At 36.5% G+C, this 144,179-nt stretch overlaps 1 long non-coding RNA gene across 1 annotated transcript; it reads left to right on the top strand.

The window, feature by feature from the left end:
* Window positions 1-32,107: 32,107 nt before the first annotated feature.
* On the top strand, window positions 32,108-101,966 carry LOC147917524 (uncharacterized). Its single transcript, XR_015551715.1, has 3 exons — window positions 32,108-32,503; window positions 32,798-32,911; window positions 101,267-101,966. It is a non-coding gene; the product is annotated as an uncharacterized LOC147917524 (long non-coding RNA).
* Window positions 101,967-144,179: the final 42,213 nt, after the last annotated feature.

Raw genomic sequence — 144,179 nt, 5'->3', positions numbered from 1 at the left:
ATACCTTGGAGTTATAAAGATAAATTCCTATGTTTTATTCTAAAAGTTTCTTCTTTTTATTTCACATGTCTATTCTCCACCTGAGAATGATTATCATATACAGCATAATGCAGTAATTCAATTTCACTTTTCTACATAGAGTACTAATTGTCCCAGGATATTTTATTTCATAGCTTATCCTTTCTTCACTGCTCTGCACTGCCACTCCTCTCATGTATTAAGTTTGCGCATTCAAGTGGATCTGTTTCTGGGCACTCTACTTTGTTTCATTGGTCCATTTGTTTTTCTCAGAGCCAATTCTATGCTGTATCAGTTATTATAGCTATGTCAGTGTGATTGGACTAGGTTATGCCAGGTAACAGACAACACTGAAAACTCAATAATTTAGGACAACAAAAAGTATATTTTTTTGTTATGAAAAATCAGTTGTGGGCTTGGACAACTGACTAGAGCAGCTGTCCTTCAAGGAAGGGCTCAACATTATATCTTTATATCAACTCATGATTCCATGATCAATATGGCAGAAGATAGCTTTGGGGTGTCTAATATGGCAATTAAATACTTCTGCCTAGAAATGTCACATGTCATCTCTAGTAAAATTTTATTAGTCAAAGCAAGTTATAACCAACTGTAACAATAAGGAAGCATAGTGAATTTGAATAATTGATTTTATTTTATTATTTTTTTTTGGTGAGGAAGATTGGCCCTGAGCTAACATCTGTGCCAGTCTTTCCTCTATTTTATTTTATTTTTATTTATTTATTTATTTTTAATTTATTTTTTCCCCCAAAGCCCCAGTAGACAGTTGTATGTCATAGCTGCACATCCTTCTAGTTGCTGTATGTGGGACGCGGCCTCAGCACAGCCGGAGAAGCGGTGCGTCAGTGGGCGTCTGGGATCCCAACCCGGGCCGCCAGCAGCGGAGCGTGCGCACTTAACTGCTAAGCCACGGGGATGGCCCTCCTCTATTTTATATATGGGACACCACCACAGCATGGCTTGATGAGTGGTGTATGTCTGTGCCGGGATCTGAACCCACGTACCTGGGCCACTGAAGTGAAATGTGCTGAACTTCACCACCATGCCATGGGCCAGCACCTGAATAATTGATTTTATAATGTTAAAACAACCATTCGTTACTTGAATAAATCCAAACTGGTCATGATGTATTGTGTTCTTTGTACTTAGCATTTTGTTTAGTTACTAATGCATCCATGTCATAATTGAATTGGCTTGTAATTTTTTTTTACACTTTTCATATTATCTTTATCTGGTTTTAATATCAAAGATATACCAGCAAAATAAAATAATTTGGGAAATGTGCCCTCTTTTTCTCTTTTATGAAAGAGTTGGTGTAAGATTAAAATGATCTATTCCTTGAATATTTTGCAGAGCATTCTCATAAAATAATCTAGGCCTAATGTTTTCTGTTGAGACGATGTTTCAATTTCTTTAATTGTTAATTTGATTATTGAGTTTCTATTTCTTCTACTGTCAGTATCTTTGAAGTATAGTTTTGTAGGCATATGGTTATGTTGTTTAATTTTTTGTATTTAATGGCACCAACTGGTTTGTGGTATTCTATTCTTTACCTAATGTCTACTGAATCTCTAATTATGTTTTCTGTTTTATTCATATTATTGATTATCTGTGTTTCTCTCTTCATAATCTCTCTTGCTAAAAGTTTGTCAATTTTATTTATCTTTCATTTATCTGTGGTTGGATTCTTTGATCTATTCTATCTTTACTTTTCATTTTATGAATTTCTGCTCTTAAAATATTTTAAAGTTATTAGGTGCATAAATGTTTAGAACTTTAGTATCTTCTTGGTAAAAGGACCCTTATATTGTTATATAGTGACTCTTCATTGCTAGCAAGACTTTTTACCTTGAAGTCTATTTCATATTATAATAATACAGCTGCACAATTGCCTTTGGTTAGTATTTTCTTGAGATATCTTTTTCCATCATCTACCTTTCAATATTTCTATATCTGTGTGTTTTAATCATAACTCTGATAAATTTTGTAACCATACTCGGCAATTTTATTCTTTTAAGAACATAGTTTCCTTATATTTTCTGTGATTAATGATTTATATGAATTAATTTTTACCATCTTATTTTGTGTTTTTCTCACTTTTTCTGTATTTCTGCTATGGTCTCCTTTCTTATATTCTTTTGGATTGAATTTTTTTCTCATCCCTGTTGGCCTTTCTACAAGTTTGGATGTTATGTACTCTATTTATAGTCTTTTAGGAGTTATTCTAGAAATTAAAACAGGCATATTTAATACATTCTAGAGTTAACTAATATCTTTTCCCTGCTCCCAAACAGTACAAGCAGCTTAGAAAACTATATCTGTAATCATCTTCTTGACATATACTAACAATCAGTTAGACATTATTAGTATTTTATTCAGCGCTTTTTTCTTAATATCTATTGACATGTTTACAATTTTCTTTGCTGTCGTTACTTCTTGCATTCCATACCATTCTTCTGAGATCCTGGTGCTTCTTACTGAAGGAGAACTTTGAGAAATGTCTTTATTGAGAACATATTTGTGCTAAACTCTCTTGGGTTTTTTTTTTCGACAGAAATATTTCCATTTTACTTTCATTTTTCAAAGGAAGTTTCACTGGGGATATAGAACTCTGGGTTGTTAGGTTTTCCTCTAAGCCCTTTAAAGATGTTTTCTCATTATATTTTGCCCCTGCTCTCCTTTTTAATTTAAGAAGTCAGGGGCCGGCCCAGTGGTGCACCAGTTATGTTCGCACATTCTGCTTCAGTGGCCCAGGGTTTGCCGGTTTGGATCCTGGGTGTGGACCTACTCACCGCTCATCAAGCCATGCTGAGGCAGTGTCCCACATAAAAGAGCCACAACCCTGGGGCTTTGGGGAGAAAAAAGAGGAAGATTGGCAACAGATGTTAGCATAGGGCCAATCTTCCTCAAAAAAAAAAAAAAAAAGAAGAAGTCAGCTCTCTGTCTTATTGATCGTTTATCTGTAATCAATTTTCTCTCTGGTTGCATTTAGGATTTTATCTTTATCTTAGGTCCTGTAATTTCAAAACAACTAGTCTAGGCATACATTTCTTTTAATATGTCCTGGTTGTGATTCACAGTACTACTTCAAACTGAGGATTCTTGTCATTCATCAGCTTTGTGGAATTCTCATGGCATTCTCGTTAAATGCTGTACTTCCCCTATTTTTTAAAATCTCCTTCTCTAACACAAATTAGACATATATTAGACCTTCTCATTTTATCCTATAGAAGTTCTTTTTCTTCTCTCTCTCTTTTTTTCCTTTTCTTTTCCTGTCAGTACTATCTAATGGCTAGTTTCTTCATTTTTATATTCCAGTTCTCTAATCCTCTCTTCAACTATGTCTAAGCTACTGATTAGCTTATTTATTGAGTTTTAAAATTTTTTTCAATTAATTTAGTTTTCTAGAAGTTTTATTTACTTATTTTCCAAATATTATGATTATTTCTGATAGTTTCTGGTTCTTTATTTATATTTTCAATTATCTTTTACTTCTTAAAATATATTAATTATACTTACATGATATTCTGGTCCAATAATTCTAATATTTTAAATCTTTTTGGATATGATTCTGCTGTTTTATTTTTCCTAAAGACTCTTGATTATGGCTATGTATTCACTGTATTTAGTCATTTTATCATTGTTAGCTCATATTAGTTATCTATGATAATTGATCTCTGAGTTGAAGATGCATGTCTTCAGAGGATTTATGTTTGCTTTTTCTGGAAGCAGACACTGAGATGGAATTTGGGGTGCAAGGTGTTTATTAAGATTAAACAGAATTGGGCAGAGGGAGAAGTCAAACTTTGATGTAGGACTTACAAAGGTTTGGCAAATCCATTGGAGAGCTCTGGAGCAAATATTGCCCATCAGAATTACCTTGCAATGGTCTGGAAAGTCTAGGCTTTTATACTTTTACCTCATTTAGTTACCAGAGGTGGGCTGCTCTGGGAAGGTCATGACCTCAGTGAGGTGGTTCTCTGTAGCTAAGGCATATCCTGAAGATTGTCTACTAACCAGAATATCTTCAGTTGGACAGCAAGTCCTACCTTCAAGAGGCATCTGGGCAGTGTTTCTCTGTGTTTGTCACATTGGGAAAACAAATATGGGAGTCACTGAGGTAACTCATAAGAATTGTGTGTATGTTAAAAAAGAAGAGGGTTAAGGATGAACCTCTTGATATTTATGGTTTGACAGAGGAAGAAGAAAAAGTTAGGATGCTTGAGAAGAAAAGACTGGAAGAAAGGGGATCCTTATCCTGAGGTTTTTATTGTCTTTGCTGAGGAAGATAAGCCCTGAGCTAACATCTGTGCCAATCTTCCTCTATTTTTCATATGTGGGTCACTGCCACAGCATGGCTAATGAGTAGTGTAGGTCCATGCCCGGGATCTGAACCTGTGAACCCTGGCCGTTCAAGCGGAGTGCATTGAACTTAACCACTAAGCAATGGGGCTGGACCCCCTTATCCTGAGTTTTTATAATGAAAATTAAAAGTTTGAGAATGACTAAACATTCATTATCAGATGGAAACTGTGTTCTGTTTAGCACAGAATTAATCATGAGTGCATATATGAAACTCATATGTACTCTACATCACGATTCTATATCAACTGTTACTTCTACTTCTTTAAGAATCAGTAAAATGCTTAACTGAGGGGGCATAAAGACAATGTCTCCATTTTGGTACTCATTTCTGTTTTTGTTGTCCTGATTTCTTTCTTTGTATATGATTCTATTTTTTCCTATGCTGTTCTATAAAAATGATTATTTTCTTGAATCATGGTTTTTAATACTAATCAAGAAATTTCTTAATTTTGTAGTTGAAATTTCTCAAAGTTCAGACTTTGTTAACTATAAAGTCTAAATTGACTGCATTTCCAGGGTTTTGCTTCCTTTCAATATATTCTGCAAAATGCCTACCACCAATTTATTATCATTGCCCTAGAAATGTCTTCTCTCTGTATTTGTGAGTTTCCTGAACTCTGTTTTGTGTCTCTGATCTGATGCTCAGTGCTCTGTGTCTAGTATCTTTCTCTGTTGACCTGTAGTACTCTGTTATAGCTTTTTATTGGAAAATCAATGTACTGAATAATCTGTGTTGACAAGGAATTTCCCAATCTAAAGATACAGACCCTCTGATCCTTACTGTTTAACGCTATTAAATATCTTCCATGGCCACAGACACACGAAGTTTTATAATTCCATTTCAAATCCACTGTCATGTAAGCTACATAAGATCTCTAGTGCAGATGTTTTGCCAGTTCTTTGATTAGGTCAGTGGTGTTATTCTAGAAAGAAGCTCTTGAAATTCAAAACTGCCAGGCCTTTTGAGGAAAGTGCCCCCAATCTTTCCTTCTTCCTATCACTGCTATGTTCATCAAGTCAGATCATCCCAGCTGGCCTGGTCACAAATCTTTGACCAGGGTGTGGTGCCAAAGGCAAACACTTATGGTCTGGATATAAACAAGGCAATAACCTGGCTATCATTGTGGATGGTGAAAGAGTGACTGTGATGGTTAATTTTATGTGTCAACTTGGCTGGATCATGGGGTGCCCAGATATTTGGCTAAACATTAGTTCTGGGTGTGCCTGTGAGGGTTTCTGGATGAGATTAGCATTTGAATTGGTAGAATGAGTAAAGTGGGTGACGCTTATATTTGTATATATATATTATATATACACATATATGTATATACATTATATATGCACCTATATAATATATAGGTACAGATACAAAGAGATATATTATATTATTATAATATATCCTATTGGTTTTGTTTCTCTGGTGAACCCTGACTAATACACTGACCTAATCAGATCTCCTGTCATGGGCGCTATGGAAGCCATACGTATAAGAGCATGTGAGCCACCAGAGCTGATAATTGTCAAGCAGTGTCCCCACTGTGTCATGGTTGCCTACCCTAGTTACAGACCACCAAACAAATGTATGAAAATTACAAGGGCCTCAAGATCTAGGGAAAAAATTACAAGTGGGTGAATTCTAATGCCATTTTTATTATTGAGTTGCTGTGAGTTTGAGGAGGAGAAATGGCATGAGGAAAATATAGTAGGTCAATAACAGTGGAACAAATCCTAGCTATAATCTGGAAAGCTACTGAAGTCTATTTTTTTTTAATTTGTAAAAGATTGTTGTTTTATAATGACTATGGTTTGTGAAAATAGCATAACCTCCCTAATTCCCTTCATATAGATAGGTAGATAGAGAATGGCAGTCTCTTTTTGTAACATTTGATTACAACCTGTAACCACTGGTTGATAGGCCACCCTGACACAATGGTGACATTACCAAGTACCTTATCCTTTCAAACTCACCTCTTTCTCATCCTTCTCATCTTTTGTCCTCACTCACTACTTTGTCTCATATTCTCCTACTTGACTTCTTACTTTCCTCTCTATTTTGAATTTCTTCTTGTGCCTCTGCTTTTGGCCTACTTATGACACTCTTAGACATTGTGATGACACTCCACTCTAAGAGCATGACAAGATATTTTGAGTTTCTTACCAAAAATTGTGGGAAAGTGAAGCATTATCATCAACAAAGGATTTATTTTTATTTTTGGTTTTTAGCACTGATAGGAATAGCTAAAGACAAGAACATAAACTAATTTTGTGTTTAATATTTTGGTGTATTTTTGTTAAAGTGCGTGTCTGGAGGTCGTTCTGGGTGGAGAGAACACGCAAGATATGGTTAAACATCCCATTGCGTAGGACATTTGAATTGTTTTTCCACAGAATTTCACACATTTTTATCACATCACTTTCATTCTAGGGCACAAATCTTCCCTCGGCACCAAGAGAGGACGTGGGTTGCTTGGGATCTGCTCCACTCTGTCACGTCACTTAGCTGTCACAGAAAGGCATTTTCTGCTTAGTCATAACAGACCCATAGGGCCATATTTTTAGTTCATATCTCCTTAGATGCACACATGTAGTTGCTACTACTACCAACACTGTCAGCATCCTGAGAAGAGACAAACATTTCGGTCAGGGTGGGAGTAAGAGTAGGGCTCCCCTTTATCAAATTTGAAAGTCCAAAAATGGTGTTTGCAGATATTCTTTGGAAAAATAGGCATCCTTAGAGTCTATAATGATGATGTAAGAGACAGTAATAATAAGTCATGTTGATAAGGTCTGTCTGTGTTTTCAGAATGCCCAGGATAACCAGAGTCATAATTTTGTGGTTGGCAAAAATAACATTACCATTCAATCGTTAAAAGACTTCTCAATAAAATTTTTCCCCAAAGAATAATGTGTTAAGAAGATGATCTGCTAGGCTCCACATTGTGAAGATCTCTGGAAGACATGCTTTGCATGCCTCCCTTGAAGCAACAGAGGCTGGCTCTCTGTCATTCTTTGGAGGTTGTGTTGCCTGTTTGGTGTGGAATTTGGGAGAATGGTTCATATTCTACATTGGAAATTTCTTTGTTCCCTCAGCTGCGAAAGTGATATTTTTCTTTCTAATCCTGAGCTCTGTGGAGTTTTTGAGGATATGGTGTGGTAGAGGAAAAGATTAGGCAGGCAGGGCCCTGCAACAGTTTCAGAGAGGGCACTTCAGCAGTGATTTTTTTGGGAGAGGGGTTCGTTTTTGTTTTTATGTTAGTGTTTAGCATCAGTTTTTATTTGAATAAAAGGGTAGAGCAACTAAGAAGTTTTTAAAATCTTGACTTAGGACATTTTTATAAACATCTGGGTTTTATTTTTCCTAGGCAAGAAATAATGAGTATTTACACTGTCATCCTCATAATACTCGCTGCCCTGTCCCTACTATCTTCCCCGATGCCGTTAATGTTGTGGAGGAATAATTAGATCAAATCTATAAAACACCTTGAGCCTTGAGAGAAAGACCCTCTGAAAATACAAGTTGTCGTTATGCTCGTCTCTTATAGACACATTCAACCACAGACGTCTCCATCTTAACTCAGGCCCCATCAATTTGTGATATTTAAACTTTAGAAAACAGTTGGAGCTATCTGATGACTTCTGAAGAACTGCAGATCTATAGATCTTAGTGGGAGACAGAGCAGCAGGATAATGCACCCAGGAAACCACGTGTGTATTCTTTATCGTGCTTATTCTCTGCCTCACCTCATTTTCTCTGGCCACCCTCTCCCTTCTCAGCTATGCCTCCAATGCCCTCTCCACATGGTCCCAAGGCCTCAAAATTCTCTTTCAGTTTATTAAAAGGGGTATCTGTATTAAAAGGGATACAGTGATAGATCATTGTCATCACTGCAGTCTTTCTTCCTCATTTAGCAGTTGGCATGAAAGGCTTGATGTACAGAACAATATCATCTGCTCTAATGATCTGTAGACTGGAACCGGAGCTCAAAGGCTCCAGCCTTTCTGGCTCACACTGTGCAAGGGGAAACGGCTGGTGCTCATGTTTTATTGGAAGGATGGGAACAAAGGATGTTAAGAGGACTACACAGGGGCCATGTGAGTCATAACAAGCCTTGTGAAATTGTTTCAACTCCTTTCCTCAACCTTAGCTGTTGTGACAAATGTGTCAAAGCTTTAGACAGGGAATACTGGATGCTGATGGAGCCTGGGTGGATGTAGAACATGATTGTGCCTCCAAGTTAAGGTACTGAAGCAAGAGGGAGAGAAAAAGGAAAATCTTTGTAGAAAGATAAGGGTACTGACATTTATTCTTAAACTAGCTAAGCATTACTACTTTAAGAAAAATTTCATTTCTGGTCTGGAAAGCCACTTTTTCATGAGCATTTCAACTGCTTTATATTTGTATTGATGCCATTACAATTCATCGACCTGAGATTGAAATGTAAAAAACAACCGAGTACTCAGACAAACGTATTCATCTCGAAGTGTGCAAGTTAGCTCTCTCCCAGGTGTGAAGGGGTGTTCGTGCCTTTCCCGGACCAGCTGTCATCAATCTGGAGATTTCATTTAGATTGTCTGTGAACAAGTATGTTTTGGGTAAATTGTGACTTCTCTGCAAGGGAACAAGATGTGTATTAAAGCCCACATGGATCCCCTCTGGGACATGTATCTGGGGCTGAGCTCAAAGCTATGATCGTGAAAGTGCCCCGAATAAGTTGCCAATGTGACTGCTGCCTACTGCACAGAGATTCCAAGTTCACAAGCCCGTGAATTCTAACACGACTATCCATGAGCATAGAGAGAAGTAAGTATTGAGTTCTGCAGATGGCACCTTATTTCCCTTTAGGTCACCAGAGTCAGCCAATAAAGGAACATTGGTAGCCTTTGCCAGAGGGAGCAAAGGCCACCACGTGTCTAGGAACTGAATTTGAAGTTTCATTGGCTTGGACTCCGCCATATTTCTAAATCATCACCCAGCTTTAAGTAGAAGTTAAAGCAAAAATATGTTTCTAATGCAAGTAGCTCAACTTTGGCTGGCTTCAAAGGGGTACAGTTCATAGTTTTGTTTCTGGATTTGAGAGGCTGCCTCATCACCAGAAAATGAAGAAGTAAGGACCTACAATAACTGGATTCTTATTTTCTACTCTTGTACACAGCCTGATGGACACTTTCACTCACTATTTTTTGTACATACTTTAAAATTTGCATCTGCAAAATGGGGATAAGTGACTTTTATTGACCTCTTAAAAACACTGTAAGTTCGATATTAATGTCTTTAAAGTCTAAGATAAGTAGCTGTTCAATCAAGAGGGTTTTCTTTATTGTTATTATAATACCAACCACAGAGTGGGCTCACCTCAAATAATTGTTTTCTTTCGTGTCTGATGATACATTCTTAAAGCTCTTAGGGAGCCACTCTCTTCACAGAGTTAACCAGAGTACTGCTGATTATTCTTTGAAATTCAATGCAAAACGATTGCTAATATCCAGTGGTGAAACAGGTATTCTCAGATGCTGTTGGTGGGAGTGTAAATTGAAACAGCCTTTTTGCAGGGCAATTTGACAAATTCTATCAAAATTTAAAGTGCTCAAACCCCTTTAACCGGGCCGGCCCTGTGGCTTGGTGGTTAAGTGCGCGCTCTGCGATGCTGGTGGCCCGGGTTCGGATCCCGGGTGCGCATCGAGGCACCACTTCTCCGTTCATCCTGAGGCCGAGTCCCGCATACAGCAACTAGAAGGATGTGCAGCTACGACATACAACTATCCACTGGGGCTTTGGGGGGAAAAATAAAATAAATAAAATCTTTAAAAAAAAAAAAAAAAAAACCCCTTTAACCAAGCAATCTCCCTAGTGGGTTTCTATCGTAGAGGAAAACTTCCACGTGTGCACAAAGTAGCATGTGCAAGGATGGACATTTGAGTTTTGTGTTTTTTGTTTTTCTAGATAATAAAATATTAGAAATGCTTAATGTCAATGAACAAGTGGAAAAAATTAAATGATGATTCACTCCTACTAAGGCATCCCATGCAACAGTTAAAAAGAATGAAGATCTCTTTGTACTGATGAAAAACTCTTCAGATGTATATTTGAATTAAAAAAAACAATATGGTCCCATTTATGTCATAAAGGATGTATTTTTACACGTGTGTATGTAAAGGTAGAGAAAGTTTGGAAAGTTTGGGAATGTATATACCACATCGATGACCTCTGGAAAGGAGTAGGCAAGGGGGCAGCTGACTTCTACTTTTAACTCTCTATTTCAACATCCTTTGGTTTTTTTTTTTTTTTTTTTAATATAAAGAACATTCTTAGGTATTTTTAATATGAAAATAAGAAATAGATTTCAGAGACACTTCTGTTTGGTCTGGAAAAAGTCTAATCAGCTTTCTTTGCTTCGGGTTTGTCATCTAAAAATTGTCAGAATAGTTCGATAGTCTATTTCTGTTCTAGGTACCATCAGAATTGATGGATAGAAGAAGATCCAAAATTGTCAAGGCAAAGTTAAGGCTTGGATGTATTGTCTTTCTTCATTGACTTCAGTTTCCTCGATTACCCTTTTTTCTATTTTGTCATGAGACATCAGAGGATGTAGAAAAAAGAAAAGCATAGAGTGGTATTTGTGTGTGTGTGTGTGTGTGTGAGGAAGATTAGCCCTGAGCTAACATCCGTTGCCAATCCTCCTCTTTTTGCTGAGGAAGAGTGGCCCTGGGCTAACGTCCATGCCTATCTTCCTCTACTTTATATGTGGGATGCCTGCCACAGCATGGCTTGATTAAGCGGTGTGTAGGTCTGCACCCGGGATCCGAACCTGCAAACTCCAGGCCACCAAAGTGGAACAAGCAAGCTTAACCACTATGCCACCAGGCCCGCCCCTGGAGTGGTAATTTTGAAAGTATGTTCCACAGAACACTTGTCTCAGATTTCAATGGGAATCATATTATTCAAAGCACAATCTGCGGAACTCCATTTCCCCTTTCTCTTTCCTAGAAGGACCCTATTTCCCTGTTATATGGTTTGTTTGGAATTGGTCTTACTCTCAGCTTCAGAAATGGGCCCTCAGTAGCCTAAGCCGATCCACCCCATCCTGATCAACTGAGGGATAACCAAACCTAAAACAATCAGCAGATCACATTTCCGTGGCCATAGGGAATGGCCCAAAGTGGGCACGTGACTTAATCAGAAGAAAGCAACAATCTTATTTGATAGCCGGGGAAAAGAAGCTTTTTCTCCTCTTTGGTGGTAAATGAGGTCTACCTGGGAGAGACTACCATAAGGGAGCCAGTTTGTGGATGAAGTTGACATAAAGAGGGAGGCAGAGAGGAGTGAATTTCAGAGAATAGAACTATACCCCTGGTGCCTGAAGCTTATACTACTTTTTTAGCTAAACAGGACTATAAACTCCTTTTATTTGTTAAAGTAGTTTTGGTTGGGGTTTCTGTTATTTGTAAGTGAAAGCACACTAACTGATAGACATAATATGCCTCACATTGCGAGAAGAGGTATGAAGTGCTGGTTCAGAACGTGACTCTGGTAACACAGTGCTGGGATTTGAATCCTGCTATCACTTACTGGCTGTATAATCCTGGGCAAGTAAAACAGAATTAATAAGGTACCTATCTCATAGTGTTGTTATTATGATTTAATGAATTAATACATGTAAAATGCTTGACACTGTGGCTGACATGTAAAAGTACTCAGTGAATTATTACTGCACCGATAGTCATTGGATGAAAAAAAGAGTTGCATTATCAGATAGGTTTGGGGAATCCGTGTCAATCAAAGTAAATATGGTTTCTTTACTGCAGGACTTCTTAAAGCCTTTAATATGCTTACGTGCATTGTCAATTTCCAAGACCGCGATGCTATATGTAGTATTACCCAGAGTTGTTTGTCCATGGGAAACATTTTTGTTATTTGAGAAATAGCTTGAGTGACTGACTGATCTTCTGCAGAATCTGCTTCTGAAAATATTAACTTTGAGAGAATGTTAATTAAAATGGGACTCAGTGTGGCAGATGTCCAAAGGTCTATTGTTTTGGTTGTTTTATAACTACTGTCCTGTTTCTGCAAGTGAGAGATGTACACCTGAGGTGTTTTGTCCTATGTCCTCTTCCAAAAAAGGAACACTTCTATCTAATACTGAATCTGGCTTTGAAAATGTAATTTTCATTTGCAGCCAAAATTGTCAGAAATTCAGTGCAGAATGCTTCTAATACTAATAATAGCCACTATTTATTGAGTGGTTATGATGTGCTAAGTACTTTACTAAACTCCTCGCATTCATCATCTAATTAATCTTCTCAACAATCATATGACGTAGGTATGATGATTCTCTGTCTTTTGCAGATACGATAACTGAAGTTTAGAGAGAGTAATTACTAAGGTCATCAGCTGGTTAGTGGCAGAGCTTGAATTTGGAGCCACATCTGTCACAACTTACGATAGTGAGCAACATATTAAGCAGGTATAAAGAAAACTTCCGTTAAAATTGTCTTGGAATGCACATCTAGATATTTATAATCTAAGACTGGTGACCCAATAAAATCCTTAAAACCAATCTGAGCATGGACGGTTCAGTGTACGCACAATACTACTAGACTAGTGAAAGTGCTTCTTTTTCTTTTTCATCTTATATGGATTTCAAAGCCATCCATATCAAAGCACCATCACCTGAGAAACTGAAATCCCAACAACATGGCTTCTTTATCAAGGAGCGTCTGTTTCTTACAGTGATCAGCTTGCCTTTCAGCCTTTTTCTGCATAGCTGATAATTCAGAAGCATTCTCCTATACAGTAATTAAAGATGAGTTTTCCAGCCCTGTTGAAAAAACTCCTCAATTTAGCTATGACAGGTTATATTTTATAATGAGGTGAAAGGATATCAGTCCTGGAGAAAAAAAATCCATGGACTCTGCTACTCACAAAAGGCTGTCAAATATTATATGCTTCAGTGTAGAGGCTCATTGTGAAAGGAATGCTTCTGTGGGGTTTCAGATTTTCCTTGGTCTATCTGTATTCTCAGAACAAACAACTGTGAAGGAATAGTAAGCTCTGGAAGGAGTCAAACTCAGTGACTCACTGGGCCGTTTTTCCCTTGGAACAGAAGCAAATGCTCACAAGTAGCCCTGCTCCCCGTCTCTCCACTGCCCATTTGGAAAAGCCCTAATTAAAGTCCAGACCTTCGCAATAAAGGCATCGCTGGAGGATGGAAAAATTCACTCTGGGTTTCACAGCCTTTTTGAGGCCTGGGATGTTTATTATAAACAATTTTTTGAACTGTTTTGGTAGAATGTCAACCCCTGTCACACCCTTCTGTTTCCTCATTTGAGTGTGTTTTGCAAAATCATTGTGATTGTCACCTTTGCCCTGACCAAAAGGTAACAATGACCTAACTTTATTTCCTGTTTAAATTTAGACCAGAATGTCTGTGAAGTTCATATCACATTTATTGGCTCTGTGTGTGTGTGTATTTTTTTATATACACATATACACACATACGTACACACATATTCATTCAAGGCTGAAGCTGTTGGGCCATGGCCAGTTTTCAGCTTTGGTGTGCCATCTTAAATAAGACCCCTCAGTCCCCAAGGCCTTGCAGCCACTTGCCCTTGGGAAGTGCCTGACAGGTTGGGAGCTGGTTCATTTCCTGTGGTTCTTTTAAACACATCCAGCTGTGTGAAGATGGAACTTGCTGTCTTCCATATCGTTCCAATAGATGTTTCAGAAACTTCCTGAAGGGGACTCTGTTAGTTCCTTTTCTTTTTTTCTCACCAAGTTGAAGCTTTTTTTTTTAGTAAATATATGTATAAAATTTGTTTTACGATAAAAAGATCTTATGGGAAGTTCACAGCTGTAAATGACAGATAAAGTCAAAAGGGAAGTAGAGAGACCTGGAACACCTAGTTTTGTGTTCAGTTTCATGACATCAGGGACTCCAGTGTATAAACAAAACCAAAAGGGGAAATTAAATTTGTCAGCTAGAAAATTTTATTTAAAAAATAGTCACAGTTATAGGAAATATTACAGATTATGTGACACCAGATAGCCTTTATTTATCTGCCTTTTCATTGCCACAGAGTACATGTTAACCTTGAGAGCACCTGAAAAAACTTCAAGACATCTGAGTCCTTGATTTCCTATTTACTTTCAATAATAATTCAGGTTTTGTGTCAAAATACTAATAAATATTGCCAAAAAGACAAATTATTTCTGAACTTTGTTTCTTCAGAGGATGATATCACATTAAAACTTGGCAGAAAATGTGTTTGTTAAATATTAACTTCCATAGCTTGAAAGGAAAAATATTGGGAACTGAAAGACGGTAGACGAATAACATTATATCTTGGCGTATCTAGAGAGAATCTAGTCATAAAGTGGAATCTTTAGTGATGTATGTCCCGGTGGGACAGTACTATTTCAGTATATTTTGTTTGTTTGTTGTGCTGTTCTCTGCATCACTCTAATGTTTATTGCATTTTGGTGTATATTTAATCTTTATTGCTTTTTCTCTAAATTGTTATATTTATAAATTTAGGGTCCACAGAGTACTCTCCCTCCCAGTTTGTGGCAGTGCCATCTAGTGGCAGAATGACAGCTTTTTCTCACTAGATTTAAGCGGGGTAATGGATGAAGAGCACGCTGAGAACGGAGGCCATCTTCTGAAGCTCAGTGTTTGCCAAAGATGGCCTAAAACTAAAATTCCACTCGTATAATGCTTTTATCTGCTCTCTGTGCATTTTTTATTTGTTCCTAAGAAAAGATTAGTAGGAAAAGGATAATAACCAAAGCCAGTTCATCAATTCAATTTCTTTATGAAGACTTATGGTAGCATTTTGTGTTCAAGGAAAGCTAGTAATTTTCTGTCTGTGTTCAGCCTCTCCTTTGACTACTCATCAAGCTAACAACATTACTGTTTTCTAGGATTTCACAACTTAACTGACTCCTCGATCTATTTTTTTCCGTACGGAGTTTTTCCTAAACCATTCCATATGAGAATCCCATTTTTAAAGATGTTTAAAAAGAGGAGATACAAGACCTTATATATTTCCAGTGTTAAATAACTGAAGGAAAATATTCCTTATACTAGGTATTTCTCAAATACTTTATGCCTGTATTTAATTACATTTTTTTTTTTTTGTATATTTATTGGAACTTACTTCTGGGAATTAAAATTGGGTTTATTGCCCTGATTTTGCAGGTCCTAGATATTTGTGCCCAGTGAATTACATGCCTTTATTTGACTTTTTCCATACTTGCCACTGTGACTAGGCTTCTGCCTTATGAATCAGTTGGAAATTATGAATCAGTTGGAACTAGAGTCCTGACCTTGAAACTCAGCCCAATAGGTCACTTAATTCCCTGACTTAGTTCTTGATGTTCAGAAGTACAGGTTCTAGAATCAAAGAAGTTGGTGACACTTCCTAGTTACGTGACCTTGGGTAAAATATTTAACTTCTAAAAGCCTGTTTTATCATCTATAAAATATAATTGTTAGAGCATGGTTCTGAAGATGAAGTACTTCTACACTTCTTGGCATGTAGTAAGCACTGAATAAATTTCAGGTGTTATTATTATTGCACATCTCTTATGCTAGAGGCTGGATGCTGTTCCTTCTAGCTCCAGTCACAGCTTTAAATGAGATAGATAGGACTGCTGCTAGGAGATTCATGTGCACTGGCCATGCCTTTCAGGGGACAGTTCTGCAACTTTGTCCATTTTCCTAGCCATAGGCAGCTCCCCTCAGTTTACTTTCTCTTTCTTGACATTCCCCCCCACTTTTTTTTTTGCTGAGGAAGATTAGCCCTGAGCTAACATCTGTGCCAATCTTCCTCCACTTTATATGTGGGTCGCTGCCACAGCATGGCTAATGAGTGGTGTAGGTCCACGCCCGGGATCCAAACCTGCGAACCCAGGCCGCTGAAGCAAAATGCACCAAACCTAACCAGTACGCTGTGGGGCTGGCCCTGACGGTCTCTTTTAAGGTCCCAGTGTGATTCAGAGGTGAGCTCACTTCAGTTATAAATGACAAATTCTTCTTTTTTCTTTTTTTCTTTTTAGCCTGTTTCTATCATCTGATGGTCATGGGGTTAGAGACTAACAGGAAGGTGACATCTGCATATGGTTTACTCCATGAAATGATCTGTAGCTCCTGATCCTCAAAGCTGGAACTCAAATGGAAATGAAGCTCTCACAGAGAAATCACTTTTTTTTTTGGTGAAGAAGATTAGCCCTGAGCTAACATCTGTTGCCAATCCTCCACTTTTTGCTGAGGAAGATTGGCCCTGGGCTAACATCTGTGCCCATCTTCCTCTACTTTATATGTGGGATGCCTGCCACAGCATGGCCCGATAAGCAATGCGCAGGTCCATGCCCAGGATCCAAACCTGTGAACCGCAGTCCGTGGAAGCGGAGCTTGAGAACTTAACCACTACGCTACCAGGCCGGCCCTGAGAAATCACTTTTAAACATGGCTTTTACAACTAAACCAAGAGTTAGTGTGTGATTCTCTGTTCCAGACTATCTTATTTTTTTGTGTAGTGATAGTGTTCCTCTTATTTTGGCATTGGAGGAGAAATGCTTTATTGAAAATTCCTTGAGAGCAGTAACCATGACTTGTTCACTCTGTAGCCCACACAGAGCTTAGTAGAAAGCCGCTGATGTGGTAGATACTTCATAAATATTGATTGAGAGGAGCAGCAACCTCCCCCAAGCAGCCCTTCTAGAAAGACCACTTCAGAAAGTAAAGCCACCCCAGTCTGAAGGTTGATAGACTAGGCCCTGAATATTTTGAAGTTGACTCTTAGTATCATTGCAGGCTTCCCCTACCACCTTCCTGCTGATTTTACTAGGGATTCAAACTATGCATATCATAAGTTGATTTTGATTTTTTGAAAATAGGGTACTATTTTTTATTTACTCAGGTGTAAGAACCTAATTCAGAAATCCAAATATCTTTGAGAAAGATAACTATAGCTTTATAAATAATAGCTAACCCTGGTGTTTTTTTATTATTTTTCCATGTACCAGGCAATAGGTCATATACTTATTCCTCACCCTCACAACTTCAATGAATGAGGGTTTGATGCCTGGAAAACCTCAAACTTTTCGTAGATAAAATTTGGTTCCACACTTTGCTTATCAAATCTCTTAAGAGGAAGAGTTATTTTCAAAGACCTTGCAAATAGAACCGTGTATAATTTCTCTTACCTAGTTGAGTTGTCTGCATGATCCAATATCAATGTGTATTCATTTATTCTTTTTTCTTATTCATTTATTAGCTCATTTATGTATTTAACATTTAATGAGTGCTATCTAGGAGCCAAGACATAGGAGGGTTCTTGCAGACCAGAAACATCAATTAAGTACTATCCTAACCATGATGAGCTCATAATCCTGTAAATTACAGAGACAGGTAAACAAATGCTTTGTACATACAATGTGACCTGTGGTCAGCGAGATGTAAAGAGATCTTTGGGATCACCGAGGGAAGCACATTTTGTAGGAGCTGTAAAAGACCTAACAGTGAAGTGGGAAGGGGTGAGTGTCATTCTGGGTCTTGAAGAGTAACTGGAGGTTCACCAGGTGAAGAAATGGAGAAATTATAACAACTCTGTAATATAGAATACGGAGAGGATTCTTAACCTTTTGGCTTATTCTTTCAACACAAAACAGGGACTTTGCTCCTTAATTGTCATTATTTATTTATTTTATTAAATTTTACCCAAAGCCTGTAGTGAATATGGAACCATTGACTGAGTTTACCTAAAGATGATAGTTATGTTAGAAAAAGAATTATTAGAGTAAGTTTTGCTCATCCATTCTGCTAAATATGCAAAATAATTCAGATTCACTCCCCAGTCTATTTAACCTCAGCACTTTGGGTTGGCTTTCCCTTGCAGGGACAGGAAAATCAAGTAAAATGACAAGTTGCCGCAATTGCTAACAGCCAAGTGAAAAGTTCTTAGGAGATTGAGATTTACCTTTTTCCAGTATAGAGGTCTATTTGTACATAGTGGTGGTGCTAGGTAACTAGATCATAATCTTTTTTTTTCCAGATCTAATCATATGTTTCTGTTTCATTCATTTTTTCATTCATTCATTCCACAAATATTTACCGAGTAGCTATTATGTGCCAGGTACTGTGCTGAGCGCTAAAGATTTGGCAGTGAAAAGGACAAAATACCTATCCTTAAAGAAATTTGTACTTAATTGTGTATGTGTGTGGGGGGAGGGCACAGGGAGAGAGTATAATTGATATGATATGAAAAATATGTATAATATGATAAGGCATAATATAATACATAATGTGATTGAATAATTTTGGTAGTGTTGAGTGCTGTGGTGAAAAAATAAAGCAGAGAAGGAGAATAGAAAGTGTTAGAGAGTGTGTCGGGGCTCCCTAAGACCACTGTCAGGTTCAGCGTTTCACTAGAAGGACTCACAGAACTCAGAAAGCTGTTATACTCACAGTTATGGTTTATCACAGTGAAAGAATACAGATTAAAATTAGCAAAGGAAAAGAATGCATAGGGCAGAGTCCAGAAGAAACCACGAGCAAGTCTCCAGCCTCCCAGAGATTAAACTGATACAGTGTGGCCCAAAGCCCAGGTACCCCAAAACAGGCATTCACCATAAATCACATTGTTAGCATAAATTATTTGGCATGGCCCAAAGCCTCAGGTATACAAAAGACACTCCTATCAGGCAGGATGCTCCAAGGGCTCAGAGGTCATCTTCCAGGAGCTGGACCAATGGCCAGTCCTGAAGACCTTGGAAATGTGCAGGATTTGAGCAGCTCAGGTCTGCTGGGTTACCCCTTCACTTCCCAGAGAGAGGCAGAAGGATTTTCTAATGGGGATTTTTCCACATAATCTCTTCTTTAAGTATAACTCAGTTTACATTTCTTGGATCCCAGTTCTTAGTGTGCTACACTGCTTTGTCTCTTATTTCAAGACACTAATAAGCACCAGTGTGTGCCAGGGCACAGACATGTTTGTGTGGTACATTCCAGTACAAGGTACCGGCATCTCCAGCACCTGTTTTCCCAGGGCAGCACTGACTCATGCTCATTCTATTAAATTAATGCCTACATCTCAGTAGACTTATTTGTTGGTAACAATATTCTTCTTTGCCATGTGTGGCCTGATCCATGTATCCTGACACTAAATATATAATTTATAATTTATTTTCATTATATATCTTATGACTCAACACCGAGAAATGTAAAGCTTTTCTTTTTCTTTTCCTGGTTTTTAACAGTGATGTCAGTTGACCTATACCTTGAATTCAAAAGAGTATATGTGTGCTAGAGATGGCAGGGACTGGAGGAAAAGTATAGGAGGTATAGGAGAGAATTTTACAATTGATAGCTATTTGTGTATTAGCAGCTTTAAAAAAAAATCTGCATCCTACAAAAGTAAAGGGCAACCAATTGTATACTTGTTTTTAGAAAACAAATACGTAGTCATTATATCCTCTCTTTTAAGATCATCATGCTTGAGGAAATTTTCTTCCTGAAAACACACTCATTCTTATCTTCTAGAAAGTGTGCAGTGGAGGGCTAGGCCCTTTCCTTCTGCTTCTAATGTGGGGGGCTTGCACTTTGAGGGGAAACCTGCAGTTACCAAAATTATAGAAGACATGAGGGACCAGTGCTTTTGACTACTGATGAGAGGGCTTGAATTGGTGAACCTCATCCCCTGGAGCTGGAAGATAAGTGTCAGCTCTATGAAGAGCAGTAGGGAGGTGAGGAGGAGACATTTCCCTTCCACACCTGTTTTTGAGCAACTGGTTTCAGAGAACGTTTCATAAAGGCATCCTTGCCGCTGTCCACTGACCACACTCTTTGCTTATTTTAATTCTGATACTTTTCTTGTGAACTGGGAGCTTTATGTGGGAAGAAAATCTGTACCTTCTGTCAGGATCACATAATATGTGTTTCTTAATGGTGAAACAAGAGGTTTGTTCTATTATATATACACACACACGCGCGCGCACACACACATTGACAGCTAATTTAATAGAGAAAGACACATACAACAGTTTCACTTCATTTATACCAAACCATTAAATAATTCCTTAATTTTTTGACTTTCAGGATGTTGCCACTTTAGGTGGAGCTGTCTATATTCCACACGGTTTTTTGTTGGAATTTCTAGTCTACCATGGCCTATTGACCTCCTTTCCCTACAGTTTTTAGTACCACTTCCTGTACTACCAGTTTGAGTGAGGCATATTCATTTGTCTGACGATCTGCACATTTGTCTCCTAGAGTCTTCTCTCTCCTCCACATTGGTTGTTCTCGAAATTTTTCCTTCTCTGTCAAATCCCTGATTGTGCTCCGCGTCCTCTCTCTTAACTGATTACCAACACTCCTGCTTATGAAATGCAGTCTGCTCTCATTGTGCCCTGCCACCTTCACTGGGATATTACTCACCATTTTCCCACACATTCAGTGCGTCTTCAGGGTCTCCCTTTCCACTGACCGCTTGCTCTCAGCTTAGCCTACCAACGCGCTCAGATCTCCGACTCTAAAACCCACTGCACCGTCCACTGTTATTGCCACCGCATTAGCTCATCCCTTCCTTAATTCTCACCTCGACTGGCTGCCCCCAGCCTCAGGTCTTTCACCTTTCGCATCCATCCATCATATGCTGACTGATTAATCTTTTTAATATCTCATGTCATTTTATTCTCAAAAACCTTTAATGGCTCCCCAGTGCTTATTAATAAAGTTCAAACTCCTTAGCTTTGTGCTTCTTTGCCAAGCTTCCCTCACGACCTGGCTGTCTGCCAGCCTTCCCAGCTTTCTCTGCCTCTCCTCACCTTTAGATTCCCTACCTTGGGTCCACACTACATGGTTGGTGTGTGTTCCCGTATAGGCACTGTGCTTCCTGGTCTTCTCGTCTTGACTCGCACCATCCCTCAGCCTGGCGTTCTCTCTTTCAAGTGTGCCTTCTTCCTCTGCCCTCTGCTACCCCAGTCCTAGGTTAAGGTCTGGCTCAAATTAAACCTCTTCCTAGAAGCTTTCCTAGGTAGAAATACTCTCTTCATTTCAAGTGGCTTTCTGTAAGAGGAGCAGTTTGTACCCCTCTGACAGTACTTATTCCATTTTGTACCGTGGTACCGTTATTTATGTATAAGCATCATCTCTTCCACCAGAGTGCAAGCTCTTTAGGATAGAGTTTATTCTAACTTCTCTGTTGTGTGTTCTATAGTGCTTATTTTTAGCACAATAACTGAAAAACACTAATGATACGTTTATTGAATGAGTGAATAAATGAACGCATATCTCCAGAAGAAAGAATGCTGATAGAAGGATACCTCATATTCTAACACAGTATCTAGGTGTGAATAAATTAAAATAATTACCCTCAGCACCTCAATTCTTCCAGATATTTTGTAATTGCTTTTATCATGTAAAGCATATCAAGGTAATTGGATACAATGTGTTTACGAGCTGTAAGATATATGACTGGCCCAGATTGAAATTTGTTTCCATCTAGATTAGTAATACTGCTTTCTAATGACCTCTGAATCTTGCAGCAGAAGTCATCAGGGTATTTATCGGAAATAGAAATCAGATGGAAAAGCCATCACATCATTCCCGCCCTCACCTAAATGCTGAAAATATTTAGTATCTTCAAAACATTTACTGTTTTATGGCTTTTAAAGAAAACCCCCAACTTAAAACACAGGCCCATTGTGTGCCTTTCTTGTATTCTGACCCATAAAATTGCATACTTTAAAGTTATTCTGAAACTTGAAAATAGAAATGGGAACGTCAAAATGCAACATTGTCAGTACATTTAAAAATTTTGTAGGTTTGCGCTTTCAGAAAGGGACTTATTATTTTCATTCCTCCTGCTGAAACTCCGATTTATATGGTGTTTCCTTCCCCAAGGATCCCCACTAAGCTTCACCCATTTTCCCACCACTGAAAAGAGAGGTACCCCTAGGCTGGAGAGCAGCTCCCGTTTAACAGTGCATAACAACAGAACCCGGGCTGTCAAACTCTGACAGCTGGAATGAGGAAAGATTTCAAACAATTATGAGTGGGATTTTAAATGCCTCACCTGAAATACATCGCAGGGTCCTTATCACAAAAGGGAGAGACTTAGGAAACTGCCTGAAAATTCATCCAAGAGGAACTGAAGAAAAACTTGGCAGGTGCTCATGACACGACAGTTGAGAATAAGAAACGAAGCGGCACACTGAGGGGATTTAAGGAGGTTGAACATAATCATTGATGTAAGAATGAGGCCAGGACCCAGGAGATGCCATCCCTGCCCTTTGTTATAAGACCTCACGGACTGCAAGTGTCTCAACTCTTCCTTGTTTCGTGTTTCGTTTCAAGTCAAGTAGTGTTATTCTTATTAGCCAAAAAATGGGAATTGTCTAGTTGAGTATAGCCTATTTAGGACTGGACAGAAAGGTACATTACTGCTATTAATACACTACTCTTGAAACATATTCATTCCTCCTTAAGAGCACTGATAGGAAAATCCATGATCAGTGCTAGTTGGTCTGTTTTATGGAGAAAGACTTTAAGTAAATAAGTAAATACAAATCCTCTTGTGGTCAGGTTCAAGGTGAGATTGTTTTTGACCGGCCTTGCCCTCTCTTCTCTTCAGACAATCATATCAGTGTGCTCTAATGACTTGCCAGCTTTCCTCCTCTAACATCTTGTATTTTTTTTTTGGCATATTGCCCAACAATTTATTTAGACTGTTTTGATTTTCAGACCTCTTTAAGTATACTTTTTTAAGCAACTTGATTCCTTTCCAGCTTTATAACCAATAATTGTAAAGCCATTTGAAATGAAGAATTTAACAGGTGACCTAAGTGAAGTTAGGTTAAGCAACTCGAACCATTTACTTAACTGACTTAAATATTTTAATTTTCTAAAAGGCCAAGGAAAAGAGAATGGTTTGTTAATAGCCATATAGGCCCACAATCCCTGTATCTAAATGCCTTGAGACCAGATGTGTTTTAGAATCACAATTTTTGGGTTTTAGAAACTGGATACAGTGCCTTTATCATATACTTTGCTAACACCTTTAGTGGCATCTGCACAATCCCTGTAATCATTACATTAATATTTGAGCAGTGAAATGTATGCATATTCATATCAGTTCAGGTCTGTATTGCTGCCAACAAAACTCTTTTGGTTTTCAGAAGATTTCAAGTTTCCAAATTGCAGATAAAGTCTTAACTTTCTTACTTCATTCCTTAAAACAGATAATTATAAACAATAACAACAAAAACCCTCCAACATTCTTTTTTGTTAATGAGGAAATTGAACCTCAGTGAAATTAAATACTATGTCCAAGATCACACAAATAGCAAAAGATGCAACCAGGATGCTGACCCAGTGGCCTCTATTCCATTTCACCACGTTTCCTGTCTTTATATTACATGCCCACTTAGTTTGTTTCCAGTTTTTCCCTAGTTCCTACTGCTTTACTATCCATGAGTCCATTGAAATCTTAGGTTTTCTTCGTATACAGTGCTAGTCCTGATGTAATATTGAAAATGAAAAGGTACTTGATCTCAAAGAGAACCTGAAATCCTTTACAAGGTGACAGTTCAAGTCCTACATTCACTCAAATACCAGAAATTGGTGGGCATTCCTTTTTCTTATAAAAATGTCATCTTAAACACCTAATTTAGGTAACCATGGGATGGGTATCAATAAGCTCATGAAAACTTGGAAGTTTTCTCAGGGTTCACCAATTATTTTCTGAAATATTCAAAGAGAGGAAAAGAAAAAATAATGCTGCAGGATTATTTTCTCTTTGCACTTTTTGTCACATCAACTAGGATCAGGTGGAGAATGTTATTGTTTTGACATCAGGCTAGCTTTTCACATGTTTCTTGGGAATAAAAGGAAACTCTTCATATTCCTTTCCTATTGCTATCACCCAACAATTTTTGAATTATGTGATTAAAAGGGACTTAATGATGAAATGTGGGTCATCTCCTAGCTTAAAGGTAAGATTTCCCAAGCAGTGGTACCTAGACAAAAGTTCTCCTAAAGGCGGAGTTTATAAACTCTCTCAGTAACCACTGAGTTTTTCTCTCAGTAACCAACTGAGAGTAAACTCTTTCAGTAACTGCCATGCTGGCAGGAGATTTTCCTTTAGATCTAACTTGAGTCTTTCTTGCTGCCGTTTAAATTGATGCTTGGGCTTAATAAATGCCATCCTTATTCATGAAGGGCAATGCATTTTGCAATTATAAAGCTGGGGTTTTGGTGACTTCATGATAATATACATTAGATTAGTTTTAGCTTGGTGCAAAACCAAATCACATCAGTATTCAAAACATCCAAATGCCACAGTCATCTTAATTTTTTCCTGGCCACAAAAAAACTCTATTTTTATGTACAAAAACTATATATATAACTTTCTTCGAAGGGCAAAATCTACTTTTGGACTCGAGATCAACTTGATCATTCAGGAATGTAAAAGAAAATACCGTCTCTCTGAAAACTCATGATTTCTCATGCTTAAATTCTTATCAACATTGTAGAACAGACTAAATGTGTTATTGCACCTATCTTTCTTATTTAAAAAATATAACCCTGCCCAGAGTCTTTGAATGTAGAAAATGAATTATGGGAAAATATGTATACAAGACTGAATTTTAAAAACTTAGACAATATTTTCAAAAGACAAATTATGAAGCAATGCAGTATTTTGTTAAAAAAAAACATGCAGAAGCACTTTAAATCCAAAGATTCTGTACTGTTATCTCTTGGCAAAAACTACTCTGTAAGAAAAATTATTCAAAAAAGATTTCCGTCATTTCATAGTGGATCTGGAAACTCTTTATATCAAATGAGAATTGTTTTGTGCAATTAAAATCTTCAGACACATCGGACAGCTGTAACATTGCCTTTCATAAGGTCAGCAACACTATCAATTCAATTAATCCTCTCAAATGTTCTCTACATTGCTCAAAAGCTGTCCTCATCAGGGTGGGTGATGTGATGGTATCAACAAGGGGGAGAAGCAAGAGTGACGTCCTGGTGGATTTTGTTCATTGTTCCTCTCTATACTATCAAAAGATTTGTAGTAGAAGACTTGGAGTCTTATTTTTAAAGTCTCCTCATTCTATTTCAGTTCCATTTGCTTTTGTAAAAATAGTATAGAAAGAGCAAATGTACCTTGTTTTTCAGTGTTTCCTTTGTACATCTTTGCATAGCGGCATAACAAACTCTGAATATATATACATATTTGTGAATTGTGTGTATTAGCCCATAATCTTTGTATGATTGGTTGTGATATTAAAATAAAAACTACAATCCCTCTTTTTTTTCTCCCACACAACTTTCTCAGGATTTGTATCCTCCCTGTAGAATGCCTTGAATCACTCTCTAGGAAGGTTTTCTTTCTGGTAACTTGTTAAACCCTTCTACTTTATCAAGAATAAATGCAGTTTTAGGAACACAGTAAATAAATGTTTCTGAATATGTTTTAGGGCTTTTCTTTTGTAATACATAAAGTGCTAGTTTCATGTTTCCACCTGTTCTAATAGTACTTTTTAATTTATAAGAAATCTTTCCTGAAGGGCTCTATTTAAGTTTAGGGATGGGGAGAATTTGGAGAGAGTCCAGATAGAGTAATAAAAATCAGTAAGCCTATATGCAAATACATTTTGGGAAAATGGTAATGCTTGCCAAGATTTTAGTCAACCTGCCAAAAATTGCATTTTACAAAATGCAGTGGTGTTGCTCACGCATTTTTCACACTGTGAATGCTAATGAATAATTCCCAGTGGTTGTAGAGGGGACTGGTCCAAAGAAGTAGCTTTTGAGGCTTATGCATGAGTTACAGCCTTAATGTAGATGTGGTTTAAGACTTTTCTTTCAAAAGTCTTATACCCATGGGCTCCATGGGTATCTAATTCTTATTATTCTGTGTTATGGAAATGAATGTAAAGGGCAGAAAAAATGTAGGAAGAAATGTTTTCATTCCAAGGACCTGGTTGTAAAAAATTTTTCATTAACTGATCTACTTTAGGTTTGCTGAGAGAACAGTTAGAGGAAATGTAGGGGTTTCTCCTAACAGTGTTGAGTTAGTGCAAGACTCTTATTCTGATTTTACCATCTTGATTTTCCCAAGTCTAATCTTTTCTTGTAAAAGAGAGAAGGAAGTAAGATTCGGCCAACTCTTCTGAGAGAGCCTTTCATAGTGAAAAGAATATGGACTTTGCCATTCAATTGATTGGGCTACCAATCATACCACTACCCATATTGGTTCTGAAACTTGTGCTAGCTTTGTAATTGAGGATAATAATTGGTAGTTAGTTTTTAGGGTTCTTGTGACGATTAAATAAAGTTAAAAAAAAAACTAAAGCACTTGGCTCATAATAGGTGCTCAATAAATACAAACTCTCTTCCTAAAAGCAATTCTTATTAACAGAATAATCTGATTTAACTAGGAAATTGAAATACAGCCATACATTTAGAGGAAATGAGTTTCCCTATAAACATATTTAAGTGATAAAACGGAGAAATTGAGGGAAGGAATCATTTTGATATCCACAAAACACACACACGCAATTTTTCAAATTCCAGTTGAACAAATAAAAAGCAACTCTTCTCTTTCTGCATCTGCTTGTCTGAATTATTAGCTAATCATATTAAATTAAAACACTTGAACCTGTTTCTTAGGAATGCATTCCTAACACCTTTTAAGGTATGCACTGATATCAGAGTGGGTAAGTGTATAGATGTAATGGATCATCACTGCCTAAATCACAAAAGTTAATAGATTTGTTTATGGAAAAGGTTTATACTGCATTATTTAAGTTAGACTTTTTAACTAGGTTCATATTTAGAGTTGCCTGATAAATTATAGGATGTCCAGTTAAATTTGAACTTCAGATAAACAGTAAAGACATTTTTAGTATAAGCGTGTTCCAAATCTGACATGGGCGTACTTATACTAAAATATTATTTGCTGTTTATCTGAAATTCAAGCTTGTCTGGGTGTCTTATATTTTTATTTGCTAAATCTAGCAACCCCACTCATATTCTAAACTCTTATTTATACATTTTATGGTTATATTATGAATTATCCTACCATAAAGCCAACTCCTTTGCTTACAATTGATCTCAGGCCTTTTACACATATCATTTCTGAGGGATTTCTTGAGACATTTTTTTCTTTATATGGGGAAGGGATGGCGAAGTTAAAATTCTAAGAGAACCTCAAAGCTAAATAGTCTATGAGAAATAACTTCTACAAACTGCATAATGAATATCAAGCTGCATTCAATTGCTCTATTTTAATAAGTAAGAGCAAAAGATCTCTAAAAGCAGAAGATAGCTGATATCATCAAATTCTGCTACATGGCATCACAAAGAAGGGAGAAAGAATAATCAGTCCAGAAGTTCTGAAAGACTCTCCCTTAGTAGCCTGCATGTACGGCTGGGAAGCCTCCTCCGTATGCAGCAGTATAATGAAGCTTCAAGAGGGAGAGATTTTGCTTTCAGTTTTATTCATATTATGCACAAGAATTTTGAATTACTTTTTTGGTGGCTAAGCACCTTAAATCAGCCATAAAACATCAGGTTTATTGTTCAGTGTTAAAAAACAGAGGAAATAGCAAAGAGTTTGAAGAATGAAATGAATACACAGGAAACTTGTTCATACACGTGCCTTATGTTTTAACAGTAAATCGCTAACTTTTTAGACCAGGAACTGACTGCTAACACTTAGTTCCAGAGGGAAAAAGAGAGCAAAAGAGAAAATTTCTGCTGAATTGGAACAGAAAATAATGTTGAAGCAAATAGAACTCTATATACTTCTGACAGTTCAAATGATACATAAGTACACAGGCTGCCAACGGTTGGTGTGTCCCTGTGGTTCACTTCGCTCAACTCTGCATGGTTCTGTAGGACAATGAAATTCAATGCACTTAGAATTTCCACAAAAAAAAAGTGAGCTCAGATTCTTTTAAAAGCATTTCTATGAGAAAACGGATCATTTACATGCCAAAAGCACTTTTAATGTGACATATTTAGCACATGTATTATTTAGAACGAAAGCTGCTTGAACTTAGCGAATTTTAAAGTCTATAAAATGGCACCCCACTGAGCAGAAAGGTAGCTGCTCTCTGTTCTGTGATTATTTGGAATAATAGACTTGTACATAACTTTTTACGAAATTAAAGGTATGACATTTACGTTCATTTAGCCCCATAAATTGCACTTTAGAACATAAAGAATGGGCTGATGTATGAATTTGTTGTTCCTTCAAGCAATTTAACTGATTTTTAAAGAACAGTTTTGTGTTTCATCTATTGAGTAACACATCAAACAGTTATCTTAGAAGATTTAATGAGACTTGTGTATCACTTAACTCTTTCGAGAAATGTTCAGGGACCTTTAAAATGAGAAAGGCGGACATCTTTGGTTTATTTTGTTTTCTGCTTTCTCTGGAGTCCAAAACCAAGAGCACCAGCTCGGCTACAGTGGTGGTTACTGTGCTGGAGGGGCACGGTGGTTGGACTGGAAGGAGTGTGGCTTCACATCCGCCACTGCACACGCCTCATGGTGGGATACTGGTCTGTCTCAAATTCCTTTGGAGAAGAAAATTGGGATTACAAATCTGATAAGATTTTGGACATATTCTTCTGACAAACATACAATTTTCCAAGAAGATCCTCTCATCACAGTACACTGCCTTACTTAGAGGAAGCACTTAAAAAATATTTGTATCTTTAAGTGTAACTGTGGACCAAGCAGCCACGTCTTCAAAAGTAAACAGAGATCTGTTGAAAAAGGGCTGAGAGTTCTCAACCCTTCCTCATTTATAATAATTTTGCCTCAGATGAAGAGATGTTGATAAATTAAGCTGAACACACACAGAGGGCTGAATTGATGAAGCCAGTCAAAAATATGTCCATGCCTGTCTAGAAGTGATTCTCAAGGTAGAATCCTAGGAAATGGTTTATCACACAGATGAACTCGGGACTATATATACACATATGTATTTACCAAGCAGAGTCCAGCATGCACCAAATCTCTGCGAGTTTAAAGACGTGAATGACTTGCCAGCTGGTTATTAGAGTGAGGGTGGTACAGTGCTACACAAGGCTGTTTCAGAGTTTCCATTTTTAAACCTCTTCTCTCCTCTCCACCTCCTTCACTCCCTCTAGAGATTTCAACGATAGTGTTTAAATTTGCTTCAGGCTTGAAATTTGGCATTCAGGAAATCAGCTCAGCAACTCTTGAGTAATTTATCTGGGTGTCCTGAAAGACTTTTTTGGTACTCTTTAAAGACAGAGACACTTGACAGAACAAAATACTGTGGCAGGTCATAGATTTGCTATGGGTCCACATCGTAAAACAGGGTGTGTTTTTTCTTAAAGGGAAGTTTGCTTTGACTAATCCACAACCAGGTGTTTTTCTCTTCTTTTGATTTTCTGAATTAACATAGCCAAGATTTGGGATACTAGAAAATTAGCCCTAGTAAAGCATAGTATGTTTACTATTTGTGTTCCCACATCTATATTGCGCTCATAACAGCTTTGTTTGAAGAGAGATGAAACTAAAACTGGATCTACAGTCCAAAAGGTACAATTATGGTCATTTAAGCCAATAACATAATTATGTATATAGCGTATATATTTATCAGATATGTGCAGCCATTTTGAACTCTTTGTGTATTATCGTTGCCACTTTGCAGCTTTCTTGAAACAATTTTCAACATCATCAAAGCAAAAATCACAGGGAAGGTTAAATGCTAAAAATATACTTTTAAATTACATTGAGGTTATGGCTTAAAGCCAGAAAAATCAACGAATTTTTATCTTAGCATCCTTCTCTATTCCCTTGAGATTAATTAATATCAGGAATTTAATTAATTTGTATTGTCAGCAGTCTTTTGTGCTTATTTTGAAGAATATGGTTCAAGAAGATGCTCACCCGGAAGGACTTACGTGAAAACTGTTTCAAACTCTATTCAGAACCTAAGTTTACTACTTTATTTGTATGTGACGTTAAATTTCCCTTCTCAAAATAAACACCATACCATCTGGGATTACAATGATTTTTTATTTTTAAACCAAAAATCTAGCATTGTTTGAAATCTAGTTTATTTCACACCTTTCCAAGGCTCTCTTTAATGCAAGCAGGTAGGATCCCTAATCTTCGCATCCTGCTGCAACCCAACAGTTACTAATATTCACATGTGTGTTTTGGTGAAAAAGTAGGTTGCTCTTAGCGAGCATGAGGCAAGGTTTTAATTTGTAGCTGATAATTTGCTACTGGAAGCTTAGCCTGATTAGTCTTCTTACTGCACCAACAGTTTTTGAGGTGGTGTGAATTACCTGCTGTGTATGTTTTTACCACTCACTCAGGGATGAAAATGAATTACAACCTAGCCCTCAATTAAAGCTCGAAATAAGCAAACCTCAAACTTCTTTTATGTCTGCACTTCTAAAGAACAGAATTAGTTGCTTCTGATATCATTGGAATTGTAATTCACACTCTTGGAAATCCTGCAATGGATCTTTCAGTCCACTCAAACAAGCACATCTCAGCTGTTACCCAATTACATTGCCTTTGCTCCAAGTCAAATCATCATCCAACAGCTGAGAATTGAAACAAACTCCATTTGTGAAAATGAACCACGAATTTATCGATAATGCGGAATGTTTTTAAGTGTTAATTCTCCACATCCTACAGAAATTAATATGTTATTTTTGGTCCTATTAATTGTGAAATCTAGGAAACTGAGTTGTGGACTTTGATTTAATTTGTCCTTAATGCACTGTTAATTTTCAGCAGTGCTGGAAAGAAATACCTTTATGAAAACTTTGAATCAATATTTTTGGCACACTGTTGTTAGATCTTTTGAGAAAATGTCCATTATTTTTAACCAGTTTGTTACAAGTCTACAAAAGCTTGTATTGTGTTTGTTGGGTGAACTTGACATCTCCAAGGGGAACACACAGGCAGCCAAATAGTCTATAGGTTTATTCATTGGTTTATGTTCTTATTAGGCACCTATTGTGTTTCGTTTGCTCATGCCATAGGAAATAGAGAGCTCATTGATGTGGGGCCACTGAGTCGTGAGCCTAAAAAGAATTTTCAGGCACGAGACACATGTTCGTTTGTGCACTTTTATTTTGTGTTCAGCATGGGGACAGGACCCATGGGCAGTAAAGAGCTGTGTGGGCACAGGAACCACGGGCAGTGCAGAGCTGCGTGGGGACAGGGCCCACGGGCAGTGCAGAGCTGCGTGGGGACAGGACCCACGGGCAGTGCAGAGCTGCGTGGGGACAGGACCCACGGGCAGTGCAGTTGCATGGAAGTGTCTGTGCGGGGCCATTATACACAATTTTTAGCTGTTTTTACTACTCTAAAGAAATGTCAAAGGAAAAAGTATTAGGTGATCTGGTTAGTCTCAAAGATTAGGGCATAGGGGCAGATGAATAAAATGTGTCCTTGCATTCCAAGGTAAGGTGTGCCTCAAGGAACACGTAGGTAGGAGATTAAAGTCATTGATCACCTCCTGAGGTAAATTCCTTTGCTCCTAGCCCGAGGCGACTGAGTAATGAGAGACTGAGTGGCGACCACGTCTTCATGAATCCTAAAGCACTTTCATTCTACATAGGAAAACTCGAGTTATCCCACTCACTTTCAGGGAGAAAAATGTCTTGTGAAGGCATTGTGCTTGTGACTGGTCATATCTCCTGAATCTGCTGCTGTTCCACAAATCTCTTATTTTCCTCTGGAAAAAAAGAGGGATACCGGAGAATTTTCTCACCTAAGATCAGCATAGTAAGTGGCAAGAAGTAGGAAAAGCATGCAGGGACTAAAGCTGTAGCATGGTTTTCTGCTGTGATGATTGAGAAAGGTTAATGCTAATTGGAGAGTACCTCTTCATTCACTTAAAAAACAAAACAAAACAAGTTTGTTTTCTTGATGTGGCTGAGGAAACAAAAGATTCTATTTGAATTCTGAGAGAGGGAACAGAGGGCTGCTCAGCTAGAAGTGGATCACACACGGAGCTGTGTAGGAAGGAGAAGAATAAACAGAGAAGATAGAGCATGATACTTCCAAACTCCTTGATGATAGAGGTCTGGTTTTTTATTTCATTTGTGTTTTCCATAACATCTGGTTCAGGGCATGATTCACAACTGGTATATATTCTGGTTGCTTGATTAACACCCATGTTCTAAAGTGATAACTCTGGTTTACAAGACCAAAGGAAGGGCAGTTATGTTATATGCTGGAAACAATGTCTTTAGAAGAGTTTACCTTACTTTTGATATTAGCAGAATTGTATCAAATCTACCAACCAATTTTCATTATTTTGCTCTCCTTTGCAGTCATAAATTTCCTAGTTACAATTCTATTCTGTGATATCACAGGGAAGATGACATGTGAAGCTCTGATTGTTCATGTTCCTGGAAAGAGGAAAATGATCGTTCATCTAGTTCTTCCTCCCTCCTTTGCTATCAAATGACAAGATTGTTGATTAGCAGGTAAATATTATGCAATGTGGCAATGTTCTTAGAGCTCTTTAGTCTTAAAAATAGAGAAGTAGACTTTCAGGTAGATTGTAAATGGCAAATTAATGAGCTTAAAGAAGAGAGTCCTCTCTGATGTAGGAAACACATTTTTTGCTGGGCTTAACCTTCCTGGAGGTCTGTACGTTGTGACTTGATACTGTTTATGTGATGCTTTAATGTTTCACTTAAGAAAATCCTACCATTGGATTTTGTTTGATTTAATGTAATTATGAGGGTAAATTATGTCTCCTCAGATATGAGTTATATCTTTATTAATATGAAGATAATACCTAAGGAGCCATTCAGGGTGAGCCTGAAGTTGAAATTGGACCCCTGTGTGGTTGCTTTTATTGCCCGCATATTGGGTGGTAGTTCGAATAAGAGTTAAAATAAAGCCCTGTGTGACTATAGGTAAAAGATAGGCAGGTTCATTAACTCAGTTGTCTCTCCCAGGCCAGTAACCTGAGAACAAGCTTGGAATTGAGCAGAAGCAGGAGACTGATGTAGAAAAGAACACAAAGTTGTTTTGCTAGGCGACCTTGAAAAAGGATTTTCCTGTCTTTATGTTCTCTTTCCTCAGTCTCTCATTTACTCTTTCACTCCCTTACTTTCCCCCTCTTTTCTTTTTTTCTTCTCTCTTCCCTTCTTTCTCTTTCTCTAGAAAATTCACTGCCATATCTCACTTGTATATTATTATAGATTATTTTCCTCTAGTCCAGGCATTGAGTAAAATAACGTAAATCTATTATGTATTCATTTTAGATATGTGATACAACTAAGAATGGCAAAAGAAATGCATACAGCCAAACTTTTGTACATAGTATTAATGTATGGCTAGCATTTTTCTGAAAACAGGTGAATTCAGGGTCAGTTTTTACCTTCTGCAGGGGATCCCTAAATCAAATTGGAACTGAATGAGAACTTTAAGCAGCCCACTGATGCTCTGCTGCCCACTGAATCCATTGAGAGCATTTGGTGGCCTTAAGTTGACAGAGTTTTTATGATCTCACTTCTCTTTCTCTCCTGCCTCACAGCACATTAAAGTACGTTATTTATGCCAGCCTAATATTTGGGCATTTATCAATTACATAGAAGTTAGAAATTATGAAATATGATCTTGATATATCAAGCTGATTATTTTTGCAGCCAGCTGCATCACTGAACACAGAACTCCTCAGTTATCTCAACCTTGATTGTTTTTTCTCATGTCGATAAAAATCCCAAATACTCTGCAGGAGATAGCGTTGAGTAATGAGACACACAACACTAAAGGAAAGTTTTAACTGCTTATATTTAAAGTTTTTCTTTGGCAAAAACATGGAAATGTGAATGATTTCTGATTTGTATAACACTTAGGTGCATTTTGCTTGCCTTTTAGGCAATTTATTCCACTTAGCATGCGATAGCATATATTATCATAAATTAAGATGATTTTAAAAGATGGAAAACTAGTACAAAAAAACAATCCTTTAAAAATTCACACATGATTCTAGAGTATTTAGAAAGAAGATTTTGGAAATTTAAAACTAACAAGCTTTGTATTAATAGTGGTACAAGCCTACAAACCTGGCCCCATTCTCAAATAAAATAATAAAAAAATCAGTCTATTACCAAATATACAATTTTAATAAATAATGCACTGTGAGGTTTATGTCTTATTTTAAAAGAAAATCTTGAGTTTATTAGCTAGCTTTTGAAATTTGCACGGAAATAAATACATCTGTTCAGTCTACTAGCTTCATTGCATTGTTGAGTTTAGTATATGGGGTATGAAACAATATGGCCATCAAAACAGGTCATACTTGAAAAGATTTGCAGGCCTGTTTTGCCCATTAAATAATGAAATTATATCCCTTCCCAACCACATGCATAGAAAAAATCTGAGAAGACTGGTAGGACCATCTCTATTAAGTTTAATCAGTGCATGAGTGGAAGCCTTCAGAAGAAGGAATATGGATAAATTAAAATACTGTGGATAATGCCACATTTTGGTATGAGCCCTAATTCTGAGGAGTTCTGGGTTGCAGAACTTTCTTTCTCAGCTACTTACCAACTGAACAATCTTGGATTTGTCTTACAAACTCACTTTCTCATTCATGAGGGGATAATAATATCTTTCCTACCTATGTATTTTGAGGTGCAAAGTAAGAAATATGGAATAACTTTGGAAGATGTGAATCATTATTCAAATGTGAGGTATTATAAACTCTATTCAGATAGAAGAATTAAACTCATTGATATCCAGTTGGGTCACTGTATATTTTTCCCATTTTTTCCAACTTTTTATCTTTTACATGGACTCTAGGTCTATTTTAGAGTCAGTAATAAGTTCTTTCATGTAATACTGAACACAAAATTTGCTATTGTAATGTTGGTAAATAAGTTAGTTCATATTCAACCATATATCTATTTAATACATTTTTCTTAGTGCTTATTCCAGGCAAGCACCGTGTTCAGGCGCTACAAAAATGAATCAACCACAAATACTGTCCTCAAGAAGGTTACAGTTAAGAGACACAAAACATGTTCATTGTTGGGTCTGGAATTTGATTTTACACTACTTACAGGCTAATGACAGGCTTTGCTGTTTCATGAATGCTGGTAGAATACATGAAATTCCTGCATTGGAGAAAAAGGATTTTATTATGCACAGCACAACAAGAGGCATCATGTTTGTAGTGGCTCCCTTTGGCCCCTAAATCCCTGGGAGGTAACATGAGGTGGCAAGGTAGATACTGCACACGCAGAGGGTTTGTGTTGCAGCCAAGGAACATTGAGCTTTCAGGACCCACTGTTTTATAGCAAACAATAAGCAAACCTGCTCTTTGTCCTGGAGGAGAGATTACTTCATCCCTCCAAAATTGCTACAAATACAACCCTGAGAAATGGCCCCAGTAAAGAGCAGTAATGGCCTTGCCTTCTTGATGTACCCAGCAAGATATGTAGGAACACAAGGCACTCACAGAGGAGTGTCTCCCAATAGTCATAGGTAGAACGTGGCAAATGATGAGACTCAATAATTTAAGGGATTTTAGTCCCATTTCATGTCAAACACATAGTCAACTGCTTTCTCGTTTAATTTTTCTTATGGTCAGCTATTTATTGAGCTCCTACTGGTGTGTATGTCTCACGGTTTAGAACATTATAATGTTAAAGGACTTTAAGCCTGCAAGGTGCCTGGCACGGTTTCTGCTGTCTTATAACTGAATTCAAAGAGATTTCCTCACTTTTCATCTGCTTCTCTCTCAAAAGCACTTCCTGGGGCCTTCGCTGACCATTTTTCATCATAAAACATCCATTTTATGGCAACCATTTCAATATGAGATATCAAGAAGTCAGTGTCTGTAATTAAGGTATTTTTGGATTTCTTCATGAGTTCATGTTAGGAGAAATCACATTTAAATTTCATCTCTCAATGCTACCTGGATTAACAGATTTGTGTTGAAAGAGGTAGCATGGTGGGTTGATGCCTCTTATGACCAAGTGGAGATTCAAACTCATCTCTTTCCAGAGCTCATTGCATTCACCACTGCACCCTTGGAACTGGAACGCATGAGAGGTGGAGGACAGAGCTTCTTAGCCTTTTTCAGAGCCAATTTGTAAAATAAGGCTTCATATGCTCCCCCCAAAAACATGGACAACATAAATGAACATTCTACGTTTGTGGGCTTGTCACATTCAGAGTTTTCTCTTGGAAGTCTTCATTGTTGCAAGAATGTATAGGGAACAAACCGATCCTTCAAATATGAGTGAGCTGATGACTAAGAGAAGTTTGTTTTTAGAATTTGAAAAGGGCCTCCCAGTTTGCTGTTTGAGATCTTGGTGAAGATATTGCCCTTAACCAGCTGACAAGAGAGAGAAAAATTTAGTGAGAGAGTAAGAAAGAGAGATTTACTATTAAGTCAAAATACAGAGGACTGTACAGGAAAACCTTCCTTGGGAGACAACATGCTCTTCAAAAGGAAAGTGAGTTTGTTTTGGCAGGGGGCCTTGGAATTCTAGTTTGCAATTTAAATCTTTGCTAAAAATTGCATTTTTAAGGCAGGTGCTTGTCTAGCACAGGTGGTTACTGTAGCAATCACTATACCGACAGAAAAATATTATGATGGGGTGTAGAGAAACCAACGTAATGAAATCAAGTGAAAGAGAACAAAAAAAATTATTCACCTCTCTCTTCTTTCCTCCCTCACATACTCCTCCAAATAATTGTAATTTAATGTTCTTTTCAGAAGAGCATATTTATAACAGGGCACCTCAATATTAATCTTAAAACTCAGAAAAATAACTTGTCATTTATTTAACCCCAGCCTGATGGGAGGTTAGATTCACTACTGAAAGTCTGTTACAAATAGCCAGGACATTCTGAGGTCACCAAATGATGGCTGTCACTTTCGTATTCAGCCCAATGATGAAGGAGCTTTTAAATGTTTGGACATTCAATCTATGTAGCGCCACGACCTGGACATACCCTTTTACTAAACACTAGCCCGCTAAATCCTCTTAGAATGTTGTTTACCTCCAGATAAATCAAACCTGACAATGTAGGTTAACTTCACTGATTCATTTTTCAGCCACAAATGATTAATAATTTTTACAGAATGAAAGCTACAGACTTCTTATTATACGGTGGACTACAGAGAGTGATATAATTCTTAGATGTCATGTGAAATGCGAAGCTATTTTTCTGGAACTGATGTTCCCAGTTCTCTGCTAAGCACAGTAGCTACCTTTTCTCCACTAGAGGATCATCCAGCAGGAGTGACCTTATCAATTACTGTAAGTCAGCATCTTTCCCCCAGAGTTTGAGCAGGCAGTTCTCTGCAATTTGTACTGGTGGCCCAGGACTAAATCCGAATCCATTTCCAAGCCTAAGCATGTCACATGCTGTGGCAGGGAAAGACATGTTGCTGCAGTAAGCAAAGACGTGGGCTTTACGAGGAGAGCTTTGCTGGCTGACCAGAAACCCCACACAATGAGAAAGGCTAAAACGCAAAGAAGGAAAATGAGCAGAAAAGGGAAAAAGAACTCCTTCTCTCTTGGGCCCAGGATGTTTTAACCCTGGAAAGATTAAGTGGTGGATTTTGCCAATGTTTATTTCACTTCTGTTTATGTTGGCCAGTTCCCCTTCTCTGTTCACTACCTACCCAAATAGTTCTGGAGTTCATTGTGGTTTTAATAAAGATTAGGAATTCAGGTCAGCAAATGTTTCTGCCACAGGTGTCTTCAAAGTCACCTGCAGCTTGGTTAGCACAGTGAGTCTTCTGCAGCTCCCCTTAATATTTCCCCACCTACTCTTGCTCTGACACTGTGTAAATAATATTTTCCATTATGTCGTATTCCCAGGGTAGCTGAGCTTGTGAATGGTTTTATTTCTTTGACTTCACATTCTGCCATTCTTGAATAGCTATAGTGGTGATAACATTTTCCACACTTAGAATTACTTTTTGGTGACCTGGAGGGGAGAGATTTCTCTGAGAGATATAGCACATATAACCTCTCTTGACATCAAGGGCACAGAAACAGTTGCTAAAATAGATGATCGATTACCTACTCTCAGCTCAGCACTTAGATTTTCCATTAGGTTCAGAAACTTCTGTTAGGTTCACGTTTGGAAAGTTTTGGCATTGGCCCTTAATATCTTTATCTGCTGGGATACACTCTTATATTCTTGCTTTGGGACCGGCTGCATTTGAAAAGAGCAGAGAAACTAAGTCAAGAATTTTTTTTTCCTGAAAATATATTAAAATCTTAATAATAATTCTTTTGGATTTGGTTGATATTCGGGTCGAAGCTTTAGATTAGTTCTCATTTTATCTCTACCGGTTTGACCATACGTATTCTAATCCCATATGAAAGCCAACATTTCATTCTTTCATAATAAAATTATGGTTTGCTATATAGTAAGACCTCCATCCATTATGTGAGACGTCGATTATGCAGACATTGGACACAAGGATGAAATGGCTCCTCTTCAGCTGTTCTTTTCTACTGTGTAATTATATAATTAGGATGTAGACTATCCATCATACAATTCTTTTTGTAATTCCATGGGAAAAACTACTGAATATGGACAACAGATGATTCCTAAACCTCAATATCACAGCTGGTTTACATTTTTTACCCTAAATCCCGTAAGTGGGCAGGCCATGTTACAGAACCCTTTCATGCCAAATTTCCTTTTTAAAAATTGAAACCACTTTAGTATTATCCAAGAGAAAGGGAGTATTAAAGAATGGTCGACTGTTTACCTGACGTTTATAAGAGTATCCACATTGTTTTTCAGTGAATTCTTTTCTTTCTCTAAAAAAATATTCACCATATTTAATCCCCATTGTAGTTTTTCCATCCTATTTCTTTTTTGTCATTATGCATGTTTTCCACTTAACTCTTATTTTCCCCTTTCTATTTAATACCTTCTCTATTATTGTCCAACCCATAGACAACCTACATTTTAGTTTAAAGTATTCTAGATTCCCTAAGCAAGATCTCACACCAAGTCATCCTCTTTTTAGTACCCAATTTGTCTACCATCAACCTTGTATCACTTTACCTCTCCCCAAAAATACAAAAAAGATTTTTCAGATTCAATTCAATTCAATAACTTGGATTAGTGATTAAAAAATCCACTAAATATGTTTAACAGAATTGTTCTTAAATAGGTTTTTAAATTATTAACATAATAATATCATAACATAAATTGAGAAAAACTGGGACTTATTTTGATGTAAGAATATGGGTCTCCTGCTATCATAAATCTGGATCAGTGGAAAGACAGTAGGTTATAGTCAGGGGATGCACTTTTAGATTCATTTTTGTACATAATCCATAGTGAGAATTAGGCCGAGTCTCTTTGCTCATTGCTTAAGTTTTTACGGCTATAGAATGGGAATACATTAGAGGAATAAGATACTTTTTCACTCCAATTCAGTTCAGTCAGCATGTGTTGAACATCTGTTCTGGGTGAGATACTCAGCCAGGTACATTGGGATAAATAGAATTGCTTACATCATGGCCCCTGTCCGTCAAGCTGTTTATAATGTAATTGGGCAAATGGGCCTAGCAGCAACTAACTAATAAAAGACAGATATTTTAAGTGTCACTATAATATGTAAACACAGCATGGAGACAAATATGAATAATTTCATTTGGAAAGATGTCTGCTGTGGCTAAATGGAAGAGTTGATGTTGGAAATGAGCCTTGATCAATAGATATGGGTTCGAAATGCAGAGAGAGAATAATATACTGTAGAATGGGAGAGTAGTGGGAGCAAAAGAACAGAGGCAAGAAAGTTCAGGAAACATTTAGAAAATTAGAAATCTGATGAGAGATGAGATTGGAAAAGCATAATTTCATTTCAATTATATTTTTATTTACGGAGGTTCTGTTTCTTTTTTTCAAATCTGTTTTGTCCTGTATAGTTTATTATTCTTTATTCTACTTTCAAGCTTTAACAATTCTTTAGGTATACTAAACATGATGTTTTATAATCTGTGTGATAATTACAGTACCTAAAGTCTTTATAGATTAGGCTCTGCTCGCTACAGTTTTTGCTTACTCCCACTCAAGGTGGTTTGTTATGTGTTTTTAGATTTTTGACTATAAGCAGCTCGTTTCCTTAGACCTGTAACTATGGGAGTTCTTTGAGGACTGAATTGAACTAGGTTCCTCTGGAGAGGATTTGCCTTTGCTTTAGAGAGTTGTTTGGTGGTACTACAAACATGAGACCACTTTAAGTAAATTATTCATTTAGAGGTTTTGACTACGTAGGCATCGGGAATTCAGATCTATAAAACCATGAGAGGAGCCCACATGTGCTTCTTAAGGCAGATTCCCCTCCTTCCACTTCTGCACCAAGATCATTATAGATAAATTTCCTGGCTTTCTCCTTCTGTTTATTTCTTGTTCACCCTTACACTATGTGCAATGCCCTTTAGAATCCTAAATACATGTGGGGGTTACCCATCCTTACCTCTGGCTGAGGACTATGCTTCATCTACTGCCTCTCAGGGATGGTGTAGTCATTACAGAGGAGCTCAACATCATTAGGGATCAGTAGAAAACTCTCTGACAAATGGAGTCTTTGGTAATTGCTTACCTACCAGGATTCTCTCTTTCACTTTGTTTTACCTTCTGGAATATCCTTTTATGTTAGCTCAGCAATTAATTTCAAAAGATTGTTTTTACATCTTGTTTAGTGTCTTAGTTGTTTTAGCTGTGAAGTTCATTCAGAGTATTTAGTCTGCTATGCACCAGAAATGGAAGTCATAAAAGTAATTCTTAGGCCAACATTGAGATTTTATTTTTAGCCTAAAAGTTTAGATAGTATTTTAGAGTTAATAGAAATCCACTGATTTTTTTTTTTTTGAGGGGTAAGTGATATGCTTAGAACTGTTATTAGGAAGGTGAGCCTGGCAGTGTAATATCAGAGACTTGAGATGAGTTAGATATTTATATGATTTAGATAAAAGATAAAAAAGCGCGATCTGGGAGAGTGGCATGGAGAAAGAAAGAAAGTCTTAGATTGAAAAGAATGTATCTGAGAAATTATCCTTTTTTTACTGCTTAAACCAACTTGTTGGAATGTAGACTAAATAGAAATATTGTTGAAGATATTAACCATGGGGGGGAGGTCTGGGGAGCTCTATCAATGTGAAGTCTAACCGAAATGCTAATAAAGTGTCTGAATGCTGCCCTCTCGATTAAAATAAGGACATATTCATGTAATTGGACTTTCTGAGGAAGAATTCCACTAGCAATTATTCTTAGTCTGAGCTTATTTGGGTAGGAGAGTTCGAAGCTACCTTGAGGTGTGACAATTCAGGGAAAGACCACCTTCTTTTTTAATCCAGGAAGCATCTTGCTTGTGTAGTGGATTCCAGATGGAATTAAATAATTACTCTTAATAGACTGAAAATAGATCACAAATTCAAATTTAATCCATGCTCTAAATTGTAATCTTCCTTTCATACAGCAATCTGAAACAAAATTTACTTTTGCTGAGCAACAAGAAAATGAAGGGGACAGAGCCACAAAGAAGCTAGAGGTGATTAATACACGGGAAATAATATATCTCATTTTGTCATCGTTCATAAAAAATTATCAAGGAGTTAGATTTAAGGTGCTGGATTCTGATGGCTATGTTTGCTGCAGAGAACATGGTATTTATTTAGAGGATAGTCTTCAGATTTCAAGCTCACAAGGCTGTCTTTCTGTGGGATGTTCATAATTAAATTCCCATAACCATTTTGAAGTAATGGATTGTATATTAAAAATTCTTAGAATTGAAAACTTTAGAGATCATTTCTTTAGACTTCTCCTTCCACTGGGATGGAGTGTGGGCTTAAGGAAAGAATGGTGGTGGTGGTGTTGGTGGTGTTGGTGGTGGTAGTGGTAGTTTTGGGGAATCTAGAGTTAGAAACACTTGGCTTCAAATCCTACCTCTGCCTTTGACTAAGTATATGATCTCGGGCAAGTGACCTTTCCCTGTAAACCTCAGCTTATTTGTAAAAACAGGAATAACGATACTGTTTCACAGAGTTGTGCTGAATATTGTGATATATTTATACATATGCCTAGCACAGTGTCTGCCACATTATAGGTACTCAGCAAACAGTAACTATCGTTACTGTTATTTCTACATCACATGCAGCTTCTCTTTGAATATCTCCCATGATATGGAACTTACCATGATGTTCCTGTTACATTTTTGTTGTCAATTTTCTATTGAGTAAAAAATTTGCCCCCCTGAAATTGCCATTCTTTGATCCATGTTCTGCCCCATGAAATGGCAAAGGATACATATATTCTTTCTTCTGGAGAACAAACCTTCAACTATTTGAAGATAGAGGTGATAGAGAGGGAATTATTAATTGAGCTATGTCTCTGGGACTACTGAAAGTGATGATCTTCAGAGACTAGGTGGAGGGACAGTCTCCTCTTCCATTATACCAGGTGGAAATAAAGGGAGTCTAGGGAGAGGTGTAGACATATTTGCAAGTTTTCTGAAAATTCAGGAGCTTCTTTTTTCTATGAAGTAAGGTCTTCAGCTAAGAGAGAGAATATCTGTGGTGGGGTTAGAAGTTTTAGGAAAGTAGGAAAGGTTTGAAACTATTTCTTTGCAGAAGTAGACTGACAGCTGACTGGGAAATGTCAGGCAGCCTTGAGGGTCCAGCTGAGGTTGAAGACCTGTTGTTAATATTTTTGCCTGTTGCTTGGTTGTGCTTTTTACTAGTTGCATTGAGTAGCCTGAATGGAGGCCAGAGTTGGTGATACTTGAGTTGGTTAAGTTTGAAAGTTTTCCAGGCAAGTGGAACAAATTATTGATGTAGTAGATTTGAGGAAGATGGCAAGGGAGTGCTCAAGTATTGCACCATGGACTCCAAGTTAAAAGAGAAACAGTAAAGATAGGAGGTGGTTGATAGGTAAGGAGAGAGAAGTGGAATCAAGAAGCTAGAGGTCTCTCTGAGGTTGGAGGGTAATATAAGCAACTGACATCCATTTACTAAATGTATATTTTGTGCCCAGCACTCTGGTCAGATATAGGGTAGTGAGATAAATATTAGATGGGGAAACAAAAGTCACAGGGCTTACCCTTGAAAAATCAACTTTTTAATAAATATAAGTGGATTATTCTGAGCATTTGAAGTATTAGGCTCTTGAACACTTCTATAGAGTTTAAAAGGGGCCGAGACTGATGAGAAGCCATGGTTGAATGACGCTTTTACTTTTGTATCCTCAAAATGGCTCCATTTTGGAATTGGATCTTCTCCTCTTAATTAAGTTGAGTTTTAATGAGTACGTTTTTCTTTCTCTTTTGCTTTGCGTTGAAATCTTCCTTAGAAAAAAGTAATTCCATATTATCATTCCCACAAGCATCCATCAATTTAGTATTGAAGCTCTGATCTTTTCACTATCCATTTCCCTAGTTTTGTAGCAATTACAAGAACATAACGACACTGCCTGGAACTCACACGTAGGGTTTGTGCTTAATGGTGAACCTTGGAATTCTGTGTACATCATCACAGGTAGCATCAGTACTAGAATACTGTGCATAAAACTGAAGTTTGCTGTGTACTCCTGCTGTAAAATTATGTTCTGGTATTTTAGAAATATTTTGCAGCATAATTTTGATTAAATCTACTCCAACTTATTTAAATCCATGGAATGTAAAAAGACTTGTCTCTCCATAGCTTTTTTCCCCATCTTTACTAGGAAATGAGAAAAGATTATTTTTTGTTAATAGGCAGCTCATATGTATTTTAGAGTAATGTGATAGTGATGAGTCAAAATAAAATGTATTTTCTCTAAACTTAGTGCTAGTCCACCAACAATAATTCAGAAGTCGTAAAAACCTACACGATTTATAAAGTAGTCCTTATCTGCAATTCTAAAATGATTTTATGAGAGAAAGTTGTTTGAATTGAGTCAAACAGCAGGTTATTTTGGAGAAAAATGATTCCTAATTTTAACTAAATTCATTCATTCAAAAATAAATATTGAGTGTCTCCTTTACGTGGGGTTGGTTTCTTCTGAGGTCTCTCTCCTTGGCTTGTAAATGGCTATCTTCTCCCTGTCTTCACGTGCTTTTCCCTCTGTATGTGTCTGTGCCCAAATTTCCTCTTCTTATAAGGACATCAGTCATATTGGATTAGAGCCCACCCATATGACCTCATTTTACCTCCTTGAAGACCCTATCTCCAAATACAATCACATTCGGAGTTATGGAGGGTTAGGACTTCAAATATGAATTTGAAGGGGTACACAATTCAGCCCATAGGAGTGAATAAAGCAGATAAAGTTTGTGCCCCATGAAATTCACACTCTAGAAGGGGTTGACAACCACCTTCTGAAATGGTCAGATCGTAAATATTTTAGGCTTTGAAAGGCGCATAGGATATCTGGATTTGGCTCATGGGCCTTAATTTGCCAATCCTGCTCTAGAGTAGCAAATAAACAACTGGATAGATGATGTAATGTCAGATATTAATAAGTTCAATGAACATGCATAAAGCTGGATAAGTGCATATAGAATGTTTTAGATATGATGGTTGAGAAGAGGTATGACATTTGAACAGTCTTCTCTTCCAATGAAGAATGAAGTGACGGTCTTATCACTTGAATAAAGTGAAGGAAGAAATGATCCAGATTGAGAGAATAGCACATGCAACCTGCTGAGGTGGGAGCATGCATGAGGTGATTAAGAACAGTGAGGAGGCCACTGTGGTTGGAGTGCACCTGAACTGTATTCAACTGGTTCGTCTAAATACAACCAGTTATATGTATTTAAGCAGATTTCCCCCAACTAAGCCATATACTAAGACTAGCTGTAATGTTTTTAAATTCACTGGAGTACTTGCCTTTTTATTTTAATTCTGATAATGTTACAACACTGTATCTTATTAGAACACCATTTTAAATGTATTTAATGTGCTGATTCAAGGGGCAAGCAAACTTGGTTGCTCAGAAGAATTAAAAAAATGAAAACTCAGGCTTCTTAAATCAAAATCTTTTGAGACTTCAGCTTATTCAGAATATATGTGGAATATGAACCACGGATATTAAATCTTCTTGATTTAATAGGATGCTAGGGTTGTGCTGGAAGTTTCTAACAGAAAGGCCGGAGCAAGGAAGGCAATTCTTTCTCTGGCAGGGGCTGGTCACTCTGGCATTTGACATGCCCTACTTGGTCTTGGAGAGTTCAAAGTATACCACTCTCCCTGCTGCTCCTGACATATTCCCTCAGACCCCGTCTGATATTTAACGTGAGTTTTGACATAATCAAATTTCTTAAAATCAGTGATAAAAACATCTCAAAAGCAGCTAGGAAAACATTTTTGTTATTATATCTTCAAATATTTTTTCTGTCTTTCACCTGTCGTTTTCTTCAGTAATTTCAATTACATGTATATTAGGCCTCTCGAAGTTGTTCCATAGCTTACTGATGCTCTTTTCAGTATTTCTTGTCTTTTCTTTTCCCTCTGTGCTTCCTTTTACATAATTTCTACTTTACTACGCCTTCAAGTTCACTAATTTTTTCTTTTGCAGAGTCTAATCTGTCATTAATTCCACTCACTGTGTTTGTTTATATTTCATACATTGTTATTTTCAACTCCAGAAGTTTGATTTTTGTCTTTTATGTGTCTCCTTTAAATGTTCAAACTTTCCTCTACCTTTTTTTTTGTTTGTTTTGTAACAAGATTCCTTTGTTTTTAATTTTATTTATTTTTGTTTTTGTTTTTAAATTTTTTGTTTATTGCAGTAACATTGGTTTATAACATTGTAAAAATTTCAGGTGTACATCATTGTACTTCTATTTCTGCATAGATTACATCATGTTCACCACCAAAATACTAATTACAACTCATCACCACACACATGTACCGAATTATCCCTTTCACCCTCCTCCCTCCCCCCTTCCCCTCTGGTAACCACCAATCCAATCTCTGTCTCTATGTGTTTGTTTATTGTTGTTATTATCTACTACTTAATGAAGGAAATCATACGGTATTTGACCTTCTCCCTCTGACTTATTTCACTTTGCACTATACCCTCAATGTCCTCTACCTTTTTAAACATATGAAATATAATTATAAAATACTATTTTAATGCCCTGGTATACTAATTTTGACAGTTGTTTCAGTTTTGGGTAGGTTTTGATTAGTTGATTAGGGTTATATTTTCTTGCTTCTTTGAATGCCTGGTGAACTTTGATTGAACATCAGACATTGTAAGTTTTACACTGTTGCATGTTGGATATTTTCATATTTCTATAAATAGTCATAAACTTTGTTATGGGATGTAGTTAAATTACTCAAAATTGTCATATTTTTTTGAGGCTTGCTTTTAAGCTTTTCAAGGTCCAACCAGAGCAGCCTTTAATCCAGGGTGAATTTTGTCCTACTACTGAGCCAATACCCTTCTGAGTACTCTACTTGATGCCTTGTGATTTACAAGGTTTTTGCTACTCTGCCTTGTGTTAAAGTGAACTATTCTTGGCCCTGTGTGAGCTCTGGGGATTGTTCTCTCATTTCCTTTTTGGGTGGATCTTTTCTTGGCTTTAGGTAGCTGGTTCCTTCGTATCATGCACCGATCAGTACTCAGCTGAAGACTCAAGGGAGACCATCTGTGGATTTGGAATGCACTCTGTGCAGCTCTCTTTTCTCTGGTACTCTGCCCTGTGGACTCTAGTTACATTGGACTCTGCCCACTCCCAGCTCTGTTCCTCAACTCATGAATACTAGGCTAGGTTCTATATAGTTCTGGTTTCCTGCTCACTGCACTGGGCTGGAAATTTCATCCAAGTAATAAACTGGGGCAATCTTAGTGCTCATCTCATTTATTTGCCCTCTTTTGTCTTGTGATGCCTAATGTCCAATGTCTGAAAACCATTGTTTCATATATTTTGCTTGTTTTTTGCTGTTGCTATTTCAGATGGAAGGGTAAATGTGGACCCTGTTATTCTCTGTTACTCCATTGTGTTGAGAAGTTGAAGTTCTCCACTCTCATCCTGGAAGTTTTTAAAGGATAGATTACTGAATTAATATGAGAATTACTGGAAGCAGCTCCTAACTCCAGAGAAGGTTCTAGAAGGATTTAAGGGAGGAGGTCAGGCTTCAACTGTCTACAATGGGTTTATGGCTGGGCTTTTGTCCCTAAGAGGATGTTTGCAGACACAGTAGTAGATAAAAGAAAAGACAGGGAGTATTGCTTATGGCATTCTATCCTAAGAGTACAAGGGAACCTAGGACACGTGTCATTTGGCTCTTAGGATCACCAATTATTTCTAGCCAGATTATAAATTTTAGCAGATCATTTGTTAAATGTGCAAATAAGAAAGGAGCACCTAACATGCAATAGAATGTTTTCCACAAATCACATCAAAAATGTAGAAGAAAATATGCTCCATAAATTCTAACAAAATAACAAGAGTAGACAACTAGCTACATGAAGATGAATGAAGCTGCAATGAAGTCAGCTAGATTCACTCACTGGCCAAGGGACTCATTCCCACTCTACAGTCTTTAGCAAAATTACATATTTCTACATATCATGGGTCTTTGGGGTTGCTCACAACTAGTTGAAACCTTCAATGCTAAATATATGGATACCAAGGTTTTATATTATTTTGGGCCACTGTTTCCTAAATGTCTTAAGGCATGGAAGTTTGGGGAAAAATAAAAAACAAAAAACAGAAACAAAAATTTTAAGCCCAGTTATTCTCTGAATTTATACCTGATTAATTTAATATTACTCTGAGAAGCTAAGTCTGTAATTGGAACCTCAGGATGATACCAAACTGCACCTGTCCTCTGAATGACAGAACAGTGCTTGTCACTGCACTGCTTTACTATGTACTGGAAAGAGTTAGCCAACCCATCATCTCTTTATATCCTCTTTAATTCTTAGATCTTAAGTATTACTAGTCTCGGAAATAGGTGCCATAAATCATCTTTAGTGGTCGGGCACCTAGTTCATTGAAATAAGCTTCTTAAAGATGGTCTTTAAAATAGTTTTAAATCGAAGGAAAGCAAATGGCTCGGTGTTTCAGACCTGGGATGCTGTTCAAGGCATACAAGTTGGCGTGGAAGAGAGAAAAGAGACAGTAGTTGGCTGAGAGATTTATTTAGGCTGCATGTAGGAGAAAAGTGATGAGATAGAATTTTTGTTTTGGGGCTCTGCATAGTTTCTGGCTATTGGATTCCTACCCTCTCTGAAATTGGGACCATGTAGGCCTCACAAGTTAAACTCATCCCATTCTCCAGGACCAATTTGGATGGAGCTGGCTTCTCAGCCATGACATATATACAAAATATAGGCAATAAATATTTCTGTAAAGAGTTATCTCTTACCCATGATAAAAAAAAAAAAATCACAAACGGTTGACATTAGAGAATTCTAAATCTCATAGTTCAATTCAGTTTCTTTCAGAATTAGGTTATTCAAAATTAGACTCTGATTAGAAAATCTGAGAACAAATTGGGGTGATTTTGCTAATTATTTTCTATTAAAACTATTATTATTGATATAACCTTTCAGAGAAATCCCCCTCTTTTTGAGCTAATGCTTTGGAGCTTTAGTTAAAATTGAGGAGTCCCTTTTCTTTTTGGTTTAGCGCTGAATTTATGCACATATGATTCAGTTCAGTAGGTATTTATTTTATAACTGCTATGCTTAAGGTAGCTTATTAAGTGCTGTGAGTAGGCATAAAAAGAAATAAAACATAGCTCCTGCCATTTAGGGAAGGTGAATTATGAGCCAAAATAAACTTGCTCAATGACAGACAGGGTGAGTGGTCACTGGAGGCAGGAACAGGTTGCCATGAGTTGTCAAATGAAGAAGAGAGCATTTCTGGCTAAAGAATTATGTAAAGAAACCATAGAAGAGACAGGCTTTTCACTGGGACTTGGAGGATGGTTGGATTTTGAAAGTTGGCCCAAATCGGCTGGGGAGAATAGAGGCTGGGAAAATGTTCACATAGCAAAGACCTGGGTCGGGGGTCTGAAGAAAATGTATAATAAATACAGTATTCTTTGTACAATTTTACCACAAACTTCAGCTGAATTTATGTAAATTCTAGAAAGTACGTATTTCTTTTCATTGGTCCTGGGCCTTGAGAAAAGAAATTATTCACTCCCTATTCCAGAGAGGGACTTAAATTTGTGCAAGTGTGCTAGCTGGCATCTTCCAGCACAAGCTAACCACAGGTAGCACAGTGCTTAACACATAATAGATCAGTAAGCATGTGTTTATTAAGGAACATCAAGTTCCTGAACCTTCCCTGAAACGCGGAGTAGAGCGTGGAACATTGGGTGAGGATTCAGTTTACTTAAGACTGGGGTGGTTTTGTTCTAATAAACTTCTTCCTGGGGTCCTGAAGACAGAATTGCGCTTTGCCATATGCTGGATATTTGCTTGGGACTCTGATTATAAGCTAAGATCAAAGAACCACGCCATGAGCTGTGTTGGCACCTCATTAACGCTCTCTACACAAGAATCTCAGGTATTGAACATATCATGTCATGTCTGTTCCCTACACTTAGGCATAGCCTATACCTCATCCAGAGTTAAATGAGTCTTTGTTTTCTTTGGAATTTTATGTTTGGGAAGGAGAGGAGGAAAAGGAAGAGGCAGGATAATAAGAAGTGTAAAAGTGTAATCAGATTTGTTTCTTATTTGCCTATTCTGTATCTAAATGAGAACATTGTTTTTAAATGTGCGCTATTGATTTCTCTTAGGCATTTTTTTAAAGAGGAACAAAAGATTAAATGTCCACTCAGTTGATGGCTAAATTTAAGGAATCTGCAGGTATAAGAGCAATTGTTCTTAAGACATTACCAATTCTTTTCACTTTTCCTTTCTTGGAATGCTGATTAGCCATAATGGATAAACAATGATTATGGATGGAGATTTACATAACAGATGAATCTGTTTGTAAACTATGCTGAGCTTCTGACCATCCTGGCAACCTTTTTTAGAAATCCATACAAACTATTTATTGGTGTCTACAGCTCCCAAATAGCTTCTCCTAATTACAAGTATTTAAACATAAATGAAAGTGGAAGTTTAGGATTGATGCAGTGGGCAATTCCAATAACACTTCAAATTGACAGGAAGACCCAGTTCTACTTCCACTGCATGTTAATTTTTTAAACTATTTTGTAACCAACAAAATTTGTTCATGTAAATGGCAGCAGATCCCAATTAGGGGGAAGGAAGGAAGGAGTGAATTATTGACCTTCATAGATAAGATCCTTTTCAGAGGCTTATCCACTGAGATACCTATGAAAATGCAAAACTGTAAATGAGATTTTTTTTCCTTATTGATTTGGTCAGTTGGTAAAAGGGGGATGACAACAAGAGGAACGAACAGTCCTCCATGTTCTGATCTTTCTGAGGTTGCAATAGAGAGGTTATACATTTCATCTGAGCTGACAGGAATTTGAAATGTTATAGATAGGTTTCCTGAGGTCAACCATTATTTACTGTTTGACTGTAACATCAGTTTCTTTCTGCTTCTTCAATATTGTTTGCAGTTTACCTTTGTGAAAAGGGCCTTGATTGAGCCGTACAAAGGGAGATATTTCTATCTTTCTGCAAGATCAATGAAGATGTGTTTACCGGTCCCCAGCACGGTGTACACACCATAATAATGGATTTTAGTCCATGTTGACTGAAAGCTCTTTTTCTTTGTTACTTGTCAATCTTGTATCTATTACTTGATTGCAACATAAAAGGCTATGTGGCCAAACACTGAAACAACAACTGTATCACGTGAGCTGAAGTGGTTACATGAACTAAATATATGCAGCTGTTAGTCAGACAAGCCGCTTACAACCTGAAAGCAGGCAAGATTTTATTTGCCTCCCATTTAGGAACCATTTCATGGTGGTACTCACCTAAATTTAATTTGCTTTTTTCCTCCTGAAGAAGTTTTAATTAATGTGCAGTTGTGATAGCAAGGGCTTCCAGTCTCACTTTAATCAGAGAATTATGAACATAAATAATAGCTTTATTATTATTTCTTGAAGGAGAGACCTGAGTTCCCAGAAAGAAAAGTTCCACACACTCATCCAGGTCTCCTCTTCCCGGTAATGGAGGCTGGTTTTTGAGCCTGTAAAGAAAATAATAACTCTCACTCCACATATATGTATGACTACTTAGCAAATGATGCTGAGATTGGAGACGAAAAATTTCTTCCTTTTGGTCATTTCAGTGACAGATCCATTAACATTAAATTAGATATTCTTCTCTTAACCATTTAACCTCTTAGAGCAGTTAAAGTTTGTGGCCCACACCAGGCCATCTTGATGATGGCTCAGGATATCTGGTCAGTACTGACTCTCCGCCCTGAGTTCAGATTATAATTATTAGACTAAACCAAGAGTTAAATTGGCACAGATGGTAAAGATGACTGGATATGGGGAACTTTTTCAGGGGAACCATTTCCCTTGTCACATTTTTTGCAAAAAGCACCTAGCACCACTCATCCGGGAAACCATGGCCAATGAGTTTAATGGGAAATTCCTTGGGAATAGATACATTATGGCTAAACCTGCAGCAAAAGTACTGCCTGTAAAAGAAATGGGAATAAATTTTACTTCTGTAAGAGTATCTCACTCACTGTAACAAATATTTAGAAAAGGTTTGTGTAAATTAAGTTTTAGTGAATAGAATGGTGCTTTAAAGGGGAAAGGAAACCCACCATTAAAGAAATTTTGTGTTCAATCTTGTTTTAACGTTAAGAACCTCTTTTGAAATATGTATAATGATCCATTAACTAATTGTATAGCAGATGAAGCACAACTGAATATACAAATACTCTCTCTTGAAAAAAATCTGTGCCAATTTTTACGCTTCAGAAGTTTTGAGTTGGATGGTACCCTCATCTTTCAAAGAAACTGAGACCTGGAACAATTAAATGATATATCCAAGTTCCTGTAGTTAGCCATTGATGAAACTGGCTTCAGAACACAGGTCTCTAGGTGCTTAATCTAGTACTTGTTCTTCCCCATATATCACTCTGCGGAGACAGAAAGGAAAGTCCATTTGCTGGCTGTATTGGTATGCTAGGGCTGCTGTAACAAAGTACCATGAACTGGGTGGCTTAAACAATAGAAATTTATTGCCTCATAGTTCTGGAGGCTAAAAGTCTGAGGTCCAAGTGTCTCCAGGGTTGGTTCCTTCTGAGAGCTGTGAGAGAGAATCTGTTCCATGCCTCCCTCCTCTTTTGGTGATTTGCTGGCAATCTTTGGCATTCCTTGGCTTATAGATGCATTATCCCGTCTCTGCCTTGATGTTCACATGGCATCTCCCTGTGTGTGTCTGTCTCCAAATTTCCGACTTTTAAAATGGCACTAGTCATATTGGATTAGGGACCACCTTAATGACTTCATTTTAACTTGATTTTCTTTGTAAATACCCTATCTCCAAATGAGGTCACATTCTGAGGTACTGGGGGTTAGGACTTCAACATATGAATTTTGGGGTGACACATTCAACCCATAAGAGGGGCTTTTAATTCTCAGTCAGTAAGTCTCATTATTTCAGAAGCCACTGAAAGAAGAAAGAAGGAAGGCAAAATTTTACTGAACGAACAAACCGAAAGCCAAGGGAATGTTCCAGACCTTATTTTTTCTTAGCAAATTAATAGGGTGAACAGGAATTAAATGTAGCCTTAAGGAGGAGGGGAGCAATTTTTAAGTGCCCTTAAATGTTTTGTAAAAAAATAAGGAATATACTAATTACAAATAATTCTTATCTGTTACATTGCTTCCCTAAGATTCTATTTTGGACAAATATTTTATCATCCTAGCTTGAATTATTCTACCTATTTCTTTATAATGAAACTGCAATCAGAGAAGTTTTTAATAATCAAAGTTTTTTACAAATCCAATCAGCTTCTTCGTTAGAAATTAGCATGATTTAAGATTTAATAAAAAATGCTGAATGCATATAAATCCATTGAAATATCCTTTGATAACTACTTTCAGTGGAATTTTGTCCATTTACCAATTTCTTGAAGTTTCTGCCTACTGCAGTTACTCTTAGCTGTCAAGTCCCTGAATATGAAGACTTGTGCCTGATGTTGGCTCTCACATATGAACTCAGCTTCTTGGGGAGAGTTTATCAGTGGTGAACGCTCTTGTTGATTATCTAAGTAATTACATCCACCGTTGAACTCAACACAAGGAGGGGTAGGTCTAGGCAAGAGTAGAAGAGTTGATCTGGAATGGTGAAGATTAGTGAAGAGGTGCTTACCAATTTATTTCCAACTGAAGCTGCTTAAGGGTGATGTTTTCTACTTTACCAGACTAATAAAACAAAGAATTGTGCCTGACACACACAAAAAATTGTAACTATAATTTCTAGTTACCCATGCAAGACTTTTTTTTTCCCCATGCAAGACTTTTAAAAACCTTCGGCTTTTTGAACATTATGGGGACATAGAACAACATCATTCTCAGGAGGACCATGGAGATTGTCCTAGGTCAGTGCTTCTCAAGCTGGTGTGTGCATACCGCCCAGAGGTGCCAAAAATGTTTTGGCAATACTAGATGCCACAGTAAAAAAAAAGAAAGAGCATCTCCTTAGATTGTCAATTTTACTAGAGATCAGGGGTAGGTGTTCTGAATTTTTGAACTCTTTAAAGACTTTTATCACATGCAAAAGCAAAAGTAGAAACTCAATGAAGGAAGCATTTATGTAGTGAATGAAATTATGGAGCTACTATGGTTTGAGGGTGTGCAGTGATGTCAATACTGCAGGACTGGCATCATGAACAGGATGAAACACTGTGCTAAAAAAGACTATGCTGATGTGACTAACTTATGCCATTAAGGCTTGTCTGCCAAAATAATAAATGTTTGAGTGTAAATGTGTGATTTTTCACACATTGATTGCAATTGCAATCAATCAATCAAATTTTGGTTTACAAAAATATGAGTATGAATATAGTCTCAATTTAGGTTCTTCCTGAAGCTGACCCTAAGACAAATATTTGAGTATGAGCGGTTTAGTTGGGAGGTGATCCTGGAGACATTGCTGGGAGGTGAGTCAGGAATGAAGGAAACTAATAAAGGGAAAGAGAGTATTATTAAGCCAATTATCAAATGTGGACACCTGAAGCTCAATCCCACTGGGAATTCTTGAATACAGTGTAGAACACATCTCAGAATTATCATGAATGAGGGGCCAGAAAAGTAGGATATTTAACCAACTTCCATCTGTCGTGTTTGAAACTGTGTTTCAACTGTGTTTCCAGAGGCACTTGCAGCTCGTCCTGCCCTCACTGAGTGTGCTCCTGCGATCAGAAAAAAGAGTGCAGGCAGAGAGTTGCAGATGTCCCCAGTGAGCAGCCTGAGCTATACAGAGATGAGTGCCCAGAGGGCAGGGAAGGGCGGGCACCCACAGCATTGCTAGAACTGCTTTCACAGCAAACAACCACAACAAAATTGCTTGCTCCTTCAAGGGCAATTTCAGAATTACCACCCAAAGGGAAACTGAAATCACAGGGAATAATTAGGTGATACTCTATGTTGTAGATCTGGTCAAATCTGTTTTGGATCACAAAGAAACAGCCAGACTGAAAGAGTTGCCCTTATTGAATGTTCAAATGATGCATTTTATTGTCATCCAAGTGTATTCTTGAACAACTGTTTGAAAAACTGAGGTTAATCTAGTTCCTTAATATATGTCATGAAAGCTTATATTAAAACTGTTTTTTTTAAATTTATTTATTTGTTTATTTATTTATTTTTTGAGAGGAAGATCAGCCCTGAGCTAACATCCATGCCAATCCTCCTCTTTTTGCTGAGGAAAACTGGCCCTGAGCTAACATCTATTGCCAATCCTCCTCCTTTTATTCCCCAAAGCCCCAGTAGATAGTTGTATGTCATAGCTGCACATCCTTCTAGTTGCTGTATGTGGGACGCGGCCTCAGCATGGCCGGACAAGCGGTGCGTCAGTGCGTGCCTGGGATCCAAACCTGGGCCGCCAGAAGCAGAGCGCGCGCACTTAACCGCTAAGCCATGGGGCTGGCCGAAAGCTTATATTAATATTCATTCTCATGCTCTATTTTATAATGATGCTGTACATGAAGACATGCTAATTTGAAAAGTGTTTAGAGTTACAACAAGTGTTGGAAAAGTCCTCAAACAATAAACACTTTCACAGTCACAGTGTTGACTGGGAAAAACATATGCATCTGAGCCCAGATGGGGCAAAATCCAAGATATGGAAAATCTGCTGTGAAGGTCATGCTGCTCTCTCCCCAACAGCAGCCATCACAGTTTCAATTAGAACACCAAGCCAAGGGTTGGCTTCTTGATTGTCTTGGTGTATACAATGAGGTGCTAAAAGGTAAGATTTGTTTACGGCAATGGTTTGAATAATTTTCTTTCTAGAAAAAAATGTTAGAAAATATCAAACCTCACAGTTGGCTCTCAGTGTTACTGCGGTCCAAAGAACATAGTCACAGCAACCACATTTCAAAAGACTATTGCTTGTGTTCACGGAACAAAATGAAGGGATATAGTGTAGCAATTTTTGTTTCTTTCTCATATCCTGCCCTCATAAACCATAATTGCTCCTTTTCCTCTCTCCTCAAAATTTCTGGCGATACTCTTCCAGACCTCACCTCGGAACCACGTGCCATCTTCTTTCCTCCCCATCCCTTCTCCCTCATTGAGAAAAGCCTGAGAAATGATTGAGGAGGAAGGAACCCCTTCAAGGGTAGAAGAGAGCAAAAAGCTAAAGCAAAAAGTAAGAAATCTTACTAACAAGCAGGGAAAGAGGAAAGAGGAAAGGCTTAGAACACTTGTACCATACATTAATCTTTTTTATCCTTTCAAATTTGTAGTGGAATGTGAAGTGACTGAAAGTGTGTTCTTCTAAATAGATGGTTACAGTTTGAGCTCTGGAAAGCCTGAGTTAGAATCCTATTTCTACCTGTGAGACCTTCATACTTTTTCTTATGTAAAATGAGGGCAATTATAGTTCCTACCAAGTAGAATTGCTTAAAGTATTAAGCTATAGTAAATTTATGTAAAGATAATGTGTATGTAAATGAACACATATCTATGTAGAGATAATCTATGTAAAGTAATTATATATCACTGGCTTGTAGTAAATATGCCATAAATGTTAGCTGCCGTTATCCTCCTCGTTATTATTACATTGACTTAACATGGAGAAAGTGCTAAGTAGGTAACTTATCTTGTGTGTCTAGGTGTGTTTGTGTGTTTTAAATTGGAGAAAATAAGACATCATAGCAAAGTGTAAAAACCTGGAGAGGATGAATACATTTCTCACCCTTATGATAAAAAATAGCTGACTACATTATTTCTCTCACTTAACACCCAAATTATAGGACTCTAAATGATTTTACATTACCTGACACAGTTGAACTGAAATTGAAATTTGAGAGTTGAATGAAGAAAGTTGATGTAGGAACTGAGTTTTATGAGATTGACTTCATTAATATCTAACAAAAATTTCAGAATTTGCATCAGTTACAGAACACACAAGTCATTTTCTTTATTGGAAAAAAGGGTTTTGATAAATATTTTCTTGAGATAGAAAAGAATGCACCACAGAAATTTCAATTTTATTATTCAGCACATATGAACTGACCTTGTAGTAAGATACAGCTACATAAATTCTCATTATCAGTATCAAGCACTGTGCCAACTCTTTGGCAGGATTCTGACATAACACTGCAGTGGTTGTCACTGAAATAGCTCAAAAAGCATAAAGAAAACCATTACCATTTGTGTCCATGTATTTACGTGAGTCTGGGATTTCAAAATAGCGTGATGTCAAGTCAGAGAAGAAGGATGATGATGCCAGCTTACTTTATCTCAGCCCAGTTTTCCTAACCTGATAGATTCAAGACAACATCATTTTATCCATTAATCATTGACAAAATTAGCAAAAATTTTTATTGGTGATAATTAAAACATCATTTAAATACTAAAAATAATGTATATTATGGTTAAAGTGCAAATTCACATTCATTTTTAAATAAAATAACAGTCTTCAAAGAAATTTCCACTTTTGGTGAAATGCTTTGGTTTATAACTCTATCCTTTCCTTCTTCTGCTTAGGGGTATATGGGAGAAACTCTATAAATAAAATGGTATTTGAACTGTTGCTTGGAGAAGTATGTGAATATATGATTTTGGTACTCCCTGGTTGGACTTGATTTGACTGAGCTTCACGTCAGCGTTAAGGTCATAGAGTGCTGGTTTTTCTGACAGACAAGTGTGCTTGTATCCATTATGGGGGCGAGAACCTGCCTCAGATCCCTGGAAAAGTTCCTTCTTTAGTTTTTATCATCAGACCAAGAGGGTGTGAGTAATATATGTTTTGACAAAGATCTAAATATACAAGACATACATTAATTTGGGAAAAGTAGTTTTGGAGGGAGTGTGAGAGGTACAGCAATTTAGAGATCCTATGGCCAACACAGACAGAACTTAGATTGCTGGAATTTATTGCAAGCAACCAGGAGGTGAAGAAACAAGAGCTCATTAAAGTGATCTCTCTCCACCTCAACATCAAGATAGATTTGCCCCAAATCATGAAGTTCATGCTTCATGGTAGGAACTTCCCTGCATGCCTCCAAAGCAATGAATGACAAAGTAGAGTATCATTCAATAAAATATAAGGAAAGAAAATCAATTATAAATTTATAAAATTTTACTTTAAGACATAGTACAGAATTTTAGTGCTAACTTTGTATTATTTGAGTCAGTTGTGGTGGAAAGCAGCAGGATTTAAATAACATATATTTTAAAGAGCTTGATCTAGGCTAAAGATATTGTTAAAGTATTTGAGTAAATTTCTGGATGATGCATCTTTAATGCAAGGTGAGGACACATTTAGCCCATTTCTAGCTTAGTACTTAGCAACTCCTGCATCACTCAGGAAAGTGCTAGAGAGATCACAGGTTATCATTTTGTCTCATTGTGGAAACTTTCTGCTGTACTCTTAAACTGCTCATAACAAACCGGCATGACCGAGTGCGTTTTTGCAGGTTAGTTGTTCTGGGCAGGAAACGGGCAATTCAATTAACATTAAAATTGCCCTTTGTCCTAGAATGGACTGTCTGTGGAGTTGATGTGTACCAGGCTGAGAAATGGAAGAAGATATTTTTCCAAGTATTTGAGTGATGTTAAGTCAACAATGAAAATATGGTGAATCCATTGTTCATTGTTAAAGATATGAAAATAATGCAGATAATGTAGTGATTGCATGATGATAAGTGGCATTCTATGTCATTGTTATTTGTTAATATTTTGATATTTTGGTTGAATGAAAATGTTTATATTATCATAAAAATCAGTTATAAGCTTCATCTGTTCTGTATATTTCAAAATAAAGAACTTTATATTAAGAGTAGTTAGGGCTTATTTACTTATTTGTTATATATTCACGAGTGACTACAGGGATAGGGAGAGAGTAAGAAAATAGATAATGTAAAGCTTAAAACACGATTATCTCATGTAGCTTTACTTAACTTTCTGAAATAATAACAGAACTACAATACTATCCACCCCATTGCTAAACTGATTGTAATGTCAATGCTGATTGGCTGTTGGAGTGAGCCCTTCATTCTTTTTTTTTTTTTTCCTTCTAAAACTGGTGTAAAATTTTCTAAAACATTTTGAGCATCTCAAAGAGGTAAAAAATCAACAGGTCACTATTTTATCATTTCCTCTTTTGGTTAGTAGCTGCATGAGAGACAATTTGAGTGTGCCATAAAAATAAATAATTCCTGGTCTCATAGAATGTTATAGCTGCAAGAGACCTCAGAGAACACCTAGTTCAACACTTCACAAAACTAGTTAATGGTACAATAAGGAAGAATCACAGTCTCCTTCATTTTTGATTAACTAGTTGTATGTCTCTTTAGCAATTTGCATATAAGCTGTGGGGACCATTAGCAGTCATGAACAAAGTAAATAAATAATGTGAATATTACATGTTTTTGTTTCTTATTGTCAACTTTTTTATTAAAGTGGATACCAAATCCCTAATAGGCATAGTGGGACAGAATTTTATATATATTATTTATATTCTCTATAATTTGTATAATTCTATGGATTTACATATAATATAATATATATTCTATAGGATATATATATTCTAAGTATTATTCTATAGGATATATATATTTTAATATATGTCTAAGAATATATATCAACTTACACAGATATATATATATTAGATATAAGTTTAGATATATATAACATGTATATATTCTATAGGATATATATTACTAGATATCCTTAATATATATCTAAGTATATCTAGCATACATATATATATATATATATATATATATATATCTGTAAAATGAAGTTGTTAGATAAGGTAATCTCTAAGGTCAAGTCTAAATTGTAACATCTAAGAGCCAATGTATTGTTTCAGGCCCTGATGAACTATGTTTATATGCATTCAATACTATTTCTGACATTTTTCTTACTGTTGATAAAGTCATTGAAATAATCCACTAAACAAAATAAAAGTTACAGAACGAAAAAGTAATATTTCAGAAACCAAAATACTTAGAGTAGACAAAGTCTTTGAATCCAGAAGCATGCTGAGAAGCTAATTGCTGTGTTTGGCTTCACATGGTGTGCCATTTCTCACTCTCCTGATATGGGGTGACTGGGGTAAAGAGAAGAAAAGTGTAGTAGAGACACTGAAAGCTTTATATTAGAATGCACCATATTCACATTGTTTTTAATGTCTGTTTATATATTTTTCTTCATTTTCACTCTTCAGGGAAAATAATCTTCAGAAGAGCAGTAGTAGTACTTGGCATGTATTAGAGCCATCTTTCAATGCTTTTCTAAGAAGCTTGACATTGAGACCTGTGGCACAAGTTTTGGTTATTTTGTGTTTTAGAAAGTGCTGTCAGCTTAAGGATATTAGTGAGTAATGCTGTAATGAGAAAATCTTAAGTGGATTAATAATATAGGGTTTTGGTGAGAATTAAATGTGATAATGTATGTAAAGCATGTAATGCTAGATGCATATCAAATACTCCAAAATCTTATTATTATCATCATTATCATTGTTGTTATTAAAATTTGATGTTATAGAAACATCTGGATAAATATCATGAGGCTTATTTTATATATAAATTTATCTCTTGGGATATAAGCATTGTTTATTATTATGTATTGAAACACAATGTAAGGTTTTACAAGACCACTGATGAATGGGTCATATCTTGGAAGGTCTTAAAAGCCACGATAAGGAGTTGGGATTTCAATTGGTAGGGAATGGGTAACCAATGAAGGTGGTAACACAACAGCAGTAGGATAGATGTATCCAAAATTATTGGCTTTCAGGAACATGGCAGATTGAGTGGATTCAGCACCCTATCCCATTTAGAACATGCAGAAATGCTGGGTAAAATAATATAGCAATGAAATATTTTAAATGCTTAGCTGAGTTCAAAAGAAAGAAAGGGAAATCTTCATGTGCAAGAAATGAAGGGGAAACTCAAAGATAAATTGTCCCCCACAGGGACAGTTTCACAACTCACAGTGCACAGGACTCACATGAGATAAGTAATCTCTATTGATGCTGAGTCCACAACTGAAACAGTACAGCATGTGAGGAAACCAAAACATTATGAGGGGGAGCCAGCAAGCAAAACACACAGGAAAATTAGAGCTCTATGAGCTTGTGACAAGAGAACAATCTGAAAAGGACTATAAAATTATTTAAAATAATTTAAAAGGGAATAAAAATCTTGATTAAAAAACAGGATACTATGAAAAAGATCAGGTAGATTTGAAAGAGAACCAAATAAAACTTCCTGAAATTTAATCTATAGCCATTGGAATTAAAAACTCAATGCATTGTTTTAAGAGCAGTTTAGATACAACTAAAGAGAGCACTAATGAACTGGAAAAGAAGTCTAAGAAAATTATGTGAAATGCAGCCAGTGATTAAATGATTGGAAATGGAGAGATTGAGACACTGAATATAGTTTTAAAAAGGCATGAAATTTTCTAAAAGTTCAGAAGGGTAAAATAGAGAAAATGGGAGACTGAAAGAAGCATGAATTCTCAGATTAAAGAAGCACAAGGGATCTCAAGTAAGATAAATAAAAAGACATTGGTAGAAGTGCAGAATAGCAGAAATCAAAGGAGAAAATATATGTTGACACATATATATGTATATATGATATATATTCCAGGAAGAAAAGTGAAATTTCCTAAAAAGCAACAACATAGTAAAACAAGAATAATGGATTTCATATCAAGTAAAAATGAAGGCGAAAAATAATGTGCCAATCTTAAGACTGCTATTGAAAAGTAACCTTCAAATTAGGAATCCATACCCAATTAAATTCAATCAAGAATGAGGCAAAATAAGTATTTTTAATATAAAGACCAAAGGTACTTGTTTCTCAGAGACCTGGAAAGGAAATGATTGTCAAGGATGTACTTTAGGAAGAATAAAATTAAATTCAGAAGTAAAGAGTGGAATGCAAGAAATAATTTTGAGAATAAATTAATAATGTGGACAAATAAAAATAGCATTAATATTGATGACTATTCATGGATATTGAAAGAAAATGGAACTGAATAATGGGCAGTAATTACATGGAGGTTGGAGTGGTGATCAGTGTTAAAGTGCTCTAAGACTTACTTAGAAGTAGAGTATAGAAAATGATTAACTTTAGAGTTGGTGAGTCAAGCATGCATGTTCCAAATGTAAAGATAATCAATAACAGAAGAGAAATAGAGTGAGTAGCTTTTAAACAAGGAAAGACAAAAAAGTAAACAAACTAGGTTTGTCTAATGAAAATTGGAAAAAGAAAAAATAAAATTAAAAAACCATGATAAATAGGAAATGTAAAAAAAAAGGAAAAAATGTATTTCTAATAAAAAATGTAAGTAAATTAAACCACCCTTGTGAAAGTTGGAGGTTCTGGTCTTGGATAAAAAGACAACAAATCAAGAAACATACACCTAAAACAGAATGATACAGAAAGATTGAAAGGAAAACATGAAAAAAAACACATAATCACTAACCAAAAGAAAGTTGATATGTAGCAAGATCAATATCAGATATTCTAAATACATTAAGGCAAGAAGTTTTATTAAATACAAAGAGAGTCATAACTTAAAACTCTTTGCTACAAAAACATCACTAGGAAGATGTTATCTTTGAACATTCATGCCTCTAATAACATAACCTCAAAATATATAATGCAAAAATTAGTAACTACCAGGAGATACGGACAAACCCTCAATCATAATAGAAGTTTATAGCGCATCCTTCAACAGAAACTGATACATCACAAGCGGACAGAAAATTTTAAGGATATGGAAGATTTGAATTGCACAAATACAAAGCTTGGTTAGCAGTGAAATAATATGCATTTCTCCAAGCACATATGTGGGACGTTTACTTTACAAAAATGGATCATATAAGTAGGCCACAATGTAAGTGTTAAATACAGCAAATACCAAAGAACTAAAATTATATATTTGGTGTTCTATGACAAAAATACAATAAAATTAGAGATTAATTAACAAAAGGATGGGACAAAACTCAACACATTTGAACTGAAAAAATTCTAAATAATTTATGTCAGGTTACATTATAATTGATATTTTGAAATATTTAGAACAGTATAACAAGGACTCTATATATCACAATTTAACTTGTGAGAGGCAGCAAAGCATTGCTCAGAAGGAATGAAGGAAATATATATTCTTCATACAAATATTAGAAAAGGATAAATTAGGTTTGGTGTCAAGATGGCAGCATAGGCAGACTCTGAATGGATACACTTCTTCCCATGGATACAACAGATCTACAACTACTCTTGGAACAATTACCCCTGAGATAGAACTGAAAACTGGATAAGAGGAACCCCTACAACAAGCCACAGTCCCAACTGAGATGGAAGAGGCAGAAAGTCCCTTCTGGAGAGAAAAAAGCCACCTTCTCAAGCTGCAGTGCTTCACAGCTGCCCAGGAGCAATCCAAAAGTATGCAGCTTTCCCTGGAGGAGTAGGGGACCTGAGCAGCGGAGCATTGCTGCTATAAGCATTTTTTGGACCCAGCACAACTCAGATGAGTGTTATAATATCTGGCCTTGCTGGCTACTAACAACAATGGGGAATAACCCCAAAAAAACTATTGGACATAGGGGAAAAAAACCCCAGCTCTTAAAGGGCCAATGCGTAAATGCTCCCATTTCGGAAAGCAACCTAAAATCACCAGAAAGAAAGGTGTATAACCCTTTCATGAAAAGAGACTCATCTGATAGACCCTGGGTGCATCTTGGTGAGATGTGAGACCTCTCCAAGGACTGAGACATTGGTGGCAGCCATTGTTGTGACCTGGTGGAGGTAGGCTGACACAGACACTGGCAGACATCATTGGAGTTCTTCCTCTGGCTTGTCAGCCCAGGGTCTGCCCCACCCACTAGAGCACCAATTAATCCAGCTCAGCCGGGGCAGGCAGCCTGCCCTAGGTACTGGCCCCACCCAATAACACGCCCTCCAGCAACTTGTGGGCCTGCATACACTAGGTGACCGGATTCTCTGCAGCTGGGTGAGTGGGTCCACCTCTGCCGGGCAGGGCATTCAGGAGGAGCCGGCAGAGTGTGTGGGGCATTGGTGGAATGTGTGGGGCCTCTGCAGAGGGGTGACTGAGTCTGCTTCAGGGGATTGGGGTGTGTACATGAGGTAGGACTGTGTTGACAGTGTGTGTGGCCCTGTGGACAGTGGGGCTTGTCAGCTGCAGAAGACTTGTGCTTCTCAAACAGCCACATAAGGGATTTGCCCTACCTGCCAAAGCCTGAAAGAATTGGGTGCTTCCTTGCCCAGAGCCAGCTCCACCCAGCTGCAATCCTGAAAGAGCTGACAAGAGTCTTGTAGCCCGGAGGCCTACAGCAATTGTAAGCCCCCGAGACTAACAACCAGCTATGCTGGGGGCCTACTCACTTAACAAAAGAGCTGCAACAGGAATGTGCTATTGGACCTTGCAGCCAAGTGTGCTGGGTCTCCCCACACCTGATAAAGAGACTGAAGGGTCCATAGCAGCCACATGCACCTGAGCATTACACCAGCCAGCCAGGGGGACAGCCCAGACTTCCTAGGCACCTACAGCAAGAGCAAACCTGCCACAACAGAAGGACACACATAGCCTACACGGGGGTTGCTCCTGGAACATTTGGAACTAATGATGAGAGGGAAGCACACTGTTGGGCCTCATAAAGCATCTCTTACATAAGGCCACCTCTCCAAGATAAGGAGATGTAGCTGATCCACCTAATACACAGATACAAGCAGAAAGAAAGAGGCAAAATGAGGAGGCAAAGGAATATGTTCCAAGTAAGGGAACAGGACAAAACCCCAGAAAAAGAACTAAATGAAACAGAAATGAGCAATCTACCCAAAAAAAAAAAATGACTCAAGCAAAGAGTCATAAGGATGCTCACTGATGTTGGGAGTAGAATGGATGAACTCAGTGAGAACATCAACAAAGAAATGGAAAATATAAAAAAGAACCAATCAGAAATGAAAAATACAATACTGGAAATGAAAAATTCACTAGAGAGGCTCAAAACCAGAGCAGATGGTACAGAAGAATGGATCAGTGAGCTGGACGAAAGACTAGAGGAAATCACGCAAGCTGAACAGCTAAAAGAAAAATGAATTAAAAAGAACAAGGATAGTCTAAGGGACCTCTGGGACAACATCGAGCACACTAACATCCATGTCATAGGTGTCCCAGGAGGAGAAGTGAGAGACAAAGGGGCAGAGAATCTATTTGAAGAAATAATAGCTGAAAACTCTCCTAACCTAAAGAAGGAAACCATCATCCAGGCACAGGAAGCACAGAGAGCATCAAACAAGATAAACCCAAAGAGGCCCACATCAAGACACATCATAATTAAAATGTCCAGAATTAAAGATAAAGAGAGAATCCTAAAAACCACAAGAGAAAGGTGACAAGTTACATACAAAGGAAACTCCATAAGGCTATCAGCTGACTTCTCAGCAGAAACCTTACAGGCTAGAAGAGAGTGGCACTACATATATAAAGTGCTGAAAGGAAAAAACCTACAGACAAGAATACTCTGCCTGGCAAGGCCATCATTCAGAATGGAAAGAGAGATAAAGAGTTTCCCAGACAAACAAAAATTAAAGGAGTTTATCACCAAGAAACCAGTCCTACATGGAATGCTAAAGGAACTTATTTAAGAGGGAAAGAGAAGACCATAAATAGGAAAAAATTATCTGTTTCCATGATAAGAGGGTAATGGATACAAATGCACAAACAAGAGGTTAGATATGATATAAAAAACATAAAATGTGGGAGGAGGGGAGTAAAAGAGTAAAGCTTTTAGAAAGAGTTCAAACTAAAGAAACCATCAACTTAATATAGATTGCTATATACATAGGTTATTATATATGAACCTCATAGTAATCACAAAACAGAAACCTGTAATAAATAAACAAAAAACTAAGAGAAAGGAACTCAAACATAATACTAAAGAAAGCCATCAAGCCACAAGGGTAGAGAGCAAGAGAAGAAGAAAGGAACAGAGAAGAACTACTAAAACATCTGGAAAAAATTAACAAAATGGCAATAAGTACATACTTATCAATAGCTACTTTAAATGTCAATGGATTAAATGCTCCAATTAAAAGGCATAGGGTGGCTGACTGGATAAAAAACAAGACCCATATTATGCTGCACACAAGAGACACACTTCAGACCTAAAGACACTCAAAAACTGAAAGTGAACGGATGGAAAAAGATACTCCATACAAATGGCAATGAAAAAAGTGCGGGTAGCAATACTTATATCAGACAAAATAGACTTTAAAGCAAAAACTGTAACAAGAGATAAAGAAGGGCACTACGTAATGATCAAGGTAACAGTCCAACAAGAGCATATAATACTTGTAAATATCTATGCACCCAACATAGGAGGACCTAAATATATAAAGCAATTATTAACAGACCTAAAAGGAGAAATAGACAGTAGCACAATAATAGTAGGAGACTTGAACACTCGACTTACACCAATGGATAGATCATCCAAACAGAAGATCACTAAGGAAACATTGGCCTTAGATGACACGCTAGACCAGATGGACTTAGTTGATATGTACAGAACATTCCATCCAAAAACCAAAGAATACACATTCTTTTCAAATGCACATGGAACATTCTCCAGGATTGATCACATATTAGGCCACAAAACAAGTCTCAATAAATTTAAGAAGATTGAAATAACACCAAGCATCTTTTCTGACCACAACGGTATGAAACAAGAAATCAACTACAGGAAGAAAATCAGAAAAGCCGCAAATATGTGGAGATTAAACAAAATGCTACTGAACAACAATTGGGTCAATGAAGAAATCAAAGAAGAAAAAAAAATACCTGGAGACAAAGGAAAATGAAAATACAACATGCTAGAATTTATGGGATACAGCAAAAGCGGTTCTAAGAGGGAAGTTTATAGCAGTACAGGCCTACCTCAACAAACAAGGAAAATCTCAAGTAAAAAACAATCTAACAATGCACCTAAAGGAATGGGAAAAAGAAGAACAAACAGAGGCCAAAATCCATAGAAGGAGGGAAATCATAAAAATCAGAGCAGAAATAAATGAAATAGAGACTAAAAAAACAACAGAAAAAATCAACGAAACCAAGAACTGGTTATTTGAAAAGATGAACAAAATTGACAAACCCTTGGCTAGACTCATTGTGAAAAAAAGAGAGAAGACTCAAATAAATAAAATCAGAAATGAAAGAAGAGAAATTACAATGGACGCCTCAGAAATACAAAAGATTATAAGAGAAATTATGAAAACCTATATGCCAACAAATAGGATAATTTAGAAGAAATGGATAAATTCTTAGAATCATACAACGTTCCAAAACTGAATCAAGAAGAAATAGAGAATTTGAATAGTCCAATCACCAGTAAGGAGATCAAAACAGTAATCAAAAACCTCCCCAAAACTAAAAGTCCAGGAACAGACAGCTTCCCTGGTGAATTCTACCAAACATTCAAAGAACACTTATTGCTTATCCTTCTCAAACTCTTCCAAAATATTGAAGAGGAGGAGAAACTTCCTAACTCATTCTATGAAGCCAACATTACCCTGATACCAAAATCAAACAAGGACAATACAAAAAAAGAAAATTACAGGCCAATATCACTGATGAACATCAATGCAAAAATCCTCAACAAAGTACTAGCAAATCGAATATAACAATACATTAAAAAGATCAGACACTATGATCAAGTGGGATTTATTCCAGGATCCAGGGATGGTTCAACATCCACAAATCAATCAACATGATACACCACATGAATAAAATGAAGAATAAAAATCACATGATCATCTCAGTAGATGCAGAGAAAGCATTTGACAAGATACAGCATCCATTTATGATAAAAACTCTGAAAAAATGGATATTGAAGGAAAGTACCTCAACATAATAAAGGCCATATATGACAAACCCACAGCTAATATCATCCTCAATTGTGAAAAATTGAAAGCTATCCCTCTAAGAACAGGAACCAGACAAGGACGCCCACTTTCACCACTCCTATTTAACATAGCATTGGAAGTACTAACCAGAGTAATCATGCAAGAAAAAGAAATAAAAGGGATCCAAATTGGAAGGAAGAAGTGAAACTGTCACTATTTACAGATGTCCTGATTTTATACATAGAAAATCCTAAAGAATCCACCAAAAAACTTTTAGAAATAATAAATGAATATGGCAAAGGCAGGATACAAATTCAATATGCAAAAACAATTGTTTCTATACACTAACAATGAAGTAGCAGAAAGAGAAATTAAGAATACAATCCCATTTACAATTGCAACAAAAAGAATAAAATACCTAAGAATAAACTTAACCAAAGAGGTGAAAGATCTGTACACTGAAAACTATAAAACATTGTTGAAAGATATTGAAGAAGACACAAAGAAGTGGAAAGATATTCTGTGCTCTTGGGTTGGAAGAATTAACATAGTGAAAATGTCCATACTTCCTAAAGCAATCTATAGATTCAATGCAATCCCTATCAAAGTCCCAGCAACATTTTTCACAGAAATAGAACAAAGAATCCTAAAATTTATATGGAACAACAAAAGACCCCGAATAGCCAAAGGAATCCGAGAAAAGAGAACAAAGCTGGAGGTATCACAGTCCCTGATTTCAAAATATACTACAAAGCTATAGCAACCAAAACAGCATGGTACTGGCACAAAAACAGACACACAGATCAATGGAACAGAATCAAGAGCCCAGAAGTAAACCCACACATCTATGGATGGCTAATTTTCAACAAGAAAGCCAAGAAAATACAATGGAGAAAGGAAAATCTCTTCAACAAATGGTGTTGGGAAAACTGGACAGCCACATGCAAAAGAATGAAAGTAGACCATTATCTTACACCATATACAAAAATTAACTCAAAATGGATTAAAGACTTGAATGTAAGACCTGCTGAAACCATAAAACTTCTAAAAGAAAACATAGGCAGTATGCTCTTTGACAATTGGTCTTAGCAACATATTTTCAAGTACCATGTCTGACTGGGAAAGGGAAACAATATAAAAAATAAACAAATGAAACTACATCAAACTAAAAACCTTCTGCACAGCAGAGGAAACCATCAACAGAATGAAAAGACAACCTAACAATTGGGAGAAGATATTTGCAAACCATATATCTGACAAGGGGTTAACATCCAAAATATATAAAGAACTCACACATCTCAACAACAAAAAACTAACAACCCAATTAAACAATATGCAAAATATCTGAACAGACATTTCCTCAAAGAAGATATATAGATGGCCAATAGGCACATGAAAAGATGTTCAACCTCATTAACTATCAGGGAAATGCAAATCAAAACTACAATGAGATATCACTTGATGCCTGTCAGAATGGCTATAATTAACAAGACAGGAAACAACAAGTGTTGGAGAGGATGTGGAGAGAAGGGAACTCTCATACACTGCTGGTGGGAGTGCAAACTGGTGCAGCCACTATGGAAAACAGTATGGAGATTCCTCAAAAAATTAAGAATAGGACTACCATATAATCCAACAATTCCACTGTTGGGTATTTATCCAAAGAACATAAAAACATGAATGCGTAAAGATACATGCACCCCTACGTTCATTGCAGTATTATTCACAATAGCCAAGACTTGGAAGCAACCTAGGTACGCATCAAGGGATGAATGGATAAAGGAGATGTGGTATATATACACAATGGAATAGTACTCCTCCATAACAAATGATGAATTCCAGCCATTTGTGACAACATGGATGGATCTTGGAGGGTATTATGCTAAGCAAAATAAGTCAGAGGGAGAAAGTCCAATACTGTACGATCTCACTCATAAATAGAAGATAAAAGCCTCAACAGACAATCACATAGAGACAGAGATTGGCTTGGTGGTTGCCAGAAGGGTAACAGGGAGGAAGGAGGGCAAAAGGGATGATTAGGCATGTGTGTGGGTATGAAGTGTAATTAGTCTTTGGGTGGTGAACATGATGTAATCTACACAGAAATTGAAATATAATGATGTACCCCTGAAATTTACATAATCTTATAAGCCAATGTTATCTCAATAAAAAAAAAATACTTAATTCTATAAGTTGTGTTCAATGTAACAACAGAAAAAACCCAAAGAATATTTTATGTGGTATCCATTCCTTTGCCTTTCTTTAATCACCTAGGTATGCATCCCTAAATGATACAGTTTAGTTTTGCCTGTTTTGAAGTCTATATATGTAGAATCATATTTTTGTATTTTTTTGTACATTACATATTTGGCTCAACTATACATTTATGAGAGTCATGCATCTTCAGTTACCTTATTTACATTCTGAAATGATATTTCATTGTTTGAGTTTACCAAAAGCTGTTTAAACATTCTATCATTGTTGCCCATTGTCTTTCTCCCTAGTTTTGGCCAGTACAAACATAGCTGCTAAGAACATTCTTGTATGTGACTCCTTGTGCACAGATGCCTCTTTAGTTTGCTTCTGATTCTATTTGACATGGCCCTTATAGTCTTTGATAGCTTCCTTGATTTTTGGTATGCAAAGATGTTCCAACCCCGTTTGGTGAGTGTCCTGCCCCAGACTTGGATTCAACCATTTCTCTAAGGAGCTCTGGTTCTTCTTTAGTGAGAATGGTAAAGAAAGTGGAGCACAGTCTGGGTGCTGGAGGAACTTATTGATTCTAGGTTAGTTGTTGCCACCTGTTCAGCAGACAGAGCTAGGAAATATGTCTTTTTCTTTAAATATCAATACCCAATAAGTTTCTAATCAAATTTAGTACTACAGTGTTTTAAAATTCCATCCTACATCTATTTCACACACCTAAAATTCCTGTTCTCAACAGCACTAGTGTAATTACTAATGTTTTTATTCCACAAAACACACGTAACAACTACAGAGTAAAAATATCAACACTACAATCAGATTAAGTGTTTTTATTTGTACATATACTTTTTAATCTTCTAGTGATAATTACTGTGTTTTAGAGTCACTTGGAATGGTCGATCTCTGTGTGGTTGTAAAGGTTTTTAGTCAAAGTGCAAAGTCTGTGGCAACAGTTCCCACAAGACTTCCTCACCTTTGACACCAGCCACCAGTTCAGGGGTTCCAGGGCTACCCTCATTTCTGACCAGCTGGCTACAGATTTGAGCATTTCCAGGATCACCCTCAGGTTCAATAATTCACTAGAATGATTCACAGGACTCAAGACAGCGCTATACTTACAACTTCAGTTTTATTACTGTGAAAGGATACAAATTACAACCAGCCAAAGGGAATGACACATAAGTTGAAGTCTGGGAAGGTCCAAATGTGGAGTTTCCAGTCATTCTCTCACCATGGAGTCCTAGACAGCATTACTTCCTCCAGACTACCATGTGTGACAATACTCAAAGTGTGTCATCAACCAAGGATGTTCACCTGAGCCTTTGGCATCCAGAGTTTTTACTGGAGTTCCATCACATACGGCTCTTGTGCTTACCCTCCTGGAGGCCAGAACTGGTATGTCATGGCTCAAAGTCTCTAACATCAATCACATTGTTAGACTGATCCGTGGCCAAAGCCCCCGATAAACAAAGGCATTTTCCTGTCAGGCAGGACATTCTGGGGGCCTAGAGATCACCTCCCAGGAGTGCAGCCAGACCTCTCTTTGGGTAAATTTAATTCTTCATCATGCAATGATTTTGCCACCAACTAGATATACTGTTAGGTTTGTTTGTTTGTTTCTGTTTTTAGTTGTTAAGAATTGCTTTAAAAATAATTTAGTTTGGTTTTATATTCTTATAAAATATCGAGGGTTCCAAAGTTAAATCTACAGAATGGATATTCAGAGAAGTCTAGTGTCTATTCTTGGCCCCTTACTCTATTCCATCGCCTACAGGTAACCTTTAGTTTTATTTCTTAGTTTTTTTTCTTCAATTGCTTTTTTAAATATAAGAAAATACATAAGTGAATCTGTCTGTATTCTCCCATTTTTAGATGAACAGCAGCCCCAGAACAATTTTTTGGAAAAAATTATTCTTTCTTCACAGATTTGCAATAGCACTTCTGTTATATATCATGTTCATTGTATGTGTAGGTCTTTCTACACACACTATTCTGTACCATTAATCTATCCAACACCAATACCATGTTGTCCTAATTACTGCAGCTTTATAGTAAGACCTGATATCTGGTAGGGAAAGTCCTGACTTGTTCTTTTTCCTCAAGGGTGACTTGGCTTTTCTTGGCCCTTTGCGATACTTGATTTTATTAAATTCCTCCAAAAAGTGTTGTGATATTATCAACAGGACATTGAATTTATATATCAGTTTTGTGAGAATTGATATCCTTACAATATTGTCTTTCAGTTCATGAATATAGTATATCTGTTCACATATTTGGAGCTACTTAAGTGTCTTTCCATAAAGTTTTATAATTTTTTCCAGAATGGTGTTAAGCATCTTTTGTTAATTTTATTTCTATGCATTTCATATTTTTGATGGTATTCTAAATAGTAGCTTCCTTAAAACTTTGATTTTATTTGTGGCTGGTGTATAGAAATGACACAGATTTTTAAAATATTGATTTTATATCCAGCAAATTTGGTAAACATTTTCTCATATATTCTAACATTTTATCATAAATCTTTTTATATTTTGGAGGTACACAATCATATCATTTTTGATAACAATAATTATATCTATTTTTATACCTTTTTTTCTTGCCAATCTGCATTGGCCAAGACCTCAAGTTTTTGACTTACCTAACATCATTTCCTTGTTTTGAATCCCAAATGAATAGATTTCAATTTTTTAACATTTTAAATGATTTTTTTAGACAAGAAAATCCTCTTTTATTTCTAGGTCACTAAGAGGTTTTTCTTTTAAATCAAGAATGGATACTGAATTCTGTGATTGCCTCTACTTAAAAATCACACGCATTTTAATAGTTCATTATTTAATTTTAATTTTAATAGATTGACTAATTAATTGATTTGTTTTCTAATCTTAAATCAACCTTGCTTAAGGTTAGAATTATCTTATCTTGTGGTAATTCAGTTTGGGCCTGAGGCTACAGTCTTTTCATACTTGGTTGAATTTGTGTTGCTAACATTTAGTTGAGGATTTTTGCATCTTTTTTTATGACAGCCTTTCCAGTTCTAGCCCTATCAATATCAGGCTTTGATATCAAAATTACGCTAGCTTCATAATGTGTTAGTGGATATCCTTTTTATTTTTTCTGTTCTATGGAAGAGTTTGTATAAGATTTGAATGATTTGTTTCTAGAATGTTTGGACCTGGAGTTTTAACTGTGGGAAAAATTTTGTGAGTACTGAGAAATGAAAAAAAAAGTCATGGTTTTGTTAAAAAGGTAAAAGAAGAGGTAGGCAACCTAGAGTGTCCTCTACAAATAGAGATAATTATTCCTCCCTCTCAGAGATGTTGTAAAGTTTAAACAGGGAAACAATCTGAAAGTACCCAGCACACTTCCTGCCTTATGCATTCATTTTGCTTTCCTAGTATGTAGCTCTCTTAGCTTGTGTGGCAGCTGTGTGGTCATCGCCATATTCCTAATTGTTCTGGAATCTCAGGAGGTCAAGAAATATTGTCAGCAGTTGTGTCCACTCTCTGTTGTGTTCAGGTGTCTCACTGTTAGCCTATCTTGCCTGAGACGGTATGATCTCAAGGTCTTAGGAAATGAAGAGTCTCATCTCCTGCTAAAGACTCAGGACCCCCTGCCAGCTCAGGAGAGTCTGTTTCTATTGTGCAGTAAGAGACTCCAGTTGGAGGTGCAGTAGTCACTCTCCTTAGTGTCAATATAAAAAGACTGAGCAATGGATCCTAACTATTCCCAAGTTTCTTTTAATATGACATGTTAGTTCCAGGGTGTGTTGAAACCTGGGTTCTATTTCTGGCTCTGACACTTCTGTGTGATTCTTGGGCCAAGCATTTAACCTCTGGCAGCCTCGGTTTCCCTGTGTGGATAACATGGAGATTGGAGTTGTTACCTGAAATTTCTTCCGGGTCTGAGACTCTATGATTTCTCTGACTGAGTCGAAGTTCTGATGTACCACTACTTTGGCAGGCAGTTTGGGCTGACTTGAGCATTTTTTCTTTCTGTCCACCTTCAGTTAACTTTTTGAGCTGTTTAGCTGTTGGGTCTGCTGAGTTTCACCTCAGGGGTTGTTGTATCCCAGTAGCGAATTCCGTGATCCCTGAATTGACTGTGACTATAGAGCAATATTGGCTGAAAGCAGTATGTGGTTTTGTGTTATCATAAACAAAAAGTTCCACTTTCCTGCCTCCTTCTCTAACTTCCACTCTCTATTTTTCTGGTTGGCTCAGCAAAAATGTTCAACATTGCACATATTTTTTGCTTTGGAAATGCAGAATGAAAGACATACTATGGTAATAGCATTGGGGACAGACAGGAGGGGGCGATCGCTGGTAGAAGGAGAGGATTTCTCATCAGTGGCATGTTAGAAGCACCATCTATAAGCAGAAAATTCTGAATATTTACATCTTGAGTTCTTTTCTGATCTCACCCTTGACAGATCCATGTCATTGCAGTGGTACTGCCACTGTCAATCTCTGTCAGATTCTCTCTGTTGTACTGTGCACAGTGGGAAATTAAAAAGAGAAATGGTCATGCTATTCCTCCTCTGAGCTTAAAGAGAGAAGTATTTCCCTATTAGTCAAAAGACTCTGAATGTTAGACATCAGAGTGAGTAGCGATGTGGATGCACATGCGTGCGTGTGTGCATGTGCGTGTGTGTGTGTAACAGGCATTGCCTTCTGCAGGAGAGAGAGCACTGAACTGCTAGGAAGTCACCAGCATTTCAGGCCAGTCCTGGCTTTGTGTGAACTTAAGGAGTGCTTTCTACTCTGGGGTCCTTAGTTTCTTACCCATTTGTGATGGAATGTTGAATTAGGTAACCTCCAGACTCAGGGGGTAAGCATTTTTAATGCAATGATTTTTAACCACAAGTTAAATAATGTGAGTTATCATCTTAATTCAGTTTATAATTGCCTTTGGGCATCACAATCTCTTTGAATTTTTAATAAAATGGATATGAAAATTCTACTCATCCCACCCCAAAAGTTGCCTTGTGGTTTTGAGAATATAATACAATATTGTATTAAAAGTCTTTTTAAGATGCATTTTTATGTCTATACAGTACTTATAACATAAAGTGGGATTAAAGGGACCCGAGTGGAATTCTTGACTCTTCCACTTAGTGTAAATCTGGGGAAGTGGCTGAACTTTTCTGAGCCTCTTTTTCCTCATTTGCAAAGTGAAATAACCTCATGGGTTTGCTGTAAGAATTAGACAAAATATTTAGCACTTTGAAAAGTTCTTAGTAAGCAGAAGTACACAGCATAAATGGTAGTTATTATTATTCTCAAATAATCACATTTATATTTTCGGTAAAGAATTTGAGTCTTGGGTTTACATGACGTTTACAAGGGACTCCAGAACCACACAGTGGTTGACAAGGGACCAAGTCTCTGAGGAGCAACGTGCCTGCACTAGACATAGCTTTCTAGGCCTGCAGATGTGTGGCTTGGACATGTTATCTTCCTCATCTTGCTCTACTTTCTTACCAATCAGCTCTAACAATTTTTGTGCATCCTTCACATCCATTGACTCTAGTGCCTGCTGATTTTGGTGGCTCATAATCCAGCATCTTTGTTGAAAAATATCTCTCTTTGAGTTTTATTTAGAAGAAGTTTTGTCAGTTAAAATACAAGGGCCCAATTTTTACCCTCATATTTAAATAAAGCAAATTAGAAGTGACAGAAAATACAGATGAGAGTTTGATATAATTTCAGAGCATAGAAAGGGATGATATGTTAGCTTCTTTGTATGTGTGTTGTGGGTGGAGAAGTATGATCATTGGCTAAGACTACAAATGTGATTGAGCCTGGATATTTGTGGTTTGGCTAAGGAAGGACACCAGACTGTCACCATTCCTAAGCAAACTATTCACTCTGGCAAGTGGCCCCTCCAGAAGACACTTTTGTGTGCACTTTAATAATTGGGTATTGTCAGCCTCTTGTTTCACTGATAATAGTGGATGCTTCTATTTTTATTTCTTAGCTAGAAAATGACTTCTTATGGCATTTGAAATTATTTCTCAACTGCTAATTTTATTCCAGGAAAAAATACTTAGAAAATATTATAAAAACTACCCAAAGTAATAGGATTTTTGTGATTCATTACTGTGGACTAAGATGATTCCAGGAGTTTCAGTTGGATGCTGATTCCTTATTTCTTAAGCCTATAGGGTCCACAAAATGAGAGTGTTTACAAATCCTTAAGAATGTCGTCTTAGTTCAAAAAGAAGACTGGAAAGTAGCAATTTGGAGATAGTGTATTCTTTCTTTAAAGCTAAAAAGGTATATCAACTTAAACTTTCTAAATTCAAGTTTGAGTTGAATATTTACTTACTATTTATTAGCTTCTTGCATGTATGTATATATTCATTCATTCATTCATTTATTCCTGATTCATGCACAATGCTTTGGGATTTATAGTTTCATCGCCTGTTTGGACACAGAAGGAGTATATATCCACTTGGCAGTCATGAGCAGAACTAATACATGTGAGAATTAGAGAGTGATATAATAAATCACATTAAATCATAAATTCAGAGGAATTCAAAGAAGAGCGCTAATATTGTGTGTTGGAAGTCAGTAGGAAAGAGAAAAATGAGAAGGCTATCCATGTTCTAATGAGAGAATAATGAAAGATGCATACCTTCATACATTTAAGGGTTAATAAGAAGACCGATTTGACTAAAACAGAAGATTTAGGTTGAAGAAAAGGAGCTATGGAGTCTTATTTTCAGTGACTTTAAATGTTAGAAAAAGGGTTCTAAATGGGAGTTCTTGAAAGCTGGAGAAGAGGGGACAAAATGCTGAAAGTGGTATTTTAACAAAAGCATTATGCAGGATCAAGTGCAAGAGAATTTTGTTTTTGGCTCTCTCTCTCTCTCCTAATTTAGTTTTTAATTTCATCAAAATTATGCATGGACATAGTTTAAAGTGGCAAATATTCTACCAGGCATCTTATGAAAGATGGTAATCCTCTAGCCCTCCTTCTTCTATTCTGCTTCTTGGGGGAAAAAATGTTCCTACTTTGAACTTCAGATTTCTTTTTTGTTTACCTACCTCTAAATAACGTGCTTATAGTGCTACGTCCTGATTTTCTTGTCTTCCTATTCTTCCAGTGTAATCATTTGGAACCGTTTTTTTTCTCTCTAAGCTTTTCTCTTTGCTCTGCTGTTTTGAATTTGCAGAGATATGCCGTGGTGTGGGTCTCTTTTCATACACTGTGCCGAGCCCTCGTAAACCACTTAGGCTGGGATCACACGTACATCAGTTCTGGAAAAAGTACTGCAATTATGTATTTGATGACTTCTTCCTTCTATTTCTCTCTTCTTGGGTCTTTTTGTTATTTGAAATGTTTCTCCAATTTTCTTATTTTTCATGCCTATTTTACATGTTTTGTCCTTTTCCTCTATTTTCTGGGAGATTCCTGTGGCTTTATCTTTGATCCTTCCAATGGCTTTTTTCTCCCATTTCTGCTCTCTTGCTTTTAATTTCTAAAAGCTTTTATTTATTTTCAAACTTCCTGTTTAGACAACATCCCTTTCTTGTTTTCTAGCTGTAACATCTTTTCTTATCTATCTGAAGATACTAAAGGTAGTCTTGAAGTTCTCTTTCCCTCCATAGTTGATTTACACATGACCCTATTCTCTTTGTCTTGGTATCCAGCTTTCCCATTAGAGGTTTTTCTTAAACTTCTTAGCAGCTGGCTCAGATTTAAGAAGGAGACATTCAACATTTCAATGGGAAGTCTGAGCTCGTAGGCGAGGCTTATCCTCTGGGTCTTCACTTGAGGATCATCTGGCTGGGCTGCTTTGTTAGGTAACACCTGAGCTCAATTTCTTTAGCTCTTTCCTCTTGGGCTTCAGAAAAGAAGCCTCTTTCAATCTCATGCTTCCTGTGTGTAAGTCTGGCTCATGACATTCTCAGATCTGACAAAGGTGGGAGTCTCAATCCTCAGAATACACATTGTCTTAATCTTCCCAATTTCAGTCTGATATACCTGAAATTCTGAGTGAGTAATAATCAGCTATTGTCTCCCCCAAAGAAATCTTTAGTCCTCCCCCAGGATTAGGGAGGGCAGTGATTCAACTGCACAGAGTGATGGAGGAGATCTAGACACCTTATTTTTTCTTGGCAAAATTTTAAACCAATTCTCCCATTTTTGAGTCCACCTTCAACGCACTTCCAGAGGAACCTTGTACTGTGGAATTCTGAATGTTTTGAGAGTTCTGGAGTGTTAAGGAGGTTGCTTCCTGGCTTCCCTATTTCTGGCTAAGAATTCAGCTTTTTTATGTCTTTTATGTCATTTACATATATGTAAATGACATAAAGAGGAAACTCTTACATTTCCTTTCTAGTTTTCAACTTTTCATTGCCATTTTCTTTTAATCCAGTATCTTTGTTCTTGGGATTTATATCTTAAAAATCCCTTTAATTTTTGTGGGATTTGGAAAAGGATTGGAGGACAATATGAGTGCTAAATGTTGTACATTTACCCAGTAGTTTCCATCTGCTTTTGCTTTTGTTTTATTAGTGTAAGAATATTGGAGACAAGGAAACCAGTTAGAAAGCGATAATAGAGGTATTATGTGAAGTGAAGAGAATTTGGACCACAGTAGTAATGGTAATGGGTGTTTCAAAGGAAGATTCAATAGGACATGTTGACTGACTTAGATAGAAGAAACGAAGAAAGTAGTCAAGGGTGATACCAAGATTTTAAGCTGGGTGGCTAGAATAATGGTGGTGCCACTGTTGAAAATTATTAGAGTAGGATTGGGAACCAGATTTGAAAGAAGATAACCTGAAAGTCTATGTGTTTGTTATTTTCCAAAGTAAACATTGCTTGTATATAAAGGCAGAGATTTTTCTTCTGCTATTTTGTAGATTGGGTTCTAGCTGCAGCAACCAAAACCTTTTACAGCCAGTATAAGCAAAAAAATATTTTAATTTAATGTAGCTAATGGGGAATTAGCTACTATAAAATTACTGAAAGTACTAGAGAAGCAGACTCTGTGTTGAGTGTCCAAGAGTAACTTCTGGAACAAGACTATTGAAATGACATGCCAGGGGAGCCACTACTTCTGCTACAATCATGGATGTTGAGAATCAAAAGGAAATCATGGAAACTTGAGTTCAAGAATTCACTGCCAGAGCTATGATCCAGTGACCAGGATATTGCTGCCACCACAAATGTGTCTCGATAATTATGTGGATCCAGACATCGGAACATTTCTGTAGATATAGCTAGCATCTTTATAGGTTGTTGGTTCACAGGAGCAACAACCAAAATGTCAGCTAAGTTGTTCTTTTTAACTTCTATCTTCCAAATCTCAATAACATACAAGTGCATGTTATTAATGGAACTTAATTTCACATTTAGAAATCTAACTTCAAAAGGGAGTCTTGGAAATGTAGTTTTTAGCTTTCTAGCCTCTAAAGTAGAGGGAGATATACTGAAAGGATATTGGAATGGATGCTGAGTGTGAATTCACAATATCTAACATAATCATCCCCAGGATGATTATGGGGATAACCATGAGTACCTGGTTACTCAATGTACATAAATATTATCAAATAATAAAAAAAGAAGCAATATGATCTCACACATAATGCTACTATCCATTGTACAAGAGAAAAAGCACTTAACTTCTCACCCAAAGGGAGACTCTTGACCCATACGTTGTGAATCCGTCTCTCAGTGATGTTCATTTTCCTCTTTGTTCAACCATAATTCTACCTTGATAGTCTATAAACTAAGAAATATATTACAAATTTATACTTGTGCTATAAAAAAGCAGAAGGATGGAAAGGGAAAATTTAAATAGGTTAATATACATAAATATACATAAAAGAGAGAAAGAAAAAAGTTAGCTAATGAAGTCTATTACTGAAACTAATCATAAGACTGTAATTGATATTTAGAACTTTCCTCCTCCACTATACCTTAAATAGTCCATTTCCCCTCAGCACTTCAGCTAATTGAGTTCTTTACTGAACGAAGGATGATTCAACCTGTTCATTCTTGAGGGGATTTGACTCCTTGGTTGTCCTGCCAGTATTGCTCCAGGCTTCCAATCAATTTCACTATTGGACATAGAAGTGTTAGGGGCACTCCCAAATAATCCCTTGGATATAGGCACAAGCTTCCTTGCCTCATTGTCTATGCTATTTCCCCTTGTTGATTAAGATCAACCACCCAGTCATACGTATTAACCTACTTTTTTGCCTGTTGGTTCAGTGATAAGAGGAAATAAAAATGGCAGTCTCAATATCCAGTTCATTTTCATATCTTTCCCTTGGTGGAAACATTCTTCCCTTAGAAACTAATACCTCTAAACCAGCAGAGCTCAAAGTCGCAATAGTGGGGAGCAAAAATTTTGCAAGTAGGTCATTAGGTATAATGGTGAGAGAAATCACAAGCCTACTTCTATTTCTTAGTTCTAAAATTCATGCATTCTGGTTATGGGAGAAATGGCATCATGTATATTCACAGATTTAGAGCATATTCTAGATCGTATAGGCCAGCACCAAGCTTGTAAGTTGTCATCCTCCAGCTGGTGCCACAATTAAGTCTTCAGTTGGCCAATTGCACAATTCTGTAAGTCCAGCTTCTTCCAAATGGTGGGTACATGAAAAGACTAGTGAACCCCATGGGTGTCAACTCACCGCTTCACTTTCTTTTTCTCTGTAGTGACTTCTTTGATTACAAGGAAAGGATATTGTGATAATGAATATGGCATAAAGTAAGACCACGGTTGCTGGGCTTGTAGATGCAGGTCAAGTAGGAAAGGCAAACCCTTTCTATATACTTACAGTGAGAAGGAATTTTATCCTCTCTTTGAAGGATGAGTTCAGCGTTATCAATTAGTAGGAACTGGTGCCATATTGGAGGCTTAATATTGATTTCTGCTGTTGGAAGACAGGGTAACCATTTGTGTCTAGAAAAGCTTTGAGGAGGGTAAATCTTTGTGATTGAACATGGATATAACATCAAACCCTCCTCCCATGGCCAGTGTGTTCATGGGTGCTTTGAGCCAGCCCTTGAGTAGTTATGGGCAAAAGCCTATTGAGAGAAAGGTTTGATAAATTCTCACTAAAGGGCACTTGATCCTTTATGGTGGATGTCCTTGGAGGACAATTCTTAAAGGACACACGTATTTTCAAATTCTGGGCCAGTTTTGAGAGGTACATCCTCCTAGATGCCTTCATTCTTTCATTCAACAAATATTTTTTTTGAGAGTATGTGATGTGTCAAGCTATTCTTAACACATGGAATACAGAAGAGAGCAAAATCCTGGCTGTATGGTGCTTACCTCATCAGTGCTCTAATCTTGTTCTTCCAGTTCTTGATTGTACAGGCAAACTGTTAACTCCGGACCAGAAATCAATACAGATCTATCAATATATATCCCTACCTCTCTGGTCATATTTCTTTCTAGGCTAAGTGGACAATTTGATATGCCTCTCAAATTTCTGTCCATTGGAGATTTCCCTTCTGCACCCCTCAGTGGGGTTTTAATGCTGCCAATATCTATTTAATTTATAAATTATGTGCAGAAATTGGCTGATTAGCTCAGTGGATAAGATCCCAGAGCTGATTTGAGCACAAGATGGGGGCTCTGGTTCCTTAGGGGCATATCACATGTTTTTGCCATTGATCACAAAGGGAATCATGAAAGAGTGTGTGAGTAGATTAGCACATACCCATCAACACACATTCATACACACATACACCATCCCAATGGTCACTTTATACTGATGATCAGTTTTGTAACTTCATTTCTACATATGAAGTGATATAGTGGAAAGGGCACTAAACTGAGTCAGAGGCTTAGCTCATGTTTGATTTCGCCATATACTTGCTAAGAAAATCACTTAACACATGATCCTTTGTTTCCTCTCCTATAAAGTAAAGATTGTAACATTTGACCTAAATTTCTCCCAGGATCATTGTGAGTTTAAGATATGAAAATGCTATGATATGTGTTACATAATATATGGAAAATACATATGTACAAAGATGTTTGTAAAAACATTATTGCCTAAACATCAAATAATGGGGGGATAATTAAATAAATATAGAGGAATAATTATGTTTTTAAATACATTTAATAACTTGGGGAATTTGTCATTAAGAATTGTTATATGAAAATTTAGCCAATAAAATTGAATTATGAGCCAAAGTATGAACAGAATAAATGTCATAAATTTTTAACAATGGGTTTTGAAGGACTATTGAGTTAAAGAATGAGTGATGTTTGTTTTCTTTCTATATATGTATATAGTTAGATAAAAGTCATTTAAAATAAAATTTCAGTGCAATTTGGTTCTTCAGTGGAAGTAACAGATTTATTAATGTACTGTGGAAGGTATATCTATAATTAACAAAAAAAGTGAGAAAAATCGTACATTGAGCTTATTTTCCTGCTATGTTTAGAAAGAAGACTCTCTTAATGATTAATTACAGAAGATAGAAAAGAATAATTAAATTAAACCAAGCTTTCTCTCTCTACTTTCATTCTATGGAGTTGTGTCTTTTAGGTTGCATTCTCTGTATTGGGCATGCTGAGCAAGCACACACATAATTCTCATGTGTAGGCAAAACACAAGAGATGATGAAAAAGCCCAAGACGGTTACTAGGGGTGGGGCAGGATGATCTTACATAATGCCTTCTGTGGTCCTGAGATGCTGGTGGTGATATCTGAGCTGTTTCTCCTCCCTGAATCATCTTGTTCCTATAAGGCCGATATAACATGATGTGCCATTTTATGAAATCTCTCAAATGTTTTGGATGTGTAATTTTGAACTGAAGTGAATCCTTTCATTTACTCTTGGAAAAATATAATTTCCTATTTAGTCTTTTTAAAAGGAGTAATTAGAAAGCTTTGCAAAAGCAAATTTTACCAAACATTAAAAAAAAAAAGTGAAGCGCAATTTTCATGGACTGAGAACAAAGAAACTCAAAAGACATAGAAGATAATTTATTAACCAATTGATTTAACACACCTCACGCAGAGGTAAGGCATTTAGCACAATTTTCTTGGGGTTTTTATTGAATTTATGTTTAAAACTGAAACCTTCATCAGACTCAACACTAAGGCTGGATATGTCTGTCCCAGATTTTCACCGTAGACAATTAAAACAGGAGTTACTTTCTATACTTACTGATTACCCCCTCAGAATGGGAGAGGCTGCATTTACAGTAACTAGAGGAAGACAAAGATATGTTTGCTGGATTTACCAAGGTTTATGAAAGGCTAAAATACTATTTATGCTTCTACACATATTATGCTGTCAACAGAAATATGCAGACTTGCAAATCCCACATCTAAACTTGATTCTTAGTAGTTCATATCTTTCTATGTTAATAGCATAGTAGTGTTATGGATTTAGTCCAACAAATCAAGTGTTTCATTATGTTTCACTCTTGCTACCCTTGGACAGAGTTGTGTTATGTTAATAAGGTTTTGGGAACAAGATTATCACAGTGCCTTAGAAACTGTTTTCAAAGTACTGGCTGAACCACGGAGATCTTGTCTTGAGAACATGTCATAAAATTGTTAAAATGATTGCTGTAAATTATTGGGGACTGTCATAAAGAATGTGGCATATTGGGATGTTGAAACAAAATGGAAAGCAAAACAATGTCAAAGTTTCCAAGGAAGCACTGAAATAGATTTTGCTGGCTTGATGTGAAAGGATAGGAGGATTGGGACAGGCCCTTGAAACAGCCATGTGGTATAGTTGTGGAATCTCGTCCTAAGGAAATAATTCAAAAGAGAGAGAGAAAAGACTATCTTCATGTAAATGTTTCTTGTAGCTTTATTTATATTAGCAAAAATATAATATTCTTTATTAAATCTTAACCTGGTTCTAACTAACTGTCTGCTCTGTCTGACCTTTATTTGAATGTCTCCCAGGCACCTAATGTCCCCTAATACCCCAGCCAATGATGTTTAAGACTAAATAATCGTTAGTGAAAATGTCCCTCCTCACTGCTCCCTAAACTATGTTTTACACATTTCCTGTTCCAGGAAAATGGGTTCATCGTTGATTCCACCAGTCACCTGCCAAATGGACTCAAGTCTGCCTTCACAGTGTTAACTCTTTTCCATGCATCCCCACAGTGTTCTAGTTTACTGCCTTCTCTTATTTTTTTCACCCTTTTACAATAACCTCCTAACCTGCTTCCTTGCCTTCAGGGTTCCAGCCCTTCCCACTTCCCCTTCTCCAACCTCAACCTCAACTATCCTCTACATATTGCCACAAGTTCTTAGATCCCATCCTTAACTGATATTAAATTCTATATGCCTACAAAATAAACTGCAAATTCCTTAGCACTGGGATATTGGAATAAACATCTCAATGAGCTCTACCATCCTTTATTCCCCAACCTAGCCCTCATCAACCTTTTGAACTCTATGGTTCCATGCATCCAGACCCTGCACAAAACTGAATGTGCCTAACACTCGAGCCTCACCCCCATAACATTTCCTTAAAGGTCCATCTTTTCCTTTTTCTTGTTTTCCTTTTTTCTTATGCAATCCTGTCAACTGCTTTTTCTTTTGTGCACTATTCTTAGGCATTTTGTCCCAAACTACAGCTGGTTAATTGTTCACGTATCTCCATCTTCCTTAGTAGATTATGAGTTCATTGAAGGCAATGATCCTACGTTTCTCACCCATGACCTTATGACTTCTTTTTGCCCAAGTAATAATATCAGTCTTCTGCTTATAACAGGTCTTAAAGTATATTTGTTGCATCATTAAACAAAATATTTAATTAATTAATACCTAATTTGATATAATTATAAATACAGCTTTATACAACCAACGTAAACTAAGAGATTCAAGTTGAGTATTCACATTTATACTTAAATAAGTCAATTGAGGGTGATGGGAGGCTGTCAACATTTATTGTGAACAAGCTATGTGCCAAGCTAGTGCTGATCTATTGGATGGATTCAGTTGCTGATTCAAATATATGTACTGTGGGTCTACTATATCCCAGGCTCTGTATTGAGAGCTAGAAAGATGAATAATATACAGCTCTCCCCTCAATGATCTTGCAGTATAGTTTGAGAGAAGGATAATGAAAGTATCAATTTTAATATTATGGTACACCAGCTACCATAATCGAGGAACTCAGAGGGTGCTTGGGACTCAGAGGATGGTAGAATGTTAAGGGAAGGCTTGTTCGGGGGAGACTGCCTATTCCAAGTAGGGACAACCAATGGAGCCTCGAAAGAGGACATCGGTGCTTGGGTTTTATAAGGAGTTAAATAAATATGGCTTGATGAAAGAGAGAGTGTGTATGTGTTGGTGGAAGTCAAGAAAGTTGGTGATAAAAGGAAGAGACTTGAAAGAGAAAGTAGGGCTGGGAAATGGGTTAATGGAACATCTTGTATTGATCTAAGAGTTTTAATTTTGTTCAGAAGAGAATGGGAAGGTACTGAAAGTTTTGAATAGGTAAATGGCAAAATTAGAATGTTTAGAAAGTACCTTCCAGCCACTTTTCATATATTATTTCATTTAATCCTCTCTTTCTGGATAGGTGGTATTTATACCTGGTTTACAGAGAGGAAAGTGAGCCATCTCTTCTTTTCATTCTTCGCAGAGCTGAGTATCTCTCATCATTTGTCTTTCTGCTTCTATGTTGCCTATTCAAAGGGGATTTCTCTGACAACCTTGCTGAAATTTCTTCTTCCGTGGGAGAAAAATAGGACCAAATGCTGGAGGGAAAAGGGGATGGGATTTTAATAGGTTGGCCAGGGAAGGCCTCGTGGAGAAGTTGACATTTGGGAAACTTTAAAGATAGTAAGGCAGTTAGTCCTGAAGATATCTTGGGGAAGAGCATCCCAGGCAGTAGTATCAGCTAGTGCAAAGGCCCTGAGGCAGGATCATGCTTCTCTTGTTAGGGAACAAGCAAAGAAAATGGAGCTGGAGCATATTCCATCTTTCCTTAACAAAATACCTCTAGAGAATAAGTATGAAATAAATATTTGTTGACTACATAGATGAATAAATGAAGAAAAGTCATATTTCAAGTTCTCAACTGGTTTGCTCAATCCCAAGCCCATACATATCCCTTCCATTATGTTACCCTGCCCTTCAGTGCTCAACTCCTAGATGGCTGAGATCATTTAAACAGTGTTGAAGTGGAATCTCTATGAATGAGTATCCATTAAGGATTCCATACAAATCCACCTGTAGTTTACGTGTAGATGTGTGTGCCATCTCTGCAGACAAATACTCTTTCATGTGTCTTTATGAGAAGCAACAGTGACACACAGTGGTTGATTGAGTGAATCAGGCATGTACTCCCTCCAGATATCCCAGGAGGTATAGCAGATATTTCTCAGACTTTCTTTCTATGGAAAGTTGGTTGTCTTGTTAATTCAGGCAGGTATTAACTACCCAATATATTCAGCATATCCCTCATGGTAAGCTGTCAGGCTGTGACACAACATCACATAATGTGACGTTACATGATACATAATGCCTGAATTAAATAAAAAAAAATCCCAGACACTTCTTTCAGTGAAATAGTAGGTAGGTAATCTGAATATTTGGGGTAATTGGCTCTAGGAAGAGAGAGGCATCATTATTTCAGGCTCCCTAGTGAGCGTTAATTAGCCATATTGCTTCTTTGTGTGACAAAGAGAACACTGCTAGTAGTGCTAAATCTGTAATGACACCCTGGCTTTAGGAGCACAGGTATTTTAAACTACCTTGACTGACTGACATGTAGTAATTCTATTCAGAGCTTAGCAGTGAACTCAGGCAGTTGGAACTGTCTCTCCTCCAAGGGGCATGAATTTGTTGTTGTGACTCTGAGAGGTCTCCTTCCCTTTGTCTTCCCCAATCCCCGTAGTCTTCCAACTGGGAAAATCATCAAGTATTTGCAACAGCAGGCCTGTGTTCTCCCTAGGCTTTGAGAATAATGCATCTACGTTTTTGAAGCATCAAGTTCTGCAGAAAGAGATTCAACAGCTCTTAACATTTAAAGATGGGCCATGACAGCTCGGAAGGGCTCTCTGGGGCCCTGAGAGCCCCTTTAATCCTTTGTTTGCAGATATGGTAGGAAGGCTTCTTGCAGAGCAGGAAAATTCTTAAAGGCTGAGTTTTCTGCGACCAACATTCAACATTCAACATTTTTTATTTTAATAATAATAACACCAGAAATAGTATAACTGGACAAAGCACCAGCATAGAGATTCTGCTGTCTTACCTCAAGAAATGGATGAATGTCCTGCACATAGGCAGGTGATGCTATTCGACCTCTAGGAAATGCTTTTTGATTTTCTATATTTTTAGTCAGTTGGGATTTTCCCTACCATCCTCTCACCAGTGTCCTTGGAGACATTCATATGCACAAGGTAGATGGCCAAGGCTGTGGAACCGTCTGAGGCCAAGGGTCAGAGAGAAGCTGACAGGTTTACATTCGCCGTCTTCACCTCTGAGAATACTAGGAACTGGAACTTGAGAGTCTAAGTCTGTGCTTTCCGACAGAGGTCCTGTGAGGCTGAGCTGAAAACACCACTTATTCGCAATTGCTGAAGGAAGCTGCCTATACGTGACTTCTTGCATTTTCAATTGAACATCAATTTCTTTCAGTGAGTTTATGAGTCTATCTGTGAACTGTGGATCCAAAAATTGAAGTGAGTATGTAACTGAGACTGGTGTTATCTAGGCATCGATACAGTGTGGGTGGAGGAAGGGAAGGTGAAGAAACTCAAAAGAAAGCGAGACATATCATTATATGGAGACAGGAAACTCAAAAGATTGACTTCTGGCCCTGAACATGTCTTTGGGGGGGAGCACTAGCACTTAGCAAGAATCTCTTTTTTTAGTAATCTTTCAGTCTCCTTTCCATTTTTTTATCTGCTTAAAATAATGATAACAATAATAGTATTTTTATAGTATTTTATGGCTAAATGAATGCTTCCATATATGTTAGCTCACTTGCTCCTGATTTTATCAACATAAAAAATTTAGTGACTGCCCTACTGCATAATAGATGATTTGCTTAACATCTCCCCACTCTTCATCAGATTCATTCTTCTCCCAATTTCACTAACTCAATTCCGTTTTCTGGATTAAAACAACAACAACATCAAAATAAACCAAAAAAAAAAAATTCTTATCTGCTATTATCTCTTCAATAGTTTATAAATATGAAAACTCTGACAATAATTTTTTCTGGGTACAAGAAAGAGGATAAGAAAGATGAAAACAGATGCCGTTGGGAAGAGAGGGTTCCTCTCCAGATGAGAAGGCTTAAGGCTAAGTTTAGAGTTTTATGCAAAGTGGAGGACACTCCCATTGTGGACTGGTGCTTTCCTCTTCTGTGGCCCATATTGCAAAACCTGCAAGAATGCTGGAATGTGGCACAGTAGGAGTTTCTAATTACAATTTTTCAGATTCCAAGGATTATAATTTTCTCTATATGTGAAAGTTAATTCCATATATCAAAGATTTATTGACATGAGGTTACATGGAAATGTTACACTAATAATACATTTTGATTGGTTGTTATAGGCAGAAACTGCTGTTGTTTGTCAGGATTCCTGTTAAGGTGTCATCTTGAAGAGGTGGGTAAAAATGATATTAATTTGACTCTGCTTGAGCCCTCTTATACAGAGTCCGTAGATTTTCCCAAATGAGCAGGCAAACTTCAAAACCATATCAATCACAAATTTTAGTGATTTTAGCTAGTTTTTTAAATTTAAATTAAATTATTTATTTTCTTATTTCGGCAAGTGGACGTTGTTTTGCATAGTGAAAATAGAAATGAATTACTTGTGACTGCTGTAGCAATTTAGAGCTTGAAGAGTATTTAGAAATAATCTAGGTTTCTTACAGTTGGAGAACCTGAAGCCCAGACAGGTCAGATGACTGGCTCAAACTAGATATGGAACCAATATGGGACAAAACAGAAAGCGAAAACTCATTCTTACTACTAGTCAAATGCTTTTCTTGATAAAGCATTTAGCCTGTCTCAATTCTTTACAAACTCCTATTGGCCAAAGATACTGCTTGTGGACCAAAACATTCTAAAACGACTTCGCTTTCTTCTTCCGGCACCTCTTTGCATAAAGTGTTGTAGTCTCCCAAGCCCTCATGCTGTGAGCTCACCTCTCTTCAAGGTTCACCCTCTACATGTCAGCTGTCCCAGGTTGGCCTTTTATCACATCAACCTCTTTGGGTTCCCAATACTGAGGCTGTTTTTTGGACTTGGCTTTACATTTGTGGTCTTTCTGGCTTCAATCTGTAAAGCTGGGCTAGAGACAGATTCACTTTTCAGGGTCATGAGAGACAGTGAGTGTTACTAAAATATTTTCTCCAAAGTACTTTGATTTGAGATTTTTATTGGGAATTAATATTTTAAATCAAGAAGGAGCATGTAAACACTGGAAAGGGAGGAAAAATGGAAAGACAGAAGGAAATGAAAATAGAACTAGAACTAGTAATCCTATGCTGGCAAATCTCAAATGATGTTGATTGAGCAGATAAAACAATTAAATCAGAGGCCAATGAACTACCTCATATGGCATTCAGCAAATTATAAAGTTCTTTTACATGCATTATGTTATTTGATTGCCCAACAGCTCTGTAGGGCAGAAATGATGATAAATAAGAAAACTAAGATTCAAATAAGATCCGTGGCCTGCCCACATTCACACAGCTTATAAGTGGCAGAAAGAACCCAAACCAAAGCTCCTGGCTGCAGATCATGTGCTCTATTAACTATATCACCCTACTTTACAGTTTTTTCAAATGACTCAGGTGCATTATGGAACTCAGCTGGTTGGAGCTCTGTGGCCCTTATGGCAGAAGTCATAGGTTTGATCTTGTGTATCTCAGTTCCTATTTAGAGTGAAAGCCAGTCAATTACAACACAACTCAATGCTCTTTAGTGTCATGAACAAAGTATCTATGTATATGATGCAAATCCATCTACTTTACTAGAACAAGAATGTATAATCTCCATCTTACTGGTAGAAGGTTAAACCATCTTTGCACATGAAGAGTAGTATATTTTTGTTATCATCTGTTTTGATATGTAGTATTGCTTCAGTATTTGGATTTGCAAAGCTAGACTATAGCCTAAGTCTCTGCAACCAGGTAAATGGAGGCGCTTTGAGACGTGATTGTAGATATCACCTAAAGCATAGAGGTTTATAATATTTTCCAGAATAAGATAGTTTTTCTTTAGTTCCCATAAATGTTACTAGATGTTAGCAGATAAAGGGCCTATGAGAACCTGAGACAAAAAAAAAATTCCTTTTTAGATTAACGTTTTTAGGCCTTGTGTATATACCAAGGCCATTAGTTTGAACTGATGGGATAGAAGCAACATTGTGATCCTCAGAAAAAACATTTTTCTCCAGAATTGTGCCCTGAAATCTTCAGGCTTGATTAGTTTATATCAAGGGAGGATTAGGGGAAAATCTCATTTGCTTGGCAGCATATAATTCCTGGGGGAACACATGTTTACATTTTGCTGAATTACACAACTCCATAGCAGTTATTGGAGAGCTAAAAATACATTCATATTGAACTGGAGGCAACCACATGTTGATAATGAGCCCATTTTGTGTCTTGGCTTGTGAAAAAGAATGCGAAAATGCCTTATTCTGTGTTATTTTTTTTCCTTCTGACAGTACTGATACACTGCCGCAGGCAGTCTAAAAATAATAGCATGAGGTTAACTGACAATTGCAGGTGTATTTACACTGCTATTCTGATATTAGCATGTTGCTTGAAAATACTACTGGAGGTGATACAGTATGCATCCAAATAAATTTTCTTTATTAGAGAGGAAAAACTGGCAGAAAAGACAAAGAATGTTTCTTTAAAACGATCAATAGAAATACGTGTGGCTATTTTAATAATCTGCCTCGATAATCTGATTTTTTTCTAAATCTGTGCTCTGTGGACTAAAAGTAAAAGAATCCATCTGAGAAAGGTGTCATGAAATGCCCCTCCTTACACACACACACGTCTACGTGTGCACTCATATACCTATTGTGCATACATACACGGAATGGTTTGAAAATTGTGATTTGGAAACCTAAATCTGTAAGAATAATCAAAAGCCTCTTGCCTCTGTGCCATTGCCTCTCACCCGTAAAGTCCACTTTCCACCCTTCTCCCTATCGATTGCATTAAGAGGCTCTCTTGCTTCTATTTGGAGTCAACCAATGGGAGGTACCAACAGGATATTGGAGTGACTTTGAGGTATATATTTCCCCAGCAACCTCACTGGAGGACTAGTTCTGTTCCCTTAGCAAAGGCTGCAGCTCCTCTCAGGAGCCCTTCCCTAAAGCTGCAATTCTCAGCGGGTTGCAGGTAGATCGCCCATGCCCTTGCTACTGAGCAAGAGGGTAACCGCTTCCTGCTGTGGTCGCCAGGCCCAGGTGCTTTATCATCCCTTGTTTCTCTTAACCCTGATTACATCCTTGCACATAATTATTTTATCGAACTCTCTTCAACCACCCTTTTGAGTGTGCTTTCTGTTTCACATGAGGACCCTGAACTGAACAAGATGCTTTGATAGCCACTGGGGTTATAAAGGCAAGTAAAACCCAGACCTCCTCTCAAGGAACTGATCACAGCTAAGACAGAGTTATACATCGAGTGATGGGGAAGCATGGAAAAAGGTTATCTAAATCAAGTCCGGAGTGGTGCTAAGGGAAGAGGTTTTTGAGAGAGTTGATGCTTGATGTGAAACTTTATTATTGAAAAATTCAGATATATAAAAATAGAAAGAATATTATAACAAACTCCAAAGTAACATCACTCAGTTTCAACAATCGTCAGTTCCCTCAACTCATTGCCCAATTTTATTTACCTCATCCACTTTCCCACCTCCTCCCCAGGATTATTTTGAATTAATTTCTGGACAATATATAATTTCATCTCTAAATATTTCAGCATGTATGTCCAAAACATAAGCACAGTATCATCATCATCTAAATTAGGAAACATATACTTAAATAAATAAATAAATAAATAAATCATGAGTTCATCGTGATACTTCCAGTTCAAGTTTCAGATTATAAGGTTTTTACTTCACCTATCCATGTTAAAATAGTATCTCCTTTCTCTCACTGTGAAAAATCCCTGCTTTTAATAACATCAACATAATTCCCATTTGTTTATCCCATACTAATCACACAACAGTCTTAGACTAGCAATACCAACATGTCTGTTAACAATATGATTTCTAAAGACAGTTTAACTTTTTGCTGTTGTGTTTTATTTTTGTTTTGTTGTTGTTTTTTGCTATACTTTTAATCCTTAGGGCATATCCCACCAGGGATGTACAATCAAATTACCATGTTAACGTCACTTGAACTAGTTCCTTTCTGAGTACTTATGCCCCCTATCCACCCACTGATTATACAGTTAGGTCTTTTTATACTTTTATTTTGATTTTTAAAGTTTGTATTTTGGTAAATTACACTTGTTTTATAACTATGTAAAATAGCTACAAAATTAAATCTTTGAAGCAAGGTAGACCAAAGAAGTCTGATTACCTCACTCTAGTTCTTCCCTCCCCCCACTAGTAAATTTAAAATTTTGAAAAATACCTTCTGGCATTTAGGAAGGTTTGTATTTTTGTTTTAATGATTACCTTTGTACTAGCACTTTGATGTAATATTCATCTCTTTTCCCCTCTTTTTGGCTATTGACTCATTTCCTACTATGAGCAATAATAAAATTAGCTACCGACCTCTCGATCCTTCTTTCTTCCCTCTCATCCAGCAATTGTTGATGGAATGTCCTTGTAGATCCAATGAAAACCTATTAAACAATCAGTGAGTTTATTGTACTTCTCAGCTTTTGATGCTTGTACCATATCTTCATTGTTAGGATGTGTAGCCATTTTATTCTTACAGTAGCCTTAGTTCTATAGAAAAATATATATTTCATGCTTACCTCTAGTCCTTATGCCAAAGCCTCTCAAGTGACTTTTGTTGTGTGAAGATCATTCTCTGATAGATTCTTCAGGAAGAGTTCAAGGGAGTGATTGATAGTCCCTGTCCTGCTCACTTTGGTTTTTAATCCCAGCAGGTTTTCCTTAGTGCTAAGCTTTGTGATGTAAGGTTGTTTTGTTAGCAAATTTTGAGAGTTTATAGACCTCAGATTCCAAAACACTGTAGAACCATCAGATCATACTTTGGACTTCTTGCACTCATCCTTGAGTTGGAACTTTCAAAATCATCTTCCATTTTCTCCTGCTGCTCTCAGAAAGGCCCACTGTGCTTTCCAGTGAGTACCTGACAGCAAGTTGGTGATTTCCAGCTCTCAGGGTTATCGCTAGTCCCTTTGTCTCTCCTCCGATTTCTCCCACATAGTTTTGCTACCATATGGATTGTGTAGTTTTTGGTGATTTAGCCCCATCCATTCGTATTTTGGATTTGTGGGTATCTCTTGTGACCTAGAGTTATTAGAGATAACTCTAATATGGGGTTGGGATATGCCCTAAGGATTAAAAACAAGACCTTGGGGTCTTGTTTTTCCTCCTGTAGTTGCTCTATTTTAGTGGGAGGATTCAGGGAGCTGCCAGATCTTCCAGAATGCTCCTTGAGCTGCATTTTGGAAAGTTGACTAGGTGTGTAGGAGAGAGGACTGGAAGGGCAATGGCAGAGGAGAAAAAGGAGAGCTTCCAAATAAAAATAGTGTGTGGGAAGGCATGAAGGTATAAAACGTCATGATGCGACAGCAGAGCAGTGTTCTGCTGCAGTATGCTTCTGCTAGGAGTTTGTGTGAGGGAATGGAAGGAATGAACCAGTGAGACAGGTGGAGCTTGATCACAATAAGCCCTGTATGCTAAACTGGGAGGTTGGAACTTTAATGCTATAGGGGGGCCGGCCCCGTGGCTTAGCGGTTAAGTGTGTGCGCTCCGCTACTGGCGGCCCGGGTTCAGATCCTGGGCGTGCACCGACACACGGCTTCTCCCGCCATGCTGAGGCCGTGTCCCACATACAGCAACTAGCAGGATGTGCAACTATGACATACAACTATCTACTGGGGCTTTGGGGAAAAAAAAAGGAGGAGGATTGGCAATAGATGTTAGCTCAGAGCCAGTCTTCCTCAGCAAAAAAAGAGGAGGATTAGCATGGATGTTAGCTCAGGGCTGATCTTCCTCACAAATAAATAAATAAATAAATAAATAAAATAAAAAATAAAAAAAATAATGCTATAGGGAAATGTTGCAGGATGTAAAGCAAGGAAGTGACCTTAGATTAATAATTCAGAAAGGTTTCTCTGGCAGCAGTGTAGAGAATGGTCTTGAAGTAGTCCAGAGGGTAGACAGGAACTCTCCTCCCTCCTCATATTAGGTACCTATGGTGAAGTGAGAAGTGACGAGGGACTAAACCAAGGCAGAGGCAGATGGCACAGAGACGCTGTTTGTTAGGTTAAATCTCTAGGGTATGGTTAATGATTGGGTTTGGAGGGATGGGGTTGAGAGAGAGGTGGACCTAAGATGAGTCTTAGGTTTCTGGTCACTATCTTGGCTCCTAAGATGCTACCCATTCTACTTCTTGTGGCTTTCATTCTTGCTGAGTTGTTCTGATATTTCTCAAAATGGTGCTTTTGGAGATACTTGTTTGTCTGATTGTACCATGTGAGCTTAGTTATATATAGGATTTAGTTATAAGACTTATTTTAAAACTTCTATAAAAATAGTCTGTAATCTACAAAATAGGACAAAGAAGTCACAGGAATCTTTTTCCTTAATACACATCCAAACTGGCTATCTCTCTGCCAGAATTTGGCTACAGCATTTATGTCTATATTAGCATTCCGGTTTTCTTCTTTGAGATGAGAGAAGAATAAGGTACAAGTAGAAAGAGGCAGGAAGTGGAGATGGGTATTCGGGACCAGCTCGTGACTTCATGAAAACAGCTGGGGCTTTCCTCTTGGTCCTTCCACCCGTCTCAAACAAAATCCTCTGTACTCGCCACTCAAAGTGTGTCCTGCAACAGCAGCAGGGACGTCACCTGGGAGCTTGTTAGAAATGCAGACTCTCAGGTCCCCCCTCAGACCTTCAGAAGCATCAACAACTGCATTTTAACAAGATCCCAAGGTGATTCCTCTGAACACCAAAGTTTGAAAGTCACTCCTCCAGACCATGTCAGTAAGTGAACTTTTTCTGACTCTACCTGTACTCTCTTAAAATAGCAAGATTCTCTGTTATAACAAAGCCTTCATTTAGTGAATATTCTACAGGAACGTCGAAGAGTTAGCGTAAGGAGTGTAAGGAGTTAGTGTAAGGAGTTAGTGTTAGTATAGTATAGCAATTTAGGATTTGTGCTCTGTCTGGAGTCAGTTTACTTGGGTTCAAATCTGGCTTCATAGCTAATTAGTTATATGGCTATGGGAAGACACTTCATCTTTCTACAGATTGGCATCCTCATTTGTAAACATGTATTAAGAGTTCTTACCTCTTAAGACGGTTGTGAGGATAAAAGGAGACAGTACGTGTGAAGCGGTTAGCACAGTTCCTAGGGCACAGGAAGTGCATCATAAATGTTAGTTATCATTATTAAAACTGCTGTATTTCTAAGGCCACAATTTGATTATATCTGGTTCTCTTATCACAGTCTGTTACATACCCCACATAGAATGTAAATTCGTACAGCTGCTTAAAGGCCAACAAACAAACAATAGCTTAGAAATGTCGTACACACATCTTGGATGTATTTAATGCCTTGTTAGAAGGCACAATACAGTATGTGGGGGAAGACTCATTCTTTTCAAATGGACGACATTCTTGGAGAATATGTTAGCATACAAGCATCTACAGATATTTCTCAGAGAAGGGTAAATCTTCAGTATGGTAGTTGTGTGTATTTCTGTTATGATGCTTCCTGGAAAAAGTGAAATATCAACATTAGAACTTAAAAAAATGTTTTATTCAAGGATTTGCTTATGTATTCTGATACAACCCATCTAGGTAAACAAAACAGAAAAATCCCTTTTCTTTTAAAAAAAATTATTGAAATTTAGAAAGCTTGAGTCATTCTTCATGTTCCTTTCCACTCTTTTTCATATTTTTTGGTGTCTATGTCCTGATGAAACCTTGATGAAATTTTACTTTAGATGCTGAATGACCCAGCCACTGTATATGTCTTCAGATGTTCTGAAGCCGATAATGTCAGGAAGCAGCAACAACATGTAAAACGTGGATTCTAACCATAAACAGACAAATAAAAACAGAACAAACCCCTAGGTTTTTGTAAGCTTCAGGTACCTATCTGACAGTCTATAATTATTCATGTTATTATTATTATTATTCACTAGCAAGGATTTTAAACTAGAGAGGCCCATACTATGGAGGGTAGAACGAAGTCAGAGAAATAAAGCCCAGATTGTCTTTGTTTCTTATTACAGAGATCAGCATTTCCATGTTCCCTCATCAACAAAAAGACTCCTCCTACACACCCTTGGTGCTCCCTATTTACATTCACCTGCTACTCAATTAACACCCATCACTTGCAGGGGGTTTACTGTCAGACCACTGCACTGCATCCTTAACCCTCCCTCTCACCCATATTACACACGGAGTTAAAAACAGTCCCTTGACTGTGCTTAGAAACGTGTCTTTTCATTTGGTGTTTGTGTAATGTTTTTCTTGTGAGCATTACCCTGGGTGTTCATAAAAGTTCTAACTGTATCTACACGTGTCTGACATTTATTACCTTCCACAGGACCGTAAAACACACTTTTCTCTTTTAACTACATCTGCTGACATGTTACATCAAATAAACTTTAAATATTACTATGAATTAATTAGGCATTTTACCTTTATTAGGAAAGACAAATATATTCTTACCAACACTGCTTTAGTATAGTTAGAAGTTTTAATTGGATTCTATGTGAAAGACAATGAGATTACTCTTACCCAGTTTTATTTTTCGTTTAGTTATATTTCTGTTTTTATATTAGCCAAGCAATACATATTCATTTGTAGAAAATTAAGGAAATACAGAAAAGTTTCAAGAAGAATAATTAACACCTCTCCTCCAAAATTATTTCACTAATTTCATAATCCCTATTATTATTTTGATATTTTTTCTTAAATATGTAAATAACTATTAATTCTCTTATATGTGTCCCTATCTATTTATAAATATTGTGTTTATATATGAATAATTATTTTATATATGCAAAGTACTTTATGTAAATGTATTTTTCATACAAAATTTGGCAATAAGCTTATATTTTATACATTGTTTTGTATCCAGTCCTCATTACTTAATATTGTATAATTATCATGTCCCATGTGGTTAAATACTCTTTTCAAACTTGGTTTTTAATACTATATACAGTCATTCTTCTTATGAAGTTGCTGTAATGTTTTTAGATGGGTTCAAAACCATTGGATGGTTCTAAGCGTTTAGATGAGTTCAAAATACTTGCTGATTATTTCCTCAAGAGAAATTCTCTGGAGTGGAAACACTGTATCAAAGACTCTTAAAACCTTTTGTCAGAATGCTTTCCTGAAAGGCTGTAAAATTTTACAAGTCCACATTGTACCCTGATCAACTTTGAATACTTGTTTTTATTATGATCAAGTTGAGAGTTGATCATTGCTACTTCAGTAGCCTTTTCTTTAGTTAGTTAATAGTTAGGTTGAACATACAAAAACTTTGCTATATTGTGTCATCATTATGGTCTTTATAGAACATATTGATAAAATTCTTGAACTCTAAAAATAGACGAATTTTAGTTCGAATCCAGATTTCATCACTTACTTGGGCAAAGCTAAAGTTCACGTCTAAAACTCAGTTTCCTCAAATGTAAATGATGATAATATTAGCCTCTATTTTATAGAGTTGATGTGAGGATTAAGAAAAAAAGCATTAATGTGCATAGCTTTGTGCCCAACGTGGTAAGTGCTCAGTACATATTAAGTGTTATTGGATTCTTATGTGAATTGACTTTTCATTACCTGCATCCACTTTTTTTTATTACTGCTAGTTAATATAAATAAGCTCTTCAAAATCAATAGGAAAAATATTAAGTATATTTAGCCTTTTCTATTGACTGCTATGTAATTGATTTTGCCATGTTTTAACATAAAATTAGATTATAATTTTTATTTACAGCTATATCTCCAGCACTCAGAACAATGTCTGGAAAATAGACAATACTTAATAAATATTTTTGAATGAATGTATTGATCTTTTTCAAATTTTTCTTGGCTATTTTTGAACATTTCTCTACATGTAAAGCCTAGAATCAATTTTAAAAATCCTCGAAAACATACTATTGGGATTTTGATTGCAAAAGCATGGAATTTATTTGGTGGAAGAACTGACATATTTATAAAATTAGGTCTTCCCATCCAGAAGCATAATACATCTTTCCATCTATTTGAGCCTTCTTTTAAGTTATTCCATCAAGTTTTGTAATTTTCTTTATGTAGGTCTCGATTATTTCTTGTTAGGTTCATTTGAGAGTTGTTGTTTTTTATTCTGTAAATAGGGTTTTCTCTTTTCTATTTCATGTTCTAATTGATTATTGTTCTAAAGGGAGCTACTGATTTTTGTATGCTAATATTTTGTTCCTCCAATGTGCTAACTCTAGTTCTACTAGTTATACTAGTTGTTCAGTTAATTCTCTTAGAATTCATACCATTTACCAAAGATGATTATTTTTTTTTTCTATCTATTTCTATTGTTTATATTTCTTATCTTATTGGTTGCAACTGCAGGAATGATATTGGATAGTAGTAGTGATAATAGAATTCCTTGCAGTAATATCTGACTTTAATGAGAAGGCTTCTAATTCTCAATTAAGACATCATTAGTGGGCCGGCCCCGTGGCTTAGTGGTTAAGTGCGCACGCTCTGCTGCTGGCAGCCCGGGTTCGGATCCTGGGTGCGCACTGACGCACCACAGCGAGGCTGCGTACCACATACAGCAACTAGAAGGATGTGCACCTATGACATACAACAATCTACTGTGCAAAAGATAGTTGGGGGAAAAAATAAATAAATAAAATTATAAAAAAAAAAGACATCATTAGTTTTTTGTATATATTCCAAGTATTTCTGAAAATGATGCACATTGCCCCTTATTTATAATATATGATATTTAATATATAACATAGAACATATATATATATCATATGTGGTATTAAAGATATAATATATAAAACATGCTTGATGAATGTTATTCAGATCTTTGGGATATTTATAACACTTTGATTATGGTAACAACTATTTAGAGGATGATATTTCCCTGCAAAATAGTCTTAATATCTATCTTCTGCTCATACTCCCATATTCCAGGGAATGATACACATTTCTTAACTTTACCTATTATGTCACCTATAAGGATCTTTTGATACATTTCTTGGTACTTACTCAAACTAGGTATTTCCTAATTCTTCTTAGCCTATAAATATGTAATAAAGTGTGTGTGTTGTGGGGAGGAGTCTTTCTCCTGAGTGTCCAGACTAGCCCAGGTACACCCACCCATTGAGAATTTATGTGACTCGGCAATTAGGAGATCTTTTCTTTTGTATTCCACTTCCTCTTTCCTTCTTCATAATCTCCTGAATATTTTTCTAATCCTTTCCCCAAGCTTTAAGCACAATTTAGGGAGTCAGGAGGGGTTATCATACCTTAAAATCCCATTCAACACAGGCTTTAGAATGAAATATCTACCATGCAAAGAAATTTACTTTTCTTAATAAAATTAACTAGTTCTCACAGCATAATTCCAATGTATTATTATGCTAATAAAATCTTTCTCTCTCTCTCTATGTGTGTGTATCACCTCTCTCTATATATCCCTTTCTATAACCATATCTTTATATCTAACCAAGGACTTCAACCAAGAATTTGGACAGGGAGGAGAAGAGAAGCAAGAAGGAGAATGAGGGCCAAGAAACCTTCACCCTTTGTTGCTTAACAACTTGTAATCTTTATTTTACTTCATTTCTTGATGGCTGATAAGATATACTTCCTACAATAGTGTAGGTTTGCCATGTGTCTTCTTGAATCTCAATCTTTTCTTCCCTTTTATGCATTGCAACACTATATTTTTAGATTGTTCTTGGCAGAGTGCACATTTTATCTGATATATTTCCAGCTTTTTACCTAATATCTATTTTTCTGATGCTGTCTGTTGCAATAGGGTATTTAGTAGTCATACTTATTGAATAATTGTATGTTTGTCCTTATCTCTGACAATTTGTTTTGTGTTTTCTATTTGTCCTGCTTTTTGTTCTTTGTTTTCCTTTCCTGTCCTTTTTGGGTTGATTGAACTTGTTATTTTATTTCTTCCTCCCTGTTGATTGACAGTCATACATTTTTTTTCTACTCTTATACGGGTTATTCTTACATCTTAAAATATACTTTTACATTGACGCTTTTCTATTAAAATCTAAATTGCATTAGTATATATAGATTTCCCCAAAGCAAGACAGAAACCTAGCATACTTTCATTTCTCTCCTTTTCACTTCCTCAACTCCTCCATGACGACTACCTCTCTTGTTAAGATCACCTGAGACTAGACTGTGATTACATTTGAACTCTATGGATGAACACTTATTTAGTCTTAATTATGATATTCCCCACTGTTCCTTGTATCTCACATCTTCCTTTACTCAATTTTTTTTTTTTTTTTGCTGAGGAAGATTCACCCTAAGCTAACATCTGTTGCCAATCTTCCTTTTTTGCTTGAGCAAGATTTGCCCTGAGCTAACATCTGTTGCCAATCTTCCTCTATTTTGCTTGAGGAAGATTCGCCTGAGCTAATATCTGTGCCAGTCTTCCTCTATTTTGAATGTGGGTTGCAGCCACAGCATGGCTGACGAGCGGTGTAGGTCTGCATCCAGGATCTGAAACTGCAAACCTGGGCCACTGCAGCAGAGGGCGCCAAAGGTAACCACTAGGCCACGGGGCCAGCCCCCTTTTCTGAATTTTTGTATGCTTTAAAATTACTTTTTATTTAGACTTCACACTTGAATGATGGTTTGCTGTATATAAGTTAGAGGTTAAATTGTCTCTCTTTATGAATTTGAAGTCATTGTTCTGTTGTATTTTAACATCTAGTGTTATAAATAAGATGTCTGACTCTGATATGATTTTTTTTCTTTGTAGATGTAATGGACCAATACTAGTCTGGTTAATGGACTGCGCACTCAAAATCAGAATTCACACTTGAATCATTACCATAAGCAAAGTTAATATGGCTTCAGGATATAAATACAGAGCTGTAGCAACAGAGCACAGAAGGGATACTGAGCAACCAGCAGTTGCTTAGAGCAGCTGCTCTGATTTCCATCAGTCTTACAGGAATGCCATAGCCCGGGGACCTTAGACAAAGTGGCCTACAAGAAATGAGTCTTCATCAAGTGTGAAACTCTGGGGAACCAATTAAAAATCTGCTGGCTGCCATCCTTTCCTTGTGTGTGAGACTCAGTAGTATATAGCTTAATATCACTCAATAAACTGAGTTCAGCAACACACATATAACTCAACAAGATTCATTCTAGTAAATCCATAATTTATTCTGCTCATTCATGCCTTTGGATGACTGTCTTTATGATGTCATAGTCTGAGCATTAATCATAAAAGTAATCTCCACCATAGCAGACTGTTTCCCTCCTTAGAGTCTTTTAGAATTTTCTATGTTATTCTAAAATTTTAGAACAGAAATGTCAAATTATGCATATTTTTTTACATTCATTCTGCTTGGCAATTGGTGGGTCTTTTCAATCTGAAGAATTTCACCTTTCTTTGGGAAAAAATAACTTATAATTTCATTGTTTACTCTCTCCTTTTTCTTCTTCTATCCTTTGGTGACTTCTATGAGAAGATACTGAAAGTTCTGTATTCTCCATGTCACTTAACTTTTCGATTATACTTTCCCTCAGAAGCTGGTGCTGTTGATACTCCACCCAGATTCCAAGTATCACTTTGACTGGTTTGTTGAGCACATTCCCCAGCTGTCACCTGCATTGCTGCTGACGATTCACGCCTATAACCTTCTTTGGAGAACTTTCCTTGGGCGTTTGCAGCAGCTTTGCTTGGGGAGCAGCAAGTAGCCAGTGACTTTCAGTGTGGTGATACAAAAGCCCAACTCTTTTGCCTCATGGTGAGACAAACTCTCTGATGCAAGTTTTTTCAGAGTGTTTCATGAAATAGAATGAGGCTAGACATCATTTGAACTCACATACTTGCTTGACTTCTTCCTATTTTCTCTTCTGCTTCCCTCCTCCCTTACAAGATTTTCCTGAGAGCACTCTCTTAATAAATTACTTACATGGGAATCCTTGTCTCAGGTCAGCTTCTATAGAATCACATGGTGTCTTTACCTTTTTGCACTCTGTTCCTGGAGAATTTCTTTGTTGCATCTCCCAGGTCACTAAATTTTATCTTTGGCTATGTCTATTTGGTAATTTTGCCTATCTATGGAATTTTTTATTTTGCTAATTAAAATTTTAATTAACAACAATTTCTCTGAAATATTTATGGGTGAAGTGATATCATATTTGGGACTTCTTTAAAATAACCCAGTGTGGAGACATAAGTGGGAGTATAGATGAAATATGATCAGCCGTGGGTTGATACAGTATTAAGACAATTATGCCCAATTTACACTGTTTGCTGTATTAACCTTTGTGTGTGTGTGTGTTTCTTTTTATGTTACTTCTAGGTTTTCTTGGTGACATGTTTCTCTCATTCACAGTTTTTCTCAAAGAGTTAGGAATATCGAATAGTTGTGATTTTTAAAATTTTCTGATCATCTTTGAATATGAGAATCTCTGTTGATTGGCCTATTACATTTATAGCAGCCTGCCTCAGATGACTGAGAGGGTATGATGGATTGTACTGCCACATGCAGTAATCCAAGAGTTTTTGGGCAGCATACAGGTGTTCCCCATTTCTCCTGGGAGAACCTGCCTACCTGGGTCATTGCTCTGCCTCTTTGGCTCTAGTGCCTCCACTCTCTGCTAGGTTTTACTTGTAAAAGCATACATACGGGGTGGTGTTGGAGGGTGGTTTGGGTGAGGATGGGTCTCAACTTGTTTAGCATCTTCAAACGCAACTCTCTCCTTGATCAAAGTTGCAGGACTCCTTGTATCCACCAACTGATGATTTGAAACTCCTTCCTACCAAGCAACACTGACTCCATAATGATCTATTTCTGTACATTTTTAGAGCTATGATTTTCTTCAACTTTAGTTTTTCGTAAATCTGCTACTGACTGCTTTCCATCTTACACACATTCTTTTCCTGCACTGTTATAAATCAATTATTTGAAAAAAACATCTTTTTTGTATGTGTTATTTCATGGTATTTGTTACAGAAGGGAAGAGAGTCATATGATCAGAGTTCACCATCTTGATCTAATCCCTCAGTTACATCCATCGTGGCTTATAATTCTATTGTTGCAAATCATTTTCTCATCATCTAATTATTGTTTTTGCATGTCATCCTGTTCTTTTGTCTCGGCTTGTTATTCCTTGTGGCTTTCTTTTCCCATGTTATGTACTTTTGCATACTATTGAACATGCTAGATGCCTTTTGTCCAAGTTTGTTCTGATTCTTATACTAGATTATTTTCAGAAGAGAGCTTAACTCTGGGTATTCAAGGTGACAGTTCCTTTCACATGATTGTATTTTTCACAAGCTCCAGGTTGTTGATTTTCTTTTATTTTTCATATCCATGATAAAGGAGACACCCTTATATTCCCATTATTTGTCAGTACCCAATGTATAGGGGTGATCCTTGGCTCTACTCACTGTCCACTTAGGTGCAGGTAGAATCTCCTCTTCAGCAGTAGGGCAGAAGAGAAGGTTGATTCAGGAGCTTAGAGCACGGTTCCCAGTATCCAGTTTCTGGTGGTTGTTTCTCTGGTGTGGCTCCTTACTTGGGCCAAAGCAGGAGGACACTCCCTGATGCTCATTTCCACTTCTCTAATACTCGCTGTCCCGGGTCCTCTCCACTTCTATCCTCTAGTTCTGAAGCTCTTTTGGTCAGGGATAAACCTCATAGCAACATTGTGCCAGAACCAGTCCTTTTCTAACTTCTGTGGGTTCCTAGGCATGAATGAAAATAAAAAGATTAATTAATCAGTTACTCAACGATTGTGAGCTGCTTTCTGCATACTTCACTGGGGGACTGGGACTGGGAGTGAGAAGATGAAAATCTACTTTGTCTATCACAAAAGCAGCATAGATCCAGTAAAGGAAGAGGCCTAGTAATTCTGGAAGTTACAGACTATCTGAGCCAGAAGGTAGTGATGAAGGATGCGTTCCTACATTTTCTTTTTTCACTCTGAGTGGGCTTTCCCTATCATATCAGTTCAATCTTTAGGGTAAATTTCTTCACACGCTAACAATCATTTCTCTCTTAGGGTTTAATTTGGGTGTTGGTATGAGGTTTATTGTTTTGTTTTCATAGACATTTTGTGGGAAGTTCTTTGAATGTCTGCCTCAAGGACTGTAGAAGCGAAGTTTTCATTTCTGTTAAGCATTGTTTTTTCTTTACAACAAAGCCCGTATCTTAAGTGTAGTTTTGCCAATAGCTTACCATTCCAGATTTGAAATACATTTGACTCACTCATTTTATAGCTGACAGAAGAAAGTCATTTCAAAAAAATCTCTATGACTAGACAAGATTTTGATAGGCACTGGTAATTCAACATGTCATGTTATCCAATAGAATATTACCAGGAGTTACTCTCTCAGATTCCATCACTGTTCTTGATTTTTCTTAAAAAAAACTCATTTTACAAAGTAGCTGCTTGTGGAAACTTCACATATCGTGTCAACTAAGGTGGTGATTTTGCCTCTGGTTTTTACTAAATTAAGAAACACCAATCCTAAGGGAGGAGAACCAGTTCTCTCCACGTTTATATATCGCACCTACACCGTCACCATTACCCTGGATTATCCATAGGAATCTTTTCAAGAAGCATGATCAATTCTCATAATTCGGAAATAAGTATATGAAGGCAAAAAGAGGAACAAATAGTAGCATTTCAAATAAGGATTGAATCATCAATCCATTCCCTCTCCATTCTTTTCTTAAAGTAAGACTTTGTTTTTCCTTGACCATCAAATACTTCAGAAGTTGAATTTTTTAAAGAGAACTTCTTACTTTGAAGAATTTCAAACTTCTCCTCATTATTTTGAGATGTTCAAGTGAAGTTTCTATGATATGATTAATATTTTTCATGTTTTATACAGCTTGGACATAATTTCCTTATTAGATTCAGTGAGATACTGTCACAACAATTTTTGAAATGACTCAGAAATATACTTTTAAAAAAGTGTATCTAACATAAGTATGTACTGAAACTATTGAAAGTTTACCATCTTGGAGACTTTAATTTTGATTTTGATCTGTTAATTATTATTTTGCCATAGTAGTGGAAGAGTTATGCCTGGGTAGATCTGATACAGCCAGTGTAACTTGCTGGACGCTGTTTGGTGAGTATGTTTCACTATGATCGTAATCTCACTATTAATTGCCAGGGTTGGTTTGGCTGCTCTGTTTCATAAGCACCTCTGAGCCCTGTGCTGAAGTGATGATAAAGAGTGTTTATTATTGTCCTTAGTGACCTCGGGGTATTGGCTAATTAAAATCTGAGTTTCTATAAACACACGCTGACTTCTCAGTGAATTTCTAGACTATAGTGTTCTCAGGAATGTAAAGCCAATCTCCTTATAATCTTTACATGCTCCCTAGCACAACCCATGAATCTCTGGCAAGAATATACACAGGCCTTCATGAAAAGATGATACTTAGTGGCACAGAGCTGACTGTAGATTTTAGACAACTAAATTTATGTTTCCCTTTTGGAGGGCTGGAAGTGAATTATTGAAAAAAAATATATATTATTTCTATATTTTTGGTGGAATAAATCTAGACTATGTAATCTCATAGAATTCTGGCCCAGGAGTCAGGTAGCCTTCCCCTTTTGATAATGTGATGTCTATTTTAAAATAATATGTTTTTTTTCTAATTATGAAATTATTACATGTTTATTGTAAGAAGTGTAAAAAAGGGATGAATAAAAAGAAAATAGGACAATTAAAATGCTCAGAGAGAAATGGTATTAGCAATGGAGAAAATATTTTTCAAGTCATTTTTAAATTAGTTAATTACACACAATACTGGAACACCTCCTCTCTGTATAAAATTAAATTACTAAGAGTAAGGTTAAAGCCCACCTGAATTACCATATGAAATTCCAGTCACTATGCAGTTATCATTTTTTTCTATGTATCACAGACACACAAACACATGCAATATGGGTTTGAAATGTATTGAATTTATAGATTGAATTGGAGAAAAACTGACATGTTTGCAATATGGAATATTTACCTCAATGGAAATGGCATTTCTCCGTAGTCAATCGTCTGTTTATGTCCTTCAGTAAAAATATATAGTTTTCTCTATGAAAGTTTTACGTATTATTCCCAGGTACTTTATAATTTTTGTTATTCTTATTATTCCTATGAATGAGACTTGTAATATATATTCAAATTGGTTATTGCTGGTTGGGAAGAAAGATATGGAAACTGTCTTAGTCTGTTCAGGCCACTATAACAAAAATACTATCGACTGGGGGGCTTCAAAAACAAACATTTATTTCTCACCATTCTAGATGCTGGGCAGTCAAAAATCATGGCACAAGCAGATTTGGTATCTGGTGAGGACCAGCTTCCTGGTTCGTAGGTGGCAACCATCTTTTTGCTATGTCCTCCCGTGGCAGAAAAAACAAGCGAGCTCTCTAGGGTCTCTTTGATAAGGGCACTAATCATTCATGAGGTTTCCACCCTCATGACCTAAGCACCTCCCAAAGGCCTCACCTCCTAATACCATCACTTTGTGGTTAGGATTTCAACATGTGGATTTTAGGAAGACATAAGCATTCAGTTCATAACAGAAGCCCCTCATTATAAAGATGACGTAAGATCAGAAATATGAATTTGTTTCTCTAGAAATAGAAGTCAACTTTCTAAAATAATGTCTCAAAAACAAATGAATTTTTCTGCAAGTTTCTGACTGTAGTAGAGATACAAATTCTATTTTTAATAAACTTTCTAGTAACTCCAGTTTCACACATAAGACTGTTTATGTGGTTTAGTTGTTTCAAAGATACAAAACATTTGTCAATAAATGTATCGTGAAAATTAATAATGATTCAAAAAGGTATAACTAATGTTAATAATTCAACAGTGAGTTAACTAAATTTTCTTAAAGATAAATTTTCCTTAAAAAGTGTTACAATCTCACTTTGTTGTTATGGTCTTGGGAGCCATGTCATTTTATTTTTCTGTTATCATAGACATTTAATAATGTGGTTTCTGAAGTCCCTTACCACCACTACCATCACAATACATTTTGCTTTGGTTTCTTTGGTTGGTTTAACTTTTTTCATTCATACTGGCATATAGACAAGCCATTTGTTTCTATATGTTAATCTTGTATCCAGTCACCTCACTGAATATTAGTTTTTGTACTTCATAATTAATTCTGTTTGATTTTCTAGGTAGGTAATTGCACATTCTACACATAACAGCAGTTTTATCTCTTCCTTTCCAATATTTTTATATCTCATTTCTTTCTCTAAACTTGTGGACTAGAACATCTAGTTTTGTATAAATAGTAATGCAATAAAAGTAGTGATGGCAGCATCCTTATTTCATTCCTAGTGTTAATTGCAAGACTTGTAATTTTTCACCATTAAATATAGTGATTGCCATGGGTTTTGTTTCATACCTTTTATTAAGTCAAGAACATTCCTTTTGGTTTCTTGTTTACCAGATGTCATTTTTACAGTTACAAATGAATGTTAGCATTTATCAAATTCTTTTCAGTTTAAACTAGGATATTGTATAATTTTATTCCATAATAAATGACATGTGAGTTACATTTTTAGATTCTCCTTTGTTGGATTTCATAGATAAATGCTTCTTGGTCATGATGTACTCACTTAGCAAACTATGAGATTCATCTTGCGTATTATCTAGAATTTGGTCAATTTCTGTGTGTTTCAACTTTTTTTTCAAGGAGTATGTATCGAATAGTTTTCAAATCTCTACATAGTTTTCTTCTTCTTGCGTTGATTCCTAAGAAAAGTTTACCAAAGTCTCCCATCAACATTACGTATTGGTTAATGTATTTCCCCTTGTTCTACCATCTTATGCAAATATATTTTGCATATTTGAAGGTATGTTTTATGTGCAAAAGGTTTATGGTTATTATATCTTCTCAATATATTACTTGTTTTATAAATATAAAATTCCTTTAGACTCTTTTAATGCATTTGCTTTAAATTTTATGGTGAATGAGATTAATGTTGCTACATCAGCTTTTTAAATTATAAAGTAAAAGTATATACTTTTCCATTCCTTTATTTACAATTTCCCTAAGACATTTTGCTTCATGTGTGTCTTCTATATGTTTGGGGTTTTTCTTTAATTGTTTCTTTTGTGTGTGTGTGTGTGTGTGTGTGTGTGTGTGTGTGTTTTACTTTCTAGACTTTCTCTCTCTCTTTTTGTCCTTTCATTTTCCTGCCTTTCGTTTAATAATTGTTTTTCTCTCTAAGTTTGAAAGTTATACATTATGTTTCCATGTTGGCTACACTTAAATATTTTAACTTATTTTTAAATAATTTCAAACTTACAGAAAAGTTGTAATAATTGTACAAAAATCTCACATAAACTCTTCATCCAGATTTTGGTGGTTAATTTTTTTTTTTTACTACATTAGTCACACAGACACACACAAACACACTTTTTTTGCTGAAGTACTTGAGAATAAGTGCTCCATTACTCCTTAATATTTCAATGTGCACTTCTTCAAACAAAGACACTCTCCTAAATAACACATTATAACCATCAATATCCGGAATCAACATTGATACAATATCACCATTCAAATTTTTTTGGCTGTCCCAATAATGTCTTCTATAGCTAATTTTTCCCAGTCCAATATCCAATTATGTGTCACAAATTGCATTTAGTCATCATGTATCTATAGTCTCTTTCATGTGGAACAATCCCTTAATCTTTTCTCGCTTTGATGACTTTGATATTTTTTTAAAGTACAGGCCATTTCTTTGTATAATATCCCTCAATTTGGATGTGTGATGTTTCTTCATGATTAGAATTAGGCTATGCTTCTGTTTAGAGAGATACTTTGTAAATATCCTGGGTTTTTTTGTCAAAATTTCACCCACCAGTTTTAGCATCCATTGCTGATATTTGTCTGAAATAATTATTACACTGATGGCCTAAAGGGTTTGTCTAATTCCATTTTTTCTTTCTAGATTTATTACTTGGCATTCTACTATAAGATAAAGCTTTTTAGTTTCCCCCATGTATTACTTGGTCTTTTTTTATATTAGTGTGGAGTCATGAATTCCCATGTTAGTCAAGGGGTTATAATCCATTAGTATCGTTATTTATAGTAACACTTAGATTATTTGCGATTTGGTCCTGCTACATAATTTTTGTGTTCGTTGTTCTTTGTCCCCTTCATTCTTTGAGTAGTTCATATTTTCTTGCATAGCCATTTCTCCAAGAATCCTTATATTTTTTTTAATGAAGAAGGTAAGTAGAAATGAAGATTTGGATGCTCGGTGTGTTCATTGTTACTGAGGCGTCATTGCTTCCAGGACAGAGCTAGGAAATACTTGTTTCCACATATACCTCTATACTTATTTCTGTATCTTTCTTTCTATATTAAAAACTGTGTTCACACTAATACTCCCAATACCAAATCAACATCACAAGGTTTATTCTAGCCTTCCCCCTTTCCATATTTATAACTCCTTGCTCTGACAAAGAGATATGTTGCTCCCACTACCGTCATTATATTTACTTATTTGCTCAAGCTCCCTGAATGCAACCTATATCCTGAATATATAGGTTGCCTTCTTGGCCCCAGCCATGCTGAATACATCAACACAGCTGGCTCACTCCTCTGCCTCTACCACGGGAGAGAAAAGGAGAAAAGGACCTTTTAGGTTTTTAAGAACATATTTGAGCTTATATTTTTAGATCATAATGTAGTCGTTATGTATACTCTCTCTCTGTATAAATCAAGAACAGTAGCATACTTTTGCTTTCATCAGTCCCCCCCACTCCTACTTCTCTTCTCATGTTGCTATCATCTGAAATTTTATTTTCAGACTGTTATTAATAAACTTCAAAAACACATTTATTTAGACTTAATAATGAATTTTCAAAAAAAGTTTTTGTTATTGCTGTTTCCTCCTAAGTCCATTTTTCTTCTATTCAAATTATATGCTTTAATAATACTTCAGAATATTTGTCAGTCTGTGACTGGTAAATGTCTATTTCATTTTAGCATTCCAATGTCATTTGTCTGACCGTAGATTCAGAATTATGCCTTTCTGAGTTCTTTAAACTTTTTTGCCATTTTTAAAAATTTATCCAATGTTGCTGATAGGAGACTGGTCCCAGATATAGGATTGATTTTCATTAATAAAAAATTAACAAAATTAGCGGCCGGCCTGGTAGCATAGGGGTTAAGTTCCCACGCTCCACTTCAGGAGCCCGGGTTTTGCTAGTTTGGATCCCGGGTGTGAACCTACACCACTCATCAAGCCATGCTGTGGCGGCATCCCACATACGAAATAGAGGAAGATTGCCATAGATGTTAGCTCAGGGCCAGTCTTCCACAAGCAAAAAGAGGAGGATTGGCAGCAGACACTAGCTCAGGGCCAATCTTTCTCACCAAAAAAAAAAAAAAATAAGCAAAATTAAAAATTAATTTTAAAAATCATTAATAAAAAATCAGTAGTAACAAGCAACCAAAAAATTTAACAGAACGTAAGATTTAATTTAATGTATCAACAAAAATTATAAAGTATTTTATATTTAAACAAAGTAGTCCTGAGATTTCTGTGGGGAATAATTGAAACTATTTTAGAAGATGCAAAAAGCTTAGAAAATGCAAAGATAGTCTGTGCTCTTGGATGGGATAACTTGACATATAAAGATATTAATATTCACATCAATAATTTATAAATTCATTGGAAGTTCTATCAAAACTCTAGCTGAAATTCTTTACAAATACATTCTATGAGTATTATATTTGCTTAAAACAAACAAACCAATAGAATGAAATAGAGAACTGAGAGAGAACATATATATAACATTATATAATATATATATTATCTTCTTGATCACACACACATACATGCATTTGTATATTCAGGAGAAAGTTTAAATTTAGCTCACAGCCTTCGTTTTTTACAATGTACAAGCTTTGCCACATTTCCTTTATGCTAACTACATAAAAGTAAATTGTGAATATTTTTCTCTGTTTCTAGCTTTCGGAATTGTTTACACGATATGAAAGTCATTTATTCTTTGAAAGTTTGGAGAGCCTAATCTGTAAATATATCAATGTATGAAGACATATTTGAATATAATGCCTTGATAACTTACAAAAATTTCTTATGAAAGCATTATCTACTTCTTTTATGGATCAATTTTGGTAATTGATGTTTTCCAAGAAAATTGACCATCTCATTGAATTTTTTTCAAAAGAGAGGCATGATTTTTCATATAGTATTCTTTTATGATTTAAACTCATTTCTGACTTTTCTGTTTTCTATATTTGTGTGGATTTGTCATAAATTTTTAAATTTTGCACTATTTTGAAAAAAATTACTTATTTTACATGTTATTCTTTTTTGTTGTTCATTGTATAATAGCTATTCCTCTTATCTTTAACTTTTCAGTCACTTATTTTCTTAGTTTAGTTTTCCTTTTATTTTTATATTAAAAACACTTAAATGTACATAGTAAGTATATCTTTGTCTAAATTACCTGATTTATGTGTGCTCATTTTTAACTTTTATTAACTTTTATATAGCCCATCATTTAAGCTTTGATTTCTTTTCAATGCACAACTCAAGAAATTTTTTTTTCCTTTTTTAATATTCAGATAGTTTAATTTTTCTTATCCTTTTTGTCTTTTGAAATATGGGTGGAAGATATGTTATACTAGGGTTCTTTAAGATATTAAAAACATTTTCTAATCATTAAGGTAAAAACAAAGCAATTTCTAGTGATTCCAAGAAAATAATAAATTTAGATACTTGTACTTCCCTTCGTTATTTTCCCACCTCCCCAATATTGAGACTTCTGGTTTATGGTACTGTAAGTCTGGATTTCAAAATCCAGGTTATTATTCATTTAAGAATCTATATTTCATCTTTCAATATTTATTATGACATTTGCATTAAATTTGATGGACATATAAGAAATAGTCAAGCAACACTGTGATCTATAATATTTTTTATTATTACCAATGCCCTTTTATAATATAATGGCTCATGTTTTTAAGTGTGTTAGATCCATCTTTCCATCAGCTGGAGAATGGCCTTAAATAATTTTTTAGGAAGATAATGTGAATAGTAGGTTTCTGGGCTCTGTGTTCTTGGCAGTGTCTTTCTGTTGCTCTTGTGATATGCCTGGCAATGTATTTCTGCAGCTTCTTGGCTTAGTGTCAGATTTTTTCCTCAAAACTCTGTAGCTAATGCGCCATTTTGTCCTGGAGAGTTATGTTATAGAGAGAAAAAACTGAAGACAACCTGATTTTTCTTTACCTTCTAGAGCTAATGTGTTTTTTGTTTGTTTTCTGCCTGAATGGATGTATGAATTTTTCCCCTATCATTGCAATTCCAAGAATACATCCAAATATATAGATCTTTCCAATCTATTTTGCCCACTATGTGTATGTATGGGAAGCGTAAACGCTATTTCCTTGCCTCATGGTTGTGCGAGGAGTCTTTGGTAGCACTCTTGGTCACTTGAAGCTCTCCTCTTCCCATTCTCTAGCCAGTTACTTGGAAGGAGTTAATTGTCTGATTTGTGAGTTTGGCAAATGATGGTCAGCTCCTTTTGAACCTTTCTCTCTCTCTTTTAGTGCAGCCTGCCTGTACAGAGGACAGGTATCTGGTGTTCTCTGACCCCTGTGGTAAGCTCCCAGCCCCTGTGTTGGAGGCCTGCAGTTGCACAGCTGTGCTGGTGATTGAGTGGGTATATCTGTCTGATTCAGGATTAAGCTATTAGGAACCCTGTTGTGGGCTAAGATTTAAGCCAGGTTCTCAAATCAGCCTTATTAACCAGCTGATATTTTTATTTCTCTTTACCTGATACTTCTATCTTCTTTGTGATTGTCTGGGAATCCTGCCATCCAAACATTTAATATTTGATATTTGGTATATTTGGTATCCTGCAATCCCCAGGTACAAGTGTTTCTTCAGTTCAGAAAATTTTCTTCTTCTTCCTCCTCCTCCTTATTTTCTCCTCTATTTGCTCTATATTTTTCTTAAATTTGGAAATTCCTATTATTGCTTTGATTTCTTTGAGAGTATGTGTTTTATCTACCTTCAATATCCCTCATCTAGCAGAAGGTAATCAGAATAGCAACCAACCCAAAAAACAAATGGGGGCAATGTCCCAGGCTCAATTCTAGGGTATTCCCAATGTGGGTTACTGAATTTCTGAACTGATAAATTAGAATTTTAGCCAACTGTGAACTTTCTCCTTATCCCTTCATCTGGACCAAAAAGTAGACTTTAAACATGGAATCGTATTTTCTCAGACAAAAATCCACCCAATATCTAAATATTAACAAACATACTTGGCAGCTGAATCTGGAGTCTGGATGTTGCTCTATAAAGACCTTTAATAAAATCTTTTTAAAAGATAAAAAAAAAAAAAAAAAAAAACATAGACTCCCGCCACTCATAAGGATAGCAAAACAAAAACAAAACACAAAATATCTCTTGGCATATGAAAATATGCTGATGTTCTGAAAAGTGGATCAATATGAAGGGGTAAAGTATGTGTCATCATTTAAACAGAGCAATTGTGAAATGATGGGAGGAGTGTCAAGAGAATTTGGTGGCTATGTTTTTTTTTGTTTTTTTATGAGGAAGATTAGCCTTGAGCTAGCATCTATTGCCAATCCTCCTCTTTTCGCTGAGGAAGATTGGCCTTGGGCTAAAATCCATGCCCACCTTCCTAACTTAAATGTGGGACGCCTGCCACAGCATGGCTTGATAAGCGGTGGGGAGGTCAGCGCCTGCCATCCAAACTCACAAACCCTGGGCAGCGGACGTGGAGCATGCGAACTTAACCGGTATGACGGCTGTTTTAAACTCACTATCGCTGTCCTCAGCAGGAGCCAGCCATGGCAGTGCTTTCATTCTTAGAGGGGCACAGCAGGATAAAAAGCTTTGCCATGTGATCCCTACTTAGAGTGGTTCCTAGTCTATATCCTAAAGGTGCCAGTCATCCTCACTCAATCAAATTATAAGGTGTTTGTGGATTTCTGCTGGGATTCCATCTACTCACTTTTCAGACGCTCCCCAGTGGTTATGGACTGAGTGGGCCGTTCTTCATTCTAGTAATGTCTGCAGTAGCAGACAGATCAGGAGTCTGATATGTGATGTCCCCATGGACTGTTTCCAGTGCCCATAAAGGCTTTCTCTTTTTATACATAAGTAGTCTTTTCAATGACAATTTCAAAAGCAGACTGGGGGAATTAAACATTTTTAAGTTTAACTTTTTGCAAGTCTGTTTACTTAAATGGGTTACATAGTGACTCTATTTCCCTATTTGTAAAGTAGGGATAATCTTAATTACTCCGGAGAGGCATGAAGAGAAACTTAGTTCGTAGATGTGAAAAAGATTTGGAAGTGAATGTTGTATGCAGTAGAAATTATGATTGAGCTTTTGAGTAGTCACAAATATTGCAGCAAAAAAGTTATGAATTCAGGACTGAAATCTTCAACTGCTCTCTGTGAATACGGTCTTTATTCTCTACATTAAAAATAGCCACTGGATATAATAATTTTGTTTAGTGGTGTGCTCAGAGGTAACCAGAACAGGAAGTAGTTACATATTCCTGTAGCAGACCGTGTGGGCAATCAGAATAAGAACAAAAAAAAGTGTATGGTTTCTTTTTATTGTACGTCTGTTCTCTCATCTCTATTTACTTTGAAACAATTGCTTCTTCAATAAAACGACCTTATGATGAGTTTACTATATTTCCATAATATTATGATGCAAATATTTCTTTACTGCTATAGTTCTAGTAAGCAAAGGTAAAAGGCAATGTTTCAAAGTTACTATTTGGATTTACATCTGTTTTGATCTCTGGAAATATAGATGGGAGTTAGTTAGAACCTAAAGGATTCAAGACAGCATTTGGAGGACTTACTATGTTTTATTTTCATTTTGGTCGCTCATTTTTAAAAATCAAATAACTTCTCATTAAAGAAACTGTTTTTCTATTCTTTTTAACACCTGACAGGTAGTAGTGTGTAGATTATTACTGCAGACTTTGGGCCATTTGTTTGGATTTGAATCCTACACCATTATTAAACATTTTAAGCCTTGGTTTCCCAAATAGAATGGAGATTACCTACCTTTACTGAGTTGACAATTATATATATATATATATACACACACACACACAAAATTGGTAATTTTGAAGTGAGTTTGGTAATCTAATAAAGTACAGCAGTATCTTAGTTAATAGTCATTCATTTGTTCTAGGGTGGCATGGAGGCAGAATCTGATTTGGATTGCAGAGAGATAAATGGCTCTTTTGTTGTGGCTAATGTTCTCTACATCCTCTGTGGGATACCTCTGCTTGTCAGAGAGTTATGAGCAGAGGATATCTATAGGACAAAGTTAACAGTAAATGATACTCGTCTTCAATTTGGTTTTTTAAAATCACACTGTACTAGGTGTGAAGGCTGTAGGTAAAAAATATCAACTTAGGGAGTGAACTGAGGGGTGTAATCAGTGCTGTTGAAGCCTGGGGATAACGAACAATCTCATTATAAAACATTCGATTAACATGGAATTCTCGGTTAAATTGGAACTTGTAATTCTTAATAGATAGATAATGGGCAATGAGAACTCCTGAATTTAAATATTGAACAAGCATTTTCTTGTACATCTGATGTTGATGTGCTATTAGTGAACAATTTTGTCCTTGGAAACAATGAGAAACTTGACGATAATATGGCCATATATTTATTTGCAGAGACTGATTTCTTCAGGGGAGTAACATATGTGGAATAAAATAATGCAAATTGCAATTATTTAGATCTCTTACAAAGCTTAATAGGGTAAATCTTAGGGGATTTTATTTAGGTGATGCATTTCAAATGCCACTGCAGTTTTAATTACATCAATATGAAGACACTTAATTAAACTCACAGGAAAAATAATTATTTGCATTAGCCCATAATACCTGGTGCTATCAAGTACTTGGCGTGTCAATCAATAGAACATCATGCCTGATTATCTAAAGGTGATCATAAATCACTTAATATTGACAGTTATGCTCAATCCCAGTTTGAAGACCATATATTGTAGAATCAAAGTTCAGAATGCTGTTCAAGCACAGTTTCTGTATTCACAATGGTAATTCTACTGAAATCCACAAAATACTTTTTCTGCAGTTAAAGATTATTCTTCAAGTGATAAGGCCTAATGAGTGGTATCTATCAAGGCCACGATGGGAAACCAGATCATGTGCAATTTGGTTATTCTCTCTGGAGTATCACCTGCTCCACATCATTTTCCCTCACCTCTATTGGCCACTCTATTCATTTCTGAGCCCTTAGATATCATGTTCCTATTTCCAGAAAGCTTAACTGGCTCCTTAGACTAAGTTAAGTCCCCTATTAAGTGCTCACATAGCAACCTGTATTTCTCCTATGAAAATATTCATTACATGATGTTGATATTACTTGTATAATTCTCTTCTCCTCCTAACTCAATGCCCAAGACTAGACATTGAGCCTCAGAAGGCAGGGACCTGGATTACTACATCCTTCTATATCTCTTAAACCTCTGTCAGAGGGCTCAGTCCATATCGGATGTTCAAAAATGATTTTTGAATGAATAAGTAAATGAATGAATAAATGGATGTGCAAATTGGCAGGTACAACCTGTCTAAATGGAAATAAAAATTTCATTTAAAGCTAAAATTGGAAGTTAATTTTTTAAAACCCACAGATTTGGGTTCAAAGTCAGTGAATTAACAAAAACAACCTAATAAAGCTGTATAGGTGGTTTTGTAACACTGAAAAAATATATGTATATTTAAATTTTTAATTCTCTCAATTCAATGGCATTAAAAAGTTGTGAATGGAGCCAGTTTCTCCACATAAGCTTCAATCTGAAGATAAGAAAATTATTGATCGTAAGTCAGCAAAGTATCTCATGCAATTTTATGGTCTACTTTATATATGGCCTTCAGATAGATTTATTAATGAATTATGTTTATCATAATTTTTCCTCTAGCCATTTGAAAAAGGTTTTAGACTCTAATTGGATTATTTTAATGGGGTACAAGATTCTGTTGTTTATGCTATATGTAATGCTATAAATGAGGAAGAGACAAATAATTTAACCTTGGGTAAGGAGATTTTCTTCATTAAGCATGTGTACACATTCTTCAAACATTTATTTATAGTAAATTTCAGACATACAGAGCTGGATTTTTACCTTGGATATAGTGAGAATACCTCCTCTGCTGCCTCATAAGGCAATGTGATATAGCAGAAAGAACCTGGCTCTTGAATTATATGAATCTGAGCTTAAATTCCACAGTACTGTGTATTGGAAACTTAGCAAATTTCTTATTTTTCTGAGCCTCAGATTCCTTACCTATATAGTGGAGTAACGGTACCTAAGTCATGGGAGTGCTGTTTGGGATTCAGTAAGATATTATGTGAAAGTGCCTGGAGAATGGTAACAGTCTGTTCCTTTCTTCCTTCCGTCTTTTCTTCACTCAACCAAGAGGGATGTGACAGGAACTCTCCCACTTCTCTGTGTCACTAATATAAGCAGGTTTGTGGCAATCTCTGAAATACATTAGAACTTTAACGTTATAGATTTGTAATAGATTAATAATAGCAATAAGATAATGAAAATTTATATAGCATGTTAGGGTTTCTAATTATCTTATTTACTCCTTACAGTGGATCTAATGAACTAAGTATCACGATACGTGGTAAAGTGTCTTAACTCTAAAGTCAAACCATGGTAGTTTACATGCAGGTTCTCCTGCTTGTTTACTACTGACCTTCAGTGCCTCCCTCTCCTCTCTGTGCTTCTGACTCCCCATCCATAAAATGGAAATAACAGTGTGTGCCTTATAGGGTCGTTATGAGTATTAATGCAACAATTGTGTAGAATATCATGCAGGTATGAAATACTTAGTAAATGTTAGCTGTAAGAATCTTATTGACTGCTTACTCAATGAAATGCTTAGTGCTTACTCAATGAAAAAACTTAAGGCCAGAGAGTTTAAGTGACTTTAAAAAGTTCAAATAGTGTGAGTCTAACACATGGTTTAGATTGTGATCTTCTGATTCCAAATGTATGATATTTCCATTACAGCTATCTTGTTATCGAGGAATCTCCACATGAATCCTATGTATTGTCAAAATGGTCATTAAATGCCGTATGGTGGTTGCCTTTATTCTTGTTTGAGAACCTCATTCTGTCCTCTGATGAGGCATAGAGAATCAAGATGAAGTAAGTCAGCTAAGTCTGGTCCGTTGGCTTGTACTCAGTAAGAGCTTAGAAAATGTGTGTTGAAGGAATGAATGAATTGGGAATTTGTTTATCATTAGACTTTTAGGGTGACATTTCTGGTGGCATGTACTATATCTTTCTCCAAAAGAGGAGGCAATTCAAGACGGACTGACTTCTATATGATTTTGATTGTCTGGATGTAACACGAAAAATTCTCAGAAACAGTTAACTCAGTTTGGTACACTATCATAATTTACCATTGTGACAGTATTTTTCTTTGCTAAGGTGGTTATTTTAGGGGGAAAAGATTTTGTATAGAGGATGAAGTAAAATAATTGACTGCACTTGAATTGAGGACCACTAACCCTTTAGAAACAACGTTTTCCAGAAATTCATTACTGTGTTGTAAAAACTCCCACTGATAAAAAAGCACGAATTTTATCTTTATTGATATTCCTTTAAATCTAAAATTAGTTGTCCTTGTGTATTTATGTAGCATTTTATCCCCAAATTTAAATTCTTTTTGGCCCTAATCTAATATAATATATGTTAATGTCTTGGGTTTATCTTACAAACAACATTAAGAATTTTGGTTCTACCACAAATGAATGATGAGTCACTCCTGATGGGGATAATTAGGGAAGAAGGAAAACTCTGAGAAGAAATGAGAGATAAAGGAGGTTGCAGAGTGGTTGCTATGGAGCAAATTTGGGAAATACTCATAAATGCTGAATGGACTAAACAAAAGTACCTCAGTACCACAGAGGATCGTGTTTTTGGACCTAGGAAATAGAATTCAAATATACTCCGAGTGTTAAAATCAGAAAGGTATTGAGCAACTGAACTATTGGGATGGATGCCAAGAAGAAGAGGTCCAAGCAAGAGATGGTAGCAGTGGGGAGAGGGAAGAGAAGCCAGATTTGAGAAAAGCTAGGATTTTCAAATTGAGACAGGATTTTGACTGAATTTGAGACTACAAGGCATGAACCAGGAAGTAGTCAAGTGTGACTCCTGGTTTTTCACTTGGGAGGCTAGATAATTGGAAACTTGACCGAGATGAGGAATCTAGAGGAAGAAGAGCTGTTGAGGTGGAGATAGTGGATTAGTTTTGGACATGTTATAGTTAAGATAATTGCAGAGCATTTATTTATTTAGTGTTTGTAATGTGCAAGGTGCTGAGCTAAGCTCTGTAAGAGTTTTGGAGAGACACAGAATATTAATCCTTACTTTAAAGAATTTGTACTCTGTTAAGGGAGAAAAGACATGACTCCAACTAAATACAATATTTAGTAGATCATTCTAAGAGCCATTGCAAGAGAGAGCAAGTCAAGTCCAGAGAAAGGAGATTTCTATGATCTGAAAAATGATTACAATATCTCTATCCTGCTAGTTAGGTTTCATTTAATATTTTATTTGTAACCTAACTATCAGTGAGGAAAATTTCATTAAACTAAGGGAGATTTTATACATACTGACAACTTTAGGTAACAGTAAACAAATACATTTCAGGTTCTAATTCATATTTATACAATAGTATATGCTTTTGTATGAATATACAGAGATACTCTTCTTGGAGCAGAACCTCCACTCAATTTTGTGAATCTCAACTTTCTCCCTACATTTATTATTAATTGAATCTTAACCTATTTGCTGAAGCCACAGTAGTAAATAAGATGTATTTTAGCAATTTAAAGTTGGATATTGCCATCTAAATTTGCTAATAAAATTTTATTTTTTATTAGGCACTTTATTATTTTTATGCATTAAAAATTTCCAAAATATTTCTAAAGACTGATAATAATAATTTATATATATAAAATAATAAATTTTATATACTGATTTTTACTTTCAGTAGCCCAATAATTTAAATTATTTTCAGTAGCCCAAGTACATTTAGTTGTACAGTAAGCCATATTTCTTGATTGCTACAGTAGAAAGAAATTTGTATTTTATATCATTTATCCATTTTAATGGATATATAATTTCTTTGGGTTTTTCTTTCTTAGTAAAGTCATACCTTCTATGTAACCCATTTAAAAATATTTGTATAGCTTAGAGTTGAAGGCTTCTTAAATTTGTTTTTGTATTTTAAGCTTTCTATATAAATGTATGTGCTACTGATTTTGAAGAAGAACAAAGCCCCTGTGAGTTATATTGTGGATGTTAATGACATTGTTAAAATGGTGACAGATTGCTTTAATGGTGGATATGCACTTAATTGGAGGAAGTCTAACAAAATGTGCTATTTCATATTACTTAAAAGAGTCAGTCAAGAGCCATCACCCACTTACAGTCATGTCTTAACCCAAATCACAAAACATGTGTAGTATCAGGACTGATAAAAATTGCAAGAAGCATGTATTCATGCACTATACATGCATTCAGACAGCCCATTAAATAGTGTTTCTTAACCTTTAATTCAGGTGTCTGCAATAAGATAATATAATGTAAAACACAAGTCAATGGAGGGTCGTAAAGCTGTTTCTGCTACAGTTTTTATTAGCCTGCTGTTCGATGCTGAATGCAGTTACACCCTGAAGGAAGTCTTGTATACAAGTACGGTGTCAATATATTATAATATGAATTTAACCTATTAAATATGTGACAAGTATTATGTTTATTGCTAGGATTCATGAAAATATAGACATTGTTGTTGATAAATGTCACCATATCCTACTCTATATGGTAAGCTTGCTCTCACAATTCAGAGGACCCATGGGGGCTCTTGGCTGCACCCTCCAACTTACATTGCCATGAAACTCAGAATGGTTTAGCTACCCAAAGGACTTTTCATTTAATTTTTATGTTAGCTATTGTATTGTTAAAGGATGTGTATTTATGTATAGGTGTATATTTTGCTAAGATAAAAGGGAGGACTATCCTACTAAAATGGGTAGAAAGTTATGAATGCTTTTAATTATGTTCTTTTCACTTTCCTGTATTTTTAAATTTTTCTATAATGAACATGTATTCTTGCATATTAAAAAAATTTATTTAAGCTAGTTATTGTTGAATAGAAAAAAGTGATGTTGAAACCAGTGCTAATGTCCTGCTCATGTTCACAAAACTATCCTTGCAACAGGAAAATTAGACACTGCCTTAGCAGAGGAGCTTTACTTGAAGTTTTACATTCATTTGATCAGCCAGAGAAGCCATGTATATTATTTGCTCAAGATTGATGGAAATTATTTTTTCTTTGTCCTCCAAATACAAAAGTTCAGAATGATGACAGACTTATGAGTAGTAGCCATCAAGATACTCACAGTGCCCATCCACACTGTGGATGGATTGGACCAGCTCTCAAACTTTGGATAGAGTCAGAAATGGAGTTCCCTGATTATCTGTTAGACTCAGATCTTCCCTGTCTAAGGGTTAATAAGCATTAAGCAATTTTTTTTTTTTTTGGTAAAGTTGACCTTGTTTGGGAATAAGGTAGAATAGTTAGGAGACTTTGAAATATAACCTTTACACTAAATGACCTACTTACGTACAACTGCAAATTAATTTTTCTTTGTACTGTTAAGAATGTGGTTGGCATAGGTTTCAAATCCATTTAGGTAAGGGGCAAAGAATCTTGAGTAATTTTCTTTGTATGTCCTTTCTATTTTTCCATTCATATTTGTACACACACACACACGCAAATACTCGAACACACATTCACACACACACATGCACGCATTCAGATTTAAATTTGCAAATCCTCAAGAACGAAAGCTATTTACCTAAGTCCTCTGAAGTGACTAATGTGTTCTTGGCTCACGAGAAATAAAGTGTGTGTGGCTTGTTGGTACTTTCTGATTTCTTGCCAGTTTTCCAGAAGTCATTTTTGCCTCTGAGTCTTTAACCCATCTTTCTTCATAGTTGTGAACCCAGTATATTTCTTCAAGGATGATAACAAATTCAGTGCACTGCTACTTGCTTTGCTGGTTTAATGATTTTAAGATGCTGAACTACTAAGTCCCTATTCTTTATCACGGGCTCACACCTGAAAATTACATAATTATGTGTCAATTTCATTTAATTCATTTCAACATATATAAGTTTCAAATAAGAGGCTGTTATGGTAATTCTCAAGCTCATTTTCCTCTTTTCCAAAGCTTGTGACTTCTTTACATCTAGATATTAAGTTTTTAGGTCATATTTGGAACCAATAAATGTCTGGGACTAATTCTAGAATAAGTCATATAATGTTAAAATAGCTTATCAAACTCAAGGATTCACATTTAAATCTATTATTAACCCTCCTAAGGGTTTCCAATCACTTATAACTAGTTCTATGAGATTGTTTATCTTATTTATGCTGCTAAACAGAATAATTTCTTTCAATTAAATTGTCTCCTAACACTTCAACTTCTGTATTAAGATAGTGGTCAAGTTACTGTGTCTTTAATTAAGAACCAGTATAATTTGGGCTGGTTTAGTTATTGATAAAGGTGAGTAGTTTGGTAATGGAATTGGAAGTAAAGTTGCTTCTCCTTATTTAAAAATAAAAGTTTCCCTGCTCCCATACTACATACTAACTAACTCTGTCTAAATGTTTGAAAATTTTGAGCAAGTTTAAATGACCTGCTTGCTGAAACCATTCTATTCAAGTCACATTCTTCTCTGATTCTCAAATCATTGGACAGTATCTTCTCCTGAACCATGTAAATAGCCTGTTGGAAGACTAGAAAAAGTGGTGAATTTTGTATTTGTTTTCTACTGTTGTATAACAAATTACCACAAATTTAGCAGCTTAAAAAAACATGCATTTGTTATCTCACTGTAACTGTGGATCAGGAGTGTCATGGGCTGCAATCAAGGGGTAGGCCAGGCCGTGTCCCTTTTTAGAGTTTAAGGCTCTCTTTCAAGCTCGCATGATTTTTGGCAGAATTCTGTTCTTTGCAGTTGTAGAACTAAGGTCTCCTTTTTCTGCTGGCTGCAGCCAGGGACCGCTCTCAGGTCCTAGAGATCACTCCAAATTCCTTGCCATGTGACCCTCCCATACACCTCTCACAATATAGAAGTTACTTTTCAAGGCCAGCAGGAGAATCTCTCTACCTCAGAGAGAGCCTAAACCCTGTTTTAAAAGGCTTCACCTGATTAAGTCAGGCCCACTCAGGATAATCTCCCTTTTGATTAATTTAAAGTCTACTGACTTGAGACTTTGCCCCTGTAAGGTCCCTTTAACCTTGCCATATAAGGGAGCTGAATCATGGGCATAACACAGCGGTGGAGATCCTGGGATCATCTTAAAATTCTGCCTACTACAAATTTGTCTTTTGGGTAGGAGACTGCAGATTGAGGGGAAAAGGTTAAAACCAGTAGAAGTGGTAGACATTGTTTTCTGTATCATACAGAAATTATACTCCACTGTCCAACCTACTTTTGTTTCTTTGTTCACGACATACAGAAAGGGCTGATCTCAAGTCTCGTTTTTAATGTGAAGTGCACTAGAAATGTTGCTGTTTCCTACACCCATTGCATCTCAGAGGTTGCCTTTGTTAGAAATCCACAATATTTACAATTAAAAATAATGGCTTCAACGTATTGAACATCTGCTATGTATTAGGCATATAAACACTTTTTAATTCTTAAAAAACTCTACAAATACATTGTTATTACTATTCTGTAGATGAAGAAACCAAAGATCAAAACGTTTACATTATTTTCTGAGCATCACACAGATTGCAGGAATAGAGGACGTGTTGGTTAATTTTATGTGTTTACTTGACTGGGCTAAGGGATCCCCGGATCCCTTGGTAAATAACGGTAATAACGTTAATTCTAGGTGTTTCTGTGAGGGTGTTTCTGGAAGAGATTAACATTTGCTTCAGTAGACTGAGTAAAGAAGATTTGCCCTTACCAATGTGGGCGGGCATCATCCGATCCGTTGAGGGCCCAAATAGAACAAAAGGAGAAAGAAGGGCAAATTAGCCTCTCTCTTCTTGAGCTATAGGACATCCATCTTTGCTGCCCTTGCACATCGGAGCTCCTAGTTCTCAGACCTTCAGTCTCTGGGACTTATACCATCACCATCGCCTGCCCCGATTCTCAGGTCTTTGGACTAGACTGAATTAAACCACCGGATTTCCTGGTTCTCTAGCTTGCAGACAGCAGGTTGTGGGACTTCTCACCCTCCATAACCATATAAGCCAATTTCTATAAAAAATTTCACCTTATATATATCTATATATCCTATTGGTTCTGTTTCTCTGGAGAACCCTGACTAATATAGAGGATTTATGTGAATTAGGTAATTCTAAGTCTATGTTTTTCCTTTTATTTACTGTATTGAAAAACCACATAGATTAGGAAATTTGACATAGTCCATCTGAAAAGTCCACAGAAGCCCTAAAGACCAATATATAGTCAAATCTCACTCATAACAATTTCTCCTAGAGCCTTGGGATTTGGTATCAAAAGGATTTAAATCTATAATTAAAGAGAAAGCCTCATGCTGAATAGATGTGTGTGTTTCATTGCATCATTGATGTCAAGCATTGAAATGGTAATAGATTACACTCCTTCCAGAGATGTGGTGGAAGATAGATGGAAAAAGAGTTAAAATACCTGATGCTTTATTGCAGTTTAATGTGATTTTCTCCATTGTTCCATGTGAACAAAAAAATCTCTAAATACTTCTAGAATATTCCCTAGAGTCAATCACTTTGTTAATGCACAATGAAGTTTGAGAATGTATTCTTTCTAAAGAAAGCTGAGTTTACCAGGACATGTGAGTTACAGCATCACCGCCCCCACCCTTTTCCTTTGTCTTTATTTTATAAGAGGTATAGTTAGGTTTCTTAGACATTGCTCGCTTTAGGGGAAAAAATTCCTTGTGAGAATCACTCCTTGTAGACATCAGCCCTCCCAGAAGATTTTAACATACTCCTGGTTAAGAATTATTGAATACATTCCATGCAATATTGCACGGGGGTTTTGTGGGCAGCATACCCATGGTTGCATGAAGAGAGTAACAGTGAAAACTTTCTAGGCCTTCTGTGATAGTTCACTGATTCCAGAAAGCCAACAAGGACTCTGGCCAATAGTCCCTAAGCTACTATGACTAGTCAAAGGATCTTCAGCTTCTCAACATATGGATTTAAATGGCTGGGAATTTATAAGCAACTGCTGAAAAATATTGATGTACAAAAACTTCGTTAAGCACTGCAATTCACTATCAAACACGAGGGAAAATGAATGGCAGATACCTCCTATCTATGCTTCTCTTCCTTTTGAATTCTTTCCTTATCTCTTTTCTAAGTCATCCTGATCCTTTTAGAGAAGGCATTGCATAAGGCAGATAAACAGATATTTGCTAGAAAGCGAATTCATCAAGACTCAGTGGGGCATGACCCCACAGGATATATGTGCCGTTTGTTGTTTACACCAAATGGGTACTTGTCATAACTATATCCTACAAGGAAAATGTTGCCTCTGGCTTGTAGAACCAGCCTATGAAAGTGCAGCTATTGCTAAGATTCTTTAAAAACAAGCCAATACATATAACACTGTATTGAGAATACTTAAGAGCAACACAAGGAGCAGAGGTAGTGACTAATTTTTGGAAGAATGTACTTTCAGTGACATTGTGACCCTAAAATATGATGTTACTATTCAGCTAACTCCATAGCATGATCTGGAGATATATGTGTCAGGTGCAAGGGACTCTGCATACTTGCCTCACTTACTCTTTACAACTGCATGAGAAAGATATTTTCCTCATGTTGGCAAGGATGAAAATCAACCTGCTTCATGAATCAAGAAGCTTCTCTAAGGCAGTCAATGGATTATTAACCACACACTTCAGTACCTTACACAAGGGCTAGTACAAAACAGGTGCTCAATAAATATTGGATGACTTGTGTTCTCACACCTAGAGGGGCACAGCTGGAATTTAAACCCAGGTCTGTCTAATCCGAAAGGATATGCAAATTATTATGTTACGTGGATAAGTATAAAGTTGCATATTGTATATAAAAGTTAGACTGATATATACACAGTTAATGTGATCTGACCACAAATATAGCCATAGATCTTAGGCTACTTTTAAGAAGTATGCCTTCCTTAATTATACTCTACGTTGCTCAGGCTGTCTGGGGGTGGGGGACACATATTTTAAGAGAACTATCATCACTGTCAATATTCTCTGTCTCTCTGTTTCTCTGTCTCTGTCTCTTTCTCTATATATATCTCCATATAATTTTTAGCCCAGACCTTTCTTCTGAATTCTACATTAGTTTATCTAACTGATTTATTTTACATATCTATTTAGAAATCTTAAAAATATCTCAAATTAAAAAAAATGACCCCAAAGTAAGCTCCAATAGGGCAGGAAGTACAGCTCTCTTGTTCATGACTGTTTCCTCAGAGTTTAATGTGGTTCCTGATGTAAAGTAGACTTTTAAGAAATTTGTTGAATGAATAAATGATGTAACAAATTCATAATCTTCCCCATCCTCTGATAGTCCTGTGCAAATCTGCCTTTCCTCTTATATTTCTTACAAAGTGAAAGGCATCACCTTCTTCCTGGTAACTCAAGTCTGAAGTCTAGGAGTTATTGTCTACATTCTATTTCACTTATCCTTTTGACACCCCGTTGTAATTGATGAGCACGTCACGTTGCTGCTGTCTCCTTGAGGAGTCTCCGAGTCCCTCTCTTCTCTATTCCACTTGGTATTGCTGCAGCTCAATCCCTGTCCTCCTTTCCAGGACTATTGGACTAGCCTTCTAAATGCTGTCTGTGCCTCTGGTTTTGAAACCCTCTAACCCATCTTCAATTTTAGGCTGTTATCTTTCTGAAATACAAATCTAATTATGCTATTTATCAGTTTGGAATCATTCAGTTGTTTAACCTTATCTAGACAGTTAAGGCTAATATCTTGAATGAATCAAAAAACAAAGGCGACAACAACAACCACAAAACACGCTACGGTGGATCCCCTGATTATTAACATTTATTTTGGATTCTCTTCTTGCCAGCTTTTCCAAAACCTCTCATTATCAATTTTTCTTTCATTATCAATTTTCCTCTTTCCTATATATTTAACCTCTTTTGCTTGGCTAGAATCATCCCATCAACATTTGATTATGAAAATAATTTCTATGTTAAAAAAAAAATTTAAATCGTCTTTGACCCACCATGACCCTTCAGCAAGCCTAATTTTACTTCCCCTTTGTAAGCAATTGTCTGCCTCCTGCTCATTTCTCATCCTACCCCAGCCTGGCTTTCTCTGACTTCACTGAAACTCCTCTCACCAAGGATGCCAGTGGCTTCTGTGTTGCTAATTCCAATGCTCAGAACTCATCTTCTTTGGCTTCTTAGCAATATCTGACAACTGTCCACTACTTTTTTCTTCCTTGAAAGATTCCCTTCCATAGGCTTCTGTGACATCACACTCTCCTTGTTTTCCTTCCATCTCTTCGATTATTTTTTATTTTCTATTGCAGCTATTTCTTCTGTACCTGGCCATTAAATGATAGAGTTCCTTAGAGCACAGTCCTAAACTTTCTATTGACTTGACATCTGAAAGTAACTTCAAATATTTATTGAACGCTTACTACGGATGAGGCACAGTGCTGAGAAATAAAGAAAAGCAGCCCCTAACATCTAGGAACTGGTCTGACACTCATGCCTGGGCCCTGTTATTCTCTTGTTGGACGTAAATAATCTCACTAACATCAGACAAGGTCACTCTGAGACTATGAGACAAAACAAGACCACTTCATAACTTTATCTAAGGACAGACAAAGACAAGATCACTGTGCAAAATAGCAAACACTCCTCTCTCCTGGTTAATAGGAGTGACTGCTGCTTCTTTACCAATTATAGCCTTAAGCCTTGCTCTAGTCTGCCTTCTCTAAGGATATACTTTATTGAAAAACCCAGCAATAGAATTGCCCCTACTTTTGACAGCACCTAATCTAGAGCCAAACCCTGCTTTCTTGGATCCTCCCCAAATCACCCAACCAAAGCCCAAATCCTATAATAGATCCTCTTTATTATCTTTCACTGAGACATCCACGGCTCCCCATAATATTTGTTCTACTTTTCTGCAATAAGTAATAAACTCAACTTATTCAACTACCAGTAATTTCCGATGGTCTTTGACTGGAGAGTATTGACAATGCTAAGCATTTTAAGTGGATTATTTTATTTAATCCTTGTAACAACTCTGTAAGTTATAATTGCTATTATCATTATCTTTACCAGTGTACAAGTAAGCAAACTGAGGCTTAAAGATGTTTAAAACAATTTACCCAAACCACATGATTAGGCAATGGTAGAAAATTTGAACCCAGGCAATTTGAATCTAGAGTTAGAGCTCCTAAGACATACACTAAACTTCTTCAATAAATACTACTTGAATAGATTGAATAAATGAATTACCTGATCCTGTTACCACTTCCAACTCACCATCCCCTAACTCTAAAATATGGAATTACTTGCTCTTTTATGCCTCAAAGCTGCCATTTCTATTTCCTTCTCTTTGTGGATTACCCTAGAACTCTACACTCCTTCCATTTCACCAGTGTGATTATATATGCACACACCTACTCACCTTTCATAGCCTCAGCTAAATCCTCAATTCTGCTATAAAGCCAAGTAGAACTGATAGCTTTCTCCATCACTGTAACCTGCACATTCTTCAGTCATAGTTCAGAATATTTTGAATATTTTTCTGTCTCCTCATCTAGGCTGTGAGCTACATAAATATAGGAATAATGTTCATTAATCTTTGTATCCCCATGTCAGACACATAACAGGAACTAAGTAAACATATATTTAATAAATTAATAAACAATCCTGAAATAATGTATTTCTGTGATTCTAAGTACAATGGTACGATCTATATTTTCCCTCTGATTGATTTAAAAGAAATTCTGTAAAAGAATTTCCAGATTGGACCAGGAGGCCTCCCTTTAACTATGATTAGTTCAAGAGTGTCCTAACTAATCCAGTTAGTCAAATGTCAGGCAACATCATTTATTTAGTGGCTATTAAGGCAGAGTCTTCCTAGAAATGGATATGAATGGGAATGGAAATAGAAGTGAATAAAGGAAGTTGCTAATTTCTTCCTGTTTTAAAATCTATTCTATAAATTTTACTGACAATATACTATGTGCTGATAAGTGTTCTTCTCCTGAAAGAGCTCTCAGTCCAATAAAAAAAAAAAAAGCAGACATGAAGATAAGTAGTTGCAACACCTACACGTGTATAGTAGATATAGCAAGGCCCTCACCACAAGCAAACAAGAATAAAAAAGTTACAGCTAAACCAAGGGTACCATGCATGATTGCTAAGGATTATTAGGAACACTATGCCAAAAAATGGCATGGAGTGATGAGTTCTAAGTACAATAAGTAGGATGTTCTACCCAACAATCTTAATATCATTATGATCTATGATATAGAATAGCACTGTCCAACGGAAATATAATGTGACCCACAAATGTGAGACATACAAGTATTTTTTTAATTTTCTAGTAGTCAAACTTAAGAAATTAAAAAAAAGTAATTAATTTTAATAATATAGTTTATTTAACCCAATATGTCCAAAATATTATTGTTTCAACATGTAATCAGTTTAAAATTTGTTAATGAGACATTTTACATTCTTTATTTCAGACTAAGTCTTTGAGATCTGATGTGTGTTTTACACTTCCAGCATTTCTCAATTTGGACTAGCCACATTTCAATGGCTGAAAAGCCACATGTATTTGGATAACACAGCTTTAGAGCACTGAAATATTTCTAACTTTAAGAAATTTAGTCATGGGAGCAGAGGAAGTCAAGATGGCGGCGTAGGCAGACTATGAACTCACCTCCTCCCACAGACACAGCCAATTTACAACTACTAGTGGAAAAATTACCCCGAGACAGAACTGAAAACTGGATAAGAGGAACTCCTGCAACAATGGACAATCCTAACTGAAGTAGAAGAGGCAGAAACTCCCTTCTGGAGAGGAAAAACGCCACCTTCACAAGCCACAGCGCCTCACGGCCTCCAGGAGCAGCCCACAGATACGCAGCCCTCCCTGGAGGAGCGGGGCCCTGAGCCGGGAGCATCCCCACTGTGGGCATTTTGTGGACCCAGCACAATCGAGACGAGTGGCATACTATCTGACTTTGCCTGTTACTAAAACATTGGGGAGAACCCCCAGAAAAGCTGGTTCACAAAGAAATTAAAACCGTCTCTTAAAGGGCCCATGCGCAAACTCACCTGTTTCAGAAAGCAATCTAAAATCACCAGAAAGAAAGGTGCACAGTGCTTTGGTGAAAAGAGACTCACCTAATAGGCCCTGAGTGCATCTCGGTGAGAGGTGAGACCTCTCCAGGGATTGGGACATTGGCGGTGGCCATTGTTGTGGCCTGGTGTGGGCGTGCTGACACAGACGCCATTGGAGTACTCCCTGGGGCCTGCTGGCCCAGGTCTGCCCCACCCACTAGAGCAGCGATTTAATCCAGCTCAGCCAGGGCAGGCAGCCCACCATAGAGACTGGTCCCACCCAACAACAAGCTCTCAGGCAACTTGTGGGCCTGCATAGATTGGTGACTGGATTCTCTGCAGCCTGGCAACTGAGCCGAATTCAGTGGGGCAGGGTGTGCACAAGGAGTGGGTGGAGAGTGTGGGGCAGTGGTGGAGTGTGTGGGGCTCCCACCGTGGAGAGACTGGGTCCGCTTCGGGAGGTCGGGCACGCACACAGGGCATGACTGTGTTGACAGTGTGTGTGGACCTGTGGGCAGCAGGGCTTGTCAGCTCCAGAAGACTTGTGCTTCTCAAAGATCCACACAGGGGGTTTGTCCCACCTTCCAAAGCCTGAAACAATTGTGTGCTCCTGTGCCTGAGGCCAGCCCCACCCAGCTGCAATCCTCAGAGAGCTGACAAGAGACCTAAAGGCTGGAGGCTTACAGCAATTGTAAGCCCCTGAGCCTAACAACCTGCCACACTGGGGGCCTACTCACTTAAAAGAAATACTGCAACACAAATGTGGTATTAGAAATTGCAGCCAACTGTGCTGGGGCTCCCCACACCTGATAAAGAGACTGAAGGGCCCACAACAACTACAAGCAGCTGAGCATTACAACAGCTGACTAGGAGCATAACTCGGCCTCCCTGGATGCCTAGAGGGAGAGCAAACAGGTCACAACAGAAGGACACATGTAGTCCACATAGGTGTCAACCCTGGAATATTGAGAACTGAGGGAAGCACACGGCAAGCCTCCTAAGCCATCACTTACATAAGGTCACCTATCCAAGAACAGGGTACGTAGCTGACCTACCTAATACGTAGTCACAAGTCAGGGAAAGAGGCAAAATGAGGAGGCAAAGGAATACATTCCAAGTAAGGGAACAGGACAAAACCCCAGAAAAGGAACTAAGTGAAACAGAAATGAGCAACCTATCTGACAGAGAGTTCAAACTAAGAGTGTTAAGGCTGCTCACTGATGTGGGAAGAAGAATAGATGAACTCAGTGAGAATGTCAACAAAGAAATGGAAGATATAAAAAAGAACCAATCAGAAATAAAGAATACAATACTGGAAATGAAAAATTCACTAGAGGGACTCAAAAGCAGAGTAGAGGATACAGAAGAGCGGATCCGTGAGCTGGACGAAAGACTAGAAGAAATTACCCGAGCTGAAAAGGTAAAAGAGAAAAGAATTAAAAAGAGTGAGGACAGTCTAAGGGACCTCTGGGACAACATCAAGCTCACTAACATCCGTGTTATAGGTGTCCTGGAAGGATAAGAGTGAGACAAAGGGGCAGAGAATCTATTTAAAGAAATAATAGATGAAAACTTCCCTAACCTAAGGAAGGAAACAGACATCCAGGTACAAGAAGCACAGAGAGCCCCAAACAAGATAAACCCAAAGAGGCCCACACCAAGACACATCATAATCAAAATGTCCAGAATTAAAGATAAAGAGAGAATCCTAAAAGCTGCAAGAGAAAGTCAAGTTACATACAAGGAAACCCCATAAGGCTATCAGCTGACTTCTCAGCAGAAACCTTATGGGCTAGAAGAGAATGGCATGATATATTTAAAGTGCTAAAAGGAAAAAACTTACAGCCAAGAATACTCTATCTAGCAAGGTTATCATTCAAAATGGAAGGAGAGATCAAAAATTTCCCAGACAAGCAAAAATTAAAGGAGTTTGTCACCAAGAAACCAGTGCTACAAGAAATGTTAAAGGGACTGATTTAAGGGGAAAAGAGAAGACCACAAATAGGAAAAATTATCTATTTCCATGATTAGAACGCAATGGATACAAATGCACAAAAAAGAGGTTAGATATGATACCAAAAACATAAAAGGAGGGAGGAGGGGAGTTAAACAGTAGAGCTATCAGACAGAGGTCAAATTAAAGAGACCATCAATTCTGTATAGAAGAAAAAAGAAACAGAGAAGGACTACTAAAACATTGAGGAAAAAAAAAGTTAAAAAATGGCAGTAAGTACATACTTATCAATAGCTACTTTAAATGTCAATGGACTAAATGCTCCAATTAAAAGGCATAGGGTGGCTGATTGGATAAAACACCAAGACCCATATATATGCTGCATACAAGAGACACACTTCAGACCTAAAGACACTCACAAACTGAAAGTGAAGGCATGGAAAAAGATACTCCATGCAAATGACAATAAAAAGAAAGCTGGGGTAGCAGTACTCATATCAGACAAAATAGACTTTCAAACAAAAACTGTAAAAAGAGACAAAGAAGGGCATTACATAATGATCAAGGGAACAATACAACAAGAGGATATAACACTTTTAAATATCTACACACCCAATGTAGGTGCACCTAAATATGTAAAGCAATTATTAACAGACATAAAAACAGAAATAGACAGTAACACAATAATAGTAGGGGATTTTAACACTCCACTTACACTAATGTATAGATCATCCAAACAGAAGATTAATAAGGAAAGATTGGCCTTAAATGATACACTAGAACACATGGACCTAGTAGATATATACAGAGCATTCCATCCAAAAATCAAAGAATATACATTCTTTTCAAATGCACATGGTATATTCTCCAGGATTGATCACATATTAGGCCACAAAACAAGCCTCCATAAATATAAGAAGATTGAAATAATACCAAGCATCTTTTCTGACCACAACGGTATGAAACTAGAAACCAACTATAGGAAGAAAATCAGAAAAGCCACAAATACGTGGAGATTAAACAAAATGCTACTGAACAATGACTGGGTGAACGAAGAAATCAAAGAAGAAATAAAAAAATACCTGGAGATAAATGAAAATGAAACTACAACATGCCAGAATTTATGGGATACAGCAAAAGCGGTTCTAAGCGGGAAGTTTATAGCGATACAGGCCTATCTCAACAAACAAGAAAAATCTCAAATAAATAATCTAACAATGCACCTAAAGGAACTGGAAAAAGAAGAATAAACCAAGCCCAAAATCAGTAGAAGAAGGGAAATAATAAAAATCAGAGCAGAAATAAATGAAATAGAGACCAAAAAAAAAGAAAAAATTAATAAAACCAAGAGCTGGTTCTTTGAAAAGATAAACAAAATTGACAAACATTCAGCTAGACTCACCAAGAAAAAAAGAGAGAAGGCACAAGTAAGTAAAATCAGAAATGAAAGAGGAGAAACTATAACAGAAATCTCAGAAATACAAAAGATTATAAGAGAATATTATGAAAAGCTATATGCCAACCAATTCGACAATCTGGAAGAAATGGATAAATTCTTAGAATCATACAACCTTCCAAAACTGGATCAAGAAGAAGTAGAGAATTTGAATATACGAATCATCAGACAGGAGATCGAAACAGTAATCAAAAACCTTCCCCAAAATAAAAGTCCAGGACCAGACGGCTTCCCTGGTGAATTCTGTCAACCATTCAAAAAAGACTTAATACCTGTCCTTCTCAAACTCTTCCAAAAAATTGAGGAGGGGGGGAAGCTCCCTAACTCATTCTACGAGGCCAACATTACCCTGATACCAAAACCAGACAAGGACAACACAAAAAAAGAAAACTACAGGCCAATATCACTGATGAACATCGATGCAAAAATCCTCAACAAAATACTAGCAAATCACATACAACAATACGTTAAAAAGATTACACACCATGATCAAGTGGGATTTATTCCAGGTATGCAGGGATGGTTTAACATTCGCAAATCAATCAACGTGATACACCACATTAATAAAATGAAGAATAAAAATCACATGATCATCTCAATAGATGCAGAGAAAGCATTTGACAAGATACAGCATCCATTTATGATAAAAACTCTGAATAAAATGGGTATAGAAGGAAAGTACCTCAACATAATAAAGACCATATATGACAAACCCACAGCTAATATCATCCTCAACAGTGAAAAACTGAAAGCTATCCCTCTAAGAACAGAAACAAGACAAGGATGCCCACTCTCACCACTCCTATTTAACATAGTACTGGAAGTTCTAGCCAGAGCAATCAGGCAAGAAAAAGAAATAAAAGGGATCCAAATTGGAAAGGAAGAAGTGAAACTGTCACTTTTGCAGATGACATGATTTTATATATAGAAAACCCTAAAGAATCCACCAGAAAACTTTAGAAGTAATAAACGAATATGGTAAAGTTGCAGGATACAAAATCAACATACAAAAATCAGTTGCATTTCTATACACTAACAGTGAAGTAGCAGAAAGAGAAATTAAGAATACCATCCCCTTTACAATTGCAACAAAAAGAATAAAATACCTAGGAATAAACTTAACCAAAGAGGTGAAAGAGCTGTACATGGAAAACTATAAAACAGTGCTGAAAGAAATTGAAGAAAACACAAAGAAATGGAAAGATATTCCGTGCTCTTGGATTGGAAGAATTAACATAGTTAAGATGTCCATACTTCCTAAAGCCATCTATAGATTCAATGCAATCCCTATCAAAGTTCCAACAACATTTTTCACAGAAATAGAACAAAGAATCCTAAAATTTATTTGGAACAACAAAAGACCCCGAATAAGTAAAGGAATCCTGAGAAAAAAGAACAAAGCTGGAGGTATCACACTCCCTGATTTCAAAATATACTACAAAGCTATAGTAACCAAAACAGCATGGTACTGGCACAAAAACAGACACACAGATCAATGGAATAGAATCAAAAGCCCAGAAATAAACCCACACATCTGTGGACAGCTAATCTTTGACAAAGGAGCCAAGAACATACAATGGAGAAAAGAAAGTCTCTTCAACAAATGGTGTTGGGAAAACTGGATAGCCAGATGCAAAAAACTGAAAGTAGACCCTTACCTTACACTATACACAAAAATTAACTCAAAATGGATTAAAGACTTGAATGTAAGACCTGACACTATGAAACTTCTAGAAGAAAACATAGGCAGTACACTCTTTGACATCGGTCTTAGCAACATATTTTCAAGCACCATGTCTGACCGGGCAAGAGAAACAATGGAAAAAATAAACAAATGGGACTACATCAAACTAAAAAGCTTCTGCACAGCAAAGGAAACCATCAACAAAACGAAAAGACAACCTAACAATTGGGAGAAGACATTTGTAAACCATACATCTGATAAGGGCTTAATCTCCAAAATATATAAAGAACTCATGCATCTCAACAACAAAAAAACTACCAACCCAATAAAAAAATGGGCAAAAGACCTGAACAGACATTTCTCCAAAGAAGATATACAGATGGCCAACAGACACATGAAAAGATGTTCAAAATCATTAACTATCAGGGAAATGCAAATCAAAACTACAATGAGATATCACCTCACGCCCATCAGAATGGCTATAATTTACAAGACAGGAAACAACATGTGTTGGAGAGGATGTGGAGAGAAGGGAACTCTCATACACTGCTGGTGGGAGTGCAAACTGGTGCAGCCACTATGGAAAACAATATGGAGATTCCTCAAAAAATCAAGCATAGAACTACCATATGATCCAGCTATTCCACTGCTGGGTATTTATCCAAAGAACTTGAAAACACCAATGCATAAAGATACACGCACCCCTGTGTTCATTGCAGCGTTATTCACAATAGCCAAGACTTGGAAGCAACCTAAGTGCCCATCAAGGGAGGAATGGATAAAGAAGATGTGGTAGATATACACAATGGAATACTACTCAGCCATAAGAAACGATGAAATCCAGCCATTTGTGACAACATGAATGGACATTGAGGGTATTATGCAAAGTGAACTAAGTCAGAGGGAGAAGGTCAAATACCGTATGATTTCCTTCATTAAGCAGTAGATAATAACAACAATAAACAAACACATAAAGACAGAGATTGGATTGGTAGTTACCAGAGGGGAAGGGGGGAGGAGGAGGGAGAAAGAGATAATTCGGCACATGTGTGTGGTGATGGGTTGTAATTAGTATTTGGGTGGTGAACATGATGTAATCTATGCAGAAATAGAAGTATAATGATGTACACCTGAAATTTATACAATGTTATAAACTAATGTTACTGCAATAAACAAAAAATTTAAAAATAAATAAATAAATTAAAAAAACAAAAAAAGAAATTTAGTCATGGCTTTCTAATTCTAGCAAAAATTGTCACCCACCCAAAACATACAAAGTCAATAATGACAATAAATATTCTGTTACTTTACAATATACCAGGTAGTCTGGTTAAATTCCTTGTTTTTAATTTTTTATTATTTTTAAGTATTTGCCTTCCTGATAACTGCTTAGCAATCCAGTGATAGATTAAGTTATCATAATATAATTGGTGTATATTTGTAATCTATTGACTTGGCTTAAAGGACTGTATCTTGTTGTCAAATTTCAATATCATAGTATCACTGTAACTGTAAATTTATCAAAAAAAGCTTTTGCTTATCAGAACCTTCACATTTTCCAAGGATAGAATAATGTAATTCCAAAATACACTGATAGGGATATGCAACTGAAAATATTAGAGACATTTCGTCTTTTTCTTCTTCAGGTGCACTAGCTCAGCTTTACCTTATCTTACCAATACTAATAGACAAATTGGATTCAGGGCTCCCAGATGAACTTTTTGATAATCAAAAGAAATCAGTATGCTCAGCTCTCAAATATTTAAAAGACCACCGAGGTCTCTTGAAAACTTATGATACTTTGATTCCAATTAGGAAGATGATAGAAATAATAAAGTCCTCTTAAAGAAAACTCACTCCATACTGATAGCGCTGTAAAATGAAAATGTAACTCTATTACTCCCACAGCCTACATTTTTTATAGACAAATTTCCAATCTACTGGCGGTGAGGGGTATATCTTGGATGAATTTCAATAAAAGACCCTTTGACTCATAGGTAGAGATGATATCTTCTTAGTATACAGAAGCAAAAAGTTATCCCATTTCTAGTGGGCTTTTGTGATTGCTCATAACTGTCTTCTGAAAAATGTTGCTAATCTCCACCTCTAAACTGCCAAGAATAATGTCAGAAATAAACAGGGATTCCACAGGCCTTTGTGTGCGTGTAAATCATATAATGTCAACAAGCAATGTTTATATTTTGTTCTTGTTGAAGAAATCCTCTTTTGGTTTTTTTCTCCTTCTCATTAAGATTCATTCATTATCATTGACTCAAGCCCTCCAGGAATATAGTAGAGGATGACTTTTCATGGAAGCAAAGTGGGAGTCCATGGCACTGGTGAGAGCCACCAGAAATTTAAAGAGCTTCTACTTACTCCTAAATATAAGTTGGTCAACGTTGGGTAGACAATGTAAAATTGATTCACACCTTGATGACTTTCGATGCATTGCCTTTGTGAAACATTCTGCTATATAATCCTTTTTTTTTTTCTTTTTCTTTTCCCTGCCTTTCCCCCAAACCAGCTCCAAATGCACAGTAGTGACACAGGCATCTAAGACCCTGAGAGGAGATCTTGGATAAAGAAACTAGAAAAAGGGGTTCCTGTCATAGAAGAATGTGGGGGGAATCCCCATTATTGTTTCCCTCTCTTCTTCCCTTGCCACTGCACCCCAGTTGCTTGGAACTGTACAAGAGGGCAGGAGGCTAAAACTCTGAAAGAATCCAATCTTTTTGGCCAGAGGAGCTGGGCAAAAGGACTCCTGAGAACTGGAGAGTGTGGTAGAAAACCTTGGTAGGAGAGAGCTGGGGAAGGGCATCCCTAATTTTTTATCTAAACAGGCACGAATGCTGAGGTCACCTATAAGCTGTACCTGTATGGAACATAATGAAAGAAGCACAGCAAAGGCTTTAAAAACTGGATTATATTATAAACACCTATTCTTTAAGTTTTTAAATAATCACTGTGTATTTCTTCTATAATTTAAAAATTAAAAAAGATGTATCTATAGTAGCAAAATTGCATAAAGTTGATTTTAAGGCAAAAGCATTACTAGAGATAGGAGTACTGTGCCACAGATATTAAAAATTCCAAATTTGTATGCTTCTAATAACACAATGTCAAAATATATAAAGCAAAAATCGACAGAATTACAAGATGAAATAGACAAATTCACAATTATAGTGGCAGACTTTAACAGAGCTTTTTTAGTAATTGATAGAACAACCCACATTTTTTAATATTTGTATATTTTAGATATGTCTCTTATTTATCCACACAGTTGTTTATTCTCAATTCAGCTTGACATTCTTTGTCTCTTAATTGGAGCTTTAGTATATTTACTTTTACTGTATGTACTGACATGTTTGAGTTTAGCTTTATTATCTTGTATTTTCTATTTGCTCCGCATTCACTGGGTTTTTGGAGGGGGGGTATTATTTCAGTTTTTTTTTAAAAAATCACACTTTTTCTTGTATTAGCTTGAAATTTTTACACATGTTTAATATTTATTAGTGGTTTCTCTGTATATTACAGCATGAATTATTGATTTTTGAAAATCTAATATTAATTGGCACTTTTTCCATCTTAAAGGGCAATGTAAGGACTTTGGAATTTTGGAATACCTGAATCATATTTCTCGCTCCTGACTTGTATACCATTATTGTCTTATATTTTAATTATATATGTAAATTTAATGTATAATTATATATTTAATATATACACAATTACTGTTGTTTTAAACCATTGATATTAATTTAGAATTACCCATATATTTAAACTTTTCATGTTTTTCCTTTTTCTTTGGATCTCCCAGCTTCCATCTGGGATCATTATCCATTTGCCTAAAAAATACTAGATCATACTTCTTTTATTTCCTTTCATTGTCGTTAGCTTTCAAAAGCAGCTTTGCGACAAAACATCTAGTTTCTTTTCCATCCTATTACACTCCTCATATCTGTGGCTTTAAGTTTTGCATTAGAAAGTTCTCAGCTATCGTCTTTTCAAGTATTGCCTCTTTCCCATTCTCTCCCTCTCCTCTTCTGTTTGAATTCAGTAAGTGAATCCTTTCCATGGTACGGTCTATGTCATGTATACTATGTTCTATATTTTCTATTATTTTGTTTCTTCGTATTTCATTCTGTAAATTTTCTTCTGACCTGTGCTCCAGTTTCCTAATTCTTTTGTCAGCTATGTCTTATCTGGTATTAACCCATCTGTGGAGTTCTTATTTTGATTATTGCATTTTTGTGTTTTTCCGTTCTAGAATTCCCATTTCATTCTTTTATATATTTTCAAGTAGCTGATGAAATTCTCAATCTTTTCTTTTATATCATTGAACATAGTAAACAGAGCTGTTATAAATTTTATGTAAGATAACTCTAATTTTGTATTCCATTTCAGTATGTTTCTGTCATCTATCGTTTTTGCTGGCTTTATTCATGTTGAATCGTCTCTTTGTGTATCTGTTTGTTTGTTTATTTTAATGTGCTAGACCTTTTATTTTCAGAATTGTTTGCAGAAATAATTGAAAGCCTAGGATAATGTTACCTTCCTGCAGAGAGGAGTTTTGTTTACTTGTTGGGCACCTGGTAGCACAATCAGTATGGGATTACCATAATCCAAGTTTAGCAATAGAGATGATTCAGCTGAGATTCAGTTCCTATAATGGTCTTTCTACTTAAAGCTTACCCTATTTACTTCTGGATCACCAGATCTACCTCCCTTGTGGGACCTGAATATTAATCTTTTTCTTTCTAGTCTGTGGAAGCCATCAAAAGTAGGGGTTAGCCTCTCAGCCGTTTAGGGACACACTCAGGAATCAGTAAAGATATCAAGAGTCATCCCAAATTGATAACACTGTATTGAGAAGCTCACTTGTCCAAGCTTCTGTCTTCCTTAGAACTAACTTGGTAATTCTTCAGTATTTTGTTATTCTTTGATAATTTCCAAGGAGTTTTTTTGTTTTCTCATACTTTGTCTTGCTTTTCTAGTTGTCATTAGAGTGAAGCTTATACTGATCACCTTTTCTTCTGATTCTATACTTTGATGAATTCTCCTTTTCTTAAAGATTAGAGGTTAGTGATGAATTGATGCTGGGAGAATCACTTGAGCCACTATTTTCCAAGTTTTGTAATGATGGTCACACCTCCCTATAGGATGTGGATTATTTAATCCTGATTGTTTTGGCCTCTGGGTCTCTTCTGAAACTCTGATATAAGAAGAAGGATCTAATTTAATATGCTTTGTTGTAAATTTCTCACAATTTAAAATTAAACAGTACTTTGTAGGGCTTCTTACTTCTAAGAAATTTAATTGAGTTTACAAAAATGATCTCATTACGTCTAATGTGTTAATAGTTTTATTTTATGTACCAAGTGTGATCATTTCTTTCTTGAACTACTTTGTCACATTTTAATGATTTAGAAATTAGATAAGATAAAGAACCAAAATCATGTTTACACAACAAGTAAGACACTGGGCCAAAATTGTTCTCTATTTTCCTAAGCTGGCACCTCTTGCTTGCTGGTAGCCTGTTTACTGAGAAACTAAAATTCATATTTTTTAAAAGCATCAATTTCCATTTAATAGGAGAGTAAATGTGATTTCTGACTTTGGGATAGTTTATTGAGTTCAGCTCTTTCTGGCCAAATTATGTTATTTGGGTGTGTGGTTTTTCTTTTCTTTTTTTTTTAAGCAAGTGTTTCATGTAGTTAATGTAAATTTGCAAGACTATCTTTTTAAACAACTTGCATTGCATCTTGAAGGAAGGTCATGAAAGAGGGTAGTGGAGAACTCAAAAAAACCAACCAGATGTAGGGATTCTAGAGGAGTTTTTGGAAGAATTCAATTTGTTTATTCTACTATTTGTTGAGTACCTTTTATGTGCTGTGCATTGATGATACAGTGATGAGCACAACTGATAATGTCTTAATGGAGCTTATGTTTTCCTTCAGGTTAGAAATAAAATAAACAAATAAATAAACAAGGAACATGTCATCTAGTGATAAATTCTCTTTAGAGAAATAACGTAAGATGATGTTATAGAGATTATTGGCTATTTTATATTGGGTAGTTAGTAAGAGGAGATCTCCCTGATATGGTGTTTAAGGCAACATCTGAATGACAAAAAAGAGCTAGACATTAAAGATCATGGTGAAGAGCAATCTAGGTAGAGGAATCAGTTTATGCAAAGGCTCTAAGATGGAAAACAGCTCAGTATGCTCAAGAAATTGGGAGAATCCCATTGAGATTGGAACAAGACAGAGAGTAAAGACGGCTAAGTAAACAGGGAGTCTATTATTATACGGCTTTGCAATCCAGTGTAAAAAGACTGGATTTTATTTTAAGTGCAGTGGGAAGTAAATGGAACATTTTAAGCACAAGAGTAAATGATCTGATTTAAATTCTAAAGTGGTAAATATCTGTTGTTTGGGAAATGGATTGTAGGGACCAAGCATGGAGTCAGAGAGACCAGATAGCAGATGTTGGTAGTAATCCAGGTGAGACATCATGGTGTTGGCAGTAAAGACAGAGAGAATAGACTATCTAAGTATATTTGTTGATGGATGTGAAGTAGCAAGGAGGTTATGGGTACATTAAAGGGTAAAAGCAAAGGTAGCCTCCCAGATTGTTCATTTAAGCAGTTGGGTGGATGGGACTGCCATCTACTGAGATGGGGATTCTAGAGGAAGGATCCAGTTCTCTGGAAAGCTGGATTCCAAAGAGCTCTGTTTATTGTCCATGTTAAATTTGACCATGTTAAGATGCCTATAAGACAGTCATGTGAAAATGTCACGGATACAGTTACATAAATGAGAGTGGAGTTCTGATGCAAATTTGGTGCTGGGGATATGGATTAGGGAATCATTGGCAAGTAGCCACTTAAAGCCATGGAAGGGGATGAGTGTATCTAGGAAAAGTGAGCAGATGAGAAGAGAAAGGAACTTAGGATAGAACTTTAGAGATGCTCAAATATTTAGAGATTAAGTAGAGGAGAAAAAATCAACAAAAGAGACTGGGAGGGGGGCTGGCCCACGGCTTAGCACTTAAGTGTGTGGCACGCTCCACTACTGGCGGCCCGGGTTTGGATCCTGGGCGCGCACTGACGCACCGCTTGTCCAGCCGTGCTGAGGCGGCGTCCCACAATACAGCAACTAGAAGGATGTGAAACTATGACATACAACTATCTACTGGGGCTTTAGGGAGAAAAAGGGAAAAAAAGGAGGAGGATTGGCAATAGATGTTAGCTCAGGTCTGGTCTTCCTCAGCAAAAAGAGGAGGATGGGCATGAATGTTAGCTCAGGGTTGATCTTCCTCACAAAAAAAAAAAAAAAAGATACTGAGAGGAAATAATCAATGAGTCCAGAAGAAAAACAGCATAATGAGGTGTGTTAGAGGCCAACAGAGTCATCACTGACAGAAGGTAAAATATAAAACGAGTTCATCAGAAGCCTTTTATATTAGGCATGTGCATGAAACAAAGGCGATATGATAGAAACTGAAATGTTTTAATCGCTCCTCTAATTTTATTCCCAAAGAAGCAAAGCATTGAATGAGAGAAGATGCAGAACAGTTAAGAACAAATGGCATAATTTCATTAGATGAACACTTATTTAGGAGTCCAGGGTTCTGCCTATGCATTTTCTGAGACATTTTTGGAATCCTCTCAAATAGGTATAATAAAATGACTTTATCTCCCCTCTTGCAGGATTAAGGGTAGTTATGACATTTAAATGAGGTAACTTCTGTGAATGTACTTTGAAAGGTAAGAATTTCTACTTGAAAGGCAATGTTATGTTGCCTTTTGGGAACTGATTAGGAGGCAATAGGCTTCTAAAGCAAGATTTAATTTTAAATAGCTATTGTTAACAACAACAACAAAAAAACAACTGATTCAAAAATAGGCAAAGGACCTGAGTAGACATTTCTCCAAAGAAGATATACAAATGTGTAATGAGCACATGGAAAGAAGCTCAACATCACTAATCATTAATACCTATTTGAGTGCAAATCAAAGTGCAAATCAAAACCACAATGAGATATCACCTCATACCCATTATGGTAGCTACTATCAAAAAAACAGAATATAATAAGTGTTGGCAAGGATGTAGAGACATTAGAACCCTTGTGCACTCT

Source organism: Ceratotherium simum, chromosome 3 (assembly GCF_057802395.1).
Source record: "Ceratotherium simum simum isolate JZ-2026a chromosome 3, ASM5780239v1, whole genome shotgun sequence".
Taxonomy (NCBI): domain Eukaryota; kingdom Metazoa; phylum Chordata; class Mammalia; order Perissodactyla; family Rhinocerotidae; genus Ceratotherium; species Ceratotherium simum.
This window is presented reverse-complemented; position numbering and strand designations above follow the sequence as displayed.